The sequence below is a fragment of the Phyllobates terribilis genome, unplaced genomic scaffold, assembly GCF_046119375.1.
Source record: "Phyllobates terribilis strain yellow unplaced genomic scaffold, ASM4611937v1 Scaffold_9__5_contigs__length_417890890, whole genome shotgun sequence".
Taxonomy (NCBI): Eukaryota; Metazoa; Chordata; class Amphibia; order Anura; family Dendrobatidae; genus Phyllobates; species Phyllobates terribilis.
The window spans coordinates 390,336,980-390,481,158 of record NW_027362769.1 but is presented as its reverse complement, the minus strand read 5'-3'; the positions used below and the strand labels follow the sequence as shown (position 1 = coordinate 390,481,158).

At 47.0% G+C, this 144,179-nt stretch overlaps 1 protein-coding gene across 2 annotated transcripts; it reads left to right on the top strand.

The window, feature by feature from the left end:
• Positions 1 to 36,086: 36,086 nt before the first annotated feature.
• Positions 36,087 to 118,241, top strand: LOC141162506 (uncharacterized). Of its 2 annotated transcripts, XM_073648680.1 has the most exons (12): positions 36,087 to 36,363; positions 70,288 to 70,617; positions 76,165 to 76,461; positions 77,385 to 77,669; positions 79,608 to 79,703; positions 79,880 to 80,242; positions 80,373 to 80,672; positions 91,985 to 92,335; positions 110,102 to 110,392; positions 113,004 to 113,105; positions 114,618 to 114,727; positions 117,780 to 118,241. In XM_073648680.1, the coding sequence occupies exons 1-11, from the start codon at positions 36,174 to 36,176 to the stop codon at positions 114,692 to 114,694; spliced, it is 2,682 nt and encodes an 893-aa protein (XP_073504781.1). In that variant the 5' UTR covers positions 36,087 to 36,173; the 3' UTR covers positions 114,695 to 114,727; positions 117,780 to 118,241. The 2 variants fall into 2 exon arrangements, with proteins under 2 accessions (XP_073504781.1, XP_073504780.1); XM_073648679.1 differs by having other exon boundaries at positions 114,618 to 118,241.
• Positions 118,242 to 144,179: the final 25,938 nt, after the last annotated feature.

Genomic DNA, 144,179 nt, shown 5'->3' with positions numbered 1-144,179 from the left:
GCAAAAGCCTTTGATCGGGTTAACCACGAGTACCTCTGGTCCACTCTTTTGAGGTATGGTCTGCCTGGAGGGTTTGTGGACTGGCTTAAGACCTTGTATGCAGGGGCTGAGACTTTCCCTCTGGTGAATGGGTGGATTGGACGACCTTTTGGGGTAGGATCCGGTGTCCATCAGGGCTGTCCTCTTAGCCCTTTGCTTTACGCGTTTGCGATCGATCCCTTCCTCAGAAGGATCGATTGTGGACCGTTGGCGGGGGTGCGGATGGGCGGGGCGGCGCCGGAGGCTATCCTGAGGGTGGTGGCCTACGCGGACGATGTCACTGTCTTTGTTTCTTCGCAAGAGGAGGCAGCAGCGGTGATGTCAGAAGTGGAGCGCTACTCGGAGGCATCCGGGTCCAAGGTCAACCAGGATAAGTGTGAGAGTCTCTGGCTGGGAGGCGGAGATCCCGGGTTTGATCTTCCGGACACCCTCCCCAAACCCCAAGAACATGCCAAAGTCCTGGGCATCGAATTCGGCCAGGGTGATTACCCCACGAAAAACTGGGAAGGCAGAATCAAACGTGTCGCCCAAAGAGTGGACCAATGGAGGGGTTGGTCTTTGACCCTGAGGGAAAGGGTTGGCCTGTGCAAAGCTTTCCTGCTCCCCTTGCTAATCTACCTGGGCAGCGTCTGTGTCTTGCCAGAGCCTCTCTGGACACGGGTCTACAGTCTGTTCTTCCAGATGTTATGGGGGAACAGACTGAACCTAGTCAAGCGGGAGGTCACTTACCGCACGAGGAGACTAGGGGGTTTGAATATGGTGAACCCCGTGGTGTTCCTAGTGAACACCTTCTTGAAAGTGAACGTGGCAAACCTCTGGAAAGAGAGGGCTCCTCCGTGGGTATTCTCCTGCAAGGGATGGTTTCAGCCTTTCTTCCAGGAATGGGAGACAGGGGGAAGATTGAAGGATCTTCGCACACCACACGGGCATCTCCCGGCTTATGTTACCCCGGTTCTGAAAATGATCCGCCGGTGGGGTCTGGGAATGTGGGAGGTGAGGTCCCTCCCGAGGAAACTCCTCGATATGAGGGTCTTGCTTTCTCATTTTCAGAGTCCATTGGCCCTCAAAGACTGCCCAAGTCGGGATCTGGAGGTTGGGTTGAGTTTGTTAAATTCTAGCAGGATCCCCGAGAAGTACTGGGACTTGACTTGGCGCTGCTTCCATGGTAAGCTGTATGTGAGGGACAATTTGAAGTTCAGGAGCTCCGAGGACAGGAATTGCCCCCTTGAGGCTTGTGCTAACGTGCTGGAAAGTATGGAGCACTTCCTGCTTCATTGTCCCTTTTAATACAGAGGTGTACAACAGGGTGGGGGCTTCCATTGGTTGGCCGCGGCTGGCTACTCTGTCCTACGCCGGGTGGGCCTATGGAGCGTTCGGAGACCTTGGGAGAAGGGACCGAGACACTTTATTCATAGTCAGCGCAGTGGTGAGGTATTTCACGTGGAACGCACGAGTTTTAATCTCGACGCAGAGTAAAATCCTCCATGTAGATGAAGTCTGTAGGAACATCCTAGGTGACCTGGTGAAGGTACGTTCTCTGGAGTATGAAAGACTGGGTGCCTGGAGGGCGGCCCGTCTCTGGAGGGGCTTTTCCTTCAGGGTGCCTTAGTCCGGTAGTACTCCTATATCCTGGTGGTGGGCTGATGTCTTTCCACCCTAGATTTTTGTTTTGTATTTCTGTCTCCTGGATAGAAGGTTTGCCGGCATCGAACTTGAACCTTGGATGGTGAGTGTGTAGGTTGTGTTCTGTTTATATTGTATATAATGTATAATAGGGGTTTTTAGTTAGGTTGGGTGGGGGATTTGGGGGGGGGGTTCTTCATCAGCGGTGATAAGAGGACTGATCTGCCCTGGTCCAGGCCCCGCCTGGGGAAAAACTTTGGGGCCTGATCCTAGCTCGGAGTAATCCTGAACTTTGTGGCCAGAGCTGGATCAGGGGTGGCGGGATAGTTAGTGTAGGTCTGTGGTTTATATATATATATATTAAAAAAATACAAAATAAAAAAAAAAAAAAAAAAAAAAGGTTTAAAATTGTTCATGTCACTATTGTATATATTGTTATTTTTGGTTTTCTGTGGTGTGAATGAGGTGCGGTAAGGGTGTGACTAAGGTCAGGCAGTGGGACCAGTAGGTTAGTGTTAGTTTCCGGTTGTATATACGTTATATTAGGTTTAGTGTTTTATTGTATATAATCTTGTATATAGGACGGTGTTTTATGTGTATATAGGACGGTGTGAGTGTTGTGTGGGATTGTATATAGTAGTATGAATGAAGCTGGGCCGGGGGTTTTATAGGTTGTATAATAGTTATTTCTTGTATATGTATATATTCCTGGGGGGATTTATTTTGTTTCTATTTTCTGTGATTTGTCGTCTTGTTTTGTTCTTATGTTCGGTGTCCTGTAATGTATTATTGTTCTGTCATGTACTGTATATATACAGGAGGAGTGGTACTGTGCAGTGTATATATACAGGACAGGAGGAGTGGTACTGTGCAGTGTATATATACAGGACAGGAGGAGTGGTACTGTGCAGTGTATATATACAGGACAGGAGGAGTGGTACCGTGCAGTGTATATATACAGGACAGGAGGAGTGGTACCGTGCAGTGTATATATACAGGACAGGAGGAGTGGTACTGTGCAGTGTATATATACAGGACAGGAGGAGTGGCACTGTGCAGTGTATATATACAGGACAGGAGGAGTGGCACTGTGCAGTGTATATATACAGGACAGGAGGAGTGGTACTGTGCAGTGTATATATACAGAACAGGAGGAGTGGTACTGTGCAGTGTATATATACAGGACAGGAGGAGTGGTACTGTGCAGTGTATATATACAGGACAGGAGGAGTGGTACTGTGCAGTGTATATATACAGGACAGGAGGAGTGGTACTGTGCAGTGTATATATACAGGACAGGAGGAGTGGTACTGTGCAGTGTATATATACAGGAGGAGTGGTACTGTGCAGTGTATATATACAGGACAGGAGGAGTGGCACTGTGCAGTGTATATATACAGGACAGGAGGAGTGGTACTGTGCAGTATATATATAGGACAGGAGGAGTGGTACTGTGCAGTGTATATAAGCCCGTCTGCTGTGCTTTTATAGTAGATAAGTTTATATAATACTAGATGGAGGCCTGATGCTCTGGCATCGGGAGGGGGGTAATGTCATGATGGGGGCAGGCTTTGCCGCGTTGAGAATCTCTCCCCCCATGTGCTGACTTCTCCCGTCCGTGCTCTCTTCTTTGACCTGTCTACCCCATGTGCTCTCCCCCTTGTCTGCTGTCTCACTCCTTCCTGTGCTGTGTTCTCCCCTCATGTGCTGTCCCGTCTGAGCTGTTTCCCCCCCCGTGCTCTGTCTCTCGTGCCCCCCCCCCTGTGCTCTGTCTCTCGGCTCCCCCCCTGTGTTCTCTTCTTTGACCTGTGTACCCCATGTGCTCTCCCCCTTGTCTGCTGTCTCTCGTGCCCCCCCCCTGTGCTCTGTCTCTCGGCTCCCCCCCCTGTGTTCTCTTCTTTGACCTGTCTACCCCATGTGCTCTCCCCCTTGTCTGCTGTCTCACTCCTTCCTGTGCTGTGTTCTCCCCTCATGTGCTGTCCCGTCTGAGCTGTTTCCCCCCCCGTGCTCTGTCTCTCGTGCCCCCCCCCCTGTGCTCTGTCTCTCGGCTCCCCCCCTGTGTTCTCTTCTTTGACCTGTGTACCCCATGTGCTCTCCCCCTTGTCTGCTGTCTCTCGGCCCCCCCTGTGTTCTCTTCTTTGACCTGTGTACCCCATGTGCTCTCCCCCTTGTCTGCTGTCTCTTGGCCCCCCCTGTGCTCTCTTCTTCCCTCCTGTGTTTTCTCGTTTGAGCTGTCTCCCCGCGCAGTAAATCAGACCGCCGCCATCTTTGTGCAGGCAGATGGCGGCGGTCACATTAAAACTGCGCATGCGCTCCTCCTGTACAAAGATGGCGGCAGTCAGTGAATCATTCGGCTGATCCCGGCGGCGGCGTGTACAGCGTGTTCGCGACGGTGTTCCGCTGGTGGTACCGCGCAAGAGGCTGCGTACAGCGTATATAGTGTGTGTGTGTGTGGAGAGTATGGCGTATACAGTGTGTGTGTGGTGTGACGGTGTTCTGCTGGTGATACCGTGCAAGAGGCTGGTACCACCAGCGATTTCCAAATTGAGACACCCATCACTTGGGTGTCCCAATATGGCGGTCGACGAACTGCCACCGCTTGGAATTCTGGGATCCGGACACATCTGGACGGAACAGGACGTGATGACATAACAAGGTAAGTGTATTATAGATGGTGCCATATAGATATACAGTGGTGGCTAAAAGTATTGGCACCCCTGCAATTCTGTCAGATAATACTCAGTTTCTTCCTGAAAATGATTGCAATCACAAATTCTTTGGTATTATTCTCTTCATTTAATTTGCTTGCAAAGAAAAAACACAAAAGAGAATGAAGCAAAAATCAAATCATTGATCATTTCACACAAAACTCCAAAAATGGGCCGGACAAAAGTATTGGCACCCTCAGCCTAATACTTGGTTGCACAACCTTTAGCCAAAATAACTGCGAACAACCGCTTCCGGTAACCATCAATGAGTTTCTTACAATGCTCTGCTGGAATTGTAGACCATTCTTCTTTAGCAAACTGCTCCAGGTCCCTGATATTTGAAGGGTGCCTTCTCCAAACTGCCATTTTGAGATCTCTCCACAGGTGTTCTATGGGATTCAGGTCTGGACTCATTGATGGCCACCTTAGAAGTCTCCAGTGCTTTCTCTCAAACCATTTTATAGTGCTTTTGGAAGTGTGTTTTGGGTCATTGTCCTGCTAGAAGACCCATGACCTCTGAGGGAGACCCAGCTTTCTCACACTGGGCCCTACATTCTGCTGCAAAATTTGTTGGTAGTCTTCAGACTTCATAATGCCATGCGCACGGTCAAGCAGTCCAGTGCCAGAGGCAGCAAAGCAACCCCAAAACATCAGGGAACCTCCGCCATGTTTGACTGTAGGGACCGTGTTCTTTTCTTTGAATGCCTCTTTTTTTTCCTGTACACTCTATCTTGATGCTTTTTCCCAAAAAGCTCTACTTTTGTCTCATCTGACCAGAGAACATTCTTCCAAAACTTTTTAGGCTTTCTCAGGTAAGTTTTGGCAAACTCCAGCCTGGCTTTTTTATGTCTCAGGGTAAGAAGTGGGGTCTTCCTGGGTATCCTACCATACAGTCCCTTTTCATTCAGACGCCGACGGATAGTATGGGTTGACACTGTTTTACCCTCGGACTGCAGGGCAGCTTGAACTTGTTTGGATGTTAGTCGAGGTTCTTTATCCACCATCCGCACAATCTTGCGCTGAAATCTCTCGTCAATTGTTCTTTTCCGTCCACATCTAGGGAGGTTAGCCACAGTGCCATGGGCTTTACACTTCTTGATGACACTGCGCACGGAAGACACAGGAACATTCAGGTCTTTGGAGATGGACTTGTAGCCTTGAGATTGCTCATGCTTCCTCACAATTTGGTTTCTCAAGTCCTCAGACAGTTCTTTGGTCTTCTTTCTTTTCTCCATGCTCAATGTGGTACACACAAGGACACAGGACAGAGGTTGAGTCAACTTTAATCCATGTTAACTGGCTGCATGTGTGATTTAGTTATTGCCAACACCTGTTAGGTGCCACAGGTAAGTTACAGGTGCTGTTAATTACATGAATTAGAGAAGCATCACATCATTTTTCAAACAGTGCCAATACTTTTGCCCACCCCCTTTTTTAGGTTTGGTGTGGAATTATATCCAATTTGGCTTTAGGACAATTCTTTTTGTGTTTCTTTATTGAAGACAAATTAAATGAAGAGAATAATACCAAAGAATTTGTGATTGCAATCATTTTCAGGAAGAAACTGAGTATTATCTGACAGAATTGCAGGGGTGCCAATACTTTTGGCCACCACTGTATGCATAGTGTGTAATGGACACTCTATACTCACACTATATACTCTGGCACAGCTGTACTCTATATAGTATATACACAGCTCCATAATGTAATTTTTAACAGGTTATTCTATATCCTGTATATACATCAGACTTTCCAAAGTTTAGTTGAAAATGGTGGACATGATGAGACACAGGCTCCTCAGTCAGAGAAGGATGATATTTACCACAATGAGCGCTAAACTGTATGTTTTAAGACTCTACAAAATGGACATCCCCTCACAGCAGCTGCTTTACCTCATAAACTACAGGCAGGAGCCATCCAAGTACAAGGCCAGAGCCGGGAGCCATCCAAGTACAAGGCCAGAGCCGGGAGCCATCGATGTACAAGGCCTGAGCCGGGAGCCATCGATGTACAAGGCCTGAGCCGGGAGCCATCGATGTACAAGGCCTGAGCCGGGAGCCATCGATGTACAAGGCCTGAGCCGGGAGCCATCGATGTACAAGGCCTGAGCCGGGAGCCATCGATGTACAAGGCCTGAGCCGGGAGCCATCGATGTACCAGGCCTGAGCCGGGAGCCATCGATGTACCAGGCCTGAGCCGGGAGCCATTGAAGTACCAGGCCTGAGCCGGGAGCCATTGAAGTACCAGGCCTGAGCCGGGAGCCATTGAAGTACCAGGTCAGAGCCGGGAGCCATTGAAGTACCAGGCCAGAGCCGGGAGCCATGATTCCACATCGCTGCCTTTCTCTTACTGACTCCAGGGGGCGGGGCTTCAGCGCAGTGAGTGGGGTGATTTCTGAACGCCGCCATTTGATTTGCTGATCAAATCTGTGGACACACCCACTATTAGCCGAGAGCCGCGATCTGACAGGAATGTGGGCGCGAGACCTTCCCGCGCTGTGAGCGTCACGTGACCGCGCCTCCGCGCGCGCGCACACATCGCAGTGTTCTGAGGTAAAAAATCAGCAAATGGTGGCGGTGAGGTCTTGTCTGAGGTGAGTGTGACTGACATCACCGTGTATGAAGCTCCTGGGGGGGTAATATATCAGCACCGCCATTCTGCTATGTGGTTCATTGTTGCTTTTATCCCTTCTGTGATCAGATGAGAGTTTGGTCAGGAAATACGTGAAGAAGTCACGCCATTTTTGAGTAATAAAATGCGGCGCGCTGCTCATGGGAAGGCGTTACTATAATGCAAATTTATTTTTTTCTGCCTTCATTATTTTTTTCTTTTCATCCCAAAAAAAAACAACACTTTTTTTTTTCCTGTTTTTGACAACATGGCCTTATTATGAGGCTTGTTATTTTTAGGACCCCATTCATTTTACAATGTAATGGAGGAAAAACGGGAGGAAATTCCAAGTGTGGTGAAATGGTGGCGGAAAAAAGCAATTTCACTGTTGTTTTTTGACGGGTTTTGTTCTCACAGCGTTCATTCTGCGTCCAAAAATGACCTGATCTGAGTCTCCAGGTCAGTACGATTACAGCCATACCAAAATTGGTTTTTGATCAAAATTATGTTAACTAAATACCATGTATTTATTATTATTTTTGCACTGTGCGATCTATCCATTTACTTCCTGTTATTTGGGTATTTTGCTTGTTTTTGGTTTTTCTCTGTCTAGTGGCCTTGTGTGAACATGCATTTACATTTTGCATGCACATCAATTTACGTTTCAGTTCAGACTTCCAGGTTTTTTCTTTGTAGTTCAGTGTGCTTCAGGGCATATAAAAGGGTGTGGCCGCCCTCTGTCTGAGCTGAAAGGTTCATTCTGCCTTGGTTTTATGCTCACACTAGGGATCCAGTCTCTCTGCCCTTGTCCATATGTATGTCACTTGACAAATGGTAAGGTTTTTAATATTAGAGTTAGGACTGTCCCATAAGGGTTGCCGTGACGTGGCGGGATGGCTTTTACATTATTTTGATCAAAATTATGTTAACTAAATACCCTTTATTATTTATTATTATTTTTGCACTGTGCGATCTATCCATTTACTTCCTGTTATTTGGGTATTTTGCTTGTGTTTGTTTTTTCTCTGTCTAGTGGCCTTGTGTGAACATGCATTTACATTTTGCATGCACATCAATTTACGTTTCAGTTCAGACTTCTAGGTTTTTTCAAAATTGTGCACAGGTTTTTTCTTTCTTTAGGGAGGTGTTGGATATGTGTTTTTTTGGGGGGGAGGGGGGATAAATATTTTTGCTTATAATTGATTTTTTTTCTCTCTGAGGAGCTGATACATATGATGTGTTTTCTGTCTTATGGAATACACTGCAATCATTTGATCACTAGTTCTTATACAGGGTGTCCCTAAAGTCTGGATACATATTTTTAATAAACAAAATTTTATTACCATTATATAGAATAGGAATTTTAAATAACTTCTTCAATATGCTTTCCAAAATTTGTGATGCAAAGGTTGATCCTCTTTGCAAAATTCTATTATAGTTTTAATTATGATTTTAATTAATTTAATTATGAGAATTCCTATGTGTCCAGACTTTAGGGATACCTTCTAGTATTGCACTATATAGTGAAAATTATGATCTCCTATGAAGCCCAGCCAGTAGCTGGGCTTCATAGTAGTGCCAAGATGGTGATGACGGGAGCCTCCAGTTGGTTCCCAGAAGTTAATGCAACCCACAAATGTCCCACATCAGGACAATTCCTAGGATCGTCCTACTTAAATGATGTTGTCATTTAAGTGGTTAAACAGCAGCAGATGGATCTAGGTTCAGTTGCAGATGTTAGAGGCAGGTGCCGGCTGTATAACACGGCCAGCATTCACTGTGTATTCTCTGGGCTGAACTCTTGAGTCTGCTCCATTCCCGAAGTACCAGTACCTCTTATGTTGGGAAGGCTCAACATATAGGTATAGAAACCGTTAACTACTGTTAGCGAAATTCGCTCTTCTATTCCTTTTGAATTCCAAATATTAAAATATGTTTTTAGATTTCGAGGAAATCAATACCGCACAGTCTTGTATGGTGTACTAGATAGGATTTCTGCTTTATTAGCACACGTAGGCTCTTAAATAGTGTCACAGACAGGGAAATTGTTCCTTCTGAAATACACTGCCCAAAAAAATAAAGGGAGCACTTAGACAACAAAATATAACTCCAAGTAAATCAAACTTTTGTGAAATCAAACTGTCCACTTAGGAAGCAACACTGATTGACAATCAATTTCATATGCTGTTGTGCAAATGGAATAGACAATAGATGGAAATTATTGGCAATTATCAAGACACCCTCAATAAAGGAGTGGTTCTGCAGGTGGGGACCACAGACCACATCTCAGTACCAATGCTTTCTGGCTGTTTTGGTCACTTTTGAGTGTTGGTTGTGCTTTCACACTTGTGGTAGCATGAGACTCTACAACCCACAGAAGTTGCTCAGGTAGTGCAGCTCATCCAGAATGGCACATCAATGCGAGCTGTGGCAAGAAGGTTTGCTGTGTCTGTCCAGAGGCTGGAGGCGCTACCAGGAGACAGGCCAGTACACCAGGAGATGAGGAGGGGGCTTTAGGAGGGCAACAACCCAGCAGCAGGACCGCTACCTCCGCCTTTATGCAAGGAGGAACAGGAGGAGTGTAGCATCGGCGTCTCTGCCTCCTGCTAGGCAGAGACGCCGTCCCTCTCACCTTCCTGTTCAGCGCGCGGCATCCTCCAGCGCTCCTTCCCTTGCTGCTGCCGGGGGCCGCGCGCGTCGTCCTAAGGAGTCCCCGGCCAATTGCCGAAGGAATTCCCATATATAAGGCACCTCCTCAAAAATGGAGGTGCCCGAGCAAAGTTGTTTGCACTGTGTCTCTCCTGTGCTTCAGCCCTCAGGTTCCGCTGCTAGCCTGACTTCTCGTCCAGCCTGCCACCCTGTTATCTGTCCGTTGCCTGCCAGCCTGCTCACCTGGAGCGCTCACCTGTTACCTGCCTGTTTCCTGCCTTGGCTATCTGCCCGCTCACCTGGGAGCATCCGCCTGCCCCGTCTGTCAGACCGCTCACCTGGGAGCGTCCACCAGTTACCTGCCTGTTACCTGCCTCGTCTGTCAGACCGCTCACCTAGGAGCGTCCACCAGTTACCTGCCTGTTACCTGTCTCGTCTGTCTGCCTGCTCACCTGGGAGCGTCCACCAGTTACCTGCCTGTTACCTGCTGTGTCCGTCAGCCCGCTCACCTGGGAGCGCCCACCAGTTACCTGTCAGTTACCCGCCTTGTCTGTCTGCCCGCTCACCTGGGAGCACCTGCCTGTTTTCTGCCAGCCTGCCTGGAGACCCTGCCGTCACTTGCTGTGACCACCTTTCTGGTAAACCTAAAGACTGCTACTCGCCCTGCTTTCTCAAACTGTGACCACCTGTCAGCTACCAGAGACTTCCGCCTGCTTGCCGTGTCCATCCACCATACCGATCAGTCCCAGCCATCTGACCCGTGGGAACCACCTGCTCTCTTACAAGGTCGTCCCCAGAGTAGCACCTGGTCCCTCTGCCCGGATCCTCCCTGGTCACGGTGTCGTTAGCTGCCGTGGGGATTAGTCCCCACAGCCTCGGACTCCGGGTCCGGTGAGAACTCTTCAATCAGCGCGAGCTCTACAGCTTCCAGCCCCTGATTCCTTTTAGCACTGCTCCCACTGAGCTCCTGATCTTTCTTTCCTATAGCTGCTCCTCTCCAGACCAGACTATGTCTCTGTCTGGGACTCTTCTTCTTCTCTTTTCTCTCCTCTCTCACCCTGCCTCAGCCCCAGTTTATATAGGGGAAGTTCTTCCCCTCCCAGGACTGGGCAGGAGGTGTGGCATGCATAGGATTCCTGGCCAGGAGACCTCCCAACTGCTCTCAGACGTAATATTGCTATCACTGTGGAAACCAGACCCCTGGGGTGCCACAGATACTTAGTCACGCCCCTCTGGGTCCCTCCTTGCACCTCGGCACAGAGGTTCCACCACCCGGACCCGTAACAAGGAGCACTGCCAGAGCCCTGCAAAATGACCTCCAGCAGGCCACAAATGTGCATATGTCTACATAAACGGTTAGAAACCGACTCCATGAGTGTAGCATGAGGGCCCGACGTCCACAGATGGGGGTTGTGCTCACAGCCCAACACAGTGCAGGACTCTTGGCATTTGCCACAGAAAACCAGGATTGGCAAAGTCGCCACTGGCGCCCTGTGCTCTTCACAGATAAAAGCACGTTCACACTGAGCACATGTGACAGACGTGACAGAGTCTGGAGACGCCGTGGAGAGTGATCTGCTGCCTGCAACATCCTTCAGCATGACCGGTTTGGCAGTGGGTCAGTAATGGTGTGGGGTGGCATTTCTTTGGAGGGCCGCACAGCCCTCCATGTGCTCACCAGAGGTAGCCTGACTGCCATTAGGTACCGAGATGAGATCCTCAGACCCCTTGTGAGACCATATGCTGGTGCGGTTGACCCTGGGTTCCTCCTAATGGAGGACAATGCCAGACCTCATGTGGCTGGAGTGTGTCAGCAGTTCCTGCAACATGAAGGCATTGAAGCTATGGACTGGCCGCCCGTTCCCCAGACCTGAATCCGATTGAGCACGTCTGGAACATCATGTCTCGCTCCATCCACCGATGGATGGACCAATGTTGTGCCACAGAGTGTCCAGGAGTTGGCGGATGCTTTAGTCCAGGTCTGGGAGGAGATCCCACAGGAGACCATCCGCAGCCTCATCAGGAGCATGCCCAGGCGTTGTAGGGAGGTCATACAGGCATGTGGAGGCCACACACAATACTCAGCCTCATCAGGAGCATGCCCAGGCATTGTAGGGAGGTCATACAGGCACGTGGAGGCCACACACAATACTCAGCCTCATCAGGAGCATGCCCAGGCGTTGTAGGGAGGTCATACAGGCACGTGGAGGCCACACACAATACTCAGCCTCATCAGGAGCATGCCCAGGCGTTGTAGGGAGGTCATACAGGCACGAGGAGGCCACACACAATACTCAGCCTCATCAGGAGCATGCCCAGGCGTTGTAGGGAGGTCATACAGGCACGTGGAGGCCACACACAATACTCAGCCTCATCAGGAGCATGCTCAGGCGTTGTAGGGAGGTCATACAGGCACGTGGAGGCCACACACAATACTCAGCCTCATCAGGAGCATGCCCAGGCGTTGTAGGGAGGTCATACAGGCACGTGGAGGCCACACACAATACTCAGCCTCATCAGGAGCATGCCCAGGCGTTGTAGGGAGGTCATACAGGCACGTGGAGGCCACACACAATACTCAGCCTCATCAGGAGCATGCCCAGGCGTTGTAGGGAGGTCATACAGGCACGTGGAGGCCACACACAATACTCAGCCTCATTTTGACTTGTTTTAAGGACATTACATCAAAGTTGGATCAGCCTGTCGTGTGTTTTTCCCCTTTAATTTTGGGGGTGACTCCAAATCCAGGCCTCCATTGGTTAATAAATGTGATTTCCATTGATGATTTTTGTGTGATTTTGTTGTCAGCACATTCAGCTTTGTACAGAACAAAGTATTCAATGAGAAGATTTCATTCATTCAGATCTAGGAGGGGTTATTTCAGTGTTCCCTTTATTTTTTTGAGCAGTGTATGAGCCAATAGGAACTTCAGGGGTGTGAATAGAAGTATGAAACTTCCCTGCCTGTCAGTGTTATTTGATCAGCTTCACACAGGAGTTACAATACAAGATGGAGAAGGCCATGTGGATACAAACGATGAGACAAGGGCTTTGGTGTCTCTCCGAAAAACGTGTTGTAACATCTAAGGAATATGCTGTCTCCGATGGGTCATAGCTAGTGTTGAGCGATACCTTCCGATATCAGGAAATATCGGATCGGATTGGATCGGACCGATGCCCAAAAAGTATCGGATATCGCCGATTCCGATACCGGAAACCAATGCAAGTCATTGGGACACAAATATTGGAATGAAAATAAACCCTTTCTTTCCTTGTAGGTTAATTCTACATGAAGGAAAACAACTAAGAATAATGTAGAATGTATTGGGGGAGGTGGTTGCCCAAATCGATGGGAACAGTGCTCACAGTGAAACATGAAAAGCCGGCAATTCAGCAGCGGCATACACCGGTACCCGACAATTTAGAACAGAAAGAATAGAGCATCACACATAGATTAGATAGATAGAAACATGTCAGTCACATATATATGAAGTACAGTGACAGTGTTGCTTACTGTACTTGTCATTTAGTGTAAAGGATTTATTTAAAAAAAATAATAGTGTTTTCATGCACCGTCTCTTTAAGAAAGCCAGCCGGCAATTCAGCATCTGTACCCGACAATTTACAACAGAAATAATAGAGCATCATACATAGATTAGATAGATAGAAACATGTCAGTCACATATATAATAAGTACAGTGACAGTGTTGGTTACTGTACTTGTCATTTAGTGTTAAAATAAAGGATTTATTAAAAAAAAAAATTGCCGTGGTGTTCCCCGTAATTTTAGTCTCTAGCGGAGGTTATGCAGACGGCTGGGGCAGATGTTTGAAGCCTGGGAAGGGGGTAATACCCACGGAGCTTCCCAGGCTACTAATATCAGCCCCCAGCTGAATACCTAGCCTTTACTAGCTATTAAAATGGGGGACCCCCCCAAAAAAATGACGTGGGGTCCCCCCTAATTTAATAGCTAGCAAAGGCTAGGCAGACAGCTGGAGGCTGATATTAATAGCCCAGGAAGGGTGCCATGAATATTGGCCCCCTCCCAGGCTAGAAACACCAGCCGTCAGCCGCCCCAGAAATGGCGCATCCATTTCTGGCACTTAGCCTCGCTCTTCCCACTGCCCTGTAGCGGTGGCAGTGGGGTAATAGGGCTGGGGTTGATGTCAGCTTATAATGCCAGCTGACATCAAGCCCAGGAAAGTAATGGAGAGGCGTCTATAAGACACCCCCATTACTAACCCCATAGTGAAAGTTAAAAGAAAACACAAACACCCAGAATAAAGTCCTTTAATTGAAATAAAGACACAATTCTTTATTGTTCTAAATTAAACCATACTTACCATCACGCCCATTCCAGCTGAAGCCAACGATCTCCTGTAATAAAAGAAAAATAATAAAGCAACCTCATCCTTACCTTTCCATGGTTCCCACGACAGCTTCAGCTCTGCTACATTCACATGACAGGCTGGACCGCAGCAGAATGCTGCCATCCAGCCTGTCATCCCGCAGACACTGAGAAGCGCAGGCTTGCTTGCGCTCCTCAGTGTCTCTCTGTGACGGCATCCAGATGAGCCGAGGTCATGTCCAATGAACTCAGCTCACCTCATGCACGTCACTGACAGCGTGGGAGAATTCTCCTGCACATGCAGTGAGCGTGAGAGACTCGGCTCATCTGGATGCTGTCACAGCCTGACACTGAGGAGCGCAAGCATGCCTGCGCTTCTCAGTGTCTGCGGGATGACAGGCTGGATGGTAGCGTTCTGCTGCGGTCCAGCCGGTCATCTCGATGTAGCAGAGCTGGAGCTGTCCTGGGAACCATGGAAAGGTAAGGATGATGCTGCTTTATTATTTTTCTTTTATTACAGGAGATCGTTGGCTTCAGCTGGAATGGGCGTGACGGTAAGTATGGTTTAATTTGGAACAATAAAGAATTGTGTCTTTATTTCAATTAAAGGACTTCATTCTGGGTGTTTGTGTTTTTTTTTTTTTAAATACTTTACTAGAAATTCATGGTGGTCATGTCTAATATTGGCGTGACCCCATGAATTTCGGGCTTAGGGCCAGCGGATAATACAAAGCTGGCCCTAACCCCTTTATTACCCAGTGAGCCACCGCACCAGGGCCCTGGATGAGTTGGGTACAGCGCCAGAAGATGGCGCTTCTATGAACGCGCCATTTTCCGGGGTGGCTGCGGACTGCAATTTGCAGTGGGGGGGGCAGAAAGCTTGGGCCTCCCAGCGCTGCGGATTCCAGCCCCCAGCTGCCTAGTTGTACCTGGCTGGACACAAAAATAGGGCGAAGCCCCACGTCAATTTTCTTTAAATTATTTCATGAAATAATTAAGAAAAAAAGGGCTTCCCTATATTGTTGTGTCCGGCCAGGTACAAATAGACAGCTGGTGGTTGGGGGCAGCCTGTTCCTGCCTGCTGTACCTGGCTGGACACAAATATAGGGCGAAGCCCCACATCAATTTTTTTTTTTATTATTTCATGAATTTCATGAAATAATTTAAAAAAAAAAATACGTGGGGCTTCGCCCTATTTTTGTGTCCAGCCAGGTACAACTAGGCAGCTGGGGGCTGGATTCTGCAGCGCAGGGAGGCCCAAGCTTTCTGGGCTCCCCCCTCCCCCCCTGCAAATTGCAGTCCGGAGCCACCCCGGAAAATGTTGCGTTCATAGAAGCGCCATCTTCTGGCGCTGTACCCAACTCATCCAGGGCCCTGGTGCGGTGGCTCACTGGGTAATAAAGGGGTTAGGGCCAGCTTGGTATTATCCGCTGGCCCTAAGCCCGAAATTCATGGGATCACGCCAATATTAGACATGACCGCCATGAATTTCTAGTAAAGTATTTAAAAAAAACACAACACCCAGAATAAAGTCCTTTAATTGAAATAAACACACAATTCTTTATTGTTCTAAATTAAACTCTACTTGCCATCATGCCCATTCCAGCTGAAGCCAACGATCTCCTGCAATAAAAGAAAAATAATAAACCAGCATCATCCTTACCTTTCGATGGTTCCCAGGACAGCTCCAGCTCTGCTACATAGAGATGACAGGCTGGATCGCAGCAGAAAGCTGCCATCCAGCCTGTCATCCCGCAGACACTGAGAAGCGCAGGCATGCTTGCGCTCCTCAGTGTCAGGCTGTGACGGCATCCAGATGAGCCGAGTCTCTCACGCTCACCGCATGCGCAGTAGAATTCTCCCATGCTGTCAGTGACGTGCATGAGGTGAGCTGAGTTCATTGTCGGCTCATCTGGATGCCGTCACAGCCAGACACTGAGGAGCGCAAGCATGCCTGCGCTTCTCAGTGTCTGCGGGATGACAGGCTGGATGGCAGCGTTCTGCTGCGGTCCAGCCTGTCATGTGAATGTAGCAGAGCTGAAGCTGTCCTGGGAATCATGGAAAGGTAAGGATGATGTTGCTTTATTATTTTTCTTTTATTGCAGGAGATCGTTGGCTTCAGCTGGAATGGGCGTGACGGTAAGTAGAGTTTAATTTAGAACAATAAAGAATTGTGTCTTTATTTCAATTAAAGGACTTTATTCTGGGTGTTGTGTTTTTTTTAAATACTTTACTAGAAATTCATGGCGGTCATGTCTAATATTGGCGTGATCCCATGAATTTCGGGCTTAGGGCCAGCTGATAATGCCAAGCTGGCCCTAACCCCTTTATTACCCAGTGAGCCACCGCACCAGGGCCCTGGATGAGCTGGATACAGCGCCAGAAGATGACGCTTCTATGAACGCAACATTTTCTGGGGTGGCTGCGGACTGCAGTTCGCAGCAGGTGGGGCCCACAAAGCTTGGGCCTCCTTGCGCTGTGGATTCCAGCCCCCAGCTGCTTAGTTGTACCTGGATGGACACAAAAATAGGGCGAAGCCCCACATTTTTTTTTTTTTAAACTTATTTCATGAAATTCATGAAATAATAAAAAAAAAAGGGCTTCCCTATATTGTTGTGTCTGGCCAGGTACAAATAGGCAGCTGGTGGTTGGTGGCAGCCCGTTCCTGGATTCTGTACCTGGCTGGCATACAAAAATATGGCAAAGCCCACGTCAAAATTTTTGGGAAAAATTAATTAAAAAATAAATAATAATTTAGGGACTGCATCTTTATTAACCCCTCAAGTGTCATTTAGTGTTAAAATAAAGGATTTATTAAAAAAAAAAATTGGCGTGGGGTTCCCCGTAATTTTAGTCTCTAGTGGAGGTTAAGCAGACGGCTGGGGCAGATGTTTGAAGCCTGGGAAGGGGGTAATACCCACGGAGCTTCCCTGGCTACTAATATCAGCCCCCAGCTAAATACCTAGACTTTACTAGCTATTAAAATGGGAGACCCCCCAAAAAAAATTACGTGGGGTCCCCCCTATTTTACCCTCTTCGCAACCTTGGGCTTTGTCGTTTTTGCTTTTTCGTTTTTTGCTCCCCTTGTTCCCAGAGCCATAGTGTCTTTATTTTTTGGACAATATGGCCGTGTGAGGGCTTATTTTTTGCGGGACAAGTTGTACTTTTCAACGCCATTACTAGTTTTACCATATCGTGTACGGGAAAACGGGAAAAAAATTCCAAGTGCGGTAAAATTTTTAAAAAAATGCAATACCACAGATGTTTTTTATTTATTTTTTTTACCACGTTCACTGAATGCTAAAACTGACTTGCCATTCTTATTCTCCAGGTCATTACGAGTTCGTAGACACCAAATATGTATAGGTTATTTTATATTTAAGTGGTGAAAAAAAGTTCCAAAATTTGGTAAAAAAACCTAAAAAAAATAGCGCCATTTTCCGAGACCTGTAGCGTCTCCATTTTTCGTGATCTGGGGCCGGGTGAGGGCTTATTTTTTGCGCGCCGGGCTGACGTTTTTATTGATAACATTTTGGGGTAGATCCGATGTTTTGATCGCCCGTTATTGCATTTTATTGCAATTTTGCGGCGACCAAAAAACGTAATTCTGGCGTTTAGAATTTTTTTCTCGTTACACCGTTTACCGATCGGATTAATTCTTTTTTTATATTGATAGATGGGGCGATTCTGAACGCGGCGATACCAAATATGGCTATGTGGGTTTTTTTTTTTATATTTTATTTTGAATGGGGCGAAAGGGGGGTGATTTAAACTTTTATATTTTTTTTATTTTTTTTATATTTTTAAAAACATTTTTTTTGCACTTACTGCATGCTTCAATAGTCTCCATAGGAGACTAGACGCAGCAGTTGTCTGATCGTCTCTGCTACATACAGGGGACGAGCAGATCCCCTGCATATAGCAGAAATGGTCCTGTGCTATGAGCGCCGACCACTAGGTGGCGCTCATAGCGACGAGATTATGACAACCACAGGCGTCTGCTGCAGACCCTGGGTTGTCATGCACGCCCATCGGTGACCCGCGATCACGTGACGGGGTCGCCGGTGGGCGGGGCTTATGACGCGCAACCCGGAAGCGCGCGTTAAATGTCGCTGTCGGAGATTGACAGCGGCATTTAACATGTTAACAGCCGCGGGTGGATCGCGATTCCACCCGCGGCTGTTGCGGGCACATGTCAGCTGATTCTTACAGCTGACATGTGCTCGGTTCAGTGAGGGCTCAGCGCAGCAGCCCTCACTGAACCGGGGGTGCGCAAATGTGTGTACTAATACGGCATGGGCTCTAAAGGGGTTAATAGCTAGCAAAGGCTAGGCAGACAGCTGGGGGCTGATATTAATAGCCCAGGAAGGGTGCCATGAATATTGGCCCCCTCCCAGGCTAGAAACACCAGCCGTCAGCCGCCCCAGAAATGGCGCATCCATAGGATGCGCCAATTCTGGCACTTAGCCTCGTTCTTCCACGCTGCCCTGATGCGGTGGCAGGGGGTAATAGGGTTGGGGTTCATGTCAGCGCCAGCTGCCATGAAGCCCAGGTTAGTAATGATGGACTTCTATAAGACACCCCCATTACTAACCTACAAAGTGTTAAAAAGAAAAAACACACTACACCCAGAAAAAAATAATTTATTTGAAATAAAACACACAATTTTATTTAATTCTTAGTTTACTAAAAAAAAATAGTTACCTGTCCACGTTCCTGCGCTAATCTCCCATGCACAGCTGTCACATCTGGAGATGTGACAGCTGTCATTGCTGCTGTAAGCTCACACTGCCGGGAACACGTCCGCTCCCGGCAGCGGGAGCCACTGACTGAGGTCACCGGAGTGCATTCAGTCAGCGCTGCTCCGGAGAACTCCTTTACGGCACTGCTGTACCGTGGGAATTTCTCACGATACAGCAGGGCCGTAAAGGAGCTAACCGGAGCAGCGCTGCCTGAACTCCGGCGAACCCGCTTATGCAATGACGGGGCTGCTTTACGGCCCCATCATTCTAGCGGCGGCAGCGGTTCAGAGCGGTCACATTCTATGTGGCTGCTCTAAACTGGAGATCATCGTGGGACACTCGTGGACTACTACGGAGGGGTAAGAATAAGGTTGTGGTTTATTATTTTATATTTTATTACAGGAGATCGATAGCTTCGGGGAATTAGGTGTCTAGGTGAGTATAGGTGTAGTTTTTTATTTTTTACTTTATTTTAGATGGCGATCGGCGGGGACAGGTAATGTATGAACTAATTTATTGTAGGTAACCACTGGCCACCAATGACATGTATTTAACATTTATTGGGGACACAGTAGGGCAATTTAAATAGCAGGATCAGGCTGATGGGAACTACTGCTCCCATCGAGCTGATCCTGCTGGCAGGAGTGGACGGGGGACAGACATAGGCCGATGGGAGTAGTAGTGTCACATCGGCCTATGTCTGCCTGCACGCACACACCAATCATGACGGGCTGATGGTCTGGGAGGTGAGGCTGACATGTGCGGCCGTGGGAAAGTTCATGTGAGTTCATGCAATGCAGTCAAGCATGAACTCACATGAACCCTCTGAGGGCACCGCGGCTACTTCAAATGAACAGCTGATCAGCATCACCTGATACCTCAGCTGTTCATTTGAAATAACCGGCGGGAAAGCGCAGCACAGAACGGGAAAGCCGGCGTGAAGTCTTTTCATTGCCGGCTTCCCCGCCCGGGTCCTTCGCTCCCCACTCCTTGGTGCTGTGCTCCCCGCCCAGTCCTAACTAGTGTTGAGCCACCCCCGTAGTGTTCGAGTTCGGTTCGGTTCGTCGAACACCCGTGTGTTCGCCGAACTGTTCGTCGAACTGTTCGTCGAACACCTTCGAACACCGTTAAAACCAATGGCAGGCAAACAAAAACACATAGAAACACATAGAAAACACCTTCAAAGGTGTCCAAAAGCTGACAAACTGCTCAGAAGACACAACTAACACATGGAAAAGTGACAAGTACATATAGTCATGCGAAAATAAAAGAGGTGGAGGAGTAAAAGGAGGGGGAGACACAGATATAGGCATGTCATGCCCTTCTAAAATCCAAAAAGTGAGAAGCCGACACGGCCAGTCCGCTCCTGCCCGTGCCACCTCCGTGTCGCCGGGTTTGTGCCAGAGCCGCGGTGAACCCTGATGGCCAGCCCCCCTCTCCCAATACTGGTGCCTGTCCGCTGGTGGGTCGAGCGAGCCCCCCTGTGGTGGAGGCAGCTCTAAGCTTTTGAATTTAAATTGTCTCTCTAATTTGAATGAATACACTTTAAATCCATTTACAAGGATCTATTGGAGGGCAAGTCTCATGCCAGCAGCCGCGTAATTCCAGCTCCAGTAGCGTCCACTAAAGCTGCTGCAGTTAAAAAGCTTTTATAAGGATCGAGCTCGGCTGTCCACCGCTAGGCATCCTACTGCCAGTCCCAGCCCCTATGCCTTGGGGTGCCTCCTGATGCTCTTCACTGAGTATCCCATGGTCCCGAAGCATTTCCTTTGAAAAAATTAAGTGTCTAAACTACAGGTGGTGTAGCTTGCTTAACAGCCGGGATAATCCGCTGACTAGCAGACACTGCTACTAGGCACAAAGTATTTCCTGGGCTAGATGCAGTTAAAAATTTGTAATTAGATACTCTCGTTGGATGCTGAGAAAGCATTCCATAGAGTCTCCTGGCACGCCATATATGATTCTCTTAAAAAGCTTGGGGTAGGGGTCTAGGGGACCCTTTTATAGCCAAAATCACGGCCCTGTATCGCAATACGTCACCTAGGCTGAAGATAAATGGAACTGTAGCACCCTGAGGGCTCGGTTGCTACAGACGTATTGCACCTCACCCAGAGGTGTGATATCTCACTCTCAGGTAAGGATGGAGTGTGGATCAGGACCCGACACCTGCATGCATTACACCACATTGCCGTGGGGCAGGGCGACCAATATGCCCCTGAGATGGGCACGACAGTCCCTGTCCCTGGCTGGAGTGGGGGGAGGGAACACTGAGGAAGGGGAACCCTGTAGTGCAGGAGCAGGGAGGAAGCAGTTCCTGGGTGCATTGAGAAGGGAGTATAAAAGGTGGGCACCATCTTAGTTCAGTGCAGAGAAGTCTGAGCAGAAGTGGCAGGGAGCAGGGGCTCTGCATGAGCTCTGCTCCGGAGGCGGGCCTAGTAACAGAGGCCCAGGCCTGGAAGAGGGAGAAGGAAGGAAGAGGAGCGGAGAAGGCTCCAGGAACGAGGAATGAAGGGATCCCAGGGGTGCGGACGGGCGAGTCGCCACCGCACGCCCGAATCCACCTGCGTGGAGGGGTCAGGCCAAAGGGGGAGACCGGTCCCCGAACTAGTGGAGGCAGGAAACGACCCTCAGCTAGAAACCGGAGGCTCTGACATTTTATGTGGCGCAGCCCCTCGCTACACCCGCTAGGAAGGCACCACATAGGGTCAGGGAAACTGGCGCCAAGTTTACCAAGAGGAGGCCCGAGGCAGCCGGACAGAAGTGTTGGTAAGAAAGGCCAGACAAAGGACACACAAAGGGGGTCCTGTGAAGTGCTCCAAAGTTATCTGGGAGTTGTCTGAGCCCCTCACCTGGTGAGCACAGTACGATGTGGGCAGCCGTTACCTGCAGACGTGGTCTGGATAATAAGAACTGTGAGTAAAGGCCCTGGACTGCATCACTGACTCCGTGTCGTTACTGCTGCTGCCCTGCATCATCACCCCCATCCTCCGCATACACTGCCCTGAGGCTATACTCCTCCCGTGGGGAGTTATGCTACGCTCTGCTGCACCCACAACACCAGCCTCAGCGGTCTGCCCTGTAGCGGCGGTTCACTCTGACCGCAATCCACGGGTGGCCTAGTCGGACATTTAAACATGAAAACCACATAAATAGTTCCGCCACTGGTTTGACCGCCCTGAGCCACGGAACCGGGTCGCCGCCACGAAGACTACAACCACCAGCATCCACCAAAAAGGGTCCGGCTCCGGGTGTCCCAAGGCCCAGGGGGTGCGTCAGAACATTTTCATCACCTTTCACAATCACCAATGGGACAAGGCAGGGATGTCCTCTGTCCCCTCTCTTATACATCCTAGTGACGGAGCACCTGCTCTCATCAATTCGCCATAACCCCAATATTAGGTGGATTGAGGTGGGAGGCACCGAGTACAAGTGCTCTCTATTTGCTGATGATGTCCTAGTATATATCACTCAATCACATATATCCATCCCTGCTGTTATGGCTGAAATAGATCACTTTGTTACATGGTCAAATTTTAAAATCAATGCAGCGAAGTCTGAGGCCCTCGATGTCTCCCTCCCCAAATCCATATAGGATTCCATCCAGTCCAACTTTCCCTTTGCCTGGCCCTCACAGGGTATCAAATACTTAGGAATTCCTATTCATAGAGACCTCTCCCATCTATGTTATCTTAATTTTGGGCCCTTTATTGAACAACTCCATACAGACCACGGTTGGCAAGTTAGAACTGTAAGATTCACTACGTGAACCACTGGTGTTTTGTGGAAAAGCACATGTACACCGCGTTCCAAATTATTATGCAAAAAGTGTTTAGGAGTGATAAGGGAAGAATTTGTTTGTTTGTCAGTTAAACTCATTGATGGTGATGTGTGTCAGGGCTCTTTATATCACTATAAGCAATTGCAGACACCTGTGCTAATTAGTTTGGCAGGTGTGTCCAATGAAAGGCAAGACTACTTAAGAAGGCTCTCTCACATTATTAAGCAGCCTACATTTTCTGCCAAAATGGGAAAGAAAAAGGATGTGTCGGCTGCTGAGAAGCAACAAATTGTGGAGTGTTTAGGTCAAGGCATGACTACAATCAACATTGTGCGATGATCAGGATGAAGTGTCTTGGCAATCAAGAAGTATGTAGCTGATTCACAGTACACACGTGTGCGTGCTGATAAGGGCAAATTGAGGACTCTTTCCTACAGGCAATTACGTCAGGTTGAAAGAGCAGCGGCAAAAAAGCCTTGTCATAGCAGCAGACAAGTTTTTGAAGCTGCTTGTGCCTCCAATGTCCCCCGAACAACAAGATGCAGGGTCCTTCAGAGGTTTGCAGCTGTGCATACGCCATCCTGTCGACCTCCTCTATCCACTTCACACAAGCAGAAACGGCTCCAGTGGGCCAAACATTACATGAAGACTGATTTCAAAACTGTTTTGTTCACGGATGAGTGCCATGCAGCGCTCGATGGTCCAGATGGATGGAGTGGAGGATGGCTGGTTGATGGACACCCCACGTAAACACGGCTACAGCGCCAACAATGAGGAGGTGGAGTAATGTTTTGGGCTGGAATCATGGGGAGAGAGATTGTCGGCCCCTTTAGGATCCCTGAAGGCGCTAAAGATGAACTCCATAATGTATGTGGATTTTCTCAAACAGCACTTCCTGCCATGGTTCAAGAAGAAGAACCGTGTATTTCACAGCAAGATCATTTTTCTGCATGATAATGCACCATCTCATGCTGCACATAAAACATCTGCATCTCTGGCTGATATGGGCATAAAAGGGGACAAACTTATGGTGTGACCCCCATGCTCCCCTGACCTCTACCCCATTCAGAACCTTTGGAGCATCATTAAAAGGAGTGTCTATGATGGCGGGAGGCAGTTCACATCTAAGCAACAGCTCTGGGAGGGTATTCTGTCCTCATGCAAAACAATTGAAGCAGAAACCATCCAAAACCTGACAAATTCAATGGACGAGAGAGTTCAGAAGCTCCTTTTGAACAAGGGGTCCTATGTGAAAATGTAACATCACCTAGAATAAAGTTTTGAGTTGAAAACTGTTTGATTTCAGTTTCTAACAACCTGCTAATGCTTATAATTTCAAAAATGACCATTTTTTTGGTCTTTATTAAAATGAAAAGGTTGATCGAAAAGTTTGGGGGATCTAAGAGTGTGGCAACCCAGTAGTCATGATTACTTCGAATTCTGACAATATGAGGGTCATGCTGCAGGTAGTGCAGCAAGAAGGCACTTATGTGTCTTGCGCATCTCGGAGCCCCAAAATTATTTTCCGGGCTAGATGCAGCTAAAAATTATTTTTAATTTTAAATCTGGTGAAGCTTTAGTATAGATGGCCTAATAGGATCAGTGCTGCACACTGCTACAAAGCCCAAATTATTTTCCAGTCAAGATACAGATAAACATGATTAGTAATTTGAAAGCTTAAAACGTTTGGTAGGGTGATTTTAACCAATCATCAAGCTTTTACTCTCCCCAGGATGACACAGGGGTAGAAAAGTCGTTTCGGATCCATGATTTGTTCATCTTTATGAACGTGAGTCTGTCTACATTATCAGTGGAGAGCCGCGTGCGCTTATCTGTCAGCACACCACCAGCAGCGCTGAACACACGTTCAGACAGAACGCTGGCTGCGGGGCATGACAAGATCTCCAAGGCGTAAGTGGCTAGCTCCGGCCATTTATCCAGATTGGAAGCCCAAAAAGAGCAAGGGTCCAGTGACACAGTCGTGGCTTCAATGTTTACTTGGAGATACTCCTGTACCATCGTCTCTAGGCGTTGACTATGTGTCAGACTTCTTGTCTCCTGTGGCCTTGCAAAGGATCGGCTAAAAAAGTGGTGACATGATTCCGCAAAATTGATGTTACCAGCAGATACTGTGGTTCTGTTACAGTTTGAGTGCTGAACACTTGACGGTCCCACGGTTGGCAAGTTGGAACTGTGAGATTCACTACGTGCACCACTGGTATTTTGTGGAAAAGCACATGTAAGATTCTGCAACAGTCTCTGCTGATACTCCTGCATGCGTGCATCCCTTTCTATGGCAGGAATAATTTCTGCAAATTTACTTTTGTACCGGGGATCTAACAGTGTGGCAACCCAGTAGTCAGGATTATTTCTAATTCTCACAATTCGAGGGTCATGTTGCAGGTAGTGCAGCAAGAAGGCACTCATGTGTGTTGCGCATCCAGGAGCACCAAGTCCCTGTTGTGTTGGTGGCGAGGTAACAATCATGCTTCCTTCCTCTGTCCTCTCCCCCCAACCTCGCACAACAGAAATGTGATCAAGGTCTCCCTCATCTGATGAGTCTTCCATCAGTTCGTCCTCCACTTCTTCCTGGGCTCCTGCACCTTCCTCACTAGTTTGGCTGCTACCATGCGCCCTGGTAAAACCATCTCCCCCACCCTCACATGCCTGCCGCCTTGGTGCTGCCGACCTTCTGGACCTTGCAGATGTTAGCCCTTCCGCATACAACTCCTCCTCCTCTACTTCCTCCACCTCCTCTTGTGCCACCACCTGACTCCGAATTCTGTTTAACATGTGCTCCAGCATGTAAATCACCGGAATAGTCATGCTGATAATGGCATCGTCAGCACTAAACATCTTCGTCGCCATTTCAAAACTGTGCAGAAGGGTGCATAGGTCCCTGATCTGAGACCACTCCTCCAGCGTGATTTGCCCCACCTCTGAATCTCGTTGGCCCAGGCTATACGTCAGAACGTATTGCACCAGGGCTTGTCGGTGCTGCCACAGTCGCTGCAACATGTGCAGAGTTGAATTCCACCGAGTAGGCACATCGCATTTTAGCCGGTGAAGTGGCAGGCCCAACGACTTCTGTAGAGATGTAACTCGCTGAGCTGCGGGATGCGAACGGCGGAAGTGAGCACACAGCGACCGTGCCCTCTGCAGAAGGCCATCTAGTCTGGGATAGTGGGCTAAAAATTGCTGGACAACCAGGTTCAACACGTGAGCCATACAAGGCACGTGTGTGACATTGCCCCGGCGAAGGGCTGCACCCAGGTTTGCAGCATTGTCGCACACGGCCTTCCCTGGTTTCAGGTCCAGTGGAGACAACCATTCATGAAATTGGTTCTCCAGAGCTGACCACAACTCCTCAGCTGTGTGACTCATATTTCCCAGACATTTCAATGTAAAAACCGCCTGATGACGTTGAGCCCTACTGCCAGCATAGTAAGGAGGTGTGCAGGATCCCTTCTGCGCAGTTAGAAAGCTTGTGGCATGACCAGACAGGCTTTGGGTGCAGGTGGAAGACCGAGAGGAGGTTGAGGAGGCAGAAGCAGTGGAGGAACTTTGACATAAAGAGGATTGACGCACAACTCGTGGGGACGGCAAGACTTGGACAGCAGCCCCTTGTCCTGCTGTCACCATAGTTACCCAGTGCCCAGTCAGCGACATGTAACGCCCCTGTCCATGCCTACTCGTCCAAGTGTCTGTGGTGAAATGCACCCTGTCACACACAGAGTTTCTCAAAGAAGCGGTGATGTTGTGTGCGACATGCTGGTGGAGCGCAGGCACACCTTTCTTTGAGAAGTAGTGCCGACTGGGCATCTGGTACTGGGGCACTGCGACGGACATAAGGTCTCGAAAATCCACTGTGTCCTCCAGGCGGAAAGGCAGCATTTCTGTAGCCAAGAGCTTGCAGATGGTGAAATTCAACCTCTTAGCTTTCTCATGGCTAGGAGGAAATGGTCTTTTACTTGTCCACATCTGAGGGACCGAGGGCTGGCTATTGTGCTTAGACGGGGTTGATAAGGGTGTCCCCGGCAAACTGCCGGTCTGTGAGGAAGATGCAGGCGGACATGTTAGGTTGCCTTCATCCAAAGGTGGTGCTATCGATGTCGGACAGCGCTCAACACCAGCTGGTGTTACCACCTCCAAAGAAAATGATGACCTGCCAATCACGCTGGCTGTTGCGGGCAAAGAGGTGGCAGGTCTGCGCCCCAAAACAGGTGTGACTGCTGTCCCCCCAGTCACAGAGGATGAAGAGGCCGCGGATGCACAAGATATGGAAGACGGTGGTTGGCCCGGCCGGCTAGGCCGCATTGTAGCACACTGAGCTTCCCACTGCAACTTATGCTTCATGTCCATGTGCCGGTTCATGCATGAAGTACTCAAACTATGTATTTTTTGGCCTCTACTTAGCTTTTGCTGACAAATGTTACAGATAACACGAGTTGGGTCATCTTTATCGATCTGAAAAAATGCCCAGGCTATGCAAGGCTTAGCACCCATGCGACCTGAAGAGCCACCACGACTTGTGGTGAGAGGCAGAGTTGTGTTTGAGGATGCAGTTGTTGACGTGCTTCCAGTACTACGTCTCTGTCCAGGCGCAACCTGACCTCGTCGTCACTAGCATCTTCCTCCACCTCCTCTGCTGACCTCATCTCTTGGCTGACTGTGGGTTGACAGTAAGTGGGATCTCCGACCTCATCATCATCACCCTGTGCGTTATCACACCCGTCGTCCTCAGAGCCAACCTGTTCCTGCCCTGACAAAAAACTAAAGTTGTCGCTCCAATCAGGTATTTGAGTCTTATCATCGTCTTCCTCATTGTCTCCACCAACAGGAGTTACAGTTTGGGAATGAGGGTCTACATTATGGTCAGAACCTTCTGCGTCTGTCTGGTCCTGGATCCGACTCATAAAGATTCTGGGCATCAGTGCAGATCATTTCCTCGTCTGGATTCACAGAAGCGCTGGAGTCGACCTCTGATTCCCAGGCTATAGTATGAGTAAACAGCTCTGCAGACTCAACCATCTGTTCTACCTCATACTCAGACGGGCAGCTGGAGATTTGGGAGCTGTGAGGAAGCAAGTGCGATTTGGGTGACACCTTTGAGGACTGGAGTATTTGTGATGTTGAAGTTGATGTGGAGGAGAGCCCACTTAAAGGAGCACTTGATATCCGTTGAAGCACCTGCTGTTTTTGTGCCTCATCTGGAATTTGTAGCGATTGGCGTGGCCGTAAGAAAGGGATCTTATCACATTGTCCGCTAAAAGAAGTAGACATTTTAGTTTGGCTGGAAGATGGTCTTTCTTCTGCAGATGTTACTGTTGCTTTAACACCTACCCCACGGACACAACCTTTTTTCCCGTTCCCAACACGCCTATTCCCCTTTCCACCAGCAGCAGGCCTTTTTCCACTCATTTTGGTGGTTAACTAATTCACAACTCTGGAGTTGTTTGCACAAAAAAACAATGGATGGTAACCGAGCAGAGCTGAGTGGCCAAACTGTGGTATTAGGCCAAAACTATTGGCTGGGTTAGATGCAGAAAAAAATTATTTTGAATTTGCAACCTGATGGAGGTCAGTATAGATGGACTAATAGAGAAAGTCCGACACACTACTAGAAGGCCAAATATTTTTTCAGAGGTAGATGCAGAAAAAACTATATTCAGTTTGCAACCTGATGGAGGTCAGTATAGATGGACTAATACAACAAGTCCCGCACACAGCTAGAAGCCCAAATATTTTTTCAGAGGTACTGTAGATGCAGATAAAAATTATTTTTAATTTGCAACCTGATGGAGGTCAGTATAGATGGACTAATAGAGAAAGTCCGACACACTACTAGAAGGCCAAATATTTTTTCAGAGGTAGATGCAGAAAAAATTATATTCAGTTTGCAACCTGATGGAGGTCAGTATAGATGGATTAATAGAACAAGACCCACACACAGCTAGAAGCCCAATATTTTTTCAGAGGTAGATGCAGAAAAAACTATATTCAGTTTGCAACCTGATGGAGGTCAGTATAGATGGACTAATACAACAAGTCCCACACACTGCTAGAAGCCCAAATATTTTTTCAGAGGTACTGTAGATGCAGATAAAAATTATTTTTAATTTGCAACCTGATGGAGGTCAGTATAGATGGACTAATAAAGAAAGTCCGACACACTACTAGAAGGCCAAATATTTTTTCAGAGGTAGATGCAGAAAAAAATATATTCAGTTTGCAACCTGATGGAGGTCAGTATAGATGGATTAATAGAACAAGACCCACACACAGCTAGAAGCCCAATATTTTTTCAGAGGTAGATGCAGAAAAAAATATATTCAGTTTGCAACCTGATGGAGGTCAGTATAGATGGACTAATAGAACAAGTCCCACACACTGCTAGAAGCCCAAATATTTTTTCAGAGGTACTGTAGATGCAGATAAAAATTAGTTTTAATTTGCAACCTGATGGAGGTCAGTATAGATGGACTAATAGAGAAAGTCCGACACACTACTAGAAGGCCAAATATTTTTTCAGAGGTAGATGCAGAAAAAAATATATTCAGTTTGCAACCTGATGGAGGTCAGTATAGATGGACTAATAGAACAAGTCCCACACACTGCTAGAAGCCCAAATATTTTTTCAGAGGTACTGTAGATGCAGATAAAAATTAGTTTTAATTTGCAACCTGATGGAGGTCAGTATAGATGGACTAATAGAATGATGCTATGCCCAAAAGATTTTACTTCACTAGGTGCAGTAAAAAAATTGGTATTCTATACACAGGTGGTATATCTTGCAACACAGATAGGCTACTCCACTGACTAACACACTCTGCAATAGGCCAAAAAGGATTAGCTTTGCTAGATTCAGCCAAATGCTGTGAAAAAAACTTGCACAGCACTGGCACAGACCTGCCTGGCAAAAACTGATGGGAACTGATGTAACCTAGTCCTGAAAAGGACTGCAATTACAATTAGTCTTTACTCCCACAATCTATCTATTTAAGAGCACAGACCTGCCTGATAAAAGTCGTAGGAAATGCTGTAACCTAGTCCTTAAAAGGACTGCAATCACAACTATTCCCTACTCCCAAGCTATCTGTATATTTGTGCGAAAATTGGCTTGAAATTAACAAGGTATAGCGCACACAGCAACAGCGGTGCCGTCTAACACGCAGCTGCAGCAGTGAGAAAATGGTGGCGACGGGGAAAATGGCTTGGTCTTATAGGGCAAGGACATGTGACATACACTGCCAATGACACATGCCCTTGCTTGTGTGAAAAAAAGCACTTCGCTCCGTGTGTGCGCTGCTGATAGGCTGACAGATTGCACCTCCCCACTGTAAATGCGGGAAAGAGAAAAAAAAGTGGAGATCTTCATTGTTCCTGCAGAGATCCATCCCCTGCCCCTCCCCCCACCCCGCTGTACACTCAAACTGCGTATTAACATAAATTTTCATCATTACTGAGAAAAAATCCAGTTATGATTTTGGTGCACGAACAGTTATCGAACATAACCTCGAACAGCCGAATTTTTCTCAAATTGTTCGTGTTCGCCGAACGGCTCGAACACCACCCAAAACAGCTCGAATTTGAGATTGGCGAACAGTTCGAGTAGAACAACGCTCATCTCTAGTCCTAACTTACGATCGGGATGGGAGGTGGCGAGGGGAGCGGAGGATCGGGGTGGGAGGCTGCGGGGAAGCGAGTATGGGGCTGAGTGATTGTTTAAAAGCCGGCGGGCGGTAAAAAGCCGCCGGCTTTTAAACAATCAGGAGAATTCTCCCACGCTGGGATGGCATTGAGATGACAGGCTGGATCGCAGCTGAGCGCTGCCATCCAGCTTGTCATCCTTCAGAGACACTGCAGAGCGCAGGCATTATGGGAACTTCCGATTCCGGTATCCGATATTGTAAAAATATCGGAACTCAGTATCGGAACTCCGATACCGCGAATATCGGCCGATACCCGATATTACAGTATCGGAATGCTCAACACTAGTCATAGCGTATCTGTGATAGAGAAATGCAGCTGTGAATGCAACCTGCATCGCTATGGGATGGCGTAAAACCAGGTGTGTACCTCCAGTGTTAAATGTGTGTAGCAAAAGTGCTTACTTGCTATGAGCGCCGACCACTGGGCAGTGCTCGTTACATCACGGCAATGACAACCACAGATGTCTGCTGCCAACCCCGGGCTGCCATGCCAACCCATCGGCGAACCGTGGTCATGTGACATGGGATTAGTGACGAGTTTCCGGCGCAGTGATGTTAAATGCTGCTGTCGGATATTGACAGCGGCATTTAACATCTTAACAGCTGTGGGTGGATCGCAATTCCACCCGCGACTGTTAGGGGCAAATGTCAGCTGTCATGTGCCCGGAAACATGCGTGCTCAGTTCCAGAGCCCGCATGCAGTGCAGGGATACGACCTTGCATGTACCCATACGTCTAAGGTCGTAAAGGGGTTAACGGAAGAAATAAAGGGGATAATTCTTCAGGAGATTTAGTCTTCCTTAGCCTCCTTTTCCACAATCCTGGTCCCTGCCTTCATCAGGGCCAAGAAGAAGGTTCATATGGAAGAAGAGTCGAACTCAGACATACTGCCCTCCTGTGGCTAAGTTCACACAATGCATTCTTGCGGCGCTTTTCCTGCGACTGAAGCGCTGCAAAAACGCTTGTACTAGGTCTGCCAGTTACTGTAGTGCGAATCCGGATGTGCTGTGCACATGATGCGGAAATTTCCGCTCCGGATTGCATTGCGGTAAAAACTGCAGCATGTCCATTGTTTGGGCGTTTCCACCGCAAATTCGCACCCATTGACTTGCATTGAATCGCAGCAAACCCGCAAGTATAGATATTATACCTGCGGATATGCTGCATTTCAATGAAAGTCAATGGGCGCGTAATGTCGCCGGAAACGTGTTGCGAGTTTTACCCGGGTTTTACATCTCCTCTCATCCGACCGCCACTCTCACTGATAACAGTGAGAGCTGCGTGGATGGGAGGAGCAGAAGTCTGCTCTGCCCAGCCTGCATGCCCACGGTAAAAAAAAAAGTAAAAATAAACCTTATACTCACCTGTCCGGGGCGGCCCCCGGTGTCCTCCAGGTGCCCGGCGATGCCATCTCCCCTGCGGCCATCGGTATGCTGCGGGAAGCGGGCTCGCTGCCCACAGTGTACCGAGCTGCCAGGACCTGCGCTGATGTCACTGATCAGCTGATGGTCACGCTACCATCATCTGATTGGTGATGTCACTGATCAGCTGATGGTCACGTGATAATCAGCTGATTTGTGACGTCCGCGATCAGCTGATCGGTCTCGTGATCGATCAGCTGATGGTCACCTGACCCTGGGAAAATTTGCAAGAATGTTCCCAGGGTGGTAAGCTCACTGTGGCAGATCAGCTGATCAACCCCAGTGACCTCCTGCAGCATGTATACTGACAGGAGTGACTTTACACCCCTGTCAGTATACAGTGCTGTCTTCTACAGCAGTGACATCAGTGATCGTCGTGGGACACTCATTGGTGGCACGTGGACTGCGTCATTGACGGCGGACAGGTGAGGAATATGGTTGTTTGTTATTTTACGTTTTTTTTCAGAAGATCGATGGCTTCTCGGACAGAGTGTAATAAAAAAACTTGTAGAACCGTGTGTTCTAGAAATTTCATTCAAATACTTTATTCTGGCCGTGTCTTTTATTGAAAAAGCAGCGACCATTTTACTGCGCGGTTAGTAATGAGGGCGTCTTATAGACGCCCTCCATTACTAACCTGGGCTTCACGTCAGCCGCCAATACAAGGCTGACTTGAACCCCAACCCCATTACCCCACTCACCACCGCTACAAGGCAGTGGGAAGAGCGGAGGCTAAACGCCAGATTTGGCGTATCTTAAGGATGCGCCATTTCTGGGACTGCTGAGGGGTGATATTAATAGTCGTGGAGGGGGCTAGTATCCATGGTCCCTTCCCTGGCTATTAATATCAGCCCGCAGCTGATTTAATTTAGCCTTTGCTGGTTAGATTTTATAGGGGTCCCAACGTCAATTTTTTACTGGGATCCCCCTGTAATCTACCCAGTAAAGGCTAAACAAACAGCTGTGGGCTGATATTAATAGCCACGTAACATTGTTGGCTAATGGCTCCTTCCCCGGCTACTAATATTACTAATATTAGCGGTTGGCTTTCCCACTGCTGGTTATAAAAATGACGCGGGAGCCCACGTAATTTTTTTTTTTTTCATTTTAGGCTCTGTGCCCACGATCTGGACGTAGCAGCGCTTTGGACACATTTTTTTTGCTGCATCTATACGTTGCATTCTATTGAATGCAAGTAAATCCACATGTGTTCACTGAACCATGCGTATTCACCGCATTCTATACATTCTAGTGGTCAAATTTTTGTTGCAGAGACTAGTGACTCCACAAGAGAATTTGACATGTGGTGGTCCTGAAAGACGCACCGCATGTCAGTGTCCACTTGTGATCCGCAGCCTCAGATGCACGCATAGTAGACATGGGATTTCTAGAGATCCCATCCACTATACCGTAACATCTGGACACTGCGGGTTTGACTCTGTATAAACACGCAGCGTCAAACCTGCAGCGGCTCCTGACGGTGGCCACGTACCCAAACTCACACGCAGCATGTCAATTTCTGTAGCGGACACACTAGTCTCCGCTGCAGATTTTGACTGATTGAAGTGCCATTATATTTGGTGGATTCACATGTACCGACAACAAAAGTGTCATGACTATGAAAATTGTACATTCACACTGAAGGCATCAAAACTATGAATTACATAGTAACATAGTTTTTAAGGTTGAAGGAAGACTAAGTCCATCTAGTTCAACCCATAGCCTAACATGTTGATCCAGAGGAAGGCAAAAAAAACCCATGTGGCAAACACTATGCTCCACATTGTGGAAAAAAATTCCTTCCCGACTCCATACGACAATCAGACTAGTTCCCTGGATCAACGCCCTATCAAGGAATCTAGTATCTGTAATATTATACTTTTCAAGAAAGGCATCCAGGCCCTTCTTATATTTTAGTAGTGAATCACTCATTACAACATCATGCGGCAGAGAGCTCCATAGTCTCACTGCTCTTACAGTAAAGAATCCGCGTCTGTGATTATGATTAAACCTTCTTTCCTCCAGACGTAGAAGATGCCCCCTTGTCCCCGTCTCAGGCCTCAGAGTAAAAAGATCAGTAGAAAGGTCTTTGTACTGTCCCCTCATATACTTGTACATAGTAATAAGATCACCGATAAGCCTTCTTTTTTCCACAGTAAATAACCCCAAGTGTAATAACCTGTCTTGGTATTGCAGACCCCCCAGTCCTCTAATAACCTGTTTTGGTATTGAAGACCCCCCAGTCCTCTAATAAACTGTCTTGGTATTGCAGACCCCCCAGTCCTCTAATAACCTGTCTTGGTATTGCAGACCCCCCAGTCCTCTAATAACCTGTCTTGGTATTGCAGACCCGCCAGTCCTCTAATAACCTGTCTTGGTATTGCAGACCCCCCGTCCTCTAATAACCTGTCTTGGTATTGCAGACCCCCCAGTCCTCTAATAACCTGTCTTGGTATTGCAGACCCGCCAGTCCTCTAATAACCTGTCTTGGTATTGCAGACCCCCCAGTCCTCTAATAACCTGTCTTGGTATTGCAGACCCGCCAGTCCTCTAATAACCTGTCTTGGTATTGCAGACCCCCCGTCCTCTAATAACCTGTCTTGGTATTGCAGACCCCCCCGTCCTCTAATAACCTGTCTTGGTATTGCAGACCCCCCGTCCTCTAATAACCTGTCTTGGTATTGCAGACCCCCCAGTCCTCTAATAACCTGTCTTGGTATTGCAGACCCCCCGTCCTCTAATAACCTGTCTTGGTATTGCAGACCCCCCAGTCCTCTAATAACCTGTCTTGGTATTGCAGACCCCCCAGTCCTCTAATAACCTGTCTTGGTATTGCAGACCCCCCAGTCCTCTAATAACCTGTCTTGGTATTGCAGACCCCCCAGTCCTCTAATAACCTGTCTTGGTATTGCAGACCCCCCAGTCCTCTAATAACCTGTCTTGGTATTGCAGACCCCCGTCCTCTAATAACCTGTCTTGGTATTGCAGACCCCCCAGTCCTCTAATAACCTGTCTTGGTATTGCAGACCCCCCAGTCCTCTAATAACCTGTCTTGGTATTGCAGACCCCCCAGTCCTCTAATAACCTGTCTTGGTATTGCAGACCCCCCAGTCCTCTAATAACCTGTCTTGGTATTGCAGACCCCCGTCCTCTAATAACCTGTCTTGGTATTGCAGACCCCCCAGTCCTCTAATAACCTGTCTTGGTATTGCAGACCCCCCAGTCCTCTAATAACCTGTCTTGGTATTGCAGACCCCCCAGTCCTCTAATAACCTGTCTTGGTATTGCAGACCCGCCAGTCCTCTAATAACCTGTCTTGGTATTGCAGACCCCCCGTCCTCTAATAACCTGTCTTGGTATTGCAGACCCCCCCGTCCTCTAATAACCTGTCTTGGTATTGCAGACCCCCCGTCCTCTAATAACCTGTCTTGGTATTGCAGACCCCCCAGTCCTCTAATAACCTGTCTTGGTATTGCAGACCCCCCGTCCTCTAATAACCTGTCTTGGTATTGCAGACCCCCCAGTCCTCTAATAACCTGTCTTGGTATTGCAGACCCCCCAGTCCTCTAATAACCTGTCTTGGTATTGCAGACCCCCCAGTCCTCTAATAACCTGTCTTGGTATTGCAGACCCCCCAGTCCTCTAATAACCTGTCTTGGTATTGCAGACCCCCCAGTCCTCTAATAACCTGTCTTGGTATTGCAGACCCCCGTCCTCTAATAACCTGTCTTGGTATTGCAGACCCCCCAGTCCTCTAATAACCTGTCTTGGTATTGCAGACCCCCCAGTCCTCTAATAACCTGTCTTGGTATTGCAGACCCCCCAGTCCTCTAATAACCTGTCTTGGTATTGCAGACCCCCCAGTCCTCTAATAACCTGTCTTGGTATTGCAGACCCCCCAGTCCTCTAATAACCTTGGTCGCTCTTCTCTGCACCCGCTCTAGTTCAGCTACAGTTATATGAAAAAGTTTGGGCACCCCTATTAATCTTAAGCTTAATGTTTTATAAAAATTGGTGTTTTTGCAGCAGCTATTTCAGTTTGATATATGTAATAACTGTTGGACACAGTAATGTTTCTGCCTTGAAATGAGGTTTATTGTACTAACAGAAAATGTGCAATCTGCATTCAAGCAAAATTTGACAGGTGCATAAGTATACATCCTATAGCAGCGATATAAATGCAGGATAAATCGCATGAGACTACACACCAAGTGAACGGGCTCCACAATGAATCTGCCCGATGTATCGCGTTGTGGACTGCGCACGGTGTCCTGGAGATATTAACCCTTTAACAATACGGTCGATTTTCACGTTGAATTCTAAGTAGACTGTAATAATAAATCTGCCAAATTATTTCCCTCTTAAAGATGAAATCCAATAAATCAGATTCCGAGACTTTCCCATTATTAAGATTCTTTGGCAGTCGGAGTCATCGGACCGGTTATATATGCAGAGTGTCGAAGTGGAGCGATGGGACGGGAACTGAAATATATCAATGAGGCAAAAAAAAATGCTCGGTTCTCTCCCGGTTCAAAGGAGAATCCATGGGGAATCTGGGAATGTGTTTGCATTTCCAGGACAAAGCTGCCTGCTTTCACTTTCACTTTCCTGTCGGGTCGGGAACTAAATCTGAAGAGAATATGAAGCTTTGTGAAGACCGGAGAGGGAGACTTATCAATAAAGGTCCCGCCATGGGGTTAACGATGACCCTGCTGCTTCTCCTCCTGCACACATGTGAGTGTTACCGTATCTGTATACTGTGTGTATACGCTCCTGCAGCCACAACCCCACCCTCTCCATTATCTGCACTATGTGCACAGGGTTTATGTTACTTCTCATTTATAATACACGTGTAAATATATAAATGTAGCAGAGCTGGCATTGCTCATGGTCGTATCATGAGGTGTAGGATAATAATAGACTGAACTTGATCCACTTAATCTTTTTTCAATCTTGCTCTGCATCTTGTCCATTATTTCCGGGGCTGCAAGAAACTAGTGACAAAAATGATCTGCTTGTTGATAGCCCTTATTGTTCGTGTATATAATGTATCATGAAATCATTACACACGTGTGTTCTTCATATATTAATCATCCTGAGGTTCGTCATCCTCTCATGTTCTCAGAGCAAATTTGGGGCAATTAATTATCGGTTTTATGCTAGAGAAATCGTCGCTAGTCTTAGTAAATATCCCCCAATTTTGGTTTTCTTATTCATCTTGCTATGGGAAAAATATTGGTGTAATCGAGACTCGTCCTGTAAATCCAGCTGCTTCTTGATGGAGTAATCAGGCGTGGCTGAGATATTTCAGTATTACTACATAATACCTGCACATCTAGTTATACAGAATTAAGGCAGGTGCAGGCCACCGCATTTTCGGTCCTAAAACATCGAATCGCACTCGGACCAATGTTATTATTCTATAGGGCCGTGCACATGTTCGATTTTATCCTCGGACCGAGGAAAAACTTGCAGCACGCCCAAGTTGCCTCCATTAGGCTATGTGCACACAGTGTGTTTTTTCCTCGCAGAATTGCACCAAAAATGCATATCCCATGACTTCCTATGACATTTTGCAAGTTCTGTGCACACGATCAGAAATTTTCCTGACGGGATTTCATGTGCGGAAAAAAATGCAGCATGTCCATTCTTTGTGCGTTTTTGCCTATACAGTGCATTGGCAAAAACGCATCAAAAACACATGAAAACGCTGCGGATTTTCCAAAGCGTTTTTGCTGCTAAGAGGTGCAGAAACGCCTAAATCGGATTGCAAGTCTATGAGTCCGTGAAAAAAAATCGGGCTGCACTCGGATGACATCTGATTGCGGTGTGATTGACAGAATGGAGAAGGTGGAGAAAACTTTCTTTTTTCCACCTTCTCCTCATCCGAAAACAAATCGGATCATACTCTGATCACACTAGAGAAAATACAGTCATGTGACCCCTAGTCATAGGGCCACCCAGAAATGTCATACAGTGGTCTTATAAAAGTTATCAGAAACGGTATTTTCTGAAGCTCTAAGTTCAGAGGTCACAATATTTCCCAATATACTTTCCATATCAAGTATTCGCTGCAAGATCTCTGCATGAAGTCACTGAATAGAAATTCTTACAGCTTTATTTTAGGGAATATCCTGTCCTGGTGGTGTGACGCTCGGGCGCAGCGCCTGTAACCGGCCCGGCAGCTTCATGGTGTCATCAGGAAGGTTCATAACCTGAAATGATTCAGTGTCAGTGAGCAGAGATCTGTAAGACCTTGAATAAGTGACGCAAAAAATACTCGATAATGGAAAACTTATTATGATTAATAATGCAATATCTCTAAGATTAATGTCCCTTTTTGGAGGAATGTGAGAGAGAAGGAACCCGGAGATGGGAGCGGAGGAATGTGCGGGGATATTAATGTTATCTATTAAGAGGAAAAAGTAAAGTACTAAGAACAAGCTACAGTGGAATTAAATGTATATACACACATACTGTACATGTGCAGATACATACCGTATATACTGTATATATGCACGCACATATACATTATTTGAGGCTAAGTTGATTTTAGCAGATTTTCTGCTGCGTATTCATTAGCGTAAAATCTGCAACGCTTTATAGTTTCAGCAAAGTGCATAAGATTTTAAGAAGTTTATCCACAGCATAATCTGAGAGGAGCTGGAGATTTGAGATCCCAGTAAATCAATTTATGCTGCAGATACAGGCGCGAGTTTTACCCTTTGTCATGCACCTTATTTGCAGCTGTATGTTCCTCTGCGGGTATCATTGCGGGACCCCCAAAGGCTGCAGCTTTCTGGACTGCAGGGGTATTCGAGGTGCAGAAAGTAATGGAAATCTAACAGAAATGGCTGTATTCATTAAAAGTGGCATGAAAAAAAAAACATCCCGGCCCAGACACAGAGGGCGCCACCTCACTTCTAGTTTAAAGCGGAGCCCTAGCAGAGCTATGGGCAGAGAGTGACATGACTCGGCTTTGTAGGGCCATCAGGGGTTAAGTGTCTTGTAAGTAGCAGGGTATGGGGGTCCCCATAGGAGGGAGGTCTAATAGGGGGGGGTTTTAGGGCATCATTTAGGGACATATAAATAGGGTGGGTGAGTCTGTGGGGGCATTCAGGGCACGGTGACACAACATGAGAAGGTCCTGCCCAATTTTTTTCTATGTTTGTGTCAGCTATAACAGAGATCTAGTTCTGTATCATGATGGTGTCAATTCGGTTTGGCGGTGTGAAGGGGTTCTTGGATTTGGTGGAAAATTTTTATTGGGGGGGTTGTGCATCAAGTAAATGGCACCCTCCACTTGTGTTTGGAATTTGGAGATGGCCTGGCGACGTTTTTGGGGCTCTTCAGGGTGGGTTTGCCTGGGGGAAGACTCGGTGGCATGGTGAAGGTTTCCGGTGACGGAGGTGCCCTCGAGCTGATGGTCGCGGCTGGGGGCAATGCTGGAAGTTCATTTCGGGAAATATCAAGAAACTTCTTCTGCCAAAAGTTATTATTATTTGTTTGATATAACAAACGCCAATTTAATCCAACAATTGGATTTGTCTTTATTTCTTGGTTGGTTAAAGGGGTTGTTTATATGCCAGGTTATTAATGTGCAAAGAAGGACTCTACAATACTCTACAACACTAACCACTAAGTCAAATTATATGTTTGGCTCTCACAGAGCTCCTACAAGTCCCATCTCGATGCCAGTCCTCCTGGGACAGACCACCGCTCTATCTCCACCTCCCCGCACTGTGCCCTCCCTCGGGGAACGGGATGGGTGTGATCTTCTATCCTCACACCATACACCATTCATCCCTCTTCCTTTATAGTGACTGTTGTACAAGTGAACAGTTAAAGGAGTTTTCAGCTCTTATGTAAAAGTTAGCAGTGGGAAGCTTTGCAAATAAAAGAAGAAAAATAAGACATTTTTACCCCCGGAAACTGCCCCAAGCTCCAGTGTCTCCTCTACGATGGTCTCCACTGGTCCATAAAAGATGACCTGACCATGGGACCACTAATAGGCTGCAGGGTCAGTGGGTTCTGGTCAGGGCATCTCTTTACTGTCACAGCAGCAGCAAACTCAGAATAACTACCACCACTAACTTTAACATAACAGTAGAAAACCCCTTTTAGGATCACATAGCTGGACTGGGATGAAAAACGGCACTGATACACAAACCTGCCCCATATCGCATACACTGTTGCCACATATAATTACAAAACAGCGGCAATGAACATTATTGACATTTTTTTCAAGATTATGACCCTTCCCACTCCCTCAACTATGAAAACTACACAAGAAGGAAAATAAAAGTAAAAGCTAGAACGACACAATGACGCGGGCTGGGACAGGTGTACACTACAATATGCTTCAAAATCCAATGTAGCTGGACATACCTCACTGTTATGCACACACCCGGACTGACTGGCGTGTGCTTGATTTAGTGATTCCACTGTGCCATGAACCGGAGAGTGCCTTGAGGGCGGTAACTAAGTATCCACCCGATCCAACCAAGGTCGCACGACGGCTAACGACACCAGTGCACCAAGGATCAACCGAGCAGAGGGACCAGGTGCTACTCCAGGTCAGACCCCGGACACGGCTGTTGACCCACACCGGGGAATACAGGAACAGGCAGGTTAGGCTGGCACACAGACTGGTGGGGGTATTGGTAGGCACGGCTGGCGTACAGACGGGGAGGTACTGGCAAGCACGGCTGGAGTGCAGACTGGATAGGGTCCAGTACAGACTGGGACTCAGGAACAGAACCACAGATGCGGTAGACAAGCAGAGCAGAGAGGAACCGCTGGAGCGGTGGTCAAGACAGAGCAGAGAGATACCGCCAGAGCGGTGAGCAAGGCAAAGCAGGGCGAAACCGCCAAAGCGGTGAGCAAGGCAGAGCAGGGCGAAACCGCTGGAGCAGTGAGCAAGGCAGAGCAGACAGATACCGCCGGAGCGGTGAGCAAGCAGTGCAGGGCGAGACCACCGGAGCGGTGAGCAAAGCAGATCAGGCAGGAGCCGTCGGAGCGGTGAGCAAGGCAGAGCAGAGAGGAACCGCCGGAGCGGTGAGCAAGGCAGAGCAGGCAGGAGCCGCTGGAACGGTGAGCAAGGCAGAGCAGGCAGGAGCCGCCGGAGCTGTGAGCAAGGCAGAGCAGGCATGAGCCGCCGGAGCGGTGAGCAAGGCAGAGCAGGCAGGAGCCGCCGGAGCGGTGAGCAAGGCAGAGCAGGCAGGAGCCGCCGGAGCGGTGAGCAAGGCAGAGCAGAGAGAAACCGCCGGAGTGGTGAGCAAGGCAAAGCAGAGAGAAATCGCCGGAGCGGTGAGCAAGGCAGAGCAGGCAGAAGCCGCCGGAGCGGTGAGCAAGGCAGAGCAGGCAAGAGTCGCCGCAGCGGTGAGCAAGGCAGAGCAGAGAAGAACAGCCGGAGTGGTGAGCAAGGCAGAGCAGAGAGAAATCGCCGGAGCGGTAAGAAAGGCAGAGCAGGCAGGAGCCGCCGGAGCGGTGAGCAAGGCAGAGCAGGCAAGAGTCGCCGGAGCGGTGAGCAAGGCAGAGCAGAGAGGAACCGCCGGAGCGGTGAGCAAGGCAGAGCAGGCATGAGCCGCTGGAGCGGTGAGCAAGGCAGAGCAGGCAGGAGCCGCCGAAGCAGTGAGCAAGGCAGAGCAGGCAGGAGCCGCCGGAGCATTGAGCAAGGCAGAGTAGAGAGGAACCGCTGGAGCGGTGAGCAAGGCAGAGCAGGCAGGAGCCGCCGGAGCGGTGAGCAAGGCAGAGCAGGCAGGAGCCGCCGGAGCGGTGAGCAAGGCAGAGCAGACATGAGCCGCCGGAGCGGTGAGCAAGGCAGAGCAGGCAGGAGCCGCCGGAGCGGTGAGCAAGGCAGAGCAGGCAGGAGCCGCCGGAGCGGTGAGCAAAGCAGAGCAGAGAGAAACCGCCAGAGTGGTGAGCAAGGCAGAGCAGAGAGAAATTGCCGGAGCGGTGAGCAAGGCAGAGCAGGCAGGAGCCGCCGGAGCGGTGAGCAAAGCAGAGCAGGCAAGAGTCGCCGGAGCGGTGAGCAAGGCAGAGCAGAGAGGAACCGCCGGAGCGGTGAGCAAGGCAGAGCAGGCAGGAGCCGCCGGAGCGGTGAGCAAGGTAGAGCAGGCATGAGCCGCCGGAGCGGTGAGCAAGGCAGTGCAGGCAGGAGCCGCCGGAGCAGTGAGCAAGGCAGAGCAGGCAGGAGCCGCCGGAGCGTTGATCAAGGCAGAGTAGAGAGGAACCGCCAGAGCGGTGAGCAAGGCAGAGCAGAGAGAAACCGCCGGAGCGGTGAGCAAGGCAGAGCAGAGAGAAACCGCTGGAGCAGTGGGCAAGGCAGAGCGGGCAGAAACCACCGGAGCGGTGAACAAGGCGGAGCGGGCAGGAACCGCCGGAGCGGTGAGCAAGGCAGAGCGGGCAGGAGCCGCCGGAGCGGTGAGCAAGGCAGAGCAGGCATGAGCCGCTGGAGCAGTGAGCAAGGCAGAGCAGGCATGAGCTGCCGGAGCGGTGAGCAAGGCAGAGCAGGCAGGAGCCGCCGGAGCGGTGAGTAAGGCAGAGCAGAGAGAAACCGCCAGAGCGGTGAGCAAAGCAGAGCAGAGAGAAACCGCCGGAGCAGTGAGCAAGGCAGAGCAGGCAGGAGCCGCCGGAGCGGTGAGCAAGGCAGAGCAGGCAGGAGCCGCCGGAGCGGTGAGCAAAGCAGAGCAGGCAAGAGTCGCCGGAGCGGTGAGCAAGGCAGAGCAGAGAGAACCTCCGGAGCGGTGAGCAAGGCAGAGCAGGCAGGAGCCACCGGAGCAGTGAGCAAGGCAGAGCAGGCATGAGCCGCCGGAGCGGTGAGCAAGGCAGAGCAGGCATGAGCCGCCGGAGCGGTGAGCAAGGCAGAGCAGGCAGGAGCCGCCGGAGCGGTGAGCAAGGCAGAGCAGGCAGGAGCCGCCGGAGCGGTGAGCAAGGCAGAGCAGAGAGAAACCGCCGGAGTGCTGAGCAAGGCAGAGCAGAGAGAAACCGCCGGAGCGGTGAGCAAGGCAGAGCAGAGCGAAACCGCTGGAGCGGTGAGCAAGGCAGAGCGGGCAGAAACCGCCGGAGCGGTGAACAAGGCAGAGCGGGCAGGAACCGCCGGAGTGGTGAGTAAGGCAGAGCAGAGATAAACCGCTGGAGCGGTGAGCAAGGCAGAGCAGGAGGGAAACCGCCAGAGTGGTGAGCAAAGGCAGAGCGTAGGGAAACCGCCGGAGCGGTGAGCAAAGGGAGAGCAGAGATAAACCGCCGGAGCGGTGAGCAAGGCAGAGCAGGAGGGAAACCGCCGGAGCGGTGAGCAAAGGCAGAGCAGAGGGAAACCGCTGGAGCGGTGAGCAAAGGCAGAGCAGAAGGGGACAGGGCTCTGTTCACACGGATCAGACTGGAAGGGAAAGGCAGAACCAGATACACACAAGGTACTTGCAATGAAGTAGCGAGTGGACTCTAAACTCACAATCGGAAGTACAGTGACAATGAGTACGAGTTAGGTGCAGGTTCAGACTCTGCAGGAAAAGGGAAGGTACGGATATAGAGAAAAACAGGTAACAGGCTAGGAGAGTGTACAGACAGGAACTGAGTGTTCAGACAGGAACTGACACTGCAGCGAGATACAGGAGCGAGTCTGGGTATACGGCCCCCAGAATGGCGGACAAACAGGCTAGTAGAGTGTTCAGACAGGAACTGAGTGTTCAGACAGTAACTGACACTGCAGCGAGATACAGGAGCGAGTCTGGGTATACGGCCCCCAGAATGGCGGACAAACAGGCTAGGAGAGTGTTCAGACAGGAACTGAGTGTTCAGACAAGAACTGACACTGCAGCGAGATACAGGAGCGAGTCTGGGTATACGGCCCCCAGAATGGCGGACAAACAGGCTAGGAGAGTGTTCAGACAGGAACTGAGTGTTCAGACAGGAACTGACACTGCAGCGAGATACAGGAGTGAGTCTGGGTATACGGCCCCCAGAATGGCAGAACGAACAGGCTAGGAGCGTGTTCAGACTGGCCTGGGAATACAGCCTCCAGGAAGGTGGACAGGGAGGAAACCAGAACGGGACCTGGCACATCAGAGGCAAGGGGCCCTCTGAAGGTAAGAATTGCTCAGGCACCAGCTTCAAGGTGGAGCTGGTTTAAATATCAAGTGACAGACAGCAATAGGCTGGGGACGCATTAGGGGTGTGCCCACAGCAGCTACAAGAAACAGGAAGTAACCGGGCCGCCGCCCTAAGCAGTCAGAACAGAGACAAGCAGACAGCATGAATAGAAGCCAGGCTAGCAGACTGGAATGAAGATCAAGTTTGCGATCTTGCATAGTGGGAGATGGTGCACTATGCAAGCCCGCCACCAGGTATGTTTCACTCATGTTCATAAAGATGAACAAATCATGGATCCGCAAGGACTTTTCTACCCCTGTGTCATCCTGGGGAGACTAAAAGCTTGAGGATTTTGGAAAATCACCTCACCAACCATTTTAAGCAACTCTGGGGCAATTGATGCCACTTAAGTGGTGTCTGTGCCACAATTTTTGGAAAAAATGGAGACTCTTTTTGGAGTCCCCTTGCTGTGTTTTACATGACGTTGGCATCGTCAATTCCAGGTGGGCCGGGTCGCTCCCCCCCCCCCCTTTTAACCGTAAGAAACTACATACACTATGGCTTGGGGTAACACAGATGGTTGAGTCTGCAGAGCTGTTTACTCATACTATAGCCTGGGAATCAGAGGTCTGCTCCAAAGCTTCAGTGACTGCTAGTCAGCGTAGTAGCCCAGCTGTGAAGCTAGCTACACCGCCTGTGTATCTAATAACAATTTTTTACTGCATCTAACCCAGCCAATCATTTTGGGCTAGTAGCAGTGTCTCATAGTCAGCTTAGTAGCCCATCTGAAGCAAGCTACACCACCTGTGTATCTAATAACAATTTTTTACTGCATCTAACCCAGGAAATCCTTTTGGGCTAGTAGCAGTGTCTTGTAGTCAGTGGAGTAGCCCATCTGAAGCAAGCTACACCGCCTGTAGATCTAATTACAAATTTTTAACTGCATCTAGCCCAGGCAATACTTTGGGCCTAGTAGCAGTGTCTGCTAGTCAGTGGAGTAGCCCAGCTGTTTTGCAAGCTACACCGCCTGTAGATCTAATTACAAATTTTTAACTGCATCTAGCCCAGGCAATACTAGTAGCAGTGTCTGCTAGTCAGCGGAGTAGTCAAGCTGTTAAGCAAGTTACACCACCTGTAGATCTAATTACAAATTTTTAACTGCATCTAGCCAGGCAATACTTTGGGCCTAGTAGCAGTGTCTGCCAGTCAGCGGAGTAACCCAGCTGTTAAGCAAGCTACACCACCTGTGCTTTGGACACTTAATTTTTTCAAAGGAAACGCTTCGGGCCCCCGGGACACTCAGTCAAGAGCATCGGGGAGGTGGCCCAAGGCAAAGGGGCTGGGACTGGTAGCACACCTTGCGGCGGACCGCCAAGCTCGATCCTTATAAAAGCTTTTTAACTGCAGCCGCTTTAGTGGACGCTACTGGAGCTGGAATTACCACGGCTGCTGGCACCAGACTTGCCCTCCAATAGATCCTTGTAAAAGGATTTAAAGTGTACTCATTCAAATTGCAGAGCCAATTTAAATTACAGAGCTTAGACCTGCCTCCACCTCGGGGGGTCTCGACCCTCCAGTGGACAGGCACCAGTATTGGGAGAGCTGGGCTGGCCGTCAGGGTCCACCGCGGCTCTGGCACAAACCCACCGACACGGAGGTTGCACGGGCAGGAATGGTCTGGCCGTGTTGGCTTCGCACTCCAGCGTAGTCCCTCTGCCCACTCGTGCCCGTAACCTTAAAGGGATGCGCAAGCGGCTTTTCTTCCCACGGCTGTTCCCCGCCCAGCAGGAACGTGGGGGAGCTCAGGCCGGCCTTCCACCGTACTCCCTTACCTTCCTCGCCCTCTTTCCTTCTTCTGTTCTCCATCTAACCCCTCGGCTCTGTGTTGTTCTCTCTCCCTCCAGCTCTCTCCTTCTCACAGGTGGACTACCGCGTGTATTCACACTGTGGCCAATCTTTTGGGCCCAGGCGTAAGAAGTCGTCGAGGTAATGGATAATATGTGCCCCCTTAGAAACGTCCATGATGACCCATTCGAGGAAGCAACTAAACGCCTCAAATAGTGAGCAGGATATGGAGCACCCCATGGGCAAACAGCGATCTATATAGTATGGTCCTTCCCAGAAGCAGCCCAATAGGCGGACACTATTCGGAGGCACAGGTAGTAAGTAACCAGAACGCCCCCTCAATGTCTGTTTTGGCCATTAGGGTGCCCCTTCCCAACTTCTTTACCCGGCTGATTGCCTTGTCAAAGGAGGTACAGTATATACTACTGTACTTGGTTCCGTGTCGATGTTGTCGTTTACTGCTGAAAAAGAGAATGGACAGCACCTCCAAAAGCATACGATGATCTAATGCCTCTCGGCAAAAATATATAAAACTGAACATGAGGTTCTTAGTTTAACATTCTGATCAGACTGTATGAAGCCCACTGCCACCTCGTAGTGGGTCCTAACATTTCCTGCCTGAATGGGAGCGGAGCCGTGCTCCAACCACCGCCGCAGCGACAATGCACCAGCAGGGCGGGCGGCCTGGTGCCTCACAGCACCCATGCTGCAAGGCCGAGTCCCCATGACTCCAGGCCGCGCCGCCCCACAAGCAGAAAACCACAGCAACAATGGCCGACACACTGCACCAACACCACAAGAAAGGAGCATTGTGACTCACCTTCCTCAAGCTCTCAAGTGAGAGCAAAAATAGGCTGGACCCTCTTTGCAGTCTCCTGCTAATTAAAATCACCTGCCAAATGGGAGGAGTGCACATCCGGAATAAAAAGGGACAGATCATGCATTAAGCTGAAAAAGAGAGGTGCTTTGAAGGTGTTTTCTATGTGTTTCTATGTGTTTTTGTTTGCCTGCCATTGGTTTTAACGGTGTTCGACGAACCATTCGGTGAACATGCCGGTGTTCGACGAACCGAACCCGAACACTACGGGGGTGGCTCAACACTAGTCATGATTCCCATGTTCTCTGTGCCAATGGACGGTCATGTGTGTGTAGCACCCTGAGGATTCGGCTGCTACAGGGGTATTACACCTCAAGCCAGAGGTGTGGTATTCCACTCCCGGGTAAGGATGGAGTGTGGAACTGAGCTCAGTAGGCTGCATGCACTACACACATCCCATTTCCGGGGGACAGACCAATGGTACTCCCACTAGAGAAATGTGCAGGTACGACAGTGTCTGTCCCTGGCTGGAGTGGGAGGGGGGTGGAACATCCCAGTAGTGTAGGGGCAGATAGGGGGAGCAGTCTGGGTAGTGCTAGGAGCTCATTGGGTGCTGGTCACCTGAGCTCACACATAGAGGGAGTATATAAGGTGGGAACCATCTTAGATCAGGGTCAGTCAGTCTGTCAGTCTTTTGTAGAGGTCAGTCAGTCTGTCAGTCTTTTGTAGAGTGAGTCAGAGGAAGAGAGCAGAGGAGAAGAGCAGCTCCAAGGCCCAGAGAGAGAGAGGAGAAAGAAGGACCCAGAGGGGGAGAAGAGAGAACTCCAAGAACCCAAGATTAGATCAGCGGGTGAAGAGTTGGCACAAGGGTACCGGATCCCAAGCTGGTGGAGGGCATTAATCCTTAGCCAGAGACCGGAGGTCGTGGGCAGGATCTGCCACGACCACCCACTAAATCCACCCGGAAGGCAAACCAAGAATAGGGTCAGGGAACCCAGAGACAAGGGTTTACCAACAAGAGGCCCGAGGGAGCCGGACTTAGGTGGATCCCTGGTGGGGAAGGCCAGAGAGAAGGAACGTCAGAAAGGGAGCTCAGGATCACGCTCCAGAATTACTTGGGAGTTGGCCGAGTCCAGGACCTGGTGGACGCAGCACGGCTCGGGCGGTCACTCAAGGCCGGAGTGACCAGCATAACAGCAGTAAGTAAAGACCCTGAACTGCACAGCCCGACTCTGAGTCTCATTACCATCCTCACTGCACCCCCACAACCACCATCCTCTACACCTGACCCCCTGAGGCTATACCCCTCCCGTTGGGGGTTATACTACCTGAGCTGCACACACATCACCAGCCTCAGCGGACCCTGCTGCAGCGGCGGCCGTATTGACCGCAATTCAACGGGTGGCGTAGTCGACATAAAAGAACATCTAGTAACATCTATAAGGACTGCCACACACTGAGCTTGACACCCTGGGCACGGACCGGGTCACCGCCACTCGGAGACTACAACCCCCCCCCTATCTGATCCGGCTCCGGGTAATCCCCCAAACAACACTGGCCCAGGGGGCGCGTCAACTTTGGCGTAGTCGGCAGGATTACGTGCCCGCAACAACCGGGTACTGCGTGCCTGAAGAAAAGTTCACCGTTACCTTAAAAAGAAGTCTCCCGCCGGTTCCGGAGGGTCCCCGCCAACGGACCCCATCACAGGTCGTTTCCCGCCGGTTGTCCGCCATTTGCAGCTTTTTCCCGCCATCCATGGAGTTTCCCGCCACTGGGAGACGATTCCCGCCATTTCCAAAGATTTCCCGCCTTGGAAGAGCGGACGCCATTATGGGCGTGCCAGAGGGTGGCAAAAGGCCACCTCCCATCGTGGGCCAGGTCGAAGAATGGCGCCAAAAGCGGAAACCGCGCCCACCAACAGAGACTGTGATGCTGGAAGTGTCCATCAGCGTAAGAGAACTGCCCCTGGAACTGACAATCACAAAGTTGCCCCGGGACCACCCTAAATGTGGGCGGAGACAGAACAAGAGAGCAAAGATGGGTGTCGCCTGGAGCAGTCTGGAGAGAGCGCACCCGGAGACAAGAAGTCTGGAGAGGAGTCCAGAGAAAGCCTACCCGGAGATGGAGGGAGAGTCAGGCAGCACCGACCCAGTGGTCAGGAGCCTGCTGCAAGCAACGACCCCACTAGGCTTAGTGGAGGTCCTGGCACAGCTCCCCCGAGACCGGGAGTGTGCACAGACTGCGCTGGAGAGCCTCGGACGGAGGATGGCCCGGGTACAGCGAGAGACGTTGGCGGAGTGGAGCTGAGAGATGGCCCAGCAGACCGAAACCCGACAGCGGAGCACGCCACCCGAGACGAGGAGACAGACCGCCTCTGAGGATGGTGCAGGAGGACTGAAGGCCGGAGACGGCGCCGAGAAGGGAGCTGAACGGACGGAGGCAGGTAAAGGGGACGTCTCTACCCCGAGCCGGGAAACCGCGTGCCTGCCCCAGCTCTCCGTCGCAGAGCCCGAAGTTCCCCCTGCCGTGCCCGTCGCTGCATCGTCACCGCCGCCGACTAGGCCTCAACCGGAAACCGCGGCCGCGACCCCTGTGACGTCACACGCCTCGACCTCGAGCGTGGCCAAGCAGGAAATACCATCAGCCTGGTCGCAAGGCCTAGTACCCCCGGGCGCCGCAATTCCAACAGCGCCCCCTACCTCCACGGAGCCACCGGCCTGGTCGCAGGGCCGAGTAACCCAGGGCGCCGCCGTTCTTACGGTGCCCTTTGCCTTTAGGGTGCCCCAAGCCTGGTCGCAAGGCCTGGTCAACCCGGGCGCCGCTACCATCAACGCGCCCTCAACATCTAGAGTGCCGCACCTGGGTGAAAATCTATTTGCCCAGCATACGTGCCCGGATGGGCAGCCCTTTGTATGGCCCCAGGAGTACATTCAGCTGGAACTCCAGAGAGCAAGGCCCATGTGCGAGCCCCTGATTCCGGTTCCGAAGCCCGTCAGGAGGACCCAGCCCCCGCTAGAGGAGGCACAGTTTGAGTGGGACCCCACCGGAGAAGACCTCATGGGGTTCACTCAGGAGACTCGGGCGGCCGCAGCGGAGCGTGCAGAGTGCTGCCGGCAGCAGCTCGAAGTCTTCGAGAGGGAGCGGAGAGAGAGGCGGGTCCGGGAACAGCAAGCACAGATAAGGAGCGCGGAGCAGAAGAGCCGGACCAGGAGGAATCCCCGTGCAGCTCATGGTCCCCCTTCCACCGGGACTGTGATAAAATTCAACATGCAGCATGGGTGGGGCTTCATTAGAGACCATCATACCCCCGGCGACGTCTTTGTGACCCGCAGAGACGTAGAAAGCCATCTGCCGGAGGGACACAGAGGTCGTGACCTGTATGTAGGGGACGAGGTCACCTTCACCCGGCACAAGTGTGCCAAAGGACCCTACGCCCTCCATGTGCATCGCCTGACGGAGGAGGAGCTGCGGTGTGAGGAGGAGCAAGAGGGCCCGGACGGGCCTGAAACTGAAACCAACCAACAAGAAAGAGCAGGAGGACGCCGTCGTTGAAGTACGGTAGAGAGAGACTGTATAAAGTTGCCCGTCGGGGTACCAAGAACTGTTACTTATTTAAAATATGTTCCCCGTTGGGACAAAGTGTGAACTGATGCCCATGTGTCCCTAGTTCCTAATACCTGGCCGAGGACTGAGAGCGGCCATATCCCCTTTGTATATAGTTGCGCTTCCTAAAGCGCCCCCTACTGGTTTTATGGGAAAACCATTTTTCTTCAAGAGACTGTCGCACTTTACCCGGTCACAAGTTACACCGTGACCGGAGGAACCAGCGACAGGAATGTTTACAAGAATGTTATTTATGAAAACGTTTTATTGCTGATATATATATGATGTTTTATATGTTTATATGTTGATGTTTATGAAAAATAATTGTATGTTTTGGATGTTTTTATCTTTAACAGCCCGAGGACGTGCTGTGATTTACCAGGGGGGAATGTAGCACCCTGAGGATTCGGCTGCTACAGGGGTATTACACCTCAAGCCAGAGGTGTGGTATTCCACTCCCGGGTAAGGATGGAGTGTGGAACTGAGCTCAGTAGGCTGCATGCACTACACACATCCCATTTCCGGGGGACAGACCAATGGTACTCCCACTAGAGAAATGTGCAGGTACGACAGTGTCTGTCCCTGGCTGGAGTGGGAGGGGGGTGGAACATCCCAGTAGTGTAGGGGCAGATAGGGGGAGCAGTCTGGGTAGTGCTAGGAGCTCATTGGGTGCTGGTCACCTGAGCTCACACATAGAGGGAGTATATAAGGTGGGAACCATCTTAGATCAGGGTCAGTCAGTCTGTCAGTCTTTTGTAGAGGTCAGTCAGTCTGTCAGTCTTTTGTAGAGTGAGTCAGAGGAAGAGAGCAGAGGAGAAGAGCAGCTCCAAGGCCCAGAGAGAGAGAGGAGAAAGAAAGACCCAGAGGGGGAGAAGAGAGAACTCCAAGAACCCAAGATTAGATCAGCGGGTGAAGAGTTGGCACAAGGGTACCGGATCCCAAGCTGGTGGAGGGCATTAATCCTTAGCCAGAGACCGGAGGTCGTGGGCAGGATCTGCCACGACCACCCACTAAATCCACCCGGAAGGCAAACCAAGAATAGGGTCAGGGAACCCAGAGACAAGGGTTTACCAACAAGAGGCCCGAGGGAGCCGGACTTAGGTGGATCCCTGGTGGGGAAGGCCAGAGAGAAGTAATGTCAGAAAGGGAGCTCAGGATCACGCTCCAGAATTACTTGGGAGTTGGCCGAGTCCAGGACCTGGTGGACGCAGCACGGCTCGGGCGGTCACTCAAGGCCGGAGTGACCAGCATAACAGCAGTAAGTAAAGACCCTGAACTGCACAGCCCGACTCTGAGTCTCATTACCATCCTCACTGCACCCCCACAACCACCATCCTCTACACCTGACCCCCTGAGGCTATACCCCTCCCGTTGGGGGTTATACTACCTGAGCTGCACACACATCACCAGCCTCAGCGGACCCTGCTGCAGCGGCGGCCGTATTGACCGCAATTCAACGGGTGGCGTAGTCGACATAAAAGAACATCTAGTAACATCTATAAGGACTGCCACACACTGAGCTTGACACCCTGGGCACGGACCGGGTCACCGCCACTCGGAGACTACAACCCCCCCCCTATCTGATCTGGCTCCGGGTAATCCCCCAAACAACACTGGCCCAGGGGGCGCGTCATGTGCAGCAGAGTGGGTGGTGTTCTCGCCACCCTGTATTCCTGATGTCGATGCACAGTCACGTGACCATACTCATGCGATTTATGTACTTGGGGTCCAATACTGACTGAACTCCTTTACTTTGCTTCTGTTGAGAGAAGCCTGGGGAGACTCACCCACAAGTATACAAATCACATACATGCAGTGATATGACCGTGTACACACACGGAGAATACAGGAGAATCATGACAGTGGGCACATCACACGCTGTCTATAAGAGGGATTCGTGTGAGAATGTCCTTCCTTGACAAAAAAAGTAAAAATCCACTTATACCAGTAGGGATGGAATCACTGGACTGACTGGGATCCAGAGAGAGAGAGAGTGGAAATTAGTATTGCGTCTAAAAAAATAAAGAAAAAAAGTTATGAAAAAAACTAAAAAATAAATGTAAAAATTCAAATCACCTTTTCCAAGACAAAAAAAAGGAAAAGAATAAAAAGCAAACACATTTGGTATTGGTGCGTTCGTAAAAGTCCGATCTTTTAAATTATGGAATAAAATGAACCCGATCATTAAACACCGTGTAGAGAAAAACAAAATCAAAACGCCAGAAATGTTTTTTCTTGTCATCTCACTTTCTTAAAAAATGTAATAATAAGCAAACAAAGCGATGTACTCTGACGTGTTTCAGTACATTATGTGGGAAAATAAATGCTGCCATTCAAAACTACAACTCGTCCTAAGAGGGTTAAGCAGATGTTGTTCACTAATTGACAACCTCTTTATGGCCAGGTTCAGGAACTCTATGGCTTTAGTGATGGCTTTATGCAAAAGATTAAACTTTTATCTAAGCAGCCCCGGGCAAAGTGTTACACGCACGCCGCTAGGTTCAGATAGGGGTAAGACAGGTTACATGAATTCTTTGGAATCCTGGGGGAACCGTTACTCAGGGCGACCATAGACCAGGTGCTGCAGCTTCTCTCAGGCACACAGGGGTATTGACCTCAGGCACAGACACGTAGGTTGTTTCACTTGCTGACCAGACACACTCGACAAGAATCCTCATAAACGGTAGAACAGTAGCATTTAATAAGAAGCCGCACAGCCAGTGCAAGTTAAGTCTTATGAGCAACAGGATCCAGTGACACTGACAGCAGCATGTTGCAGTGACAGAGACCATGATTCCAGTGATGTATCACTTAGTTTAGTGGGTGCAGCAGTTGTGGTAGAATCACAGTTTTTCTGCTGCAGATCTAGCAGAGCTCTGAATGCTAAGCTGTGTATAACCCCACCCACACCACTGATTGGCAGCTTTCTCTGTATAACCCCGCCCACATCACTGATTGGCTGCTTTCTGTAAACTCTGTATATTCACAGAAAGCTGCCAATCAGTGGTGGGGGCGGTGTTGGACTAGGGGGCACAAGACACGTAGTCCCGTAGTGATAATATCCTGCTGATAAAACTCTGATAGCATTGAAACAGCAAATCACAGCCCAGTTAGTGACACATCTCTGGAATCAGGGTCTCATTCCCTACATCATGGTGCTCTCAGATTACATAGTGAAAACCTGCTGACAAATTCCCTTTAATTGTGATCAGATTGAGAACTTAGTGAGCCTGGGATTTGGGAGTTCTGTCTAACCAGAGCTGGTCTGCTATGTTAAATGGGTTGTCTAGTCCAAACTAATCAGTCTGCAGTCACTCTGTGTGACTGCAGATGTATGAATCCCCCCAGCACATGCACTGTGCACTGCGGGGATTCGCCAGTTTCAGACCCGGGAACGGAGGGTATGTATGAGTTATACAGACTCCTGGCCAGTGGGCACGACCTCGCTCTCTATACACTTCAAGTGTATATAGCGAGGCCGCTGGTTTGGACCAGACAAGCCCTTTAAATTCTGTTGATTTTTTTTTCTTGTCTCCTCCCAGTTTTAAAATGTTCATGTTTATGATAGCGCCATCATACTCCACCACACTTTACATTTCACAGGGTACATGTACCAGCAGGATATGATATTACAGCGTGACACATAGCTCAACGCATACCAAGAGGAGTGCGTGCCCCGCTCACAAGCTACAATATATGAGGAAATAGGGCAAACACAAAAGGTAATAAAAAATGCTTGTTGTGTATAGTCTGACCATCAGTATAATAAATAGGGATTTTCAAATAACGCTGCATGAACCGGTCACCAGCCAGAATGTGTACAAATACAGATATAAAGTGATACTGAGTGTGTGGAAAAGAGAACGGGATAGTTAGTTAGTTTAATGAGGTGATAGGCTAGTCTAAAGGAATTATTTCTTAGGGCATGCTTGAAACTGTGGATACTGGGAATTAACCAAAATGCCTGGGGTAGTGCATTCCAGAAAACTGGTGCAGCACGAGGGAAGTCCTCAAGACGAGAGTGAGGTTCGGATTATAGAGGATGTTTGTCTTAGGTCATTAAATGAGAGGACGGATAGGGTGGCAGACAGAGATGAGGTAGGAGATGTAGGGTGGTGAAGAACTGTGGAGAGCATTGTGTGTCATAGTGGTAAGTTTATATTGGACTCTGTAGCGGATGGGCAACCTGTGCAAGGACTGGCACATGGTGTCGGCACCAGTGTAGCGGTGGGATAAAAATATGATCCCACCTGATGTATTTATGATGGATTGAAGTTTAGCAAGAGGGAGATCGATTAGTGGAGAGTTGCAATAGTCCAGGAGAGAATGAATCAGAGCAACAGTAAGAATTTTTGCAGAGTTAAAGGTGAGGAAAGGTTGAATTCTAGAGATGTTGTTGAGGTGTAGGTAACATGAGCGAGCGAGTGATCGGATGTAGGGAGTGAAGGAAAGATCTGAGTCAAATAAAATCTCAAGACAGTGGGCGTATTGCTTGAAAGTTGTAGTAGAATCACACACAGAATTGCCACATTAAGGCTTAGATAGGTGAGTAGATGGGGGGGGGACACAAGGCGTTCAGTTTTTGACAGATTGAGTTTTAGACAGAGGGAGGACATGATGTTAGTGACAGCAGACAGACAATCACTGGTATTTTGTAATAATTCAGGGGTGATGTCAGGAGAAGAGGTGTGTCATCAGCATAGAGATGGTACTGGAAACCGAATCTACTCATGGTTTGTTCAATAGTGACGGTCTATAAGGAGAAGAGGAGGGGACCTAGGACTGAACCCAGAGGAACCACAACTGGAAGGAGAAGAAGCGGGAAGAAGAGCAGGCAATATATACAGTGAAGGAGCGGTCAGAGAGATAGGAGGAGAACCAGGAGAGAACAGTGTCCTTGAGGCCAATAGTGCGGAGCATAGTGAGGAGGAGCTGGTGATCCACAGTGTCGAATGCTGCAGAGAGATCCAGGAGATCAGCAGGGAGTAGTGACCATTAGATTTAGCTGTTAGTAGATCATTAGAGACTTTAGTGAGGGCAGTTTCAGTAGAGTGTGAGGAGCGGAAACCGGATTGTAAAGGATCAAGAAGAGAGTTATCTGAGAGACAGCGGATTAGATAAGAGTGGACCAAGTATTCCAGGAGTTTAGAGATAAAGGGGAGATTGGAGACCGGTCTATAGTTGACATTGCAATTCTGGTTGAGAGTTGGTTTTTTTAACTAAAGGGTTTATGATGACGAAATTGAAGGAGGATGGAAAAAAATTAGAAAAAAGTTAGGGGTTAAATATTTTAGTTCAGTGAGTGGTGACAGCCAGACAAAATGACTAGAGGAGGTGAGAGGGAATAGGGTCATTAGTGCAGGTAGCAGGGCAAGAAGAAGTGTGGAGCTGGGTAACATCTTCTTCTGTGACCGGATCAAAGACAGAAAGCGAACTTGATAAAGTGTTCTGGGTTTAGGGGGTGCAGCTATATCATGGGCACTTTCCAGTGTTTTATTATAAGGTTTCAAATCCAAACTGGGTTAAGAGATTGAGGAGATTGGGGCCAATGATGACTGCAAATTCTTCATAAGCTGCTGAGTATTGATAGCAGATCGATAAGTGTGGTAAGTGGGGTTTCATGAATGGACAGTTATTGATAGAGAATAAAAGAAGGTTGTAGTCAGAAAGAGGGAGAGGGGAGTTAGTAAAATCATACATGGAGCCGAGCCGGGAGAAGACCAGAACCAGTATCTTCATGCGTAGGAACGTTAGGAAGCTGTGAAAGCCCAAGAGAGGAGTTTAGAGACAGGTGATGAGTGGCAGATGGGGAGAGCACATCATCAATGGGGATGTAAAAGTCCCCTAAGATAAGATATCACAGGATAGAAAGTGTGGAAATCCCCGGTGGAAGGGCCTGGAGGGTGATACACAACCACCACTCTCAGGGAGAAGGGGTCAAAAAGTCTGAAGGTGTGGACTTCAAAAGAAAGGAAGACTTGTGAGGCTACTGGGTGGATAACCTGAAAAGCAAATTTTAATGAAAGAAGCAAACCAACATGTCCAACTTGTCTGTTCTGAGGTATAGGGGTATATGAAAAATTTAGGCCACCATACAAGAGGATAAGAATAAAAATGAACACTGAATAAAAAGACCCATATCTCTCGAACCGTATGGCACATTTAAAAATAAAACAAAATAAAGAAATATTCAGGGCAAAGCGTTAATTAAAATAAGTGCGTTAACTGAACACTTTTTACTTAGAGACAGATCCTATTTAACGTCACCCACCTTCAAAAATAAAGTAATGAAGTAATTAACAAAAAATTATGTGTTATTGTTGTCTCTAAAAAAGTCCAGTCGTAATGCAAAATTATTTTAAAGATTCGTTATTTACCAAAAAAGAAATAAAAAAAACTAAAATGCCTTCATTGCCAATTTTTGGTCGCCTGTCTTTCCAAAGAAAAATACAATAAAAAATAGTCAAAATGTCACATACAGTGTACCACAAAATGGTAGCAATAAAAACATCAGCTCAGTAAGCAAAAAAATAACTCTTGCACAACTCCATCGACAGAAAAAAAAACCTCTCAGACAATAGGTCTTAAAAAAACGGCAACATAATTTTTTCTGAATGTTTTTTTTTTCGCTACTATAAAGGTACTGACCTGGAGAGTCGTGTTGCCAGGTCACTATTACAACTCAATGAACACAATAAATATAAATCCACAACCCCCAAAAAAGAACAAAATTGTGTATTTTTATCAATTTCACCTCACTTCAATTTTTTCCCACTTTGCAGCACACTGTATGGTAAAATTAATGATGTCTTTCAAAATTATAACTTATCCCATAAAAATCAGTACAAAAATAAATAAAAGCCATCATACGCTTATGGCGACAAAAAAATAAAAAAATTATGGCTCTCGGAACAATAAAATGAAAAAAGTGAAAATATATAAATGAAAAATTCCAGAAGTTAAATCTAATTTGGGGTCATCTAAATGAATGCCTAGATATGAAAAGGCATTAACTCTAGTGGTAACATTTCTTTACACACAGTTCTTTAAATCTTTAAAAGTGGGCCAATGTTATCTGTTTTGTTTTTTTTCCTCTCTCCTATTTTTTGGGAGATTGTGGGGTTGGGGTATTATCTGTCATTTTTTATGTTTGTAAAGTTCGTAATAAAAAAGTTTAAAAAATGTGTGTTACTTTGCGACTGGCACTACCATGTGGATACTGTTTAAAAAAAAACCATGGCACCACTACTAGGGTTCCTTCACACAGCAGGAATTTTCACGTATGAGAAAATTGGTCGAAGTTTTATCAGTGTCATTCCATCAGAGTTGGGTCAGAGTGTCAGTTTTTATCAACGGAGTTTGGTCTGAGTGTCAGTTATTGTTATCACAGTTGGGTCATTGTATCAATATTTGCCATCAGTGTTTGGTCAGTTTCAGTTTTTACAATCAGAGTTTGGTCAGAGTGAAATAATGCGTGTACCACTTTGTGGCTGGCACTAGCGTGTGGATACTATTGAAAAAAAAACATGTTACTGAGGCTAGTTCACACATCAGTGATTTTCTCATAGGAGAAAATCAGAACAGGTTTTATTAGTGTTTTTCCATCAGAGTTTAATCAGTTTCAGTTTTTACCATCATAGTTTGGTTACAATGTCAATTTTTATCATTAATTAGAGCTTGCTCAGAGTTTCAGTTTTTATTACCAGAGTTGAGTCAGCGTATCAGTGTTTTTACCATCAGAGTTTGGTCTGAGTGTCAGTATTTACCATCAGTGTTTTGTACAATTGTCAGTGTTTTTACATCAGAGTTTGGTCAGAGTGTTCGTTTATATCATCAGAGTGTCAGTTTTTATTATTAGAATGTCATGCATCTGGATTCGAACTCTTGACTCTGTGTTCTGTGGTCGGCATCTCTTTCTGCCGAGCCACAGCAGATTCACCTTTTCTTTGGATGTTTTAGTTCTGTTATCTTTGTTCTGTTGGTTTTGGGTAATCATGTGTTTTTCATTTACTTTGTCTGTCCTATCACCTTTTGGGTGCAACTTTAAATACCTTCCCTTACTGGTGTTTTCTGCTAGTGATAGACTTTCTTGGATTCATTCACTTTGCTGTAGTTTGTGTTGGTTGCAGTTGTTTTGTGTATGATTCCTGGGGCCGCGATTGCGATATCTTAGAGTGGCAACCTACGCAGTCAGGCTGGGACAGACCAGGGTCAGAGAAGGGATTTTCCTAGTTTTTAACGGGGACCTGTCAGATTCAGGTGTTTGTTTCCCTGGTTTGTACATATGAATGTGCCTTGGCAGTCATAACACAGAGTTTAGTCAGGGTGTCAGTTTTTATCATCAGAGTTTGGTCAGAGTGTCAGTTTTTATCATCAGAGTTTGGTCAGAGTGTCAGTTTTTATCATCAGAGTTTGGTCAGAGTGTCAGTTTTTATCATCAGAGTTTGGTCAGTGTCGGTTTTTATCATCAGAGTTTGGTCAGAGTGTCAGTTTTTATTATCAGAGTTTGGTCAGAGTGTCAGTTTTTATCATCAGAGTTTGGTCAGTGTCGGTTTTTACATCAGAGTTTGGTCAGAGTGTCAGTTTTTATCATCAGAGTTTGGTCAGAGTGTCAGTTTTTATCATCAGAGTTTGGTCAGAGTCGGTTTTTATCATCAGAGTTTGGTCAGAGTGTCAGTTTTTATTATCAGAGTTTGGTCAGAGTGTCAGTTTTTATCATCAGAGTTTGGTCAGAGTGTCAGTTTTTATCATCAGAGTTTGGTCCAAGTTTCATCAGTTTTTCTTGGATAAAAAAAAATGATAAAGGTTTCTCAACATTCTCCTAACAGTCTGTGAAAAATAGTCAGCATCCAGATGGAATCTGAGTGCTGGACGATTTGTTTTTTCTTCATGATTTTGTGCGAACCACTCGGCCAGCAAAATATACATGGACATTTGAACAGTCCTATGGAAAGTCATTGGTAGGAGTTCTATCTCTAACAAACGCGGATGGAACTCATGCAAGAAAATCTTGCCGTCTGAATGAGCCCACAGTGTTCTATTTGTGTCCAGCAGCAGCCACATGTTAGTGCCGGCCACAAAGTAGCACCCACCTGTGGCAGCCATCCAGCAGTGCCTTTAATCTATCTCATACCACATACCGTAATTTTTAAAAAATGATGTTATCTATGTAAAAGTGTTTGAACAAAGTTAATATTTTTCTACCATATAATTAATTACCCTGGCACTCTGCCAATCTGGTGCGCAAGCAAACAGTGATTAGACTCACTGACTCAAAGAGAGTAAAGTCTGAACAAAAAAATCAGCATTTAAGTCAGATAAAGAGAGTAAAGGACAGTGGGGACAAGAACAGCCGGCAGAGCCAACATTGGACTCCTTACAGAAAGTCCTGACACTGGCCATTGCCAGGATATATTATCCTGAGAATTGGTGGGTGACCCCCGACCACCCTACATTTACTTATTATATAATGTACAGTGACTGCCCAAAGTCTAACAGCCCACCGGAAATCTGCTGGTTAGTGCAGTCTCATGACTGGAAAGACAGGAGATCATTACAGAAATTCTGAGGCGGCATCGAATTTTAGATCATAGGACAGGATGGATGGAAGGGACCATACATAGTGCTCCTGCCTTCTCAGACTTAATATTGTAACCTACTGTAGATTTTATATATTCACCTAATAAGTCGCAGAATCCTGAGCGGAAGAACATTCATAGTGATGGTTTATTTGTAGGATGATTAGAATGTACACTTCAGCTGCTGCAGAACCTCATCTAGAAATAGAAGGTCAGCTGACAACACAGCACGGGGTTATCGGAGTGAGATAACCTTCTGTGGACCTGGTATCAGGATGGTGCATTGTTTGTCATTGTAAACTTTGCTACATCTGTAGGTAGGAGAGAGGGTTAAATGCAACTACCCTATGGGGACGGGTAAAATTAGGTGAGCAGTAAGGAGGGGTTAAACACTCGCTGCTGCTACAATCTAGTTTGTCCAGCGCAGCCACAGCATTCACGGCTGTTTGTTATTCTGCTTTGCGTTTTTTGTTTAAGTGTTGTATGTCTCTTCTAAATTCGTCATGGCAGCTGTCGGGAATGGGTGTTGAGTTGGTGGGAAATTGTGTAGGGGAGATGTATTTTGGGTATGCATCCCCCCAAAAAATGTAATGATGTGGCTTCAGATGTCTGGCTCTATTTCCGGGGCTCTCTCTTTGCATCTTCTAATCGTTTTCTTAATATAATGGCTGCGGTGACCAACATTCTTTTATTAAAGGGAATCTGTCAGGAGATTTTTGCTATTTAATCTGAGTGCAACATGATGTAGGCGCAACGAGTCTAATTCCATATATGTATCACTTATTAAGCTGTGCGCTGTAGTTTCAATACAATCAGTGCTTTATCAGCAGGTGATTATTGACGCGCCCCCTGGGACATATTCCTTTCTTTCAGGGGAATACCCGGAGCCGGATCAGATGGGGGTTGTAGTCTTCTGAGTGGCTGTGACCCGGTCCGTGCCCAGGGTGTCAAACTGAGTTGTATGTGGCAGTCATACAGATGTTATAAGTTCTTTATTGTCGACTACGCCACCCGTTGTATTGCGGTCACTATGGCCGCCGCTGCAGCAGGGTCCGCTGAGGCTGATGGTGTAGGTGCAGCTTGTGATGGTATAACCCCCAACGGGTGGGGTATAGCCTCAGGGGGATCAGGTGCAGAGGATGGGAGTTGTGGTGATGCAGTGTAGACGGCAATCAGAGACAGAGTCGGGTATGCAGTTTAGGATGTTTACTCACTGCTGATGTTCCGGTCACTCCAGCTTCGAGTGACCTCCCGAGCCGTGCTGCGTCCACCAGGTTCTGGATCCAGCCAACTCCCAAATAAGTCCGGAGCGTGACCCTGAGCTCTCCTTCTGTCCTTTCTCTGGCCGTCCCCACTATTGATCCACCCAGGTCCAGCTCCCTCGGGCCTTCTGTTGGGAGACCCTTGGCCTTGGGTTCCCTGACCCTCCTCGTGGTATGCCTTCGTGGTGGATGTGGTGGGTGACCGTGGCAAACGCTGCCCACGGTCTCCGGTCTCTGGCTGGGGAGTGTTTTTGCCCCCACCAGCTTGGGTTCCGGTACCCTGTGCCGACTCTTCACCCGGGGATTTAAGTTGGGTTCTTGGAGTCCTTTTCTTCTGGTTCCCCCTCTGGGTCTCTCTCTCTCCTCTCTCACTCTGGGTCTCTCTTCTCCTCCGCTCGCTGACTTTCTCTCTGCAACTGACCCTGTTCTTAGTTGGTGCCCACCTTATATACACCCTCTATGTGTGAGCTCAGGTGACCAGCACCCAATGAGCTCCTATCTTTACCCAGGCTGCTCCCCCTATCTGCCCCTACACTACTTGGGATGTTCCACCCCCCTCCCACTCCAGCCAGGAACAGACTCGGTCGTACCTGCACATTTCTAAGTGGGAGTACCGTCGGTCTGCTCCTCGGAAATGGGATGTATGTAGTGCATGCAGCCTACCGAGCTCAGGTCCACACTCCATCCTTACCCGGGAGTGGAATATCACACCTCTGGGTTGAGGTGCAATACCCCTGTAGCAGCCGAATCCTCAGGGTGCTACATTATCACTGCAGGACTAGGTCTCACATGCAGCCCAGTTCAGCTAATCTCTGTAACCCCGTCCCCACCACTGATTGGCAGCTGACAATGCACAGTGTACACAAGCTGCCAATCAGTGCTGTGGGCGGGGCTATAAACAGCTCAGCATTCTGAGAACTGCTACTTCTACAGCAGAGAAGACAGGGATTCTATCAAAACTTCACCAAACAGCCCAGTAAGTGATACATCAGTGGAATCAGGCTCTCTGTCCCTACATTATGCTGCTCTTAGATTACATAGCAAAACCTTGCTGACAGAGTACCTTTAGAATAGCTAATTGATGGTTCCAGTATATTGCTATTAATAGTTGTTAGGTAAGGCAGAGACCTTTGGATTCTACCAGACTCAAGGCTTTGGGTGCAAGTACAACCTTTGCACCACTTACAATTACACCAGCATTGTTCCCCATGCTCTTCTACCACATGTAATTAATCAGCAGCCTGTTTAATAAAACGCCCTTTTCCTGTGATCGCTGTAGCAGAAAGAACATAGAGATTTTTATTTTATACTTTCGACACCATCATTAACACTCGTACTTAGGGAAGTTTTCTTTATATGTTGTCTCCATGAAACTTTCTTGCGTGTATTAAAGTTTGTACTAAAATAGTTTCTGCAATTCTAGTGGCGGGCGTAGATTCTAAGAAACGTGGATAGCTTCCAATCCGCCTCTTCCTCTAGTAAAGGAAACCTCACAATAATACGCTTTGGAAAGGGCCAGAGTCGTTCCTCCTAAATAATTACAAGTGTTTTCTTTATTTACTGGGCGCCTTTTTGTGAAATGGTCCTGGAAATCTGTAATCATAGCTGTGATCCCCTATTAAGGGTGGTAGCAACTGTGTGAACGTGGCTTAACAGTCTATTCTTTTAACTGATTCATGCTTTGAGGGTAGGTGCCCACGTAGCGTTTTACAAGTGTAGCACCCTGAGGATTCGGCTGCTACAGGGGTATTACACCTCAACCCAGAGGTGTGATATTCCACTCCCGGGTAAGGATGGAGTGTGGACCTGAGCTCGGTAGGCTGCATGCACTACACACATCCCATTTCCGAGGAGCAGACCGACGGTACTCCCACTTAGAAATGTGCAGGTACGACCGAGTCTGTTCCTGGCTGGAGTGGGAGGGGGGTGGAACATCCCAAGTAGTGTAGGGGCAGATAGGGGGAGCAGCCTGGGTAAAGATAGGAGCTCATTGGGTGCTGGTCACCTGAGCTCACACATAGAGGGTGTATATAAGGTGGGCACCAACTAAGAACAGGGTCAGTTGCAGAGAGAAAGTCAGGAGCAGAGGAGAAGAGAGACCCAGAGTGAGAGAGGAGAGAGAGAGACCCAGAGGCACAGAAGAAAAGGACTCTAAGATCCCAAACTAAATCCCCGGGTGAAGAGTCGGCACAGGGTACCGGAACCCAAGCTGGTGGGGGTAAAAACACTCCCCAGCCAGAGACCGGAGACCGTGGGCAGCGTTTGCCACGGTCACCCACCACATCCACCACGAAGGCATACCACGTGGAGGGTCAGGGAACCCAAGGCCAAGGGTGTCCCAACAGAAGGCCCGAGGGAGCTGGACCTGGGTGGATCAATAGTGGGGACGGCCAGAGAAAGGACAGAAGGAGAGCTCAGGGTCACGCTCCGGACTTATTTGGGAGTTGGCTGGATCCAGAACCTGGTGGACGCAGCACGGCTCGGGAGGTCACTCGAAGCTGGAGTGACCGGAACATCAGCAGTGAGTAAAACATCCTAAACTGCATAACCCGACTCAGTCTCTGATTGCCGTCTACACTGCATCACCACAACTCCCATCCTCTGCACCTGATCCCCCTGAGGCTATACCCCACCCGTTGGGGGTTATATCACCAAAGCTGCACCTACACCAACAGCCTCAGCGGACCCTGCTGCAGCGGCGGCCACAGTGACCGCAACACAACGGGTGGCGTAGTCGACAAATAAAGAACTTATAACATCTGTAGGACTGCCACACACACTGAGTTTGACACCCTGGGCACGGACTGGGTCACAGCCACTCGGAAGACTACAACTCCCATCTGATCCGGCTCCGGATATTCCCACTAACGAATATGGCCCAGGGGGCGCGTCACAAGTATATTTGATGCGGAATTTCCGCAGCATAAACGCTTGTAAAACGCTTGGTAATCCGCCCCCCATGGTCCCCAATGAGAATCCGCAAGTTCTATGCCCATGCTGAAGATTTTTCCGCAGCATTTTTGATGCGCACCAAAATCCGCAGCAGGTCAATTAATTTTGCGGAATTGCCTTTTCAATGCAATAAAAAACGCAAGGCAATTCCGCATGTCGAAAACGCTCGAAAAACACGCCATAAACGCTTGCGAAATTCCGCATGCGTTTTTCCGGGAAAGGACATGCGGAAATGAAGCGCAAATTTTCCGCTTCATTTCCGCAACGTGGGCACATAGCCTGAAAGTGGCTTAAAGAAGCGACCTGTTCATTCTTAGGGCAGTTTCCGTTTGGAAGCCACTTGCTATTTAGAATTTACGCTATAAAAAAAAAAGAGCCGCAGAAAAAACGACTGAGAAGCAGGAGTTATCCTGAATCGTCTTTGCCGTGAAAAACTTGGCAGGTCCACCTGAATCTTACGGACATCGCGGGCACATACCCAAAGGGAATCTGCATGAAAAAGCGCAGCAAAATGAACATGGAGCAAAGCAATGTCAAAATGACTACTGTGCTCATGTTCCATCTTATGTCAACTTTTTTTTCGAACCCTGAAGCAGATAAAATAAGTAGCTTATACTTAACAGTATACAGACATAGAAGCCGGTGGCAAAGCCACCTCAGGAAAACGACTACCTGCGCTTTCCTCAAGCGTCTGCGCCTAGGAAGACTGAGTGGCTGTGCCGGCGTCTGAAAGATACTGTATGCACATACACTAAGGGAGTTTTTATTTTCTCTAAGAGGTTTTGAAGAGTTCTTTTTCCTGTTAGCGATGTGAGTGACAGCTCAGCCACCCTATGGATAGCAGGGCCTTGTCAGGCTGCTAGTGATGTGAGTGACAACTCAGCCACCCTATGGATAGCAGGGCCTTGTCAGGCTGCTAGTGATGTGAGTGACAACTCAGCCACCCTATGGATAGCAGGGCCGTGTCTGGCTGTTAGCGATGTGAGTGACAGCTCAGCCACCCTATGGATAGCAGTGCCGTGTTGGGCTGTTAGCGATGTGAGTGACAGCTCAACCACCCTATGGATAGCAGGGCTGTGTCGGGCTGTTAGCGATGTGAGTGACTGCTCAGTCATCCTATGGATAGCAATGCCGTGTCGGGCTGTTAGCGATATGAGTGACAGCTCAGCCACCCTATGGATAGCAGTGCCGTGTCGGGCTGTTTGCAATGTGAGTGACAGATCAGCCACCCTATGGATAGCAGGGCCGTGTCGGGCTGTTAGCGATGTAAGTGACAGCTCAGCCACCCTATGGATAGCAGTGCTGTGTCAAGCTGTTAGTGATGTGAGTGACAGCTCAGCCACCCTATGGATAGCAGTGCCGTGTCGGGCTGTTAACGATGTGAGTGACAGCTCAGCCACCCTATGGATAGCAGGGCTGTGTCAAGCTGTTAGCGATGTGAGTGACAGCTCAGCCACCCTATGGATAGCAGTGCTGTGTCGGGCTGTTAACGATGTGAGTGACAGCTCAGCCACCCTATGGATAGCAGTGCCGTGTCGGGCTGTTAACGATGTGAGTGACAGCTCAGCCACCCTATGGATAGCAGGGCTGTGTCAAGCTGTTAGCGATGTGAGTGACAGCTCAGCCACCCTATGGATAGCAGTGCTGTGTCGGGCTGTTAGCGATGTGAATGACAGCTCAACCACCCTATGGATAGCAGGGCCGTGTCGGGCTGTTAGTGTTGTGAGTGACAGCTCAGCCACCCTATGGATAGCAGTGCCGTGACGGGCTGTTAGCGATATGAGTGATAGCTCAGCCACCCTATGGATAGCAGTGCCATGTCGGGCTGTTAGCGATGTGAGTGACAGCTCAACCACACTATGGATAGCAGGGCCGTGTTGGGCTGTTAGCGATGTGAGCGACAGCTCAACCACCCTATGGATAGCAGGGCCGTGTTGGGCTGTTAGCGATGTGAGTGACAGCTCAACCACCCTATGGATTGCAGTGCTATGTCAAGTTGTTAGCGAAGTGAGTGACAGCTCAGCCACCCTATGGATAGCAGGGCCATGTCGTGCTGTTAGCGATGTGAGTGACAGCTCAACCAGCCTATGGATAGCAGGGCCGTGTCAGGCTGCTAGTGATGTGAGTGACAGCTCAGCCACCGTATTGATAGCAGGGCCGTGTTGAGCTGTTAGTGATGTGAGTGACAGCTCAGTCACCCTATGGATAGCAGGGCCGTGTCGGGCTGTTAGCGATGTGAGTGACAGCTCAGCCACCGTATTGATATCAGGGCCGTGTCGGGCTGTTAGCGATGTGAGTGACAGCTCAGCCACCCTATTGACAGCAGGGCCGTTTCGAGCTGTCAGTGTTCTGTTTGGGTTTCTTCCAGGTGTTTTCCTTCCAAGATAATTGCCAGGCTATTTAACTGGCTGGCAATGTTAGATCATTGCCAATTGTAGCTTCAGCTCAGTGGTGTGCTTACTCTGTGCTCTGTATTTTGTCATTCTGATCTTTTGTTGCCGGACCTTGGATTTGCCTTTCGACTACGCTTTTGTATAACCTCTTTTGCCTTTGAGTACTCTGACTTTAGTTGCCAGACCCCCGGACTTTGCCCCTGACTATCCGCTTCTCTCATCCCTCTGTCTTTAACGTACCTTCATGGTTTTTGACCTTGGACTTCTTGTCCACTCTGCACTTGTTTTTTGTTTTTTTTACAACAGCCATTTTTCAAAACCGGTTATGGAAATCAAAATCCAGTCAAAAAATTCTTAATATGAAGAGCAAAGTTGATTTCCAATAGGAATTAATAGAGAAGTTTTTTCCAAGTGTTTTCAAAATGGGTATTGAGGAACAATTTGGAGCAGAACTACTAAAAAAAAACTCCTCAAGAAATGTCATGTACTCATAGTTTAAGTGGTCATTTATTTTCTTCTTTGTTATGTGGCCACTCCAGTATTTTTGCAAAGTGTAGTTGTGTTGTGTATATGTATGTATGTACACACGTGGTCAAAAGTGTTGGTCCCCCTCGTTTAATGAAAGAAAAACCCACAATGGTCACAGAAATAACTTGAATCTGACAAAAGTAATAATAAATTAAAAATCTATGAAAATGAACAAATGAAGGTCAGACATTGCTTTTCTGCTTCCACAGAATTTAGAAAAAAATAAACTCATGAAATCGGCCTGGACAGAAATGATGGTACCCCTGAAAACAATGTGACAAAAGGGACATGTTAAATCAAATTGTGTCCACTAATTATCATCACAGGTGTCTACAATCGTGTAATCAGTCACTGTGCCTGTATATAGGGCTACAGATACTCACTGTGCTGTATATAGGGCTACAGATACTCACTGTGCTGTATATAGGGCTACAGATACTCACTGTGCCTGTATATAGGGCTACAGATACTCACTGTGCTGTATATAGGGCTACAGATACTCACTGTGCCTGTATATAGGGCTACAGATACTCACTGTGCTGTATATAGAGCTACAGATACTCACTGTGCTGTATATAGGGCTACAGATACTCACTGTGCCTGTATATAGGGCTACAGATACTCACTGTGCTGTATATAGGGCTACAGATACTCACTGTGCTGTATATAGGGCTACAGATACTCACTGTGCCTGTATATAGAGCTACAGATACTCACTGTGCCTGTATATAGAGCTACAGATACTCACTGTGCTGTATATAGAGCTACAGATACTCACTGTGCCTGTATATAGAGCTACAGATACTCACTGTGCTGTATATAGAGCTACAGATACTCACTGTGCCTGTATATAGAGCTACAGATACTCACTGTGCTGTATATAGAGCTACAGATACTCACTGTGCCTGTATATAGGGCTACAGATACTCACTGTGCTGTATATAGATCTACAGATACTCACTGTGCCTGTATATAGGGCTACAGATACTCACTGTGCCTGTATATAGGGCTACAGATACTCACTGTGCTGTATATAGGGCTACAGATACTCACTGTGCTGTATATAGGGCTACAGATACTCACTGTGCTGTATATAGGGCTACAGATACTCACTGTGCTGTATATAGGGCTACAGATACTCACTGTGCTGTATATAGGGCTACAGATACTCACTGTGCCTGTATATAGGGCTACAGATACTCACTGTGCTGTATATAAAGCTACAGATACTCACTGTGCTGTATATAGGGCTACAGATACTCACTGTGCCTGTATATAGGGTTACAGATACTCACTGTGCCTGTATATAGAGCTACAGATACTCACTGTGCCTGTATATAGGGCTACAGATACTCACTGTGCTGTATATAGAGCTACAGATACTCACTGTGCCTGTATATAGGGCTACAGATACTCACTGTGCTGTATATAGGGCTACAGATACTCACTGTGCCTGTATATAGAGCTACAGATACTCACTGTGCTGTATATAGAGCTACAGATACTCACTGTGCCTGTATATAGAGCTACAGATACTCACTGTGCCTGTATATAGGGCTACAGATACTCACTGTGCTGTATATAGAGCTACAGATACTCACTGTGCCTGTATATAGAGCTACAGATACTCACTGTGCCTGTATATAGAGCTACAGATACTCACTGTGCCTGTATATAGGGTTACAGATACTCACTGTGCTGTATATAGGGCTACAGATACTCACTGTGCTGTATATAGGGCTACAGATACTCACTGTGCCTGTATATAGGGCTACAGATACTCACTGTGCTATATATAGGGCTGCAGATACTCACTGTGCCTGTATATAGGGCTACAGATACTCACTGTGCCTGTATATAGGGTTACAGATACTCACTGTGCCTGTATATAGAGCTACAGATACTCACTGTGCCTGTATATAGGGCTACAGATACTCACTGTGCTGTATATAGAGCTACAGATACTCACTGTGCTGTATATAGGGCTACAGATACTCACTGTGCCTGTATATAGGGCTACAGATACTCATTGTGCTATATATAGGGCTGCAGATACTCACTGTGCCTGTATATAGGGCTACAGATACTCACTGTGCCTGTATATAGGGCTACAGATACTCACTGTGCTGTATATAGAGCTACAGATACTCACTGTGCTGTATATAGGGCTACAGATACTCACTGTGCCTGTATATAGGGCTACAGATACTCACTGTGCTATATATAGGGCTGCAGATACTCACTGTGCCTGTATATAGGGCTACAGATACTCACTGTGCCTGTATATAGGGTTACAGATACTCACTGTGCTGTATATAGGGTTACAGATACTCACTGTGCTGTATATAGAGTTACAGATATTCACTGTGCCTGTATATAGGGTTACAGATACTCACTGTGCCTGTATATAGAGCTACAGATACTCACTGTGCTTGTATATAGGGCTACAGATACTCACTGTGCCTGTATATAGGGCTACAGATACTCACTGTGCTTGTATATAGGGCTACTGATACTCACTGTGCTGTTTGGTGACATGGTGTGTACCACACTCAACATGGACCAGAGGAAGCATAGGAAAGAGCTGTCTCCGGAGATTAGAAAGAAAATTATAGACAAGCATGTTAAAGGTAAAGGTTATAAGACCATCTCCAAGCAGCTTGATGTTCCTGTGACTACAGTTGCACATATTATTCAGAAATTTAAGATCCATGGGACTGTAGCCAACCTCCCTGGACGTGGCCCAAAGGAAGAAAATTGATAACAAATCAAAGAGACGGATAATACGAATGGTAACAAAAGAGCCCAGGATAACTTCTAAAGAGATTAAAGGTGAACTTCAAGCTCAAGGAACATCAGTGTCAGATCGCACCATCGGTCGTTGTTTGATCCAAAGTGGACTTCATGGGAAGCGACCAAGGAGAACACCATTGTTGAAAAAAAATCATAAAAAAGCCAGACTGGAATTTGCCAAACTACATGTTGACAAGCCACAAAGCTTCTGGGAGAATGTCCTATGGACAGATGAGACAAAAATGGAAGTTTTTGGCAAGGCACATCAGCTCTATGTTCACAGATGGAAAAATGAAAAATATCAAGAAAAGAACCCTGTCCCTACTGTGAAACATGGAGGAGGCTCTGTTATGTTCTGGGGCTGCTTTGCTGCATCTGGCACAGGGTGTCTTAAATCTGTGCAGGGTACAATGAAATCTCAAGACTATCAAGGGATTCTAGAGAGAAATGTGCTGCCCAGTACCATCATTTCTGTCCAGGCCTTTTTCATAAGTTTAATTTTTTTAAAAAATTCAGTGGAAGCAGAAAAGCAATGTCTGACTTTCATTTGTTCATTTTCATAGATTTTTAATTTATTATTAATTTTTCAGATTCAAGTTATTTCTGTGACCATTGTGGGTTTTTCTTTCATTAAATGAGGGGTACCAACAATTTTGACCATGTGTGTATGTGCCTGTGGTTCATGCTTCTTCTGTTTGTATTATCACCAAAATGCAAAAGCATGTCTGCGAAGATTATTGTTCTGGAATGTCTTGACACTCCAACCCTGCCATTTAATGCTCTATTCACTCTTACAGGTTGTGCCCTTGAGATCACTGTTCCTCCGTCACAAGTTGGGATAGTTCAGAATGACGTTCTTCTGCCTTGCACCTTCAAAGTGGCAAAACCTCCAGTAAACCTACAGTACTTGGCCATCTTCTGGCATTTTGGAGAACAAGAGATTGTAAGATATGACACAAAGACAAAGGGGTCTACTTTACGATTCATCATCGATGAGCAGGAGGTCAAGCAGGGCAATGCCTCTCTGACCATCCGCAATGTGACCGTCTCCGATAAGGGCTCATACAAGTGCACCGTGATTTACAGTCCAGACACTCAAGAAAAGCAAATTCAATTAAATATTCTTGGTAAGTACGTTATTAAAATGGCCATAGTCTTACAGGGGCAGGTACGCAGTTGTCTTTCTTTACTGGGTCCCCTGGGACTGTAAGTCACAATAAAAAGTCGCTCTTCAAAAACATCTGTATGAATAAAGCCTCATGCACACAGCAATCTTGTGCTGATTTGTAGGGGTAGAGTATGGCGTTCATTTCACATCTTGACATTAAACACCTACAATGTAGGTCACATATTCAACATCAATATTTCTGGGGGAAAACCCATGTCCATAAAATTAAACCTATAAAGATCCCTCAGGTAAACCAAAATTCCAAATTAAAATGCCTAGAAAGATATATTTATTTAAAGAAATCACAAAAACATAGTATTATGGACATGTAGATCCTCCGTAGGTATCAGTAGGGTGCCATTATCAAAGTTTACAATCATCCTCCATAACCCAGCATGTGATGGCGCATGATACTATAAATATTTTTTACCACCATTTGTATGGACCTATGTAACAAGGATCCATAATAAAAATGTATGCATGACCTTTTTATGGTATGTATTAACTCCTCACATCTTACAGCTACTTGCAGAGCAAAGTAGTCACAAGTTTGCAACAAAGTGCTCCTGCCGGCTGGCTAAAAAAAATGTCCTGACAGAGAAGACGCAGAGATTCCTTTTTCCTCCCAGAGTTTTTAGGAAGTGAAGGACCTTCTCAAATCCCTCTTGGCCTGTTACCTGGATGGATTCGCCCCCCTCCCCTTCCCTGTCCTTGTAGTCAGGAGAATAAGCAAAATAAGTCCGAGTATCTCCGAACTAATATAGCTCAAGAATTTGGATGCCTTCACGGATCCTTGTACTTCTCATCTTCTAAACTTGTGCAGAATACTCACCTACAGTTAGGTCCATATATATTTGGACTGAGACAACATTTTTCTAATTTTGGTTCTAGACATTACCACAATGAATTTTAAACAAAACAATTCAGATGCAGTTGAAGTTCAGACTTTCAGCTTTCATTTGAGGGTATCCACATTAAAATTGGATGAAGGGTTTAGGAGTTTCAGCTCCTTAACATGTGCCATCCTGTTTTAAAAGGGACCAAAAGTAATTGTGCAGATTAAATAATTGTAAATAAAATGTTCATTTCTAGTACTTGGTTGAAAACCCTTTGTTGGCAATGACTGCCTGAAGTCTTGAACTCATGGACATCACCAGACGCGGTGTTTCCTCCTTTTTGATGCTCTGCCAGGCCTTCACTGTGGTGGTTTTCAGTTGCTGTTTGTTTGTGGGCCTTTCTGTCTGAAGTTTAGTCTTTAACAAGTGAAATGCATGCTCAATTGGGTTGAGATCAGGTGATTGACTTGGCCATTCAAGAATATTCCACTTCTTTGCTTTAATAAACTCCTGGGTTGCTTTGGCTTTATGTTTTGGGTCATTGTCCATCTGTAGTATGAAACGACGACCAATCAGTTTGGCTGCATTTGGCTGGATCTGAGCACACCGTATGGCTCTGAAGACATCAGAATTCATTTGTCTGCTTCTGTCCTGTGTCACATCATCAATAAACACTAGTGACCCAGTGCCACTGGCAGCCATGCATGCCCAAGCCATCACACTGCCTCTGCCGTGTTTTACAGATGATGTGGTATGCTTTGGATCATGAGCTGTACCACGCCTTCGCCATACTTTTCTCTTTCCATCATTCTGGTAGAGGTTGATCTTGGTTTCATCTGTCCAAAGAATGTTCTTCCAGAACTGTGCTGGCTTTTTTAGATGTTTTTTGGCAAAGTCCAGTCTAGCCTTTTTATTCTTGATACTTATGAGTGGCTTGCACCGTGCAGTGAACCCTCTGTATTTACTTTCATGCAGTCTTCTCTTTATGGTAGATTTGGATATTGATACGCCTACCTCCTGGAGAGTGTTGTTCACTTGGTTGGCTGTTGTGAAGGGGTTTCTCTTCACCATGGAGATTATTCTGCGATCATCCACCACTGTTGTCTTCCGTGGGCGCCCAGGTCTTTTTGCATTGATGAGTTCACCAGTGCTTTCTTTCTTTCTCAGGATGTACCAAACTGTAGATTTTGCCTCTCCTAATATTGTAGCAATTTCTCGGATGGGTTTTTTCTGTTTTTGCAGCTTAAGGATGGCTTGTTTCATCTGCATGGAGAGCTCCTTTGACCGCATGTTTACTTCACAGCAAAACCTTCCAAATGCAAGCACCACACCTCAAATCAACTCCAGACCTTTTATCTGCTTAATTGAGAATGACATAACGAAGGGATTGCCCACACCTGTCCATAAAATAGCCTTGGAGTCAATTGTCCAATTACTTTTGGTCCCTTTAAAAACAGGGTGGCACATGTTAAGGAGCTGAAACTCCTAAACCCTTCATCCAATTTTAATGTGGATACCCTCAAATGAAAGCTGAAAGTCTGAACTTCAACTGCATCTGAATTGTTTTGTTTAAAATTCATTGTGGTAATGTCTAGAACCAAAATTAGAAAAATATTGTCTCTGTCCAAATATATATGGACCTAACTGTATTTTTGTCAAACTACTCTTATGCAGTCCTGACGAGGTGCACTGCCAAGACCAATTATCATGAATGAAGTGGAAAAGGCAATTGCCCGCCTTCGAGCATTCAAATTCCCTGGGGACACGTGGGTTGGCAATCAAAATTTAAGAATCCTAGAGTAAATGTCTGAGCCATAATTTAGTTAACCGATGTCAGGAATCCTAACATGCTCCGAACTCCTTGAATCTCTGACTGATGCTATGATAGTAAACAGCTCCAAGCTGGGAAAAGACCCTACCAAACTGTGGATCATACCATCATATCTCCCTACTGCGGGTAGATATTAAGATGCTAAGCAATACCCTTGAATGATGAAGTAATCTGTTTATATATGAATCCAATCTAACCAAATAGGTAATATGCATGACTTCTCATCAGCCTTAGGTTTACATCACGTATTCTTTAATTTACAAGTAACACATAATAATGGCGACTTTCAATGTCTTTGGATGCTGTGGTATGGCCCTACTTGGAGAATTTTTGCTTTTCCCATTCTGGGGTCTAAGGGTTAACGTTTCTCCTTGTGGAGAGTGACAAGCCAAGCCTGGCATGTCAGAGTGAGGAGACTTATATGCCATGCATGCTCCTCTGGGAAATGAAATATGTAAATTGTATCCTCAAAGAGAAACAGGACTTGGTCTCCAGCACCATCTATTGGAAGCAGTGACCCTAAAAGTCAATATGACTTAGGATAAAAGCCAAACCAGAATCTCAATTTGCAGACATGTTGTTTCAGGGTGTTACCACTTATATGTGCGAAGTATGAGATCTGATTTGTCTAGGTGAGAGGCTCTGGACTGGGGAATAAGGGGTAACATTTCTCCTTGTGGAGAGAGAAAAGCCAAGCCTGGCATGTCAGAGTGAGGAGACTTATAAGCCATGCACGTTCTTCTGGGAAATAGGTGACGCTAGAGTTCTAATCCTCTTCCTCTCTGAAGAGACAATTTTCATATTGGCCTTTCCATTCAAAATGTATTAGATGGGTCCAACTTCTTCACCAGAAAGCCAGAGCCTGAGCCCTGCTAAATCCATTTTCCCTCAACTGGGATACAAGGCAAGGTGCCCATAACTTGAGCTTCAGGCTGCATTTATTGTTGAAACTGGTAATCTGTATATAGATGCCACGTTGTTATACACACCTCGCTTCTGCCAGTCCTGTCTCTCATAGAATAATTTTGCATAATCTGATAATCGGCCCTCTGGTCTGGGGCCCCCATCAGCGTTTTCTTGCTCACAGCCTCCCCATTATCATTTATTGGGTACTGCTCTACCACCTTACCGGCTCATCTCCTCTATAAGGGATGAATGGGTAGATTAAGTGCTTGCGCAATCCCCCTATTCTACAACAAGCCCTGATAATTGTTTCTGTTATTTGTAATATATGTTATTAGGCTTGATTCCAATATGTCCCCTATCTGGCTCAAACAGAGCGGACATATATTCCTTGTGTCCATCTTTACAAGAGCGTTGTGGTCCACTGTGAGGGTCACAAGTGGAGGCATACCGTGAAAACTGAGATCCCCGTACCGCTTCCTTGGTCATGAATGACTTCCACACTCCCAGATTTTTCTTGCATCCCCTAAGCAAAGTAACAGTATAGATGTTTTATACCGACTTGTTCAAGTATAGAAACAAAATCACTATAAAATCAGCATGAGCATCTGATGGCCATAAAACAGATAAGTAGTGGTCCCTAGCTTAGATCCTTGGATTCCTAAATTAGTCTTATCCCATTATACAGCACATAAGACTCTGCAATATATTTCTCATAGAGCTCACTACAATTCCACCATAATCATGAAGTATCTTTTTCTACCTCCTTTGGTCCAGATCAATGAGCAGGTGGTCAAATTATCAAATGACAACATGGGAGTCTCAGTCTCAGATGACTCTAGAGTCCCATAAGAAGAGATAGATGAACTTGACAATTTTGGGTGGACCAACCAATCATCTAATGTGTATGGGGTCCTTCCAACTCTCTTTGACAAATGTTGGTGCAGAGAATGATAGAGCATGTTCAGTTTCAACGCTTAATCCTTTTGTTTTATTGGGAGATAAGACTCCTGCCTTTATATGAACGGGGTGTGTATGTGCTTAGGGTAATCGGGAGGGATAGCTATCACCAAATGATTGTCCCACAGCTATCCAAGGCGTGTTTGTATCTTTACAAAGATGTTCATTGAACGTTGATAATACATACGATGTATGAACACCCTAAGCATTGATCTACACTGGCCGATTTCAGACATTAAACAACCATTAATTGGTAAGCTGATTGGTGGACATTTAATCACCTGTTTAGAAAAGCTGACCACAGTATATATTCGCACAGAACAATAGGTAACTTGATCTCGCTGTGCGTGTAGAATACCATTGTTCTCGATAGCACATCTCATGTTTACACAGGACTATGTGCTGCCCCAAAAAAATTTCTAAGATGGCTTAAAAATCATTTTACCCAATAAATGAGTGTTTTTCTTGCTCACCGGTTGCTCTACGACCTGTTTAGCCAAGACGATAATCGGTAAACGAGTGTACCTAAGAACACTTTCCCAAGTATCGACCAATATAAATGCACTGTAAGACTTGCTCACTTTCTCCTGATTATTTCCCCTCCTGCACTGATTTACCTTCCAAATGCTCCTAATTCCAGTTATAATAACCAGTAGCCAGAGATAGCTGTTGGCTTAAAGGTTGTTCAGCTACCAGATATCTCTCCCGACTTCTCCATAACCATGAACGTTCAACTTGGCCAAGTGTTCGTGCGTTTTTCACTTGAAGAGAGAGGACAAAGTGAACTCTGGTGAAACTAAACTTGTCTCTGGTGAAACTAAAATCTAACATACCTAACCCCTCTCTCCCATGACATCTTCCATTGAGCGGAGAGTCAGGACACCAATATACACATTATGTTTTGGTCACCTTAACAATGAAAAATCTAATACATATTTTTTTTATAAATTCTAATCTTATATTGTTTCTGTATCAGCTGTTCCAGTGGTCAAGATACAAAAACACGCTGTTCAGAGAGGTGTGACAAGTCTTCTTCAATGCTCGATCACAAACTTCTACCCAAATGATATGAAGGTGATTTGGCTCATGAATGGTAAGATATTGAGTGGATCAGCGCAGGATGACAGGACGAACGCGGATATGACCTTTACAAGGAACAGCTCTGTGAATGTTGCATTTCTTGAGGATACGGGAAATCCAAAAATTACTTGTAAGGTGGAACATGAGTATCTTCAAGATCCTATTGAGGATTTCTACAGTGTACAGTATGGAGGTGAGTTCACCCTGGCAGGACAACTATCATGCATATCATATATTGCATATTTTATCATATTTATAAAAATAGATTTCGGTTTTACCCAAATCCATAGGGTATAAAACAAGATAACATTGATTCTCAAAGACTGATGGGTGGAGATGAATGGTCATTCCCTGACAACAAAGAGACACAATCTGGTCTTGGATTCAATAAAGTCACACAATAATCAATGTCTATAGTGCCAGATACAGCTTAATTTTCCATAAGCAAGATTATATTAGGTGGCGGCTCCTTCCAACAACTTTTTAACAATAATATGAAGTTTTGAACTCAACTTCTAGCATGTTCAATCCTCCTAGTAATTTAGAGAGGTGTAGGAATGGCTACTCAAGTCATTATCCACTAGATTATATTTGGCCATTGTAGTTGGTATTACTTTTCACAAACAAGTATTATTTGATCTCCGATGACCACATAAATGTTTTCTCCAGAATTTTCAGTCTTCTGTTTGGGTTTTCAAGTATCTGAATTATGAGCTTTTGATTCTTCACAATTGTCTCCATCTATCTTGTTGCTGATCATCCTCTACTCTTAAAGTCTTTCACTCATTGTCAGTGAAACCCTTTAAGATATGTTTTGAGGAATTCGATTCAAGTATTCTATATCTGCCCTACAATTTCTTTAAATACTGTTATTAATATGTGCTACCTATGTTTACTTTCGTTCCTGGCAATGATTTTTTTCCACACGTAGTGTTTTTTGCTCTTGAGTTGGGTTTTGTAAAATCTACAAGATGAACAAAGCTTCGGTCCGGTTATTTTGTGGTACTAGCGTTGGGTTAGACTTCTTTCTTTGGGTCTCCTCCAAAACTTGAAGCACATAATTCCATGTAATTAGTTTTATATGAATACAATAACTGATGAAACATCTATCCTCAGCTGCTCCTACCGTCAGTATCAAGGCTTCGAAGACTCCCGATGGTAATGATCAGATTTATATGTGTGAAGCGATGAACTATTCCCCCGAAGAAGTGACAATGCGCTGGTTGTTGGATGGGAAGAGAATCGATTCTTCCAAACAAAGTAACAATGGATATTTCCATAAAGAGATTTATCATCAGATTCAGCTAAATGGGAACAACCAACCATCCCAGATCTCTTGCGAGGTCCAACATGAGACATTAAAAGGTCCTATAACGATAACAGAGGAAGTCAAACAGGAGAGTAAGTCATTTACACAAGTATTATACTGTCTGGTGTTTATGCTGTGAATATATCATTGGTACTATGCTTAACAGACACGATTCTTTATTGGTCGCCATATGACACAAATAAGATGGATGATAATGTAGTCACACATTGAAAATATTTTAGTCAAAGCTTAGTCTTTGCCGAAATTGTAGAGGAAAGATCCCACTGATCCGTGTTCAAGCTGCTTCATAGCATCTGTAGTGGATACATGAGCCACAAACTGTCCATGAACAGTTTACTAAAAGTTATTAAAGTACAAGATGTTGAAGCCAAGGGCATAAATGCTAGAGAGAAAGACCATGTGGCTCCTTCCGTTTTACTGTTCTGTGTAGAGAACCTGTGGAGGCCTTTTATGGAGATTTTTGGGCCCAAAACTCATGAAAAGCGCTTAGAAACAAATGCCGGGCCCTTTTGCTCTTCATGGCAAAACTGTGCACCACTGACCTAAGCTGACTTCTAGCTGTTCAGAGTCATGGCACTAGAGTTCAAGTCTTCTTCCTCTCTGAAGAAAGAATGTGCATATTTAATTTTTCAGGGGAGTGATGAATGGCCTACAAGCCTCCTTACCCTGGCATGTCAGACATGTCACTGTGCACAAGGAGAAATGTTACTCCCTAGACCAGAGCTGGGCAAAGTGTGGCCCGTGAGTCACATCAGGCCCTCCGGCTGGTCCACAAGCCGAGACAGCCGAAAAGTTGAAAAAAGTGGCCCACGGGCCGCACCATGCCCTCACCCACCGCCAGTCGCCCTCTGTCACAATAATTTGCTTCTTCAGGATGCAGACAGTGGTAAATACATTGGTGGAGGATGGAGCAGCCGGCTCTTTCTTCCACAAATCAGTGTGAGGGCCAGCAGACACAATGACATCACTTCATCACTTCTGCTGTGTGGATAGTGCACCAGAGATGGGAGCAGAGCGCCGGGGGAACAGGAGTGAGGCGAGTATGTGGTGTTTTTGTTTTTTCCATGTGTGTATTGGAGGTTTGTATGTGTATAGGAGGCCATGTGGGGATTCATAATGTATTTAGAAGGCTATGTGGGGCCTCATACTGTATATTGGGGCTATGTGGGGGCTCATACTGTATATAGGGGCTAACTTGGGTCTTAAACTTTATGTAGTGGTTATGTGGAGTCTCATACTGTATATTGGGGCTATGTGGGGGCTCATACTGTATATTGAGGCTATGTGGTGGCTCATACTGTATAAGATGCTATGTGAAGGGTCATACTGTATAAAGAGGCTTTGTGGGGCCTCATACTTTCTATAGGGGGCTATGTGGGGCTCATACTGTATATAAGAGGCTATGTGGGGGCTCATACTTTCTATAGGGGGCTATATGGGGCTCATACTGTATTTAGGAGGCTATGTGGGGGCTCACACTGTATATAGAGAGGCTATGTGGGGGCTCACACTGTATATAGGGGCTAATAATTTACATAAGGGGCTATGTGGGGGCTCTTATTGTATACAGTGAGACTATGAGGGTTCTCAAACTGTATATAGAGAAGTTATGTGGGGACTCATACTGTATATAGGGGCTAACTTGGGTCTTAAACTGTATGTAGCGGTTATGTGGAGTCTCATACGGTATATTGAGGGGCTATGTGGGGGCTTATACTGTATATAGGGGGCTGTTTGTAGGCTCATACATTATATAGAGAGATATCAGCATACTTAACTCTGTTCAGTATTAAGTGATAATATAAATATAAAATAATAATTATAATTATTGTTATGAATTAATTTTAGTCTATTGGTTCGGCCCTCAACAACAGTCACATCTCTCATGTGGCCCCTCGGGAAAATGAATTGCCCACCCCTGCCTTAGGACAAATCCTCCATGACTATTGTCTATGTACAGTATGGCTGCATTGGTTTTACTCTGCTTTCTGTCCTGTTTGTTTTTGTAGGTGATTGTAAGAGATCGTGCCATTTTGGTATCATCGGTGTCTTAGTAGGATTACTGGTCACCTCACTACCAGGACTCTGGTTTTTCATGAAGAGAGGTGAGATACTTCTATATATTTATTGTGCAGTTAAATTCCTCTGATCTAGGGTTGTCGGATATATAAAGCTGAGACAAGATGTCACGATTCTATTTTATACAGAGAACTGTAGGTTTTTCAAGACTTTGGGGGAAATCTCATTACTAACCAACTAAATTTCTTTTTAATTCCTACAGATTCCCAGAGGTTTCAAGTGGGTCACATTCACAGGATCCAGACCGAGAAGAAAGTTACCTATTACTGTACGGCTTCCAACTGTCTTAATGACGTGCAGGTGACCTGGACGATCAAGGAGAACAATGGGAAAAAGGTCGAAATCTCGGAAAATAATCAAGAAAAAGATGAAGAAGCTGCCCTCGTGGTCAGCGGTGACTACACTGTGGAAACGGAGCGATCACAGCAGGATAAACTCCACCACGCCATCTCAGCTCTGAGCTTCACACCGGTTGTCTCCAAACACAAAGAGATTGAGATCTTCTGCAAGTTCCTCTGTAACAAACAAAGTCGGGGGAAGAGTCTTACATGCAACTTCACTTTTAGTAAGAGAATTCAATGTTTTCCAAAGTATTTCTTGCAAATTCTGTTTTGCTGCAATAATAATATAAATAGAACACAAATAAATTGTAAAGGTTTCTGTGGTCAATAATAATGACTTCTTTTCATTTCTAGAAAAGCCAGAACTGTCCGTCCCGGTGAATATGTCTCTGGGTGACAATGGCGACGTCCTGTGTTCTATCTCTCTGCAGAACTTTTATCCTAAAGATATTGAGATAAAATGGAGCCACGGCCTCGGACAGTTCCAGGATGTAGAGAAACTTGATGAGACATTTACCAAGAACAATGACTTTACTTTTAATGTGAGAAGTGTCTGTAGGGTTCCGGGTCATCTGTTCAAGGATCAAGGATATAGAGTACGAGCCGCATGGAGCCATGAAACGGAGAATGGGCAAAAGGAGGTGTCAATCACAGGTAAAAAAAACTTCTTCATTACATCTAGGTTACGTCATAAAGGAACACTAAACATGGAAAATGCACAAACAAAAGAATACTTAGCTTTTCTTCTCCTTAGGGCAAGTTTATATATTGCATATTGGCTGTGAATTTGTTTGTGGAAAAATGGCGTACCACAGAAAGGGAATTTTCCTAAGTGGTTGGAATGATCTCCGGGAACTGAAGTTATAGCTGGATTCATTGTGCTGTTTCCCAATCTGTGAAACAGAACAGATAACAGCTGGATTAGGCAATACGGTCAATGGCCACATTTGTCATCTGTTACCTCTGCTTTCTAGAGAAGTAGCTGTGTGACCCGCTACTACTCAGTAGCGTTGGCCCTCCCTGGGAAAGGTGTACTCTTACGGCGGGCAGGTGGTAGAGGGGGATGCAGTCGTGGCCCTGGCCTGGTCCGTGCCCAGGGCGCACACATTAAAAGTATGGGCTAGTGGATGAGTGGTTATTGTCGACTACGCCACCTGTGGTTTCTGGTGATGACCACCAGCGCTGCGGCAGTCCTCTGAGGCAGGTGTACAGGGCAGCTCAGCTGGTACTACTCCCCACAGGCGGAGCAGAGGCCTCAGGGCAGAGAGAGAGGGGAGGATGACAGTCTAGTAGATGGTGGTGTGTGTGCAGCGCCGCGCAGGAAGGACAACAGAGGCAAGGGGGTGCAGTCTTCCAAGCTTTACACACTTTGCTTTAGTAGTGGGCACAAAACTTCTCCTTGCTCCTCACGGCGCGCTGCGACCACCAGGAAGGGGCTCAGCACACTCCGGGTAGTTTAGGTGCACTTTATGGGACCCCTGGACCAGAATGTTCCTCTCCTTGGTGAGTTCTCCCACTAAGTCTTCTCCTGACTGTGTGCGTGGTGTGAACTTGGTGAAAGGCCAGTTCCCGCTGCATCAGCGCAGTTTAAGGGATACGAGTGGCGTACGCCGCTCCGTCCATATCCCCCCCTAGGGATCCCAAAAGGCCTCCGGGCTTTTCCGACTGAGACGTGAAGTAACAAAGCAGCAGCAGGAGTCCCTCTGACTAGGCCAGAGTAAGGAAATACAGGTGTCGTATGCCGCTCCGTCCGTATCCCCTTTAGGATCCTTTTGCCTGTGGAGCTCTTCTCCTCCGCTCTCCTCCGAGGCCCTCTTACATGGACTAAGACATAGGACAGAGCCGGCTATAACTCGACTCTGCCCCAGCCCCCAATCTCAAGGCCTGAGACCGGGCATCGCAGCCTCGTGAGGCAGCTGCAGCTTGTACTGTCTGGCTCCTCCAGGGAACTCCGACCAAAGACCCAGTATTAAAGATGGCATCCATATTTATATGGATGTATTAGTGTAACCTAAAAGTGTGTCCTCCACCCTCACCCACTACATGGTTCCCCCTATCTTTGGTTCCCCCCATTTCCGTTATCCCGGCTGGGGCAGCACCCTGGTGCATATAAGCCCCCCACAGAACAGGAGAGGTGTAGTGTTGAGTGCTGAGGCTGGGTCCCGTGTGGTGCTCCATCCTTACCTTGGAGAGAAGATACCACACCTCGGTCTGAGGTGCAGTACCCCTGTGGTGACTGAACCCTCAGGGGCGCCACATTCCCCCCTGGTGAAACACAGCACGTCCGCGGGCTGGAAAGAGAGCAAAGCATAGGTACAGACTTTTTATATGCTTTATAACAACCAAACAATCTTCCCTACAAGGGAGGCACTGATACTTGAATGTTGCAGATAAATAGTATAAAATATATAAAACTTTAAGAAGACATTTTGCATGTAGACAGATCAGTAGAAAATATAGTAGAAAAGAGAGTCAGTTCAGCAGCAAGAGGGACCTGTCCCAAACCCTCAACGTAGGCCCTGGGATGGCTGCAGGGCATGGAGATCCTGAGTTGGACCTCTAGGAGAGCCACTCCAGACAGGTTTTGCTTCTGAGGTCTGAGGTAGAAGTAGAAGTGTTTTTTGCATAAAACCAATAGGGAGCACCTGAATAGATGCAAAAACTATTTACAGGAAGAGTCAGTCTACTGCTAGAGTCCGCAGGGACAAATGTCTCTCTATACCGGGAGGAAAACATTATTCAACATAAACAATAAACACAAGTCAAAACTGGGAGGTACAGCCTCCGGGGCCGCTCAGTCTAGGTACCTCCACCAGGGGAAAGGCTCATTCTTCCCTACGGAGCCAGATCGGTCCCCCACCGGCAGGTGCGCAGGGGCATCACCCTCGAACACCCTATGCACGTCCAGGGCGTACCACTCACGCTCCCCGTGGTGGCGGGTGTATGAAACTAGATCACCCGGGTAGAGGTTCCGGCCAGGGTTATCCCTCTTCAGCTGCGGTTTGACGTCCCGTCGGCTCACGAAGACGTCTTGGGCAAACTGGGGGCTCCGAATGAAGCCCGATCCCGCCTCCTGGTGGAAGCGGACTATCAGCCCTTCCTCCCGGGGGCTTGGATGGGCGGCCTCCTCCTGGCGGGCCTTCGAGTTTGCGGCCTTAGCGCGCACCTCAAGGCGCTCGCAGCGTATCCGCCTCTCCCGCCGCTTCTTGTCAAGTTGGAGGAGCTCTTTGCGGCAGAACTCCATCCTCCTCTGCGCTTCAGCCCGGGTCTCCTGGGGGAAGCCCATCAGGTCCCCCCCCTGGTTATCCCAGGCCATCTCTTCCGCCGCCGGACAGGCAACCAGAGGCGCGGGAAGCAGCGACAGCAGGGATTGCTGCAGGTCCTCCAGAGACACGGACCAGTCCGGGTTGGGGTTGGTGGCATCCCCAGTAGTCTGAGGCTCCTCTGGACCGGGAGTCGGGAGGCATTGCAGGCGGTGACAGTCACTTGGGCCTCCAGCTCCGGAGCAAAGAGCTGCTCCCACACGACGGCATCTGTGGACAGGGGTGCCGGCATCAGATCCATGAGGGCCTCCGTGCGTCTCGCTCCCGGGACAGGGATTTGCCTCTTACCCGATCCTGGGCTGCACGCGGCCTTCGGGGTTTCCTCCGCCTGGGTTGCGGTCCTCGTGGTTAGGGCTGCAGAGCTCTGACGGCGGGCCCGGATCCTGCTGAGCATCTCCTCCCGCCACTCCGCGGCGGCCAGTCGCTGGGCCTCAGCGACTCTCTGGGTTAGGTCCTGTGCCTCTTCCCGGAGGAACTCGGCCTCCTCCGGGGTCAAACGAATTCCCCGTATCCCGAGCGGGGCAGCAGCTTGTAGGGCGGCATCGGAGGAGCTCTTCTGCGCTGCGTCCATCGTCGCTGCAAGCTGTGGTGAGTCTGGGATTGTTGCGGCCACACCTCGTTGTTGCTTTCGTCTCCTCCTTCTTTTGAGGCGGCTCCAAGGCGGTTGGCTGACAGGCACTCCTTAGGACGTCCCATCCGTCTTGACAGACACTACCATGCGGACAGTCTCTAATGCAAGGGGCTTTCTTAGCCTTTGGCGCCATGGGGGAAGCCAGGCCCACGATGGGAGGTGTTGGGTTGCTGTCCTTTTTGCACACAATGGCGTCCGTTCTTCTTGGGCGGGCGCCATTTCAGCAGCAGAAGGGAAGGAAGGGAGACACAGGATCATTACTAGTGGGTAGGCGGAGCCCCACAGGATAGTTCACCTCAGATTTATAAAAAGTGACGACCGGCCCCTCCAGCCTAGGCTCCTCCTACCCCCATGATTCTCCAGTCTAAAATTTGAGGTCGCAGAGGATAGTCGCTGCCTTTGCAGCTCCTCAGAAGATTTTTTTATTTTTGTCCCGGAGACCTGGACCCCCCGTGGTCTAGAGGTCTCAGGGGGTCTCAGCGCTGCTGGGACCCCCACCCCTCCCCTGGCGGATCTGCGTACCCCCTAAGGCGGTCCCCGCAGAACCCTGCCAGCCCCGGGGGATACAGGGCGCTTCCTGGCGGAGACGCAAACCGCGCCTGTGGGGTCCCTGCGCGCTCCGCCGTGGGGGAAGCTAAGGGCCACGGCGCCACACATCCCTGGGGGTCCCTGTGGCGCTCAGCTGGGTAAGTGCTCAGTATGTATGAGTCCATCAGAGGCTGCTGCGGCAGCCGCTGTTACTTTAATCAATGCGGTGACTGCTGTTTTTTTATCCGCAGGTGGAATCCCTGCAGTGATGTGTCAGACGAGCGGGAGCGGAGGACGGAGAAGCCGCGCGCTTTTTTGAACGGCTGCGGGGGGCGTGGCCTCGCGTCCCCTCGGCTGCCTGTCTTTCGCGGGCAGGAAGCGCTCTAAGCGCGCGCCGGAGCGGTTCCCGCCCCTTCCTCTTCCGGCTTTTTCATGCGCGGTGGCCATACCACGCGGCGTCCTCCTGCTCCTAGCTCGTCTCTCGTCCCCTCATTCCGGACGGTCCACTTCAAAAAAAGACCGGGAAGAGCAGTCACCGCGGCCAGCTGGGTGAGTCGCTTCTGTCTTTAAGGCAGAAGGTTCCTCTCTCACCTCCGCAGCGCGGGGCACCTCTCTGCAACCCTGTTAAGGTAGTCAGACTGTGCTGTACCTGCCGCTGTTACCTCTCAGCTGAGGTATTTCTGGGGCTCGCACACCTCTTTTAAAAAGCAGAGGTTGTCCGCAGTCTGCAGCATTAACCCCTCGAAGGCAGTTAACCCTTAAATCTTGCTCTGTTGGGCAGCTGGGGTAGCTTTCTCTCCTAGAGGAGCTGTAACCCTTCAGCGCTTGGTTTCCCCTGGGAAGAACAGGCTGTGGTACGGGATCACTCTGTCCTAGTTACTGACCACACCTTTAAGGGATTATTCGGCCTTACAAAATTCTGTGTGAGGGCATGTCGGATCAGGGTCCAGAAGGCGCGGACCGCCTCCCAGGTCCGCTTCAGGATCTGTCTCGCGTATCTGACACGCAGGAGTCCTCGACGGCGTCAAGTTTAACGCTGGTCGGGGGGCTCAGTGATGTTAAAGTGGAGGCGCTCACTCGCTCCATTGATAGCCTGTCTGGCCTTCTAGGTCATTGGGTATCAGCTAAATCCCAACAGACTTCTCGTGGCAAGAAGCGCCACAGGCCGGTACTGTCCCCTCCGCACAGCGAGACGGAGGCCTCAGAAACTCCGACAAGCTCTGCTGGGGAGATCTCCGATTCTGACGAAGAGGATCGGCAGGGGCGCTCTGCTTCGCTTTTGGGCCGCGTGGATGCCTTTATTGTGGCTATGAGAGAGGCGTTACAGTTGCCTGATGAGGTATCGAGACGCCCTCGTAAGTTTTGCTGTTTCAGGAGTCGCGTCGGACTCGGTCGACTCTGCCATCGCTCGATGAGCTTAGCGAGGCGGTGGAGAAAGAACGCCTGTTTCCGGATAAGCGTTTTCAGGGGACACAGATTTTTGATGCTCTGTACCCCTGTTCCAAAATGGTCGCTAATTGGGTTCCCTCTCCTGAGGTGGACGTTCCTTTATCTCAGCTGAGCAAATCTTCTCTGCTTCCTGTTAAAGGGAAGGCGAGTCTGCAGGATCCGCTAGACAGAAAGACAGAGTTAGCGGCGAAATCCATCTAGGAGGCCGCGGGTCATGGATTCCGAGCGTCTTTAGGAGCCATGTGTGCTGGTGAGACGTCTCTGCGGTGGTTGGATCAGCTACGGACGGCGTGGCAAGATGGGACCCCGTTATCTGAGGTAGAAAGGCTCATCCAGTTGTTGGAAGAGGCGGCCCGATATGGCAGAGACGCAGTACTGGATACTACTTCGGTTCTGTCCAGAGCGCAATCCTCGGCCGTCACAGTCAGAAGAGCGCTGTGGCTTAAGCAGTGGACTGGAGACGCTGTATCCAAGCAAGGTTTGCTGAGTCTGGCGTACAAGGGCGGTCAGCTTTTTGGTTCTGACCTCACGGAGATGATTGCTAAGGCCAAAGCAAAGGATACGGCTTTGCAGCAGCGGAGAGCAGTGGCGTCTATGTCTGGCAAGTCTAGTGTCGGTGGTGGTCGTCGGTCCTTTCGGCCCAGGGGACGGTTCGGTCAGTCCTCTTGGGGATCGAGTCGTCCCTCGTCTTCCGGAAAGAAGACCTCTCAAAAATCCCGTACTCCCTGGAAACAGAATTTCCGTCAAGACAAACAGGAAACTGACAAAAAGCCCGCTAAGGCGGACTGATGCCAGGTGCTCACCCGAGGGTTCCCGGGTGGGGGGTCGTCTGCTCCAATTCGAGTCGACTTGGGCATCCCACGTATCGGACGCCTGGGTGACGCGGGTTATGTCGGCAGGCTATTTCATAGAGTTTCATTCTCGACCCCCAGACAGGTTTTGCCAGTCTCGCATCCCATCTGAGGCCAAGCTGGCAGCTGCACTGCTGCGGGAGGTCGATTCTCTTCTGCAGAACGGCGTAGTGGTTACGGTTCCACCGGAGGACCAGGGAAGAGGGTTTTACTCCAACCTCTTTGTGGTTCCCAAAAAGGAGGACAAGTTTCGCCCCATTCTGGATCTCAAAGAGTTGAATCTTCATGTCCGGACCCGGAAGTTCCGCATGGAATCTCTTCGCTCTGTTGTGGCGGCCCTGTCACAGTACGATTTTTTGGTGTCAATCGACATCCGCGACGCCTATTTGCATGTCCCCATTGGAAGGACCCACCAGCGCTTCCTGCGTTTTGCCATAGGTCAGGCCCATTATCAGTTTGTGGCCCTGCCGTTCGGGTTGGCCTCGGCGCCCAGGGTTTTTACAAAAATTCTGGCGCCACTTATGGCGATTCTCCGAAGACAAGAGGTTACGATTCTTCCCTACCTGGACGACCTGTTGATAGTGTCATCCACAGCGGAGGAGGCGGTGACAGCTCGCGATCTATCCCTTCAGCGCCTGGAAGATTTCGGGTGGCTGGTCAATTGGAAGAAGTCATCTCTGGAGCCGTCACAGTCAATCCTGTTACTGGGAATGCATTTCGACACGGTACGGGCAGTGGTGTCCCTGCCTCCGGACAAACAAGCGAACCTTCGTCACCAGGTTCAAGCCATGAGGTCGACGACGGCAATGTCCCTTCGAAGGTGTATGCGCCTTCTGGGTCTGATGGTGGCGACAATGGAGGCGGTACCGTTTGCTCAATTTCATTCCAGGGGTCTCCAAGATCTCATTCTGACCCGTTGGGATCGATCGCCGGCTTCGCTGGATCGCAGTGTCATTATCTCCCGCAGGGTGCGAGAGTCTCTCGGATGGTGGTTACGTCCGGAGGTGTTATCCCTGGGGAAATCTTTCCTCCTTCCACGGTGGTCGGTCATAACCACCGATGCCAGCCTGACGGGCTGGGGGGGAGTTTGGAACGATCTCTGGATTCAGGGAGTCTGGTCGTCAGAAGAGTCTTCTCTGCCGATCAATATCCTGGAGTTGAGGGCGATCTTTCTCTGCCTCCGCCATTGGGCGGTCCCTTTGAGCGGTCTGCCAGTCCGAGTTCAGACGGACAATGCGACAGTGGTCGCATATATCAACCATCAAGGCGGGACGAGGAGTTCCAGACTCATGATGGAGGTCTCTCGGATCATGTTATGGGCCGAGTCCAGGGTTCCAGTCATCTCCGCGATTCACATTCCAGGAGTGCGGAATATCACAGCGGATTTTCTCAGTCGCGAGCAAGTGGATCCGGGAGAATGGAGTCTTCATCCGGAAGTGTTTGCACTGCTGTGCTCCCGTTGGGGAACTCCCCAAGTGAATTTGATGGCATCCAGGCTGAACGCCAGGATTCCGACGTTCATGTCCAGGTACAAGGACCCGGAGGCCGTGGCGGTGGATGCTCTAGTAGCCCCGTGGGACCAGTTCGAGCTGATCTACGTATTTCCACCGGTATCTTTACTACCTCTGGTGATCAGACGGATCAAACTCGAGCGAATCTCGGCAATTTTGGTGGCGCCAGATTGGCCGAGGAGGGCGTGGTTTTCAACACTGGTGTTGCTTCTGGCAGCACCTCCGTTTCCACTACCTCTTCGCCCGGACTTGTTAACCCAGGACCCATTCGTCACCCGGACCTGAAGTCTCTTCGTTTGACGGCGTGGCTCTTGAGACCGAAATCTTGACCCGTCAAGGGTTTTCAGCCGAGGTCATTGCCACTCTGCGAGCGGCCAGAGGGCCTGCTACGACTAGGGTTTATCACAAAACTTGGGAGGCCTTCTTTTCGTGGTGTTCTGGATCTTCAAGAAACCCGAGGGTTTTTTCCATTCCCAACTTATTGGCCTTCCTGCAATATGGATTGGACAAGGGTCTGGCAGTCAGTACCTTGCAGGGTCAGGTATCTGCTCTATCCTTGCTTTTTCGGAAGGCTATTGCCTCACGCAGGGATGTGCGTTCCTTTTTTCGCGGGGTAACACGTCAGTTTCCGCCTCTGAAGAAGTTTGTGGCTCCTTGGCGGCTTAATCTAGTCTTGGAGGCTCTTCAACACAGACCTTTTGAGCCTATGGATTCTGCTACGCTTTTTTTGCTTTCTTGGAAGGTGGCCTTTCTGGTGGCGGTCACCTCTTTGAGAAGGGTTTCTGAATTGGCGGCACTGTCTTGCTCGCCCCCTTTTCTGGAATTCCACTCGGATCATGTGGTGCTTCGCACCCGTTGTGACTTTCTGACTAAAGTGGTGTCACGTTTCCATGTTAATCAGGACATCGTGTTGCCCTCACTCTGTCCAGAACCGAGGAATTCAAAGGAGCGGGCCTTGCACTCATTGGATTTAGTGCGGGCTTTGAAGTTTTATCTTTCAATCACGCAAGGGTTTCGGAAGTCGGACTCTCTTTTTCTGATTCCTGCTGGTCGTCGGCGTGGTCGGCGGGCGTCCAAAGACACTATAGCTCAGTGGATACGGTCGGCTATCCTAGAGGCGTACCAGCTCAGAGGCGAGCCTTTCCCAATTAAGGTTCGAGCTCACTCCACTAGAGCTTGTGGGGTCGTCGTGGGCCTTTCACCAAGGGGCCTCGGCAGCTCAACTCTGCTGGGCGGCTACCTGGAGTTCCGTTCACACTTTTTTACAAAATTTTATAAGGTGGACGTCAGTGCTTCCGCTGATGCGGCCCTAGGACGTAGGGTCCTGCAGGCTGCAGTGGTTTAGGTTATCTCTTTAACTTGAGTTTAGCGCTGGTTGCGCGTTTATCTAAGTTGTTGGGTAGTTGGCGATTCTGCCACTGTTTCCTACCCTTAAGTTCTGGACTGCTTTGGGACGTCCCACTAGTAATGGATCTGTGTCTCCCTTCCTTCCCTTCTGCTGCTGAAAGACGGATTTTGGTAAGACCTTACCTGTAAAACTTTTTTCAGGGAAGGAAGGAAGGGAGACACAGCACCCTCCCAGGGCAGAAGTGTATTATTGTTTTCCAGATGCGGCGCGACCCCTCTCTGATGGCGGTTATCTGGGTTGGGGTTGGCGCGCAAAGGCTCTGTTCCAGCATTGCCAGCTCATCGCAGTTGTCAGGTCCAGTTAGTAGTACCTGGGACTGTGTGGTTTCTACTGTTATATGCATAACCTGTTCTCTCGTTTTTTTCTGAGTTTTCAGAAGAGGTTGTGTTGCTCCGCTGGTGTTATCTGCTCTTCCTTAGCTTGTGTACGGACTGGAGAATCATGGGAGTAGGAGGAGCCTAGGCTGGAGGGGCTGGTCGTCACTTTTTCTAATCTGAGGTGAACTATCCTGTGGGGCTCCGCCTACCCCACTAGTAATGATCCTGTGTCTCCCTTCTTTCCTTTGCTGAAAAGGATTTTACAGGTAAGGTCTTACCAAAATCCGTCTTTTAAGTGTATAACAGCAGTCTGTTGTAAAGGCGCACAGTACCCGTCGGCAATGGGGATAACTTTCCGTTGATGCGGGCACGCAATCCTGCCGACTACGCCAAGTATGTATGACCCGCTACTACTCAGTAGCGTTAGCCCTCCCTGGGAAAGGTGTACTCGGACGGCTGGCCGGTGGTAGAGGGTGATGCAGTCGTGGCCCTGGCCCCGTCCGTGCCCAGGGCGCACACATTAAAAGTATGGGCTAGTGGATGAGTGGTTATTGTCGACTACGCCACCTGTGGTTTCTGGTGATGACCACCAGCGCTGCGGCAGTCCTCTGAGGCAGGTGTACAGGGCAGCTCAGCTGGTACTACTCCCCACAGGTGGAGCAGAGGCCTCAGGGCAGAGAGAGAGGGGAGGATGACAGTCTAGTAGATGGTGGTGTGTGTGCAGCGCCGCGCAGGAAGGACAACAGAGGCAAGGGGGTGCAGTCTTCCAAGCTTTACTCACTTTGCTTTAATAGTGGGCACAAAACTTCTCCTTGCTCCTCACGGCGCGCTGCAACCACCAGGAAGGGGCTCAGCACACTCTGGGTAGTTTAGGTGCACTTTATGGGACCCCTGGACCAGAATGTTCCTCTCCTTGGTGAGTTCTCCCACTAAGTCTTCTCCTGACTGTGTGCGTGGTGTAAACTTGGTGAAAGGCTGGTTCCCGCTGCATCAGCGCAGTTTAAGGGATACGGGTGGCGTACGCCGCTCCGTCCATATCCCCCCTAGGGATCCCAAAAGGCCTCCAGGCTTTTCTGACTGAGACATGAAGTAACAAAGTCAGATATCGGGGGCCGGTACCCCTCTTGCAGCAGGAGTCCCTCTGACTAGGCCAGAGTAAGGAAATACAGGTGGCGTATGCCGCTCTGTCCGTATCCCTTTTAGGATCCTTTTGCCTGTGGAGCTCTTCTCTTCCGCTCTCCTCCTAGGCCCTCTTACATGGACTAAGACATAGGACAGAGCCGGCTGTAACTCAACTCTGCCCCAGCCCCCAATCTCAAGGCCTGAGACCGGGCATCGCAGCCTCCTGAAGCAGCTGCAGCTTGTACTGTTTGGCTCCTCCAGGGAACTGCGACCAAAGACCCGGTTTTAAAGATGGCATCCATATTTATATGGATGTATTAGTGTAACCTAAAAGTGTGTCCTCCACCCTCACCCACTACATGGTTCCCCCTATCTTTCGTTCCCCCCATCTCCGTTATCCCGGCTGGGGCAGCACCCTGGTGCATATAAGCCCCCCACAGGACAGGAGAGGTGTAGTGTTGAGTGCTGAGGCTGGGTCCCGTGTGGTGCTGCATCCTTACCTCGGAGAGGAGATACCACACCTCGGTCTGAGGTGCAGTACCCCTGTGGCGACTGAACCCTCAGGGGCATCACATAGCTAGAGAACGAGGTTTTGCACAGAGATGAGTGGAGTCCAAGCTGCTGCAGCACCTCAGTCTGGGCAATCCAACGTAATAGCAGAGTAGTAGAGGAAAACCGGTATCCTGCGCTGCTGGTAGCGATCCAATCAAACATTCAAATAAACATAAGTGGTAGTAATGCAGTTTATTTTTTTTACCCGTTTCGAAGTAATCCAACCAAGTCAGCTGTCCACACACAGTACATATTTGTCTTTACTTGTCTTTAGACTCTGATTGGCGCCCAGTGATGGGAGAGATTGAGAAATCTGACTTCATAGATGGTAAAGAAGCTAAACTGCTTTGTCGAGTCTCTGGCTATTTCCCTGATGTTCTGGATGTGAGATGGTTAAGAAGAGATGCAGAAAGTCAGGAGTTTCAGATTCTATCTGCCAATGACAAATACAAGATCCCAGTAATGGAGGCCACACAACAAGAAGACAAGACGTTCACCTATACAGCCGGTCTGATGGTATCTGTGTCAGTGGCAACAGATTATGGGGCGGAATTCATCTGTCGGGTGAGACACCCCAGTCTGAAGGCACCTCTGGAGCAGAGCACAAAAGAACTTGGGGTGAAGGGTGAGTCTTTATATCCTGTATTATACTCCAGAGCTGCATTCACTATTCTGCTGGTGCAGTCACTGTGTACATACATTACATTACTGATCCTGAGTTACATCCTGTATTATACTCCAGAGCTGCACTCACTATTCTGCTGGTGCAGTCACTGTGTACATACATTACATTACTGATCCTGAGTTACATCCTGTATTATACTCCAGAGCTGCACTCACTATTCTGCTGGTGCAGTCACTGTGTACTTACATTACATTACTGATCCTGAGTTACATCCTGTATTATACTCCAGAGCTGCACTCACTATTCTGCTGGTGCAGTCACTGTGTACATACATTACATTACTGATCCTGAGTTACATCCTGTATTATACTCCAGAGCTGCACTCACTATTCTGCTGGTGCAGTCACTGTGTACATACATTACATTACTGATCCTGAGTTACATCCTGTATTATACTCCAGAGCTGCACTCACTATTCTGCTGGTGCAGTCACTGTGTACTTACATTACATTACTGATCCTGAGTTACATCCTGTATTATACTCCAGAGCTGCACTCACTATTCTGCTGCTGCACTCACTGTGTACATACATTACATTACTGATCCTGAGTTACCTCCTGTATTATACTCCAGAGCTGCACTCACTATTCTGCTGGTGCAGTCACTGTGTACATACATTACATTACTGATCCTGAGTTACATCCTGTATTATACTCCAGAGCTGCCCTCACTATTCTGTTGGTGCATTCACTGTGTACATACATTACTGATCCTGAGTTACATCCTGTATTATACTCCAGAGCTGCACTCACTATTCTGCTTGTGCAGTCACTGTGTACATACATTACATTACTGATCCTGAGTTACATCCTGTATTATACTCCAGAGCTGCACTTACTATTCTGCTGGTGCAGTCACGGTGTACATACATTACATTACTGATCCTGAGTTATATCCTGTATTATACTCCAGAGCTGCACTCACTATTCTGCTGGTGCAGTCACTGTGTACATACATTACATTACTGATCCTGAGTTACCTCCTGTATTATACTCCAGAGCTGCACTCACTATTCTGCTGGTGCAGTCACTGTGTACATACATTACATTACTGATCCTGAGTTACCTCCTGTATTATACTCCAGAGCTGCACTCACTATTCTGCTGGTGCAGTCACTGTGTACATACATTACATTACTGATCTTGAGTTACATCCTGTATTATACTCCAGAGCTGCACTCACTATTCTGCTGGTGCAGTCACTGTGTACATACATTACATTACTGATCCTGAGTTACATCCTGCATTATACTCCAGAGCTGCACTCACTATTCTGCTGGTGCAGTCACTGTGTACATACATTACATTACTGATCCTGAGTTATATCCTGTATTATACTCCAGGGCTGCACTCACTATTCTGCTGGTGCAGTCACTGTGTACATACATTACATTACTGATCCTGAGTTACATCCTGCATTATACTCCAGAGCTGCACTCACTATTCTGCTGGTGCAGTCACTGTGTACATACATTACATTACTGATCCTGAGTTACATCCTGCATTATACTCCAGAGCTGCACTCACTATTCTGCTGGTGCAGTCACTGTGTACATACATTACATTACAGATCCTGAGTTACATCCTGTATTATACTCCAGAGCTGCACTCATTATTCTGCTGGTGCAGTCACTGTGTACATTACATTACTGATCGTGAGTTATATCCTGTATTATACTCCAGAGCTGCACTCACTATTCTGCTGGTGCAGTCACTGTGTACATACATTACATTACTGATCCTGAGTTACATCCTGTATTATACTCCAGAGCTGCACTCACTATTCTGCTGGTGCAGTCACAGTGTGCATACATTACATTACTGATCCTGAGTTACCTCCTGTATTATACTCCAGAGCTGCACTCACTATTCTGCTGGTGCAGTCACTGTGTACATACATTACATTACTGATCCTGAGTTACATCCTGTATTATACTCCAGAGCTGCACTCACTATTCTGCTGGTGCAGTCACTGTGTACATACATTACATTACTGATCCTGAGTTACATCCTGTATTATACTCCAGAGCTGCACTCACTATTCTGCTGGTGCAGTCACTGTGTACTTACATTACATTACTGATCCTGAGTTACATCCTGTATTATACTCCAGAGCTGCACTCACTATTCTGCTGGTGCAGTCACTGTGTACATACATTACATTACTGATCCTGAGTTACATCCTGTATTATACTCCAGAGCTGCACTCACTATTCTGCTGGTGCAGTCACTGTGTACATACATTACATTACTGATCCTGAGTTACATCCTGTATTATACTCCAGAGCTGCACTCACTATTCTGCTGGTGCAGTCACTGTGTACTTACATTACATTACTGATCCTGAGTTACATCCTGCATTATACTCCAGAGCTGCACTCATTATTCTGCTGGTGTAGTCACTGTGTACATACATTACATTAGTGATCCTGAGTTACATCCTGTATTATACTCCAGAGCTGTGCTCACTATTCTGCTGGTGCAGTCACTGAGTACATACATTACATTACTGATCCTGAGTTACATCCTGTATTATACTCCAGAGCTGCACTCACTATTCTGCTGCTGCACTCACTGTGTACATACATTACATTACTGATCCTGAGTTACATCCTGTATTATACTCCAGAGCTGCACTCACTATTCTGCTGGTGCAGTCACTGTGTATATACATTACATTACTGATCCTGAGTTACATCCTGTATTATACTCCAGAGCTGCACTCACTATTCTGCTTGTGCAGTCACTGTGTACATACATTACATTACTGATCCTGAGTTACATCCTGTATTATACTCCAGAGCTGCACTCACTATTCTGCTGGGGCAGTCACTGTGTACATACATTACATTACTTATCCTGAGTTATATCCTGTATTATACTCCAGAGCAACACTCACTATTCTGCTGGTGCAGTCACTGTGTACATTACATTACTGATCCTGAGTTATATCCTGTATTATACTCCAGAGCTGCACTCACTATTCTGCTGGTGCAGTCACTGTGTACATACATTACATTACTGATCCTGAGTTACATCCTGTATTATACTCCAGAGCTGCACTCACTATTCTGCTGGTGCAGTCACTGTGTACATACATTACATTACTGATCCTGAGTTACATCCTGTATTATACTCCAGAGCTGCACTCACTATTCTGCTGGTGCAGTCACTGTGTACATACATTACATTACTGATCCTGAGTTACATCCTGCATTATACTCCAGAGCTGCACTCACTATTCTGCTGGTGCAGTCACTGTGTACATACATTACATTACAGATCCTGAGTTACATCCTGTATTATACTCCAGAGCTGCACTCATTATTCTGCTGGTGCAGTCACTGTGTACATTACATTACTGATCGTGAGTTATATCCTGTATTATACTCCAGAGCTGCACTCACTATTCTGCTGGTGCAGTCACTGTGTACATACATTACATTACTGATCCTGAGTTACATCCTGTATTATACTCCAGAGCTGCACTCACTATTCTGCTGGTGCAGTCACAGTGTGCATACATTACATTACTGATCCTGAGTTACCTCCTGTATTATACTCCAGAGCTGCACTCACTATTCTGCTAGTGCAGTCACTGTGTACATACATTACATTACTGATCCTGAGTTACATCCTGTATTATACTCCAGAGCTGCACTCACTATTCTGCTGGTGCAGTCACTGTGTACATACATTACATTACAGATCCTGAGTTACATCCTGTATTATACTCCAGAGCTGCACTCATTATTCTGCTGGTGCAGTCACTGTGTACATTACATTACTGATCGTGAGTTATATCCTGTATTATACTCCAGAGCTGCACTCACTATTCTGCTGGTGCAGTCACTGTGTACATACATTACATTACTGATCCTGAGTTACATCCTGTATTATACTCCAGAGCTGCCCTCACTATTCTGCTGGTGCAGTCACTGTGTGCATACATTACTGATCCTGAGTTACATCCTGTATTATACCCCAGAGCTGCACTCACTATTCTGCTGGTGCAGTCACTGTGTACATACATTACATTACTGATCCTGAGTTACATCCTGTATTATACTCCAGAGCTGCACTCACTATTCTGCTGGTGCAGTCACTGTGTACATACATTACATTACTTATCCTGAGTTATATCCTGTATTATACTCCAGAGCAACACTCACTATTCTGCTGGTGCAGTCACTGTGTACATTACATTACTGATCCTGAGTTATATCCTGTATTATACTCCAGAGCTGCACTCACTATTCTGCTGGTGCAGTCACTGTGTACATATATTACATTACTGATCCTGAGTTACATCCTGTATTATACTCCAGAGCTGCACTCACTATTCTGCTGGTGCAGTCACAGTGTGCATACATTACATTACTGATCCTGAGTTACCTCCTGTATTATACTCCAGAGCTGCACTCACTATTCTGCTGGTGCAGTCACTGTGTACATACATTACATTACTGATCCTGAGTTACATCCTGTATTATACTCCAGAGCTGCACTCACTATTCTGCTGGTGCAGTCACTGTGTACATACATTACATTACTGATCCTGAGTTACATCCTGCATTATACTCCAGAGCTGCACTCACTATTCTGCTGGTGCAGTCACTGTGTACATACATTACATTACTGATCCTGAGTTACCTCCTGTATTATACTCCAGAGCTGCACTCACTATTCTGCTGGTGCAGTCACTGTGTACATACATTACATTACAGATCCTGAGTTACATCCTGTATTATACTCCAGAGCTGCACTCATTATTCTGCTGGTGCAGTCACTGTGTACATTACATTACTGATCGTGAGTTATATCCTGTATTATACTCCAGAGCTGCACTCACTATTCTGCTGGTGCAGTCACTGTGTACATACATTACATTACTGAACCTGAGTTACATCCTGTATTATACTCCAGAGCTGCACTCACTATTCTGCTGGTGCAGTCACAGTGTGCATACATTACATTACTGATCCTGAGTTACCTCCTGTATTATACTCCAGAGCTGCACTCACTATTCTGCTGGTGCAGTCACTGTGTACATACATTACATTACTGATCCTGAGTTACATCCTGTATTATACTCCAGAGCTGCACTCACTATTCTGCTGGTGCAGTCACTGTGTACATACATTACATTACTGATCCTGAGTTACATCCTGTATTATACTCCAGAGCTGCACTCACTATTCTGCTGGTGCAGTCACTGTGTACTTACATTACATTACTGATCCTGAGTTACATCCTGTATTATACTCCAGAGCTGCACTCACTATTCTGCTGGTGCAGTCACTGTGTACATACATTACATTACTGATCCTGAGTTACATCCTGTATTATACTCCAGAGCTGCACTCACTATTCTGCTGGTGCAGTCACTGTGTACATACATTACATTACTGATCCTGAGTTACATCCTGTATTATACTCCAGAGCTGCACTCACTATTCTGCTGGTGCAGTCACTGTGTACTTACATTACATTACTGATCCTGAGTTACATCCTGCATTATACTCCAGAGCTGCACTCATTATTCTGCTGGTGTAGTCACTGTGTACATACATTACATTAGTGATCCTGAGTTACATCCTGTATTATACTCCAGAGCTGCGCTCACTATTCTGCTGGTGCACTCACTGAGTACATACATTACATTACTGATCCTGAGTTACATCCTGTATTATACTCCAGAGCTGCACTCACTATTCTGCTGCTGCACTCACTGTGTACATACATTACATTACTGATCCTGAGTTACATCCTGTATTATACTCCAGAGCTGCACTCACTATTCTGCTGGTGCAGTCACTGTGTACATACATTACATTACTGATCCTGAGTTACATCCTGTATTATACTCCAGAGCTGCCCTCACTATTCTGCTGGTGCAGTCACTGTGTGCATACATTACTGATCCTGAGTTACATCCTGTATTATACTCCAGAGCTGCACTCACTATTCTGCTTGTGCAGTTACTGTGTACATACATTACATTACTGATCCTGAGTTACATCCTGTATTATACTCCAGAGCTGCACTCACTATTCTGCTGGTGCAGTCACTGTGTACATACATTACATTACTTATCCTGAGTTATATCCTGTATTATACTCCAGAGCAACACTCACTATTCTGCTGGTGCAGTCACTGTGTACATACATTACATTACTGATCCTGAGTTATATCCTGTATTATACTCCAGAGCTGCACTCACTATTCTGCTGGTGCAGTCACTGTGTACATACATTACATTACTGATCCTGAGTTACATCCTGTATTATACTCCAGAGCTGCACTCGCCATTCTGCTGGTGCAGTCACAGTGTGCATACATTACATTACTGATCCTGAGTTACCTCCTGTATTATACTCCAGAGCTGCACTCACTATTCTGCTGGTGCAGTCACTGTGTACATACATTACATTACTGATCCTGAGTTACATCCTGTATTATACTCCAGAGCTGCACTCACTATTCTGCTGGTGCAGTCACTGTGTACATACATTACATTACTGATCCTGAGTTACATCCTGCATTATACTCCAGAGCTGCACTCACTATTCTGCTGGTGCAGTCACTGTGTACATACATTACATTACTGATCCTGAGTTACATCCTGCATTATACTCCAGAGCTGCACTCACTATTCTGCTGGTGCAGTCACTGTGTACATACATTACATTACAGATCCTGAGTTACATCCTGTATTATACTCCAGAGCTGCACTCATTATTCTGCTGGTGCAGTCACTGTGTACATTACATTACTGATCGTGAGTTATATCCTGTATTATACTCCAGAGCTGCACTCACTATTCTGCTGGTGCAGTCACTGTGTACATACATTACATTACTGATCCTGAGTTACATCCTGTATTATACTCCAGAGCTGCACTCACTATTCTGCTGGTGCAGTCACAGTGTGCATACATTACATTACTGATCCTGAGTTACCTCCTGTATTATACTCCAGAGCTGCATTCATTATTCTGCTGGTGCAGTCACTGTGTACATTACATTACTGATCGTGAGTTACATCCTGTATTATACTCCAGAGCTGCACTCACTATTCTGCTGGTGCAGTCACTGTGTACATACATTACATTACTGATCCTGAGTTAAATCCTGTATTATACTCCAGAGCTGCACTCACTATTCTGCTGGTGCAGTCACTGTGTACTTACATTACATTACTGATCCTGAGTTACATCCTGTATTACACTCCAGAGCTGCACTCACTATTCTGCTGGTGCAGTCACTATGTACATACATTACATTACTGATCCTGAGTTACATCCTGTATTATACTCCAGAGCTGCACTCACTATTCTGCTGGTGCAGTCACTGTGTACTTACATTACATTACTGATCCTGAGTTACATCCTGTATTATACTCCAGAGCTGCACTCACTATTCTGCTGGTGCAGTCACTGTGTACATACATTACATTACTGATCCTGAGTTACATCCTGCATTATACTCCAGAGCTGCACTCATTATTCTGCTGGTGTAGTCACTGTGTACATACATTACATTAGTGATCCTGAGTTACATCCTGTATTATACTCCAGAGCTGCGCTCACTATTCTGCTGGTGCAGTCACTGAGTACATACATTACATTACTGATCCTGAGTTACATCCTGTATTATACTCCAGAGCTGCACTCACTATTCTGCTGGTGCAGTCACTGTGTACATACATTACATTACTGATCCTGAGTTACATCCTGTATTATACTCCAGAGCTGCACTCACTATTCTGCTGGTGCAGTCACTGTGTACATACATTACATTACTGATCCTGAGTTACATCCTGTATTATACTCCAGAGCTGCACTCACTATTCTGCTGGTGCAGTCACTGTGTACATACATTACATTAGTGATCCTGAGTTACATCCTGTATTATACTCCAGAGCTGCGCTCACTATTCTACTGGTGCACTCACTGTGTACATACATTACATTACTGATCCTGAGTTACCTCCTGTATTATACTCCAGAGCTGCACTCACTATTCTGCTGGTGCAGTCACTGTGTGCATACATTACATTACTGATCCTGAGTTACCTCCTGTATTATACTCCAGAGCTGCACTCACTATTCTGCTGGTGCAGTCACTGTGTACATACATTACATTACTGATCCTGAGTTACATCCTGTATTATACTCCAGAGCTGCACTCACTATTCTGCTGGTGCAGTCACTGTGTACATACATTACATTAGTGATCCTGAGTTACATCCTGTATTATACTCCAGAGCTGCGCTCACTATTCTACTGGTGCACTCACTGTGTACATACATTACATTACTGATCCTGAGTTACCTCCTGTATTATACTCCAGAGCTGCACTCACTATTCTGCTGGTGCAGTCACTGTGTGCATACATTACATTACTGATCCTGAGTTACCTCCTGTATTATACTCCAGAGCTGCACTCACTATTCTGCTGGTGCAGTCACTGTGTACATACATTACATTACTGATCCTGAGTTACATCCTGTATTATACTCCAGAGCTGCACTCACTATTCTGCTGGTGCAGTCACTGTGTGCATACATTACATTACTGATCCTGAGTTACATCCTGTATTATACTCCAGAGCTGCCCTCACTATTCTGCTGGTGCAGTCACTGTGTGCATACATTACATTACTGATCCTGAGTTACATCCTGCATTATACTCCAGAGCTGCACTCACTATTCTGCTGGTGCAGTCACTGTGTACATACATTACATTAGTGATCCTGAGTTACATCCTGTATTATACCCCAGAGCTGCACTCACTATTCTGCTGGTGCAGTCACTGTGTACATACATTACATTACTGATCCTGAGTTACATCCTGTATTATACTTCAGAGCTGCACTCACTATTCTGCTGGTGCAGTCACTGTGTACATACATTACATTACTGATCCTGAGTTACATCCTGTATTATACTCCAGAGCTGCACTCACTATTCTGCTGGTGCAGTCACTCTGTACATTCATTACATTACTGATCCTGAGTTACCTCCTGTATTATACCCCAGAGCTGCACTCACTATTCTGCTGGTGCAGTCACTGTGTACATTACATTACATTACTGATCCTGAGTTACCTCCTGTATTATACTCCAGAGCTGCACTCACTATTCTGCTGGTGCAGTCACTGTGTACATACATTACTGATCCTGAGTTACATCCTGTATTATACTCCAGAGCTGCACTCACTATTCTGCTGGTGCAGTCACTGTGTACATACATTACATTACTGATCCTGAGTTACATCCTGTATTATACTCCGGAGCTGCACTCACTATTCTGCTGGTGCAGTCACTGTGTACATACATTACATTACTGATCCTGAGTTACATCCTGTATTATACTCCAGAGCTGCACTCACTATTCTGCTGGTGTAGTCACTGAGTACATACATTACATTACTGATCCTGAGTTACATCCTGTATTATACTCCGGAGCTGCACTCACTATTCTGCTGGTGCAGTCACTGTGTACATACATTACATTACTGATCCTGAGTTACATCCTGTATTATACTCCAGAGCTGCACTCACTATTCTGCTGGTGCAGTCACTGTGTACATACATTACATTACTGATCCTGAGTTACATCCTGTATTATACTCCAGAGCTGCACTCACTATTCTGCTGGTGCAGTCACTGTGTACATACATTACATTACTGATCCTGAGTTACATCCTGTATTATACTCCAGAGCTGCACTCACTATTCTGCTGGTGCAGTCACTGTGTACATACATTACATTACTGATCCTGAGTTACATCCTGTATTATACTCCAGAGCTGCACTCACTATTCTGCTGGTGCAGTCACTGTGTACATACATTACATTACTGATCCTGTACTAATCCTGAGTTACATCCAGGGCCAGTTTTAGGCAAAGTGGGGCTCTGGGCAAAAGTTTAAAGTGGGGCCCCAAATGCTGACATATTGCACCATCACACAGAAACATTTCGATTGTATTTACATGCGCTGAGTTCAGGCCGTTAAACCAGCGTGCTCGATAATGTTGAAGTCGTTCGGCACTTGTTTCCCAGCTTCTTTACCAGGGCCACCATCAGGGCATTACTGCCATTACTGGCGTATAGGGCTCGGTGAGCAGAGAGCGCTTGGTCGGGGCCCCGTTCTTCTGCTCACCGGGCCCCAGCGGCAGCATTCTGCCGATTCAATGAACATGCATCCTCAGACACAGGTTCACTTTACATCGGTTGAGGAAGAATGATGGGGAAAGAATGATCACTAATAGATCAATCTGTCCCCATACAGTATCTTGTTATCAGCAGCATATCTGCAGTTTGCAGCGGGCGATGTGCTGCTGAGAACAAGGATTTTTGTTCCGTCATAAACAATCCAATCGCCCTATGAATAGGCAGCATTTTGCTTGTTTACTATAATACACCCCATAGTCCTCCACATAGTATAATGCACCCCATAGTCCTCCATATTGTATGATGCACACTCCATAGTCCTCCATATTGTATAATGCACACCCTATCGTCCTCCATATAGCATAATATACTCTCCATAGTCCTCCATATAGTATATTACCTGTTTAGTATAATGCACCCCATAGTCCTCCACATAGTATAATGCACACCCCATAGTCCTCCACATAGTATAATGCACCCCATACTCCTCCATATTGTATGATGCACACCCCATAGTCGTCCATATAGTATAATATACTCCCCATTGTCCTCCATAAAGAATATTAGTTGTTTAGTATAATGCACCCCATAGTCCTCCACATAGTATAATGCACCCCATAGTCCTCCATATTGTATAATGCACTCCCCATAGTCCTCCATATAGTATATTACTTGTTTAGCATAATGCACCCCATAGACCTCCACATAGTATAATGCACACCCCATAGTCCTCCAAATAGTATAATGCACTTCCCATAGTCTTCCATATAGTATATAACTTGTTTAGCATAATGCACCCCATAGACCTCCACATAGTATAATGCACATCCCATAGTTCTCCATGTAGTATAATGCGCTCCCCATAGTCCTCCAGATAATATAATACTCACCCCATAGTCTTCCACATAGCATAATGGACATCCCATAGTTCTTCATATAGTATAATGCACCCCATAGTCCTCCACATAGTATAATGCACCCCATAGTCCTCCATATTGTATAATGCACTCCCCATAGTCCTCCATATAGTATATTACTTGTTTAGCATAATGCACCCCATAGACCTCCACATAGTATAATGCACACCCCATAGTCCTCCAAATAGTATAATGCACTTCCCATAGTCTTCCATATAGTATATAACTTGTTTAGCATAATGCACCCCATAGACCTCCACATAGTATAATGCACATCCCATAGTTCTCCATGTAGTATAATGCGCTCCCCATAGTCCTCCAGATAATATAATACTCACCCCATAGTCTTCCACATAGCATAATGGACATCCCATAGTTCTTCATATAGTATAATGCACCCCATAGTCCTCCACATAGTATAATGCACCCCATAGTCCTCCATATTGTATAATGCACTCCCCATAGTCCTCCATATAGTATATTACTTGTTTAGCATAATGCACCCCATAGACCTCCACATAGTATAATGCACACCCCATAGTCCTCCAAATAGTATAATGCACTTCCCATAGTCTTCCATATAGTATATAACTTGTTTAGCATAATGCACCCCATAGACCTCCACATAGTATAATGCACATCCCATAGTTCTCCATGTAGTATAATGCACTCCCCATAGTCCTCCACATAATATAATACTCACCCCATAGTCTTCCACATAGCATAATGGACATCCCATAGTTCTTCATATAGTATAATACACCCCATAGTCCTCCACATAGTATAATGCACCCCATAGTCCTCCATATTGTATGATGCACACCCCATAGTCCTCCATATTGTATAATGCACACCCTATCGTCCTCCATATAGCATAATATACTCTTCATAGTCCTCCATATAGTATATTACCTGTTTAGTATAATGCACCCCATAGTCCTCCACATAGTATAATGCACACCCCATAGTCCTCCACATAGTATAATGCACCCCATACTCCTCCATATTGTATGATGCACACCCCATAGTCGTCCATATAGTATAATATACTCCCCATAGTCCTCCATATAGAATATTAGTTTAGTATAATGCACCCCATAGTCCTCCACATAGTATAATGCACCCCATAGTCCTCCATATTGTATGATGCACACCCCATAGTCCTCCATATTGTATAATGCACACCCTATCGTCCTCCATATAGCATAATATACTCTCCATAGTCCTCCATATAGTATATTACCTGTTTAGTATAATGCACCCCATAGTCCTTCACATAGTATAATGCACACCCCATAGTCCTCCACATAGTATAATGCACCCCATACTCCTCCATATTGTATGATGCACACCCCATAGTCGTCCATATAGTATAATATACTACCCTAGTCCTCCATATAGAATATTAGTTGTTTAGTATAATGCACCCCATAGTCCTCCACATAGTATAATGCACCCCATAGTCCTCCATATTGTATAATGCACTCCCCATAGTCCTCCATATAGTATATTACTTGTTTAGCATAATGCACCCCATAGACCTCCACATAGTATAATGCACATCCTATAGTTCTCCATGTAGTATAATGCACTCCCCATAGTCCTCCACATAATATAATACTCACCCCATAGTCTTCCACATAGCATAATGGACATCCCATAGTCCTCCATATAGTATAATGCACCCCATAGTCCTCCATAATGTATGAAGCACACCCCATAGTCCTCCATATTGTATAATGCACACCCCATAGTCCTCCATATAGTATAATATACTCCTTATAGTCCTCCATATAGTATATTACTTGTTTAGTATAATGCACCCCATAGTCCTTCACATAGTATAATGCACCCCAGAGTCCTCCATATTGTATGATACAGACCCCATAGTCCTCCATATTGTATAATGCACACCCTATAGTGATCCATATAATATAATATACTCCCCATAGTCCTCCATATAATATATTACTTGTTTAGTACAATGCACCCCATAATCCTCCACATAGTATAATGCACACCCCATAGTCCTCCATATAGTATAATATACTCCTTATAGTCCTCCATATAGTATATTACTTGTTTAGTATAATGCACCCCATAGTCCTCCACATAGTATAATGCATAATGCACCCCATAGTCCTCCATATTGTATGATACACACCCCATAGTCCTCCATATTGTATAATGCACACCCTATTGTGATCCATATAATATAATATACTCCCCATAGTCCTCCATATAATATATTAATTGTTTAGTATAATGCACCCCATAGTCCTCCACATAGTATAATGCACCCCATAGTCCTCCATATTGTATAATGCACTCCCCATAGTCCTCCATATAGTAAATTACTTGTTTAGCATAATGCACCCCATAGACCTCCACATAGTATAATGCACACCCCATAGTCCTCCAAATAGTATAATGCACTTCCCATAGTCTTCCATATAGTATATAACTTGTTTAGCATAATGCACCCCATAGACCTCCACATAGTATAATGCACATCCCATAGTTCTCCATGTAGTATAATGCGCTCCCCATAGTCCTCCACATAATATAATACTCACCCCATAGTCTTCCACATAGCATAATGGACATCCCATAGTTCTTCATATAGTATAATGCACCCCATAGTCCTCCACATAGTATAATGCACCCCATAGTCCTCCATATTGTATAATGCACTCCCCATAGTCCTCCATATAGTATATTACTTGTTTAGCATAATGCACCCCATAGACCTCCACATAGTATAATGCACACCCCATAGTCCTCCAAATAGTATAATGCACTTCCCATAGTCTTCCATATAGTATATAACTTGTTTAGCATAATGCACCCCATAGACCTCCACATAGTATAATGCACATCCCATAGTTCTCCATGTAGTATAATGCACTCCCCATAGTCCTCCACATAATATATTACTCACCCCATAGTCTTCCACATAGCATAATGGACATCCCATAGTTCTTCATATAGTATAATACACCCCATAGTCCTCCACATAGTATAATGCACCCCATAGTCCTCCATATTTTATGATGCACACCCCATAGTCCTCCATATTGTATAATGCACACCCTATCGTCCTCCATATAGCATAATATACTCTCCATAGTCCTCCATATAGTATATTACCTGTTTAGTATAATGCACCCCATAGTCCTCCACATAGTATAATGCACACCCCATAGTCCTCCACATAGTATAATGCACCCCATACTCCTCCATATTGTATGATGCACACCCCATAGTCGTCCATATAGTATAATATACTCCCCATAGTCCTCCATATAGAATATTAGTTGTTTAGTATAATGCACCCCATAGTCCTCCACATAGTATAATGCACCCCATAGTCCTCCATATTGTATAATGCACTCCCCATAGTCCTCCATATAGTATATTACTTGTTTAGCATAATGCACCCCATAGACCTCCACATAGTATAATGCACACCCCATAGTCCTCCAAATAGTATAATGCACTTCCCATAGTCTTCCATATAGTATATAACTTGTTTAGCATAATGCACCCTATAGACCTCCACATAGTATAATACACACCCCATAGTCCTCCATATAGTATAATGCACTCCCCATAGTCCTCCACATAATATAATACTCACCCCATAGTCTTCCACATAGCATAATGGACATCCCATAGTTCTTCATATAGTATAATGCACCCCATAGTCCTCCATAATGTATGAAGCACACCCCATAGTCCTCCATATTGTATAATGCACACCCCATAGTCCACCATATAGTATAATATACTCCTTATAGTCCTCCATATAGTATATTACTTGTTTAGTATAATGCACCCCATAGTCCTTCACATAGTATAATGCACCCCAGAGTCCTCCATATTGTATGATACAGACCCCATAGTCCTCCATATTGTATAATGCACACCCTATAGTGATCCATATAATATAATATACTCCCCATAGTCCTCCATATAATATATTACTTGTTTAGTACAATGCACCCCATAATCCTCCACATAGTATAATGCACATCCCATAGTTCTCCATGCAGTATAATGCACATTCTATAGTACTCCACATAGTATGATGCACACCCCATAGTCTTCCATATTGTATAATATACTCCCCATAGTCCTCCATATAGTATATTACTTGTTTAGTATAATGCACCCCATAGTTCTTCATATAGTATAATGCACTCACCATAGTCCTTGATAGAGTATAATGCAGCCACCCCCAGAGTATAATGCAGCCACCTCCAGAGTATAATGCAGCCCCCCAGTGTATAATGAAGCCACCTGCAGAGTATAATGCAGCCACCCCCCTGAGTATAATGCAGCCACCCCCCTGAGTATAATGCAACCACCCCCCTGAGTATAATGCAGACCTCCCATAGAGTATAATGCAGGCCCCCATAGAGTATAATGCGGCACCCCCATAGAGTATAATGCAGCCCCCCATAGAGTATAATGCGGCACCCCCAGAGTATAATGCAGGACTCCATATAGAATAATGCGGTCACCCCATAGAATAATGTAGCCCCCCCAGAGCATAATGCAGACCCCATATAGTATAATGCAGTCCCCCAGTCCTGCAATATTATGGCAACCATGTACTCACTGATTTAAAAAAAATAAATACAATACTTTCTCTTCTCGTTCCCCCACTGCCCCGGTGTCCACAGCGCATCTCAACAGCTCCACTGCTCTGCACAGCGTGGTGCGCGATGAAATGACATAATCGCACCCACTCATTCAACTGTATCGGCATCTATGACCAAAGCAAACGATGTCCATTGAGCAATATATACAGTATAGGCTGTTGTTGTTCTTTTGTGCTGCACAAAAGACTTTTTATCCAATGAGCAAAGTTTTGGTCAATAATTGAGTGATTACAAGACATTGATGAAATGAGCGTTGTTAACAATGCTTTCTACACGATTATATTGCAGCATAAAAGCCCCGTAAGTCTCCTTACACCAATTTTGTGCTCTCCACAGAGACAAACTTTACCCTTTAGGTTATGTAACAATCCAAACGATAGCCGGCACTCACATCTTAATAAAATAATTGCTTTATTTGTCCAGAAGTATTAAAGGCACAAAAAATAGTTGAACACAACAGCACAAAAATTAAAAAGGCAGAAAAGAAAGCTCTGCTGTGCTCCCAGGCAACATGTTTCAGACCTGCATGGTTCTTTGTAGAAAAAACCAGGGAGTCTGAACTGAAACGTAAATTGATGTGCATGCAAAATGTAAATGCATGTTCACATAAGGCCACTAGACAGAGAAAAACCAAAGACAAGCAAAATACCCAAATAACTGGAAGTAAATTAATAAATCACACAGTGCATAAAAATAATGATAAATAATAAAGGGTATTTAGTTAACATAATTTTGATCAAAATAATGTAAAAGCCATCCCGCCACGTCACGGCAACCCTTAAGGGACAGTCCTAACTCTAATATTAAAACCTTACCATTTGTCAATGGTCCTTTGTAGGTCTGAAACATGTTGCCTGGGAGCGCAGCAGAGATTTCAATTATTTTTTGTGCCTTTTATACTTCTGTATCAATAAAGCAATTCTTTTATTAAGATGAGAGTGCCGGCTATCGTTTGGACTGTTGCTATCACTGGAGTATTTTGCCATGAACCTGGACAGCTCCTTTTTCTCTATTCTCTTAGGTTATGTGCACATGAAATCTTCTTCAGGCTGATTCCGCCTGATATAGTACCTAAAAAATTCTAAGCTAAATTAACATATGCGCTGCCACATCAAAATGACTTGCTGTGCATATGGTCAGCCTCTTTTTGAGGTTCTGGCTTTGAAAGGCATGAAGTGCCTAAAATAAGTGAGCAGACCATTCTTCCGGTAGCTTCCACCTGGAAGCTATTTACTAGCTTATCTATACAGAAAAAAAAGACACCAACCAGATTACTGCAGCAAAATAGACGCCAAAGAAGATGCTTCAGGAAAAACACGGTTGGCATTTTTCCTGAAGTATTTGCTAATTCAAAAACTGAGCGGGCACACTCACGTCTAAAAGACACCATGTGCACCTAACCTATGGCTACATTCCCACGATGAGTATTGGATGTTGCAGATTTTTTGTAGAATTTCTGCATCTTTTTAAGTAAATTGACTTACTTGACTGGCAATGGTATCGCGTTTTTGATGTTGAAGAGAAATTGTGGATTTGAAACTCACATCTCAGGTCAGTTTTTGGCAAGTAAAAAAAAATGACCAATGGAAATTCTATAATCCCATCCAGTTTGCTGGAACTGTAAGACGTTGCGTTTTTGACACAGTGAAAATACCCTTCCATATTAACCAATATTTCTACTAAGCAGTTGCGATTACATTGACATGGTCACCAGCTACTCGACATGGTCACCTTGACATGGTCACCAACTACTCGGCATGGTCACCTTGACATGGTCACCAGCTACTCGACATGGTCACCTTCTTCGAAGCTAATTATCACTACTGTTACTAAAATGACTTTTGAACCAAAAAACTGAGAGCTCTGACCTGAGGCATAAGTTACTTAAGATCTAATGCCCAGTAGGATACATAATTCACTCCTAATTTTTTTTTTTACCGTGCAGGAATCCAAGCTGTGAATGTGACGCTTCTGAGTAAAGATGTAATTAGAGCAGAAGTTTCACATTTCTTCCCAGAAGAAATCAAAATTACTTGGAGTCGGAACGACAACAAAAAAGCCTATAAGGAATATAAACACACTTTAAGTAAAAAACCCAACAAAGATGGGACCTACATTGTTGTTAGCGACATGACAGTCAAGTCTCAAACCATACAAAAGAAAAAAAAGTATAAAGTGATTGTAACGCATGAAGCATTGAATTCTGGAATAGAGAAGATGGTCCTACGAGAGAGCGGTAAGAAACTCGGACATTTCTGTTATGTATCTGTATTCTGTGACTTTAGAATCATCATCCAGAAAAAAATGGATAGTTTTTTTCTCATTTGTCATCCATATGCCTGATTAGCTGTTATTAATAATTTACAAGACCAAGGACAGTTTACTATTTTACAGAATTGTAATGTTTCCATAAAAAAATCAGATGCAAAAAATACACCTGTGTGAATTGGCTTAAGGGCGAGGCATCACAGTCAGGTTATGTTCAAGTTTTTTTAGGAAATTTTGAAGCGAAAGCCATGTATGAATTAAAATTGAGCAAAAGGTACAGATTTTTCTCCTCTTTTTTTGAATCCACTTCTGTTTTTATCTACAACACCTTAATCAAAAGCCAGAACACAACTTGACTGGCATAAAAAGCTTCGAAAAGTCTCAAAATTCTGGTGCAACTTGAGGGTGTGCTAAAGTTTTGCAACTTTGGGCAATCTCACACCATTTTCACCTACTTCATACACAGTGGGTGAACCTGGGGTGGGACGGAGACGTAGCCATTGTTGCTCATCAAATTTCTGACAAGTGGTGGTGTTCACTATGCCACAGATCTTATTCCAGGAACGACCGGAGTAAGATTTGTGGAGAGGCACATGCCACTCATCAGAAACTCCTGATTCATCATATGTGCTTCTTAGCGAAACAGGAGACTCGCATTCCCCCTTGCCCTCTCAAGGCCGACGTAAAGATAGCCGGTCTTGATGAATTGGAGCCAATGAGTTTTTAGGGTGGATTCCGGGCAGAACCTGCCTTAAAAAGGAATCTTTAGGAACCTTGAAATGGTTAAAAGAAGTGACATGCTCAAAACTTTTTCACAATGTATAGACTAAATGACGCCGCAAGAAAAATATCAAAAACGATTCAGGAAAATGTCCGCAAGTGAGAAAATTTGGGGGTTGCACCAATGTCTAAATGACATCATAATAAATGGTTAAAATTGCTGAGTTCTGGTAAGAACAAGTTACTTTGTAATTTACTTGTTAGTTAAAAATTCCTCCTTCATTGCGAACAGAAGGAATTTTTATTTATTCTCATTTCCTAGACTAGACCTCAGTGGTCGCCGGTCTCCTAGTCAAGGAGCGCAGCGCTTACAAGCTCTCTCCAGTGTCCTTGCGCTTCTCTGATGTGGCAGAGGTTTGCCACATTAGAAAAGTGCAATGATGCTACTGGTCTGAGCTGTCAATCATGGCAAGGTGGAAGACGGGAGGCGGAGGAACAGTGTACTCCTGGAAAGATGTTGAGAAAACCTGTTTAATGGTCCCGTAGTTTTGGAGATCTTGTTTGTCCATTAACAGTAGGCAATCAGTTTACACTTAACTGCTCATTATTCATTTAAAAGCCTCTTTGATCCTCCATAAAGCACATGTCAACCTCTATGTGGGACCTTACATTCAGGGTGCTATCACATGTTTGCATCTAAATGGTGGTAATTGCACCCAGATTATTGCTATTGGCCATGTTGCATTGGTACTCATGTTGCAAATACAGGTGGAGAGCAGTAATCCACATATATTTCCTACGACTCTCCAGTAATGTGTACTAGCATCCTACAGCCAAGGTTCCACTCAGATTCATTCTTTCTGTTGCATATAATACTTTGATTCAGAAAATGGACCAGAATGGTGCATGCTGCAGTTTTTTTTTACCAGACTGACCATCATTCCATGTGGGAAAACGCCCATGAATATCAACTACACTGTACTGTCCTTCAGGGGTCTAAAGTGTAACATTTCTCCTTGTGGAAAGTGACAAGCCAAGCCTGGCAAGTCAGCATGGTGAGCGGACTGCAAACTATGTCCTACGAGAAATGGTTAAAAGATCTGGTAATGTTTAGCTTGCAAAAAAGAAGACTGAGAGGAGACTTAATAGCTGTCTACAAATATCTGAAGGGATGGGATGAAACTGAAAGGGAGAAGATATAGATTAGATATTAAAAAAAAAACATTTTGACAGTGAGGAGATCAATGAGTGGAACAGATGGCCACGAGGTGGTGAGTTCTCCTTCAAACAGAGGTTGGACAGACATCTGTCTGAGGTAGTTTAGTGACTCCTTCATTGAGCCGGGGGTTGGATACGAGGACCCTGTAGGTCCTCTCCACCTCCAACATTCTAGGATTCTTTGATCTGATTTGGCTAGGTGAAAGGTTCTGGACTGGTGTGTAAGGGGTAACGTTTCTCCTTGTGGAGAGTGACATGCCAAGCCTGGCATGTCAGAGTGAGGTGACTTATAAGCCATGCATGCTCCTCTGGGAAATTAATATTCTTGTGTCCTTCAGAAAATACAAACTCTGCTGTAAATGAGGGCAAACAAGGTCCATTTAAATCCTAATTTGGAGTGATTGGCATTGTCAGGGGTTTGTCTGAATCTCATTTTTCAGGGACTCAGGTGGAAGCCTTGGTCGGAAGCCTTAAAAGCACTGCTCAACGTAAGACTAACTAGACAACGCTGTAACTGCAGTCACAAGGATTGAATGTGTAGGAAAAGTCTGAGATGAGAAATTAGTGGCTAAATTATAGAAATTACCTACAAAATCTATTTGGAATAATTCAAAACAATATTAAATTATGTTTCTATCCAGGTAAATTTTATTTAATTGACAATGAGAACAGGAAGACTCTTTTGGAGCAAAAGCCACAAAGTAACATAAATGTTGAGGCTGGAAATCAAGAGCCGCCAATAGGTAAGATTCTCCACCAGGTAAATAACATTTCATAATGATATTCAGCAGAATTACATACCCAGTATACATAATAGTACCACAAACAATATCAAAACGGGACAACCCCGTCCATAGGCCGTATTGAAATGTACAGTATGACTGTGAGGTTCAGGTCCTCTGGACTTCCCTTTATGAATCAATTCCCCTCCGAAAGACTATGTTAAGCCGTCCACTCGCCCGCCTTCTAAATGTTGCCCTACTCACAGTGTGTTTCGCTCTGCTCCATCCGGTGCCCGACCATCGCCCTGAGTTGCCTTGTGCTGGTTGTGAGTCATAGGGGAGGCGGCCGAACTCTGCAGGAATTTGTATCCACCCTGTCTTCCAGAGATTTAATTCCGCGGCTTCCTAGTCTGCTAGTACGGTGTTTACACATTCCACCATATTCTGTCTTCCGTTAATGACCCGGCTTGTGTACTCGTCCTGTCTGACCTCTCTGATCCTCAGCTACATGTATCGAACCTGTGCTTCCTGCCCTGACCTCAGATTGTCTTTGTTTTCACCCTCCTGTACCTCGTACCCGCGCCTCTGACCCTCCGGTCAGCTGCTGCAGTTCTGGAGATTGCTCTGGAGCGGTACCTGGTGTCTACCGGCATCCCAGCCTATCCACACCATCAGAGGCTCTAGTAAAGACCCGATAGACACTTACTCACGCCCCTCAGGGTAAGCCCAGCCCGCGGCACAGTGGGTCCACCCCCACCAGCGTTAGAGACTAAATGCAACCATCTATTCTATGGTACAATGTATTCATGGTGACCGGTCTATGTAAGGAGACACAGGGGAGAAGCAGTTTGGTGGTCTTCATGGTACTCTTCCCACCACAGTCAATCTTCATTTTTGTGCTGTCGTTTTTTTCTTTCATTTCTCTCAAGATCCATAACTTTACATTTCTGTTGACACAGCAATATGAGGGATTGTTGTTGTTTTTTTGCAGAATAAAATACTGTAATACCATAATGAATATAATACTGAAAAAAAATTGGGAAAAAAATTCTATGTGTAAAAATATTAATTCTGCCTTTGTTACTTGGGTTTGGTTTTCATAATTTTTTGGTAAAAATGATTCTGCGGTGCGGGAAGATCACAATGATACCAAATTTATGCAGTTTTTAACATTTTTACTACATTAAAAAAAAAATTAAACCTTGTTAAAAAAAAGAGATTTTGGTCATTTTTTTGTTTTTCTTTCTATAATGACATGTTATGTGTCTGTGGCAGGGCTTTTTTATTTCTAGGAGAGCTGTAGTTTTTTGGTACGATTTTGGGGTACATACAATTGTTTTATTCTATTGTTTTGTGGTGTTAACATGACTGTAAAACATAATTTCTATCAGTTTAATTTTTTATGGCATTACTGTATGGAATAAATCTATATTTTGACAGATCGGACTTTTACCATTGCCAAACAATACTGTCTACAAATAATTGCTGATAAATGTATGTACATGTAATAAAGTTTCTATGTTCTTACTGCAGGGCCACAGAGGAAAGAAGAAGCAAAGTGTTCAGTTGTGGATAAAAGTAAACCTACGAAAAAAAAATCCTACAAATAGAATTTTTTTGTAGAACTTTATCCTCTTCAATAAGTATGAGTCTTTCTGCTCTTATTGCATTAATAATCTGCCTAACAACATTTCTATAGATAAATAAATACTTGTGATACACTGATGTTGTGCCAGCATAGCTCTTATGTCTTAGGGTGCTTTCACACCCGTTTAGTTGCTCCCATCGGGGCTTATGTCTGCACCCCCCACAAAATGGGATTCAGGCGTATACGCCTACTGGATGCGTACACCCAGACATGGTCTTCTACTGAAGGCGGACACCCAGACGCGGTCTTCTACTGAAGGCAGACACCCAGACGCGGTCTTCTACTGGACGCTTACACCCAGATGCAGTCTTCTACTGGATGCGTACACCCAGACATGGTCTTCTACTGGAGGTGGACACGCAGCCGCGGTCTTCTACTGGAGGCGGACACCCAGCCGCGGTCTTCTACTGAAGTCGGACACCCAGACGCGGTCTTCTACTGAAGGCAGACACCCAGACGCGGTCTTCTACTGGACGCTTACACCCAGATGCGGTCTTCTACTGGATGCGTACACCAAGACATGGTCTTCTACTGGAGGTGGACACGCAGACACGGTCTTCTACTGGAGGCGGACACCCGACGCGTTCTTCTGCTGTAGAAACATCACTGTGAACAGCATGAAACATTGTGATACTGACAGACTTCCTGCCTGACATTTCTAATTCTATTTTAACTTTAGTACAGTATTAATAAAGTTTGTGTATTGTCTCCTGGCAATTGTATCATACAGCTGCTCGGATGCAGGGGGTTATTCCCATCTTTCAGGATATGCCATTAATGCTTTATGTATAAAACAAAAAAAGAAAGAGCTCGCTATGTGAAGAACCCAGTGGATAATAGAATAAACATGGGGGGCCAATTGGCCACTCACCTAGGGGGGTTGTGCAGTCCCGGACCACGTGACTGGAAGCCGACTGTGTGTCACCGATTCGTGGCTCCGATACCGCAGGTCCTCAGTTGGATCCAGAACGGGCGTATGATCAAACCAAGGTGGACTGATGAAGATAGTATTGCTATCGAAACGCGTTGTGGAGAGGGCTAATAAATAATTTTTCAGCCCTAATACTGTCCCCCCGGTGATCATTGTCCTAGCACTCCACAGACCGCTTTCTACCTTGTGCACATATAAATGCTTTATGGACCCGCACTGTTGTGAAACAAGAGGTGACTGGGATTACAGAAATGGGCAGTGCTTGGTGTGTAAAACTTTGTCTGTAAAACCCATAGAAGTCAAAGGAAATAGTATAGTGTCGACATGTATATCGTCCCAGGGGTGGCACAGGCGTAGAGGTTGTGTCCATTCCATCCGCAGTGGGATATACAGGTAAACTCTCACTTCTGGAGCTAGCTCTAATACCAAAAGTTTAACATCCCCCCCAATGCCCTTGTGAGTAGTGATCAAGGTTGAGATTGACAGAGGGAGAGCCCTCCCTCCATCAGACAATTGGTAACCAACTGTGAGATCATGGGGTGTCGTTTGTCTGCTATGGCAGCCAGAGGACTAACAATGTCTTACCATACCAGAATGCAGTGTTTTTTCTTGTTCTTATTGGAATAATGTGCACATTGTAGATTCCGACTGAAGACTGCAAAACGAAGAAGGAACATATATTGAAACAGGGAATAAAGAACTATGTGTGAAACAAACCAGAATATACAGTGGGGACAATACGTATTTGATACACTGCCTATTTTGCAAGCTTTTCCACTTACAAAGAATGGAGAGGTGTTATCGTAGCTACAACTTCACCTGTGAGAGACAGAAAAAAATCCAGAAAATCACATTGTATGATTTTACATAATTGACTTGCATTTTATTGCATCCTGTCCTCTTTGCAGAAAAGCACCCCCAAAGTATGATGTTTCCCCCACCATGCTTCACGGTTGGGACGGTGTTCATGGGGTTGTACTCATCCTTTTTCTTCCTTCAAACACGGCGAATGGAGTTGATACAAAAATGTTCTATTTTGGTTTCATCTGACCACATGACCTTCTCCCATGCCTCCTCTGGATCATCCAGATGGTTATTGGTGAACTTCAAGTGGACCTGGACATGTGCTGGCGTGAGCATGGGGACCTTGTGGGCCCTGCAGGATTTTAATCCATGATGGCATAGTGTGTTACTAACGGTAATGTTTGAGACTATGGTCCCTGCTCTCTTCAGGTCATTGACCAAATCCTCCCGTGTAGTTCTGGGCTGATTCCTGTCCTTTCTCAGAATCATCCTTACCCCATGAGGTGAGATCCTGCATGGAGCCCCAGACCGAGGAAAATTGACAGCCATCTTGTGTTTCTTCGATTTTTTAATAATTGTGCCAACAGTTATTGCCTTCTCACCAAGCTGCTTGCCTATTTTCCGCTAGACCATCCCAGTTTTGTGCACGTCTACAATTTTGTCCCTGGTGTCCTTAGGCAGCTCTTTGGTCTTGGCCATGGTGGAGAGGTTGGAGTGTGATTGAGTGTGTCTTTTATACAGGTAACAAATTCAAACAGGTGCAATTAATACAGGTAATGAGTGCAGAGTAGGAGGGCTTCTTAAAGAAAAACTAACAGGTCTGTGAGAGCCAGAATTCTTGCTGGTTGGTCGGTGATCAAATACTTATTTCATGCAATAAAATGCAATTGCGTAAAAATCATACAATGTGATTTTCTGGATTGTATTGTTAGATTCTGTCTCTCACAGGTGAAATGACCTACGATAAAAATTATAGACCTCTCCATTCTATGTAGGTGGGAAAACTTGCAAAATCGGTAGTGTATCAAATACTTATTTTCCCCACTGTATATTACACCTTAGATTCTTTACTCTGATGACAGCTTTAGGCTGTGTTCCCATGATGAGTATTTAATGTTGCAGCATTTCTGCATTGATTAGCTAAATTAGGTTACTTGCATTTTTTTACTATGTTTTGAGTGCATTTTTTACATGTATTTTAATCGAGTTTTTTCAGCTGAATTTTTTGTCTCATGTTATGGAAACTTCCTATTACTTAGCTTTGATAAAACTTTATTGGTAAAGTCTTATTTCAATTACATTATTTTTCTAGTGTGTTTTCTGCATCTGACAAAGACACATGTGGTGCCCCCCACCAATGGATGATGCTATCCTTGCCATGTTTCATCTCTATAGAAAGGTAAAATCGCAATAGAAAAAACATTATGACAATATCTACTGCATGGGACCTCCAGGGGCGAAGACATCCTGATAGTTGGGAATCTCATAAACTGCTAAAAGACCTAGCACATCCCACAGCCAGGCCCACATATGAGCTCACCAAGGGGAGGTATGTCGGTATGTAACCTTGATCTGTGGTACTATCCATTTTCCTAAGGAGTACCTCCCTCTGCTATGCTCTGAACCATTTATGTGATACAAGTTTAATAATTGTCTTGGTGTTATACCTTTTGTTGTATGTACCATATTGTTTTGTTCCCATTTGTATCCTCTTTGTATATTTTTTATAAACACTGCCTATCTTTCCTTTCCGCATTAAATATGTAAAATTTAATAGCTCTGTTCCTCTTGCTCTGTAAACTGCACCCCTGAAGCCATACACTACCTGTTACAGGTGCCAATCCACTTTTATAAATGATTGGTGGTGGCAGCTAGTGATTCTTTTGTTAGTATGGAGCTGTCAGCGACCGTACTAGGGTATATATATATTGGAAGAGAAAAGGAGGAAAACTTCAAAACAAAGTCCAAATAATGTCATGAAAATGTTCATCTTAATTAATTAAATCAGATGTGGCCATGAATCACAGACACAAGGAATTATTAAAATCAATGTGGTAAGAGGGCGCCAAAGAGAAGTATAGAATTTAGTTGGGATTTAGAAACTGAATCATAATTATTCCAATATGGCATGATGTAAAAAATCAAATTAAATTACGCATATTAAATAGATATTCCATAATTCATACAATAATTTAATTAATTCAATAAAGTGCATGTGCCTGTATGATGTTTATGACGCCGGTGCTGGGCCAGTAGATGTTGGGGAATGTCACAGTGGCGGTGACCTGGTCCGTGACCCAGGGCTGTCAATAAAAGGGAGTGATTGATAGGGGATTTAATAGTGTTTGCATAAAGTTTGTGACGCCATCTGTGATATGCGGCTAAGGGGAGCCGCCGCTGCGGAGCAGTCCTCTGGAGCTGATGTTACTGCAGCAGGGATGGTGTAGCTCTCCACAGGTAGAGGTAGCTCCAGGGCAGTGTAGATGTTGTTGTAGGTGGTGAAGTAGGTGATGCTGGGCCTTGTAGTGCAGGAGTGATGGCGCAGATAATAATCACAGAGACAGTGGGGTGCAGTCTTCAGGGTTTACTCACAGTTGCTGCAATCCAAGTTACAGGTACCAGTGTAACTTCTTATGTCGTCCTGTGTTTACTCAGGGAGGGGTTCAGCCAACCCTCAGATATCTCCGGAGTACTCAGCGGGACCCCCTTCTGTGTGTTCTCTCTCTCTGGCCGTCTTCCTACACCTCACACCTAGTGTCCCAATCCAATACCCGTGGGCCTTGTTCCTATCATGTGCTCCCCTGATCTGCTTCCTCCACCCACACCCACTACATAGCCCCTCCCGTCAGCTAGGGACCCAGGACTGTGCTCTCCCTTAGGAGCAATCTCGCCTTACCCCCGCTGCGGGTATGTGTTGGATGCAGGTGTTAGGGTCCCGAGCTGTACTCCTTCCTTACCTGAGAGTGAGATACCACACCTCTGGGTGAGATGCAGTACCTCTGTGGCGACCGAACCCTCAGGGGTGCCACATTTACAAAAAGGATAACTACTATTAACAATTTGGTTGTATTACCATTAGATATGCAACATAAGCAGCTGAAGCTCTAGTCACCAGAAACCAAGGTATATAGATAACATGCTATTACACAAAGATTGTGCCTGAGTGCTACCTATATGGGGATGACGTATACTTACAGTGTAGAAAGTGCAAATGCACTCCATAATGGCGCACGCACCCTTAGTGTAACTGTAAAAATCAGCAGCAAATATTACTTCCATATGAAATTCTTGTATTATACTTTTTATAATGTAATTATGGTTAATGTCACATTGTGCAACATAGAAATTTAGTAAATAAACTGTTATATCAAAAGTTTGATTCTTATTACATATTTTAATAATGTGTTTCAAGGGAGTTTTTGTTCTACATATTTTTTATTTAATGCTGCATGAATTTCTTAGATCGTACATTCATTGCTAAATTAGTCTAGACCCTTTATATAATTTATCATTCATTCAAAATCCCTGCCATTATTACCACACGGGGTAAGGCATTTCATTGTTTGACTACTCCAACTGTAAAGAACCCTTTCCTATATTGCTGTAGAAAAAGTTTTTCCTCCAATGTAATGTAATGATTACCTCCCGGTCGTTTGTTCGGTTCTCATGATAAATACATCTTGTGTGTTGAGTAGAGATGAGCGTTGTTCTACTCGAACTGTTCGCCAATCTCAAATTCGAGCTGTTTTGGGCGGTGTTCGAGCCGTTCGGCGAACACGAACGATTTGAGAAAAATTCGGCTGTTCGAGGTTATGTTCGATAACTGTTCGTGCACCAAAATCATAACTGGATTTTTTCTCAGTAATGCTGAAAATTAATGTTAATACGCAGTTTGAGTGTACAGCGGGGCGGGGGGAGGGGCAGGGGATGGATCTCTGCAGGAACAATGAAGATCTCCATTTTTTTTTCTCTTTCCCGCATTTACAGTGGGGAGGTGCAATCTGTCAGCCTATCAGCAGCGCACACACGGAGCGAAGTGCTTTTTTTCACACAAGCAAGGGCATGTGTCATTGGCAGTGTATGTCACATGTCCTTGCCCTATAAGACCAAGCCATTTTCCCCGTCGCCACCATTTTCTCACTGCTGCAGCTGCGTGTTAGACGGCACCGCTGTTGCTGTGTGCGCTATACCTTGTTAATTTCAAGCCAATTTTCGCACAAATCTACAGATAGCTTGGGAGTAGGGAATAGTTGTGATTGCAGTCCTTTTAAGGACTAGGTTACAGCATTTCCTACGACTTTTATCAGGCAGGTCTGTGCTCTTAAATAGATAGGTTGTGGGAGTAAAGACTAATTGTAATTGCAGTCCTTTTCAGGACTAGGTTACATCAGTTCCTATCAGTTTTTGCCAGGCAGGTCTGTGCCAGTGCTGTGCAAGTTTTTTTCACAGCATTTGGCTGAATCTAGCAAAGCTAATCCTTTTTGGCCTATTGCAGAGTGTGTTAGTCAGTGGAGTAGCCTATCTGTGTTGCAAGATATACCACCTGTGTATAGAATACCAATTTTTTTACTGCACCTAGTGAAGTAAAATCTTTTGGGCATAGCATCATTCTATTAGTCCATCTATACTGACCTCCATCAGGTTGCAAACTGAATCTAATTTTTTTCTGCATCTAGCTCTGAAAAAATATTTGGCCTTCTAGCAGTGTGTGGGACTTTCTCTGTTAGTCCATCTATACTGACCTCCATCAGGTTGCAAACTGAATATATTTTTTTTCTGCATCTAGCTCTGAAAAAATATTTGGCCTTCTAGCAGTGTGTGGGACTTTCTCTATTAGTCCATCTATACTGACCTCCATCAGGTTGCAAACTGAATATATTTTTTTCTGCATCTACCTCTGAAAAAATATTGGGCTTCTAGCTGTGTGTGGGACTTGTTCTATTAATCCATCTATACAGACCTCCATCAGGTTGCAAACTGAATATCATTTTTTCTGCATCTACCTCTGAAAAAATATTTGGGCTTCTAGCTGTGTGTGGGACTTTCTCTATTAGTCCATCTATACTGACCTCCATCAGGTTGCAAACTGAATATATTTTTTTCTGCATCTACCTCTGAAAAAATATTGGGCTTCTAGCTGTGTGTGGGACTTGTTCTATTAATCCATCTATACAGACCTCCATCAGGTTGCAAACTGAATATCATTTTTTCTGCATCTACCTCTGAAAAAATATTTGGGCTTCTAGCTGTGTGTGGGACTTTCTCTATTAGTCCATCTATACTGACCTCCATCAGGTTGCAAATTAAAAATAATTTTTTGTCTGCATCTAGCTCTGAAAAAAATATTTGGCCTTCTAGCAGTGTGTGGGACTTTCTCTATTAGTCCATCTATACTGACCTCCATCAGGTTGCAAACTGAATATATTTTTTTTCTGCATCTACCTCTGAAAAAATATTGGGCTTCTAGCTGTGTGTGGGACTTGTTCTATTAATCCATCTATACAGACCTCCATCAGGTTGCAAACTGAATATAATTTTTTTCTGCATCTACCTCTGAAAAAATATTTGGCCTTCTAGCAGTGTGTGGGACTTGTTCTATTAGTCCATCTATACTGACCTCCATCAGGTTGCAAACTGAAAATAATTTTTTGTCTGCATCTAGCTCTGAAAAAATATTTGGCCTTCTAGCAGTGTGTGGGACTTTTTCTATTAGTCCATCTATACTGACCTCCATCAGGTTGCAAATGAAAAATAATTTTTATCTGCATCTACCTCTGAAAAAATATTTGGGCTTCTAGCTGTGTGTGGGACTTGTTCTATTAGTCCATCTATACTGACCTCCATCAGGTTGCAAACTGAATATAATTTTTTTCTGCATCTAGCTCTGAAAAAATATTTGGCCTTCTAGCAGTGTGTGGGACTTTCTCTATTAGTCCATCTATACTGACCTCCATCAGGTTGCAAATTAAAAATAATTTTTATCTGCATCCAGCTCTGAAAAAATATTTGGCCTTCTAGCAGTGTGTGGGACTTTCTCTATTAGTCCATCTATACTGACCTCCATCAGGTTGCAAATTCAAAATAATTTTTTGTCTGCATCTAGCTCTGAAAAAATATTTGGGCTTCTAGCAGTGTGTGGGACTTTCTCTATTAGTCCATCTATACTGACCTCCATCAGGTTGCAAATTCAAAATAATTTTTTGTCTGCATCTAGCTCTGAAAAAATATTTGGCCTTCTAGCAGTGTGTGGGACTTTCTCTATTAGTCCATCTATACTGACCTCCATCAGGTTGCAAATTCAAAATAATTTTTTGTCTGCATCTAGCTCTGAAAAAATATTTGGCCTTCTAGCTGTGTGTGGGACTTGGTCTATTAGTCCATCTATACTGACCTCCATCAGGTTGCAAATGAAAAATAATTTTTATCTGCATCTAGCTCTGAAAAAATATTTGGCCTTCTAGCAGTGTGTGGGACTCATTGTATTAGTCCATCTATACCAAGCTCCACCAGCTTTTAAATTAATAATAATTTTTAGCTGCATCTAGCCCTGAAAATAATTTTTCTTCCCAATAGTGGTAGCAATAGAAATATGGGGCGCGCTCCTGGCTTACAAAAATATACGCTTCATAACACAAAACACCAGCCTAGCGCACTGCATTAATAAGATGGCATCATCGTCTCCCCCAGTGCTAGGCCTACTACCCAGGCTAGCATTCCTGTGCCTAAAACACAATGTATGGGTCCGCGCTAGCCACGATGCTGAGGGGTCTAAAGCTGCTGCTAACGTTTTATAACAATTCAATTGGCAGATTTTCACAGAGCTCTTCCACAACGCCCACCCATCGGGCAACAGTTGCCCACCTTCCCTATGGGATCTAGTGGCGAATAGTTGATGCCATTAATCAGAGCGTCAGTTGCCCCGTCGACGTGGCAAGCATACGGTAAGGCATGGGAAGAGTGGACACGACTAGTAGCAGGCAGACGGGTTGACCAATGTGAACAAGCCAGATCACAAGTCACCATAGAATTTCTCTACCAGCTAATTATGAGGGGCATATCAGGGGCGTCAGCGCAGCGGTGTCTGACCGGAGTAGCATTTCACTTCCAACTACTGAATTGGGGAGATGTGACAAAGGTTCATCATCAGACAATCCATAAAAGGGTGGAAAAGGGGTCAGCCAAGTCAGGAGTGTAGACGTCCCGTCCCGTGTCACTAAAACTGATTTCTCACATCATATCCCTAACACCATTAACATGACACTCACAATTTGAAGCAACACTACTGTCTACTGCATTTGTGATCGCCTTCTTCGGGGCGCTATGCATAAGCGAATTAGTCCCTCAATCCAAAATTACCACCAGTGGAGACTTATTACACCAGGACGTAGTCATAGCCAATAATGCCATACGTCTACGCATACACAAATCGAAAACGGTTCCAGCGGGCAGGGGCACTTGGGTACTTCTACAACCCACAAACGGTACATTGAGTTGGGTAACAATAGTAAAAACATATCTAACCATCAGATCACAAAGTAATTTCTTCCTATCACACATTGATGGAATGCCATTATCAAGATACCAGTTCCAAGCTATATTTAATAAATGCATAACATCGGCAGGGAACCACCCCAAAGATTACGGGACACACTCATTCCGCATAGGCGCGGCCACGGAAGCAGCAAGAGCAGGACTGTCAGAAACGGAAGTTCAGAGGATAGGGAGAAGGCGATCCACGTGTTTGGCAAGATACATAAGACCGGACTTGTTATCCTAACGTGGTTTGTTTCTTTTACAGGTGACGCTAAGCCAACAGTGTGGGTGATAGGCCACTCGTATATGTATTGGGCAGAAAAAAGGGCGAAAGTCTGCCCAGGCGGGAGGAAATTAGAGTTTCATAACACATATTTCAACTAGAGAGGTATTAGAGGCCTGCTATGGCCACAGGTACTAATGGAGGTAATCAAGGTAGGGAGAGAGGCAAGATGTCCGGTCATCTTAGTTATACAGGCCGGGGGAAACAACCTAGGTCATCATAACAGCGCATAACTAATGGCAATAATGAAACTAGACACTGAGCGCTTCAGAGAATTTTTCACAAAACTAGCGATAGTATGGTCAGAGATTGTGCCGATAGCGGTATGGCAAGGTGCGCGAGACATCACGGCCATCGAACGGACAAGGCGGGTAATAAATATTCGGATGGCAAAATTTAGAATAGACAGAGGCGGTGTAGTGGTACGACACCGACAACTGGAAGGAGATAAAGCAGGCCTCATACGGCCCGACGTTGTTCACTTAATGAATATTGAACTGGACATATTCCTGTCAGGACTCCAGGACGGAGTGGAACAAGCGTTAAGAGTGATGGGTGGGGGTCAGAGTCCTGCATACGAGTACGCAGGATCCTCCGTGGCCTGGAAATAGAAAGGACATGTTGGAGAGTTACACTTGTTGGCCAACTTGCCGGAGAGGAGACCCAGGGCATGCTGCAACAAGCTGAATTATTTTAGAAATAAAATGTCTTTCTAATGGAATGAGTATAAAGAGTTAATAAAGCTGTGACCGATCCTCACCTATCCAGTTATAAGAGTTACATTAGTGTATTGTCAAGGAAAGGGGGGCAGTAGGGGGGCTGAGCGTCTGGGTTTGGTTGGGGGTCCCCACAGTCTGCCTAGGCTAGATGCATTTAAAAATTCTTATTAGATACACAGGCGGTGCAGCTTGCTTCGCAGCTGGACTACTACGCCCAAAGTATTGCCTAGGCTAGATGCAGTTAAAAATTCTACGCTGACTAGCAGACACTGAAGATTTGGAGCAGACCTCTGAGCTCTTCAGACTCAACCATCTGTGTTACCCCAAGCCATAGTGTATCTAGTTTCTTACAGTTAAAAAGGGGGGGGAGCGACCCAACCCACCTGGAATTGACGATGCCAACGTCACGTAAGACACAGCAAGGGGACTCCAAAAAGAGTCTCCATTTTTTCCCAAAATTGTGGCACAGACACCACTTAACCCTAGAACGCATACCTGGGGCCTCGCAGGCCCGCCCTGTTAATTGTTTTCTATTTTCTGCAAGATTACTTTAGTTAGAATTTTGAAACTCTAGGTATTCTTCATGTATATAGTTGTTTGTCATTTGAGTTTGAGTTATTCCATGTTATTTGCACACGAGCCTAAAAGGCCCCAGGTATATGAAAGTGTAGATTTTTATGGTCATGCGTTCTAGGGTTAAGTGGCATCAATTGCCCCACAGTTGCTTAAAACGGTTGGTGAGGTGATTTTACCAAATCCTCAAGGTTTTAGTCTCCCAAGGATAACACAGGGGTAGAAAAGTCCTTGCGAATCCATGATTTGTTCATCTTTATGAACGTGAGTCTGTCTACATTATCAGTGGAGAGCCGCGTGCGCTTATCTGTCAGCACACCACCAGCAGCGCTGAACACACGTTCAGAGAGAACACTGGCTGCAGGGCATGACAAGATCTCCAAGGCGTGAGTGGCGAGCTCCGGCCATTTTTCCAGATTGGAATACCAAAATGAGCAAGGGTCCAGTGACACAGTCATGGCTTCGATGTTCACTTGGAGATACTCCTGCACCATCCTCTCTAGGCGTTGACTATGTGTCAGACTTCTTGTCTCCTGTGGCCTTGCAAAGGATAGTCTAAAAAAGTGGTGAAACGATTCCACAAAATTGCTGTTACCAGCAGATACTGTGTTACTGTTACGGTTTGAGTGATGAAGACTCGACAGTCCCACGGTTGGCAAGTTAGAGCTGTGAGATTCACTACGTGCACCACTGGTGTTTTGTGGAAAAGCACATGTAAGATTCTGCAACAGCGTCTGCAGATACTCCTGCATGCATCAATCCCTTTTTATGGCAGGAATTATTTCGGCAAATTTACTTTTGTACCGGGGATCTAAGAGTGTGGCAACCCAGTAGTCGGGATTACTTCGAATTCTGACAATCTGAGGGTCATGTTGCAGGTAGTGCAGCAAGAAGGCACTCATGAGTCTTGCGCATCCAGGAGGACCAAGTCCTTGTTGTGTTGGTAGCGAGGTAAGAATCATGCTTCCTTCCTCTGCCCTCTCCCCTCAACCTCGCACAACAGAAATGTGATCAAGGTCTCCCTCATCTGATGAGTCTTACATGCCCATCGCCAGTTCGTCCTCCACTTCTTCCTCGGCTCCTGCACCTTCCTCAACAGTTTGGCTGCTACCATGCGCCCTGGTTAATCCCTCTCCCCCACCCTCCCATGCCTGCCGCCTTGGTGCTGCCAACCGTCTGGACCTTGGAGATGTTATCCCTTCCGCATACGACTCCTCCTCTACTTCCTCCACCTCCTCTTGTCCCACCACCTGACTCTGAATTCTGTTTAGTGTGTGCTCCAGCATGTAAATCACCGGAATAGTCATGCTGATAATGGCATCGTCGTCAGCACTAAACATCTTCGTCGCCATTTCAAAACTGTGCAGAAGGGTGTGTGGCGCCCCTGAGGGTTCAGTCGCCACAGAGTTACTGCATCTCACCCAGAGGTGTGGTATCTCACCCTCAGGTAAGGAAGGCATATGGCTCGGGACCATAACACCTGCATCCAACACATACCCGCAGTGGGGGTAGGGCGAGATTGCTCCTAAGGGAGAGCACAGTCCCAGGTCCCTAGCTGGTGGAAGGGTCCTATGTAGTGGGTGCTTAGGGGAGCAGCTTAGCGGAGCACATGACAGTGAGAGTATAAATAGGAAGCCATCTTAGAAAGAGCAAGCCAGTCAGAGGAGGAAAAGTGACAGGAGCAGAGGCTCGGCATGAGCTCTGCTCCAGAGGCGGGCCTAGCCTGGGAGGCCCAGCACTGAAGGAGAGAAGAGAGGAGTGGGAGCAGGAAGGCTCCAGGAACCGAAGGGACCCTAGGGCTATGGGCCGTGCAGAAGGCCACCCGTACTCCTGCTGCTACCAGGAGGTAGAGGGGTCAGACCAGATAAGGGGAACCGGTCCCTCAACTAGCGGAGAAACAGCAAGGCTCAACTAGAAACCGGAGGCTGCAGCATTTCATGTACTGCAGGTAAAAGTCCACACCAGTCTCACTAAGAAGGTAGCCACATAGGACCCAGGGGACGGAACACAAGTTGCCCGCCAAGGCCCGAGGATACCGGATAGAAGTGTCACTGGGTGTGAGGTGCAGGTAGAAGGCCAGAGAAAGGACACACAGAAAGGGGTCCTGCTAAGTACTCCGGAGCTATCTGGGGGTGGACTGAGCGCCTCACTGAGTACGCACAGCACGACGGGTGAGATTGCTCTGGTACCTGTAATCTGGACTGCAACAACTGTGAGTAAAGATCTTGGGACTGCATCACACGGACTCTGTGTTCATTACTGACTCCCTGCACTACAACCACCATCATCCACCCACACTGCCCTCAAGCTACATTCTTCCTGTGGTGAGTAATAATACCATTGCTGCAAAACCACCAGCTTCAGAGGACTGTTCCGCAGCGGCGGCCCCTTTTGCCCCACTCCAGAGGTGGCGTAGTCGGACATTATAAAACCCATATATACAAATTACCCTTGGATTGACCGCCCTGGATCACGGACCGGGTCACCGCCACAGTGACTACAACCCCCAGCGTCTACCGGCCCGGCTCAGGGTACCCTACGGCCCAGGGGGCACGTCAACTTCATAGGTCCCTGATCTGAGACCACTCCTGCAGCGTGATTTGCCCCACCTCTGGATCTCGTTGGCCTAGGCTATACGTCAGAACGTATTGCACCAGGGCTTGTCGGTGCTGCCACAGTCGCTGCAACATGGTCAGAGTTGAATTCCACCGTGTCGGCACATCGCATTTCAGCCGGTGAACTGGCAGGCCCAACGACTTCTGTAGAGATGTAAGTCATTGAGCTGCGGGATGCGAACGGCGGAAGGCCATCTAGTCCGGGATAGTGGGCTAACAATTTATGGACAACCAGGTTCAACACGTGAGCCATACAAGGCACGTGTGTGACATTGCCCCGGCGATGCAGCATTGTCGCACACGGCCTTCCCTGGTTGCAGGTCCAGTGGAGACAACCATTCATGAAACTGGGTCTCCAGAGCTGACCACAACTCCTCAGCTGTGTGACTCACATTTCCCAGACATTTCAAAGTAAACACTGATGCCTTGAGCCCTGCTGCCAGCATAGTAAGGAGGTGTGCAGGATTCCTTCTGCGCAGTTAGAATGCAGGTGGCATTACCAGACAGGCTTTGGGTGCAGGTGGAGGACCGAGAGGAGGTTGAGGAGGCAGAAGCAGTGGAGGAACTTCGAGATAAAGAGGATTGACGCACAACTCGTGGGGACGGTAAGACTTGGACAGCAGCCCCTTGTCCTGCTGTCACCATAGTTACCCAGTGCCCAGTCAGCGACATGTAACGCTCCTGTCCATGCCTACTCGTCCAAGTGTCTGTGGTGAAATGCACCCTGTCACACACAGAGTTTCTCAAAGAAGCGGTGATGTTGTGTGCGACATGCTGGTGGAGCGCAGGCACACCTTTCTTTGAGAAGTAGTGCCGACTGAGCATCTGGTACTGGGGCACTGAGACGGACATAAGGTCTCGAAAATCCACTGTGTCCTCCAGGCGGAAAGGCAGCATTTCTGTAGCCAAGAGCTTGCAGATGGTGAAATTCAACCTCTTAGCTTTCTCATGGCTAGGAGGAAATGGTCTTTTACTTTTCCACATCTGAGGGACCGAGGGCTGGCTGTTGTGCTTAGACGGGGTTGAGTAGGGTGTCCTCGGCAAACTGCCGGTCTGTGAGGAAGATGCAGGCGGACATGTTAGATTGCCTTGATCCAAAGCTGGTGCTCTCGATGTCAGAGAGCGCTCAACACCAGCAGGTGTTTCCACTTCCCAATGAACTGATGACCTGCCAATCACACTGGCTGTTGCAGGTAAAGAGGTGGCAGGTCTGCGTCCAAAAACATGTGTGACTGCTGTCCCCCCAGTCACAGAGGATGAAGAGGCCGCGGATGCACAAGATGGGGCAGACGGTGGTTGGCCCAGCCTTCTAGGCCGCATTGTAGCACAGTGAGCTTCCCACTGCAACTTATGCTTCATATCCATGTGCCGGTTCATGCTTGAAGTACTCATACTATGTATTTTTTGGCCTCTACTTATGTTTTGGTTACAAATATTACAGATAACACGAGTTGGGTCATCCTTATCATTCTGAATAAATGCCCAGGCTATGCAAGGCTTAGAACCCATGCGACCTGAAGAGCCACTACGACTTGTGGTCAGAGGCAGAGTTGTGTTTGAGGATGCAGTTGTTGACGTGCTTCCAGTACTCCATCTGTGTCCAGGAAGGCGCAACCTAACCTCGTCGTCAATAGCATCTGTGACGCCCCGCTGTGCTTGGTATCACATATCCTAGAAGAGTGTATTGATGGAATCCTCCACAAGAGGCCCCCATAAACATTCACACATCTCCACCTTCCACCTCAGACCAGCAGAGGGAGCCCGTTAGGGATATAAATAGGAAAGGTGGAGCTAGGCAGTTCAGTTCCTCTGAAGAGTTCCTGCAGTAGAGAAGCCTAAGAGAGGTCAGTCTGCAGTGGAGCTCAGTCTAGTCTAGAGAACTCAGTTAATAGTTCAGCAGTGGAGCACGAGGCTCCTGCTAACTAGATTCAGATAGGCATAACCGGAATCCCTGGAGAACTACAAGTCCCAGGATGGCTAAGGTGCTGATACGTAACAGAGCCAGGAGACGCTTAGGCCCCGCATAGTGGGAGCGTAAACTCCAAGAGAAGGCCCTACCACAAGGTCAGCCAGCGCAGGACAGAGACAAAGTTAGGCCTAGCTCCAGGCAGGTCAGAAACTTACTACGCAGAGGCAAGAAACAGGAGGCCCTACACCCGCTCATTGGGGAGGATCCTGATATTCACCCTTCACCCTACAGTGCTCCGGGATGTGCCTGAATTTCCTCCAGTAAAAGGTACTGAAGTGACTACCGTGTCCGTTCCCGTTCTTGCTCTGACCCAGCTGGGTCTCGCCTGTCCTGCATTCCCCCTGCATACGCTGCCCTGAGACCTAGCTCCACCTGTGGGGAGCTATACCATCGAGCAGCCTTATCACGGGTCTCAGTGGACTGCTGCAGTGCTGGTGCTTCTCACCAGATACCACAGGTGGCGTCACAAACTCTTATAAAATTAACAATTATTCACTCTTTTAAAGAGTGACCCCAGGGTACGGGCCAGGGAGCCGACCACCGCGACATCCCCAAGGCCAGGCAAAGGCCCGGGTACCGAGTCATCCCCATCCCCTGGGCTAGTCACATCCTCCTCCACCTCCTCCGTTGACCTCATCGACTGGCTGACTGTGGGTTGACAGTAAGTGGGATCTCCAACCTCGTCATCATCACCCTGTGTGTTATCACACCCGTCGTCCTCAAAGCCAACCTCTTCCTGCCCTGACCGAAAAGTCAAGTTGTCGCTCCAATCAGGTATTTGAGTCTCATCATCGTCTTCATCATTGTCTCCACCAACAGGAGTGACAGTTTGGGAACGAGGGTCTACATTATGCTCAGAACCTTCTTCATCTGGTCCTGGATCCGACTTATAAAGATTCTGGGCATCAGTGCAGATCATTTCCTCGTCTGGATTAACAGAAGCTCTGGAGCAGACTTACGTTTCCCAGGCTATAGTATGAGTAAACAGCTCTGCAGACTCAACCATCTGTGTTACCCCATACTCAGACGGGCAGCTGGAGACTTGGGAGCTGTGAGGAAGCAAGTGCGATTGGGTGACACCTCTGAGGACTGGAATATTTGTGATGTTGAAATTGAGGTGGAGGAGAGCCCACTTGAAGGAGCACTTGATATCCGCTGAAGCACCTGCTGTTTTTGTGCCTCATCTGGAATTTGTAGCGATGGGCGTGTCCGTAAGAAAGGGATCGTATCACATTGTCCACGAAAAGAAGTCGACATCTTAGCTTGGCTGGAAGATGGTCTTTCTTCTGCAGATGTTACCCCCCCCCACTGCGGGGGGGCTCGACCCACCAGCGGACAGGCACCAGTATTGGGAGAGGGGGGCTGGCCGTCAGGGTCCACCGCAGCTCTGGCACAAACCCGGCGACACGGAGGTCGCACGGGCAGGAACGAACTTTTTGGATTTTAGAAGGGCATGACATGCCTATATCTGTGTCTCCCCCTCCTTTTACTCCTCCACCTCTTTTCTTTTCGCATGACTATATGTACTTGTCACTTTTCCATGTGTTAGTTATGTCTTCTGAGCAGTTTGTCAGCTTTTGGACACCTTTGAAGGTGTTTTCTATGTGTTTCTATGTGTTTTTGTTTGCCTGCCATTGGTTTTAATGGTGTTCGAAGGTGTTCGACGAACAGTTCGACGAACAGTTCGGCGAACACACGGGTGTTCGACGAACCGAACCGAACTCGAACACTACGGGGGTGGCTCAACACTAGTGTTGAGCACCTTTAGGACAGTTTCATACGCAGAATGTTTTTGTGAAAACCAGCTGCAGTTTTTGATGCAATTTTTTGAGCCCGCACTTGTCCCTTCTCTACATCTCTTACATCCTTTTTACATTGAATCTAAATCCTAGACAAGTAAAGTGTTACTGTTTGATTCCAATGATACCCAGGCAATATAAAAACACTATTCATCCTCTTTTTCCCATAAGATCGATGGTGGAGTTATTCTGATAGCTCTAGGACTTCAGCACCACTAGTCAAGCAGGTAATAATCTAGATACATTCACTGGTAAGGGAACTATTACACGAGAAGGAGGTGAGGCTTCTTTGGTTAAGGATTGCCTCTTGTTTGTTCTCCGCTCCTCTGCCTCCTGGCCTTCTGCTTGCCGGAGGGCACTGTGCTCCTGAAGACTGACCGTTCGGGCCAGCAGCATGGCGGAGCTGATGGCCTGTTCTCCAATGCTGCAAGCAGAGGCAGCTTTGCTTGGTGGCATCGGAGCAGCGCAGGGAACCAGCATTGGGCCAGCTTGAGAGCAGCACTTACTAGGCCCTTTCGATTTGGGTTTCTGATAATTTCCTGTTGAACCTCAACCAAAAATATATTAGTGGTCGGTGACCACTTTGATCTCTGGACTATTGTAACGGGTCTGGGAGGCGGAACCTCTGGGCTACTATACAAGGGAGCGGTCCTTGTAAGGGAGCGGGTGGCGACCAGGCAGGCAGTCACAGCAGGTGACCGGGACAGTCTCTGGAAGAACGGGCTGGAGGTCACGGCAAGTGACCGGGGCAGTCTCTGGAAGAACGGGCTGGAGGTCACGGCAAGTGACCGGGGCAGTCTCTAGGTAAAGGGTAGGTACGACCTGTGATGGCTGAACCTCCAGGTAGGCTAGCAAGGCAGATGGAGGATGTGTGCTCCCAGGTGAGCAAGCGAGAGTCTCTGGAATAGCAGGTGGTCACAGCACGTGACGGCGGAGCCTCCAGGTAGGCAAGCAGGCAGGTAGCGGAGAAGCGCTCCCAGGTGAGCGGGCAAGAGTCTGGAATAGCTGGTGGTCACAGCACGTGACAGCGGAGCCTCCGGGCTGGCAAGCAGGCAGGTAGCGGAGAAGCGCTCCCAGGTGAGCGGGCAAGAGTCTGGAATAACTGGTGGTCACAGCACGTGACAGCGGAGCCTCCGGGCAGGCAAGCAGGCAGGTAGCGGAGAAGCGCTCCCAGGTGAGCGGGCAAGCTGGTCCATAGACAGACTGACCGGAGTTGTAAGGCAGACCGTCGGACCTTAGGCAAGCAGGCAGGTAGCTGATGTGCGCTCCCAGGTGAGCGGGCAAGTTGGTCCTTAGACAGACTGACCGGAGTTGTAAGGCAGACCGTCGGACCTCAGGCAGGCAGGCAGGTAACAGGAAATCAGGCAGGATTAGGACAGCAAGCTGGCAGGAATCTGGCAGGTAACTGGCAGGTAACTGGCAAGGGACCTGAGGGCTGAAGCAGAGTAGAACGGTGCAACAACATTGCTCGGGCACCTCCATTTTGGAGGAGGTGCCTTATATATGGTAAAGTCCTCCGGCCATTGGCCGGGGACTCCTTAGGACGGCGCGCGCGGCCCCTTTAAGAGGGAGGGAGGGCGCGCGCGCGCGCCCTAAGCACAGTGGCCGGGAAGGAGCGCGCGCTGCCAGCAGAGCGGGAGAGGGACGCCGGGCACGGAGCAGAGCGGTGAGGGGAACAGCGTCCCTGCCTAGCAGAGGGCAGGGACGCCGGCACTACAGTACCCCCCCCTTTAGGCCCCCCCTTTTTTAGGCCAGATAGAAATTTAGCTAGGATGAGAGGGGCATGGATGTTCTCCCGGGGCTCCCACGTTCTCTCCTCAGGACCAAACCCCTTCCAATCTACCAGAAAAAAGGTCTTTCCTCTTACCCTTTTGGTGGCAAGAATGTTCTCTACCTCAAACTCGTCCTCAGCAGAAACCGAAGCAGGAGGCGTACCTGTAGACTTGGAAAAAGAGTTAAGCACCACGGGTTTGAGGAGAGATACATGGAAGGAGTTAGGGATCCGTAAGTTGGCCGGGAGTTTCAATTTATAGGCCACCGGGTTGATCTGACTGATGACCTCCAGAGGACCGATGAACCGAGGTCCTAACTTGTAAGAAGGTATCTTGAGTCGAACATATTTAGATGAGAGCCAGACTTTATCTCCTGGACGAAATTGTGGAGGATCCAGGCGTTTTTTGTCAGCGTGTCTTTTCATACGCTCGGATGACAGAAGGAGTGCGGACCGGGTACTCTCCCATATGGAGGAAAATTTGCTAACGAGAGATTCCGCAGCCGGGTTGTCCACAGAGGTGGAGACAGGAAAAGGAATCCGAGGATGCTGACCAAAGACTACAAAAAACGGGGATTTGGAGGAGGATTCGCTCTCGTGATTATTATAAGAGAACTCGGCCCATGGTAGGAGATCCACCCAGTCAGAATGGTGGGCATTAACGAAGTGCCGGAGGTAACTGGTCAGGTTCTGATTGATCCGCTCCACTTGACCATTGGACTGTGGGTGGTAAGCGGAAGAGAAGTCCAGGGTGACGTCTAGTAGTTTACAAGTGGCTCTCCAGAAACGTGAGGTGAACTGTACCCCACGATCCGACACGATGTGGAGGGGCAGGCCATGAAGACGGAAGATGTGGCGGATAAAGTCTTTAGCCAGCTCGGGTGCAGACGGAAGGTCTGGCAGGGGAATAAAGTGAGCCATCTTGGAAAAGCGGTCAGCGACCACCCAAATGACCGTACAACCGGCAGAGACGGGGAGATCAGTTATAAAGTCCATTGCTATATGCTGCCAGGGGGCAGCAGGTACAGGAAGCGGAAGGACGCGTCCGGCTGGCAGATGTCTCGGGACTTTGTTGCGGGCGCAGGACACACAGGCAGAAACAAAGTCTATTATGTCCTTGTGCAGGGTAGGCCACCAATAGTGCCGGGCAATAACCTGGAGGGTCTTTTTCTGACCGGCGTGGCCAGCTAGTTTAGACGAATGGCCCCAGTGTAGGATCTTCTCCCGATCAGGTACTGAAACAAACGTCTTACCGGGAGGGAGACGATTTAGACTCACGGGAGCCACCTGCATTACTCTGGCGGGATCGATGATATGTTTAGGTTCTTCCTCGAGATCGGACACCAGAAAGGATCGGGACAAGGCGTCTGCTTTGACGTTTTTGTCAGCCGGGCGAAAATGAAGAACAAAATCAAAGCGAGCAAAAAACAAGGACCACCGGGCTTGGCGCGGGTTAAGTCTCTGGGCATGCTGGAGGTAAGCCAAGTTCTTGTGGTCAGTGTAAATTATTACCGGATGAAGAGCCCCCTCGAGTAGGTAACGCCACTCCTCCAACGCCAGCTTGATGGCCAATAACTCTCGGTCTCCTATGGAATAGTTGCGCTCAGAAGAGGAGAAGAGTTTGGAGAAGAAGCCACAAGTTACCATTCTCCCGGAAGATGATTTTTGAGTAAGTACCGCTCCGGCTCCAGAGGAGGAGGCGTCAACTTCCAGGAAGAACTGCTTGCTGCCGTCCGGGCGATGCAGCACCGGGGCGGAAGAGAAGGCCTGTTTTAGGGAAAGAAAGGCCTCCTCTGCTTCGGGCGGCCACTCTTTGGGATTAGTACCCTTACGGGTGAGCGCGGAAATTGGGGCAGTCCGGGAAGAAAAGTGCGGGATGAAGAGGCGGTAATAGTTGGCGAAGCCCAGGAACCGTTGAATAGCCTTCAACCCCTCTGGTCGGGGCCATTTCTCGATGGCAGACAGTTTCTCAGGATCCATTTGTAGGCCGGTCTGAGAGATAATGTAGCCCAGAAACGGAAGCGAGGTCTGCTCAAAGAGGCACTTCTCATATTTAGCGTAGAGATGGTTCTGCCTGAGCCTGAGCAGGACCTGACGAACATCCCTCCGGTGAGTCTGGAGATCCGGAGAGAAGACCAAGATGTCGTCCAGGTACACCACTACGCAGGAGTAGAGAAGGTCCCGGAAGATGTCATTGACCAACTCTTGAAAGACGGCAGGAGCGTTACAGAGGCCAAAGGGCATTACCAGATATTCATAGTGGCCGTCCCGGGTGTTGAATGCCGTCTTCCATTCATCCCCCTGACGGATACGAACCAGGTTGTACGCCCCACGGAGGTCCAGTTTGGTGAAGATTCTAGCCCCCCTCAGACGATCAAATAACTCCGGAATGAGCGGAAGGGGGTACTTATTCTTCACCGTGATCTGGTTAAGGCCTCTATAGTCTATACAGGGACGGAGAGAGCCGTCCTTCTTTTTGATGAAAAAGAAGCCTGCTCCCGCTGGGGAGGTAGATTTCCGGATGAATCCCCTGGCCAGATTCTCCTCAATATATTCGGACATCGACCGGGTCTCAGCAGCGGATAATGGATAAATACGCCCACGGGGAGGAGAAGTACCAGGTAACAGGTCGATAGGGCAGTCGTATGGTCTATGAGGGGGTAGTGTCTCTGCCTCCTTTTTATTAAAGACATCAGCATAAGACCAATAAGGAATCGGAAGTCCAGGTAGATTAGCTGGGGTAGGAGAAGGACGGACGGGATGAACGGGAACCAGACAGGTCTTATGGCAGCCCTGTCCCCAGCGAAGGACTTCTCCGGTCTGCCAGTCAAGAACGGGTGCATGTTTCTGGAGCCAAGGTAGGCCTAGCAAGAGGGCGTGAGAGAGTCCAGGCAGAACATGGAAGGAGATACTTTCAGAATGCAGCATTCCCACCTGCAGAGTAATGGATTCGGTGATGAGTTGGATGGGGCGTGGTAAGAGCCCCCCATCCACGGCAGCAACAGACAAGGGTACAGCCAGAGGTTTGGTGGGGATGCGGTATTTCTCTACCAGGGACTGTGAAATAAGATTCCAGGCTGCTCCAGAGTCCAGTTGGGCTAGTTCGAAATAACGGTTCTCCCCGTAGACGATTGAAACTGACAACAGCAGGGATGGAGAGGATTTATTCTTGTCTAGGTGGACCTCTCTGAGCGAACCTAGACACAGGCGTTTCCCGACCTCTCCGGGCAGGCACGGATCCGGTGCTCCTTACTGCCACAGTAGAAGCAGGTCCCCTCGGCACGGCGTAAGTCCTGACGGGTCTTGACCATCTTGGTCTGGTCGACCTGCATAGGCTCAGGAGGGTGTACCTGGTTAGAGACAGAAGGAGTGACGGGCTTCTGAAAAGTAGGAGCTAGACGTGGTAACCTCCTCTCACGGGTGACCTCTCTGGCACGCTCCTGGAACCGTAGGTCAATCCGGGTGGCAAGAGTTATTAAGTCATCGAGAGTGGTAGGAATGTCCCGACCGGCAAGTTCATCTTTAATACGGCCGGACAGACCCTCCCAGAAGACGGAAACCAGAGCGTCGTTATCCCAGGCCAGCTCCGAGGCAAGGGTACGGAACCGTATGGCATATTGGCCCACGGTGAGACTTTCCTGACGGAGGCGTAGCAACGATGATGCGGATGAGGTCTTCCGTCCGGGTTCGTCGAAGACTTTCCGGAAAGCCGTGAGAAAAGCAGGCAAGTTGGACACCAGGGGGTCTCCTCTCTCCCATAGAGGATTTAGCCAGGCCAGGGCCTCCCCGGTGAGATGGGACATGATGAATGCAATTTTGGCTCGGTCGGAGTTAAACTGGTGGGACAATAGTTCAAAGTGCAGGGTGCACTGATTTATGAAGCCCCGAGCCTGGGCTGAGTCGCCTCCGAAGCGAGGAGGTGCAGAAAGCCGAGGTCCGGGGTAGGATATCATGGTGTTAGTGGACAGCGGAGCTGCCGGATTGCGAGACATGGCACTGGCGGAGGTTGTTGGTGGAGCAGTCAGAGTGTCCAGGCGAGTATTGACATTCCGCAGGTGACCCAGGATGGACTCCTGTTGGGACCTCTGACGGGACAGTTCATGACACAGGTCCGAGAGCGAGGGAGCTTGGGTGCCACCGGGTTCCATGGCCCGAGCAAACTGTAACGGGTCTGGGAGGCGGAACCTCTGGGCTACTATACAAGGGAGCGGTCCTTGTAAGGGAGCGGGTGGCGACCAGGCAGGCAGTCACAGCAGGTGACCGGGACAGTCTCTGGAAGAACGGGCTGGAGGTCACGGCAAGTGACCGGGGCAGTCTCTGGAAGAACGGGCTGGAGGTCACGGCAAGTGACCGGGGCAGTCTCTAGGTAAAGGGTAGGTACGACCTGTGATGGCTGAACCTCCAGGTAGGCTTGCAAGACAGATGGAGAATGTGTGCTCCCAGGTGAGCAAGCGAGAGTCTCTGGAATAGCAGGTGGTCACAGCACGTGACGGCGGAGCCTCCAGGTAGGCAAGCAGGCAGGTAGCGGAGAAGCGCTCCCAGGTGAGCGGGCAAGAGTCTGGAATAGCTGGTGGTCACAGCACGTGACAGCGGAGCCTCCGGGCTGGCAAGCAGGCAGGTAGCGGAGAAGCGCTCCCAGGTGAGCGGGCAAGAGTCTGGAATAGCTGGTGGTCACAGCACGTGACAGCGGAGCCTCCGGGCAGGCAAGCAGGCAGGTAGCGGAGAAGCACTCCCAGGTGAGCGGGCAAGCTGGTCCATAGACAGACTGACCGGAGTTGTAAGGCAGACCGTCGGACCTTAGGCAAGCAGGCAGGTAGCTGATGTGCGCTCCCAGGTGAGCGGGCAAGTTGGTCCTTAGACAGACTGACCGGAGTTGTAAGGCAGACCGTCGGACCTCAGGCAGGCAGGCAGGTAACAGGAAATCAGGCAGGATTAGGACAGCAAGCTGGCAGGAATCTGGCAGGTAACTGGCAGGTAACTGGCAAGGGACCTGAGGGCTGAAGCAGAGTAGAACGGTGCAACAACATTGCTCGGGCACCTCCATTTTGGAGGAGGTGCCTTATATATGGTAAAGTCCTCCGGCCATTGGCCGGGGACTCCTTAGGACGGCGCGCGCGGCCCCTTTAAGAGGGAGGGAGGGCGCGCGCGCGCGCGCACCCTAAGCACAGTGGCCGGGAAGGAGCGCGCGCTGCCAGCAGAGCGGGAGAGGGACGCCGGGCACGGAGCAGAGCGGTGAGGGGAACAGCGTCCCTGCCTAGCAGAGGGCAGGGACGCCGGCACTACAACTATCAACCAGTAGAATGTGTAAGTATTAACTGATTCTTGGTACTGATTATTTAGGATAAATTCAGCCAGTGGTAGATAAAATACACAGTCATACTAATGGTCAGAGCTCCAAAATACAAAGTGAATGAACAAAAAATATGTAAATATGACCTCCCTTTGTCTTTAGAAGAGCATTAGTTCTCCTAAGGACACTTGCACCATGTCTGGGAGTTTGTAAGAATATAGTCAGGTGTATGAGTTACAAATAATAGAATGAAAAACAGTCATTAACTGAAACTGAAACAGTTGTGTGGGAAGCTTAAAACTGTGTGAGGCAAGGTCAAACTCTGCTACAATAGTGAGGTTGTGGAAGAAAGCTTCATGTCACAGGTCATTCAACATGGCAAAACTGAGCACAGCAACAAGACACAAAGTAGTTATACCTCATCAGCAAAATCTGTCCCAGGTAAAATTTCAGATTGGGGTTTCAAGATGTGCTGGGCAATATTGAGAACTGTAGATGCAGTGGTCGGCCACTGGAATGGACTTGTAAGACACCTTCAATATCTCAGAGGCTTTAGGTTTCCAATCCAGCACATTTGCTCTCGTTTAGGTTAATTAGTAATAGGTTTATCTAGCTCAGAAAATTCTTTGAACCTTGTAAACTCGTGAACAAACCCAGAAATCTATGCAGACATCTATGATGGGGCAGCACGGTGGCTCAGTGGTTAGCACTGCCGCTTTGCAGCGCTGAGGTCCTGAGTTCATATCATCCCACCAAGGACAACATCTGCAAGGAGTTTGTATGTTCTCCCCATGTTTGCGTGGGTTTACTCCGGGTTCTCCGGTTTCCTCCCACACTCCAAAGACATACTGATAGGGAAATTAGATTGTGAGCCCCAATGGGGACAGTGATGATGGTGTCTGTAGAGCGCTGTGGAATTAAGATCGCTATATAGGTGAGTAAAATATATACATCTCTGATTGCCTGCATCTTAGAGTAATCTATGCTGAACTCTACACAGTTGAGATGATCCCGAAAAGGTCACCTGAATTTCAAAGACGCATTTCTATCATTTGGAAAAAAGGTGATTTTCATACAATTTAGCACAAACACCCAACATCTGAGCAGCTCTCTGAATAACTGTTTGACATCACTTCCCTAGTAGAGTACATACTTACTCCCTGAATATCACATAAAGAGGTCGCTCACACAAGTGTATGACACGGCTGAGTGCTCTCTGAGGTTTTATCGGAAAGCACTCTGTTCAAAGTTATACTAAAGGGCAGTGCCGACCAGCGCTATTTTTCTCATTCCGCTTCAGCATCAGAGAAAAATCGCAGCATACTGCGAGTGCACCCAAGAATCAGATCACAGACACCCATGCAAGTTTTGTGGGTGGTGTGAAACATTGGTCTGCACTAGGATGTCATTCTAGTGCGGACCGACATCCGTAGACAAAGACAATGAAGAAGATGGAGAAATTAAGTTCTCCATCTTCTCAGCACCTGGGATCGATTATTTCATACGAAAGAATCTGATCACACTCAGATGACACTCGGATCAAACTCTGACTGAGTGTCATTAGAATAATTGCCCTGATTCTCTCGCACAAGAGAATATACGCTAATGTGACCCCAGCTATAAGGTTATGTGAAACACATCATCTCCAGAGACAAATGAGAACAGGATGATGACCATGTGGGGCTTTGTGAGCTGGAGTCATGGATGTTATATGGCACCAGGTCGCCGCCCTGCTGGTGCATTGTCGCTGTGATGGTGGTTTGCACACGGTGACGCACCTTTTAGTCTGGGGACCCACTAAGAGGTTCACCATGTCGTGGCAGTGGGCTTCATACAGTCTGATCACAATGTTAAACTAACAACCTCATGTTCAGTTTTGTACATTTTTTCCTAGCGGCATTAGACATATGATTTTTGGATGTGCGGTCCATGTCTTTTTTCTATAATTCTGTCATATAGGATTGGGTTGAAATAATGTATTTTTCTCTCATTTTCCTAAATGGTGGATGCAGATGAGTCGTATAATGTTCAAATCATCGACCGTTAGATGATGAATTACATGTTATTGGGCAAACCTCCTAATGAAAACAGGATTTGTTCCACGGTTTCAAATTCTTCTGCACAACAGATTTTCCAAACATTTTCTAGGTTGTAAAGAACTGAGAATGGTCATTTGTGGAATTCGAAGCATTAAGAGGTCACATTTACTGAGCTTTTCCAATCAAAAACATCTTAATAGGCCAAGTTACATGTTAAAATAGAACCAATTCTTTCACGTCACCTTCACAATTCTTACCTCCATTGAACTTGTGAGTTTTTGGAGAGTTTCTGCTTGAATTTCTTTGCAGGATGTCAGAATCGCCCCAGAGCTGCTCTTCTGATGTGATCGGCCTCCCACCCTCATGGATCTCCTGCTGAGGATACTCCAAAGGTTCTCAATAGGGTGGAGGTCAAAGGAGAATGGTGGCCACCCACGAGTTTCTCATTTTATGCCCATCGCAGCCAATGACTCGGAAGTATGAGGTGGGGCAATGTCATCATGAAGATGTTTTTACTGAATGGAACTGGACCACTTTCTTTTTTTTGTCTGAGATTTCCAAGTTTCCAACAATAACATGGATCCAGGCTCTTCAAAAGGATTTTCAATAAAAGGACACTGAGCTGGTTTGTTTTTATTTTTGTTATAATGTGAGAGTGATATTTAGAAATATTTCCGCTACAGACAGTGATGAATCATTCTGCACTAAACATAATTTCTGAAATGTCGAAAGACCCTCTAAGTGCTTTATAGGAGGATATGTGAATTTTTTACCATTAGGGTTAATACACGAGGCTAGGGACCTCCTTTATATAAGTAATACAGATATCATTATAATGTTACCTAAAAATATCTGCACCGCAATAAATTGCTTTAGTTAATTACTCTGGATGAGGAGACGACCCCAACGCTGCCTGACAGTGTGACTATTGTCCGTCTTAACTCTGCCAATACAAACCAAACCAGACCTGAAATAACACAGAAACGCAGCTTGTAGTAATTCTCGTATATACCTTTACAAAGTTGTAAATATTGCATTTAAATCAAAAAATGGAAACAAAAAAAAAATTGAATACAGCAGCACAATGCCAGAATGTAGACTCGATGCTTTGATTTTATTATACAAAGTTTTACAATACAAAATATGTTTAAAATAATAACATTTACCAGCAAGCACAAATTAGATACCCACACCTTGTGATTTCTAATTTTTACTTCCTGCAATTTAAAGTATATAACTTTTTAGTTTTGCAGCTGAATAGTGTTGAGCATTCCGATACTGAAATATCGGGTATAGACCGATATTCGCTGTATCGGAGTTCCGATACTGAGTTCCAATACTTTTACAATATCGAATACCGGAATTGGAAGTTCACATAATGCCTGCGCTCTGCAGTGTCTCTGAAGGATGACAAGCTGGATGGCAGTGCTCAGCTGCGATCCAGCCTGTCATCAGAATGCCATCCCAGCGTGGGAGAATTCTCCTGCTCAAGCGCTGACATTACATTATCTCCCTTACATTACAATTAAATGGAATAGCAGGAATTAATATTTTTTTAAGACGTTAATGCCACAGACATGGTGGTTGTGGCATTACAGTTGTTGCCCAAATCGATGGGAAAAGTGCTCACAGTGAAACATGAAAAGCCGGCAATTCATCAGCGGCATACACCGGTACCCGACAATTTAGAACAGAAAGAAAAGAGCTTCACACATAGATTAGATAGATAGAAACATGTCAGTCACATATATAATAAGTACAGTGACAGTGTTGCTTACTGTACTTGTAATTTAGTGTAAAGGATTTATTTAAAAAAATAATAGTGTTTTCGTGCACCGTCTCTTTAAAAAAGCCGGCCGGCAATTCAGCATCGGTACCCGACAATTTAGAACAGAAAGATAGAGCATCACACATAGATTAGATAGATAGAAACATGTCAGTCACATATATATGAAGTACAGTGACAGTGTTGATTACTGTACATGTCATTTAGTATTAAAATAAAGGATTTATTAAAAAAAAAATTGGCGTGGGGTTCCCCGTTATTTTAGTCTCTAGCGGAGGTTAAGCAGACGGCTGGGGCAGATGTTTGAAGCCTGGGAAGGGGGTAATACCCACGGAGCTTCCCAGGCTACTAATATCAGCCCCCAGCGGAATACCTAGCCTTTACTAGCTATTAAAATGGGGGACCCCCCAAAAAATGACGTGGGGTCCCCCCTATTTTAATAGTTAGCAAAGGCTAGGCAGACAGCTGGGGGCTGATATTAATAGCCCAGGAAGGGTACCATGAATATTGGCCCCCTCCCAGGCTAGAAACACCAGCCGTCAGCCACCCCAGAAATGGCGCATCCATAGGATGCGCCAATTCTGGCACTTAGCCTCGCTCTTCCCACTGCCCTGTAGCGGTGGCAGTGGGGTAATAGGGTTGGGGTTGATGTCAGCTTATAATGCCAGCTGACATCAAGCCCAGGTTAGTAATGGAGAGGCGTCTATAAGACACCCCCATTACTAACCGCATAGTCAAAGTTAAAGAAAAACACAAACACCCAGAATAAAGTCCTTTAATTGAAATAAAGACACGATTCTTTATTGTTCTAAATTAAACCATACTTACCATCACGCCCATTCCAGCTGAAGCCAATGTCTTCTGCAATAAAAGTAAAATAATAAAGCAACATCATCCTTACCTTTCCGTGGTTCCCAGGACAGCTCCAGCTCTTCTACATTCACATGACAGGCTGGACCGCAGCAGAACGCCATCCAGCTTGCCATGCCGCAGACACTGAGAAGCGCAGGCATGCTTGCGCTCCTCAGTGTCTGGCTGTGACGGCATCCAGATGAGCCGACAATGAACTCAGCTCACCTTATGCACGTCACTGACAGCGTGGGAGAATTTTCCTGCGCATGCGGTGAGCGTGAGAGAATTCTCCTGCTGAAGCGTTGAGCGCAGGAGAATTTTCCCACGCTGTCAGTGACGTGCATGAGGTGAGCCGAGTTCATTGGACATGACCTCGGCTCATCTGGATGCCGTCACAGCCTGACACTGAGGAGCGCAAGCAAGCCTGCGCTTCTCAGTGTCTGCGGCATGACAGGCTGGATGGCAGCGTTCTGCTGCAGGAGA

Bases quoted from the DNA above. Each gene is read 5' to 3' on its own strand.
- LOC141162506 (XM_073648680.1), top strand. From the start codon at position 36,174: ATGGGGAATCTGGGAATGTGTTTGCATTTCCAGGACAAAGCTGCCTGC. The intron at 36,364-70,287 runs GTGAGTGTTACC...TCACTCTTACAG, and splicing joins GCTTCTCCTCCTGCACACAT to GTTGTGCCCTTGAGATCACT. The intron at 110,393-113,003 runs GTAAGAAACTCG...GTTTCTATCCAG, and splicing joins GATGGTCCTACGAGAGAGCG to GTAAATTTTATTTAATTGAC.